The 144,179-nt window shown below is 37.6% G+C and overlaps 7 protein-coding genes across 15 annotated transcripts; 2 read left to right on the plus strand and 5 right to left on the minus strand.

Moving 5' to 3' along the window:
• Window positions 1-27,850: 27,850 nt before the first annotated feature.
• Window positions 27,851-31,946, minus strand: LOC140830083 (uncharacterized). Its single transcript, XM_073193365.1, has 7 exons — window positions 31,697-31,946; window positions 31,074-31,378; window positions 30,678-30,953; window positions 29,799-29,946; window positions 29,250-29,362; window positions 28,080-29,196; window positions 27,851-27,885 (listed from the first exon to the last, which is right to left on the minus strand). The coding sequence occupies exons 1-7, from the start codon at window positions 31,944-31,946 to the stop codon at window positions 27,851-27,853; spliced, it is 2,244 nt and encodes a 747-aa protein (XP_073049466.1).
• A 6,914-nt stretch (window positions 31,947-38,860) lies between these two features.
• On the minus strand, window positions 38,861-40,015 carry LOC140830084 (uncharacterized). Its single transcript, XM_073193366.1, has 3 exons — window positions 39,927-40,015; window positions 39,426-39,587; window positions 38,861-39,278 (listed from the first exon to the last, which is right to left on the minus strand). Exons 1-3 carry the CDS (start codon window positions 40,013-40,015, stop codon window positions 38,861-38,863), a joined length of 669 nt encoding a protein of 222 aa, XP_073049467.1.
• Window positions 40,016-53,539: 13,524 nt separating this feature from the next.
• Window positions 53,540-61,829, plus strand: LOC140830885 (nuclear transport factor 2-like). Of its 5 annotated transcripts, none has more exons than XM_073194431.1 (11): window positions 53,540-53,730; window positions 53,835-53,905; window positions 54,019-54,156; window positions 54,460-54,724; window positions 54,807-55,033; window positions 55,620-55,785; window positions 55,914-56,035; window positions 56,160-56,225; window positions 60,641-60,710; window positions 60,989-61,294; window positions 61,461-61,829. In XM_073194431.1, the coding sequence occupies exons 2-10, from the start codon at window positions 53,852-53,854 to the stop codon at window positions 61,270-61,272; spliced, it is 1,392 nt and encodes a 463-aa protein (XP_073050532.1). In that variant the 5' UTR covers window positions 53,540-53,730; window positions 53,835-53,851; the 3' UTR covers window positions 61,273-61,294; window positions 61,461-61,829. The 5 variants fall into 5 exon arrangements, with proteins under 5 accessions (XP_073050532.1, XP_073050533.1, XP_073050530.1 ...); XM_073194432.1 differs by having other exon boundaries at window positions 60,989-61,290; XM_073194429.1 differs by lacking the exon at window positions 61,461-61,829 and having other exon boundaries at window positions 53,812-53,905; window positions 60,989-61,443.
• On the minus strand, window positions 56,237-60,634 carry LOC140830886 (uncharacterized). Its single transcript, XM_073194433.1, has 3 exons — window positions 57,373-60,634; window positions 57,173-57,291; window positions 56,237-57,090 (listed from the first exon to the last, which is right to left on the minus strand). Exons 1-3 carry the CDS (start codon window positions 58,127-58,129, stop codon window positions 56,575-56,577), a joined length of 1,392 nt encoding a protein of 463 aa, XP_073050534.1. The 5' UTR covers window positions 58,130-60,634; the 3' UTR covers window positions 56,237-56,574.
• An 11,543-nt stretch (window positions 61,830-73,372) lies between the features above and the next one.
• Window positions 73,373-76,527, plus strand: LOC140830887 (uncharacterized). 2 transcript variants are annotated; one of them, XM_073194436.1, is made up of 3 exons: window positions 73,373-73,510; window positions 73,710-76,097; window positions 76,303-76,527. In XM_073194436.1, exon 2 carries the CDS (start codon window positions 73,713-73,715, stop codon window positions 75,399-75,401), a length of 1,689 nt encoding a protein of 562 aa, XP_073050537.1. In that variant the 5' UTR covers window positions 73,373-73,510; window positions 73,710-73,712; the 3' UTR covers window positions 75,402-76,097; window positions 76,303-76,527. The 2 variants fall into 2 exon arrangements, with proteins under 2 accessions (XP_073050537.1, XP_073050535.1); XM_073194434.1 differs by lacking the exon at window positions 73,373-73,510 and having other exon boundaries at window positions 73,546-76,097.
• Window positions 76,528-79,450: 2,923 nt separating this feature from the next.
• Window positions 79,451-82,489, minus strand: LOC140830888 (uncharacterized). 4 transcript variants are annotated; one of them, XM_073194440.1, is made up of 10 exons: window positions 82,303-82,489; window positions 82,137-82,173; window positions 82,076-82,099; window positions 81,787-81,978; window positions 80,909-81,090; window positions 80,627-80,783; window positions 80,331-80,536; window positions 80,134-80,259; window positions 79,901-80,004; window positions 79,451-79,765 (listed from the first exon to the last, which is right to left on the minus strand). In XM_073194440.1, the coding sequence occupies exons 1-10, from the start codon at window positions 82,340-82,342 to the stop codon at window positions 79,577-79,579; spliced, it is 1,257 nt and encodes a 418-aa protein (XP_073050541.1). In that variant the 5' UTR covers window positions 82,343-82,489; the 3' UTR covers window positions 79,451-79,576. The 4 variants fall into 4 exon arrangements, with proteins under 4 accessions (XP_073050541.1, XP_073050538.1, XP_073050539.1 ...); XM_073194437.1 differs by having other exon boundaries at window positions 80,627-80,801; window positions 80,903-81,090; XM_073194438.1 differs by having other exon boundaries at window positions 80,627-80,801; window positions 82,303-82,488.
• A 23,308-nt stretch (window positions 82,490-105,797) lies between these two features.
• On the minus strand, window positions 105,798-106,262 carry LOC140830085 (uncharacterized). Its single transcript, XM_073193367.1, has one exon. The coding sequence runs from the start codon at window positions 106,260-106,262 to the stop codon at window positions 105,798-105,800; it is 465 nt and encodes a 154-aa protein (XP_073049468.1).
• Between the last annotated feature and the right edge of the window lie 37,917 nt (window positions 106,263-144,179).

The raw sequence follows: 144,179 nt of genomic DNA on the forward strand, positions 1-144,179 counted from the left end.
TTAATGATAAAGAATGTTTCTAAGATTTATTAAATTAATTGGATTTAAATTATTAAATAAGTTCTTCTATGTCCAACAGTTTGTTAAAAGCCTAAATTAAAATGTGTAACCAATCCATCCCATGCAAGAAATTGTAACCTAATTTAATTTATTATTTACTAAAATACATAATGGATATCTAAAACGTTAAGAATTCAAAATACAAGATGTAAACAATATTTTACCTTGCATTTAGGAAGCAAATTTTGGCCATCACCTAGCACATCAAACCCATAATTTACGTGCAACAAGTAGGGAAGGTGATAATTGATTTTCCAATCAACTTATCACTTGCATCTCCCATCTAAAATACCTTTCATGACTCCTATATTTTCCATGTGACCTTCCCCTTCATTCCTTAGCATCTCCCCACCCTCTCATTTGATAATAACAGAGAAAGCAGCAGCTTTAATCGTGAGGTGACAACAGGAATAGAGAAAGAAACCCAACTCCGACTCCGCCGCGCGGTATTCGTCGTATTGTGTTGTTTTCTTCTAAACAAAATTTCAGGCATGTATATATTGATTCTTTTCTCTTCAATCAATTCCTATAGATATTTTTACACATTATATATTCATAGTTTAAGCAACAAACGAAATTTGACAGCAAGTGTTTCAGAAATATGCACAGGCCTTCTCGGCCATCCCCTTCGAGCTCACGGTTTGGTTGTTCTTTTGAGTACAGGGTGTTGATTCGGTTCCAGGAACTCTAGGCTGCTTATAGGCATGATTTAGAGTGTGTTAGAGTGTTTTTGGTTCGTTGATTTAAGCCCCTACTCTCAAGAAAAAGGTTTGACAACAAGAATCCTCTTGGGTAACAAATTAAGCCATGATTTTGGTTGTTGGTTGCCTAAGAGGAGTGTTTTGATCATGGTTGGCCCAGGGCCTGTAACCATTGTTTGAACCCTTCCTTAGCATGTCTAGGACGTGACCAAGTGAACCTTTCAAGGCTTGGTTCGCGGATCCATCAATATTTTTTTTGTTTCAACAACAAAACATATTCCCCTTGGTTTCTTGTTTCTGGTTTGGGAGTAAGTTTCGGCTTTTGGGTGCTGGGATGAATTTTGGTTGGCTTCTAGCCCATAGCCATGGTTCATACAACACCTCATTATGTCTAGATCAAGACATGGTCAATCATATAGCCACTGGAATGATATAATACAACAAAATAAAGCAACACACCCCATAGCACAGTACTTGGTGTTCTCGGGTGGGAGCTTAGTGGTGTCCTAAGTAATTGCTTGGATTTTGATTGGCTTTTAGCCCTTAGCCATGGTTCAAGCCACCCCTTAGGATGTTGGTAAGAGACTTTTGTCAGTGGTTCAAGCCCCAATGGCCATTAGTTCTTAAACCACGCAAAGGAAGCGCAGCTGCTGCCGCGGCTTTTGACAGCAACTTTGCCTCGGTTCAGGAGGTTGGTTTGAGTTCTTGGTTGGATTTTAGCCTATGGCCTTGTACAGGACAGTACCTCAATGAGTTAGGAAGGTCATGTTTTTGGCCGGTCGTGATTTGGTTAAGTTTAGAGGTCATACGAGAATTTACGGTGCAATGTGCCAAATTGACTCTCGAAAAAGCGTTTGATGATTTTGGCCTACATTCACTAATTTTCGTGGATTTCAATTCTTAGGGATATTATTTCATTATGTTAGGTGCATTTGATCATGAATAAATGATGGTTAGATGATGGTTCGGGTTGGTACGGAGTAATGGTTGGAAATTAGATTGTTGGTCTCGTTTGTCTCGTTTTTTGTTCGGATATGAAGTTTTTGTCAAGTTGAGAATATTTGCATGTGTCTCATATTAGAATTAGGTCGCAGCAAGCCTGGGAACGATCCAACTCACCCGGTAAAAACAGGGTTATAATTATATTACGTGCATAAAATATAAAATGTTTGTCTTTGAGATATATGCGATATGTCTTGTGGCCACCTCACGCTTATGGAATCTCTCTATCCGGTGACTTACGACCGGTTTACGATTATGTATGGGTACGAACACCCAGTCCAAGGGCTGTGGTGATCTCTTCTGCCCAGTATATTGTGGTTTAGGCTGATCAGACGTTCATGTTATGTTATGGGCCACTTGCGTCGAAACATTATCTTTACCAGAAAAATCTCGATATATTATTTTATGACAGGGCTCTATCGAGCAAATCTTTTATGTACGATTTTTCAGATATGCACGTAATTATATTTACCCATGACACGATTTTCACGTTACGCTTTACGATACGATATTTTTACGTTGCATGCGATCTTATGATATTTTTACTCGTTATTCACGATATATGCATGCTGAGTCTTTAGACTCACTAGATTTGATTGTTGTAGGTACTGATGAGGTCGAGACCGAGGGCGGGGACCAGTGAGCTAGCTTGGGTCAGCAGTAGTAGGAACCCGATTACCTCGCATTTCATCATTTACTTTTTATGTTCAAACTCAGTTTTTAATATGTTGAATTATTTCTAAGTTGTGGTTTTGAACACAATATTTACTTCCGCTGTTATTTTAAAGTTAAATCTATTTATCAATTTATTTTATGAATGACGCATGTTATTTATTTAAAGAGAAATTTTTTAAATAAATCCGCAAAATTATGAATACGAAATACGGGCCTCTACAGTTGGTATCAGAGCCAGGTTCTTGTAAAGGGTTGCACTACTACTGACCTCGAGAAGCTCATGAAGTCACGTCTTCGGTCTGTAAGTTTTACGTCTACGCACTTCGTTTAAGGCATGAAATATTTTAACAGCATGTTTTCATGAAATGTTTTATGTCAAGCTTTTGATTATGAGGTAACCATTTATTTAAATTTAAAAAAATAATAGAATCATGCATGTTGGTTACGTGTGGGTTATGTATGGAACAGTATGCCTCCTAGACGCATTCATGATCGCACGAGAGATGATGAGTATCATCATGAGGACGGTGAGGACCTTAGGCAGGAAAGAGATTTACCACCACCCCCTCCACCGGACATGAACGCCCAGATGTTAGCTGGGATGACTCAGTTCTTCGCACAGTTTGCGGTGAACAACACTGGAGTAGCGAGGAAGACGGGGCCTGAGGCTATTTGTGAGAGATTCATGAAGAGGAGGCCGAAGGAGTTTTCAGGGATGACATATCCTATGATTGCTGAGGGCTGGATTAAGTCCCTCGAGGTTATCTTTGAATTCATGGGGCTTGGAGATGAGGATAGGGTCCGTTGTGTGACCCATCTGTTTGGAGGAGACGCCCGCTTGTGGTGGAAAGGAGCATCGGTAGCCTTGAATTTGACCGATCTGAGCTGGACGCGCTTTAAAGAGGTATTCTACTCTAAATATTTTATTGACGAGGTGCGTTCCAGGTTGACAAGAGAATTCATGACCCTGAGGCAGGGGGACACGATTGTTACAGAGTTTATTCGTAAGTTTGAGAGGGGTTGTCATTTTGTGCCCCTGATTGCTAATGATGCTGGAGCCAAGTTGAGACATTTTTTGGATGGTCTGCGGCCAATCTTGCGCCGTGATGTTAGGGTGGCCGGCCTTAGTACCTATGATGTCGCTGTCTCCAGAGCTCTAGCTGCAGAACAAGATCAGAATGATATTGAGAGAGATCGCCAGGGCAAGCGACCAATCCAAGCGCCGCACCGCCTCCTCATCAGCAACATCAGAGTAAGAAGCCTTTCCACGGTCCATCCAGGAAGAGAGGACAGCAGCAGCAGGGACGGATAGTCCCGAGGACCTCAGAGTATCCAGTCTGTGCTAAGTACACATGCCGTCATGCCGGAGCTTGTATGTATGGCTCAGGGAAGTGCTATAAGTGTGGTAGTCTTGACCATTTACTGAAGAATTGCCCTCACGGGAGTCTGCCTACCTAAGGCAGAGTTTTTGCTCTCCATGCAGCGGAGGCAAACCCAGAGTCAATGCTCATGACAGGTATCGTAAAGATTTAAGTTTGTATATGAAATTCAATGTTTTGGGAGTCTGGGATAAGGTTTTGAACTTAGAATTTGTGATAGGATTGCATGCTCTAATCAGTGTTATTTTCGGGAATTTAGGTTAGAAGAACTTTGACCTTCGCATGTCTATAATTTTAGTTCTTGTAACTATTGGGTTCAACATGGTGTTCCAACCGTTCAGGGAGAACTTTTATAGCTGGTTCAGCTACGAATGCCTTGATAGATTCAAGGGCTACTCATTCGTACATTTCAGAGATCTTTGCGAATTTCCTCAAGGTCAAAACCATTGGGCTAGATGTAGCGTATTCAGTGATATTGGCTTCTGGAGAAGAGCTTACAGCTACTAATGTGGTCCGAGACATAGACCCCAAACTTCATGGTAATTTTGTTAATGCGGATCTTATCATATTGCCGATGCCGGAGTTTGACATCATTTTGGGTATGGACTGGCTATTAAAGAACAGGGTTTTGATTGATTTCTAGCGGAGATCTGTGCTAGTACGATCGCTGGGGAGAGAGCAGTTCTTATTCGAGCTAGACAGGTACTTTATTTTACCGCGTATAATATCTTGTGTCCAGGCTAGGAAGATCATGCATAGAGGGTGTCGAGCGTTTTTAGCGACTTTTGTATCCATTCCCGAAACACCCAGTCAGTCAGCCTCCGATGTCCCAATTGTCAGGGACTTTCTAGACATTTTTCCTGATGAAGTCGTTGGTATGCCATATGTGCGAGATGTGGAGTTCTCTATTGAGCTTATGCCAGGTACTGCACCGATCTCAAAAGCACCGTACTAATTAGCATCTATAGAGATGGCAGAACTCAAGAATCAGATTCAGGAACTTCTTGACAAGGAGTTCATTCGCCCGAGTTTTTCGCCCTGGGCCGCGCCAGTCTTGTTTGTGAAGAAGAAGGATGGTTTGATGAGTCTCTGCATTGATTATCGGGAATAGAACAGAGTTACATTAAAGAACAAATACCCACTTCCAAGGATTGAATATTTATTTGATCAGTTGCAGGGAGCTTCAGTATTCTCAAAGATTGATCCGTGTTCTGGTTATCATCAGTTGAGGGTGAAAGACGCCGACGTTCTCAAGACTGCTGTAGTAGCCCGAATTCCAAATTGGGTAATTAACGGATTAATGGTGATTAAGAAGGTTTAATGTGTAATTTTGACCGTGGTCATAATCGGACGGACCGAAGATGGTTCGGTAGCACCGAAGGGTTCGGACGATCCGAAGTGTAGGTTCGGTGGATCCGATCATGAGGTGTCAAGAGCCGATGGACACGTGGGAGTTCGGACGTTCCGAAGTGTAGGTTCGGTGGATCCGATCGTGAGGTGTCAAGAGCTGATGGACACGTAGGAGTTCGGACGTTCCGAAGTAGGTTCGGTGGATCCGAACATAGCCTATAAATAGTGCTCGGATTTCCTCATTTTGTATTGACAATCCTTGAGTTGTGTCTCATATTTGAGAGATTTGGAAGGTTTCTAGGGTTAGTTGCCGGTCGAGCGATAGCCAAGAGCTGCCAGGATTGGTAGTGTAGCGACGCCTGAGTTACGAGGCAATCGACATCAAAGGACTGTCGACGGACGAAGGTAAACCCTAAACCTTTGGTAGTACTAGGGAGTACTGGTTTTGCTAGTTGAGCATGGTAGTATTGTTCATTGGGTGCTTTTGATGCGTAGGCTTGTTCTAGACCTGATTAGCGGTGCTGCGTAAGGCTAGGCTTGCTGTAATAGAGGTACGAAAGTACTATCCGAGATATCCTGGTCGAGTATACATTCTTATATGTGTTGCATGATTATGTGGTGCATTGATATATGTCATATGATGCATGCTATTATGTCACTTTTATTACTGCACGTTGCATTTCATGTTGAGCCGTATCTTCTTCGAGATAGCCTTTACTGTTGAGCTGTATCTCTTTCGAGATAAGCTATATATCTTGTGGGGCCGCTCAGCCCTGTCTTGTCTTGTGGACGCATGGACACCGAGAGTACACAGTGGCCGACGGGTCGGGAGGGCTTCGGTGATCCGGGACATTTTAGGTCCACGTCTGTTCTTGCAGTGGATGCAGTGACCCAGAGGTAGGACCGCGCGGCACTATCCACTTGGCGCCTCTAGACTGAGCATTTTGAGATCTTTTGTGATTCCTGTTTCTTGACTACCCTGGTATCATATCATAGCATGTGCATTTCATATAGGTTTGTATACTCATGCTTTTGTACTGGGCGTTCTTATCGCTCACGTCCTCGGTTTTGTTTATCTTGGACACCCCATTCCCACGGGGCAGGCCTCAGGTTGGACAGCTCGGGAAGAGCAGGAGGAGGACAGTGAGTATCTGGTTGGTTTAGTTTTCAGTACTATTCTATTTCGATATGGTTGTACCGAATATATTTTGAGTTGTTCTGATTTCGATTGGGTTGTATAACTATCATTTGTTGGTATTTTCCGCTGTTATCTCTGATTATTATTAATTAAGTTAAGTTGCATGCTTAGTTCTTGATTAGTAGGTGATTCTGGAACGGGTCACTACAACTGCTTTTAGGACTCGTTATGGCCACTCGAGTTCCTTGTGATGTCGTTCGGTTTGACGAATGCGCCAGCGATCTTCATGGATCTCATGAATCGCGTATTTCAGCCGTATCTTGATCAGTTTGAGATAGTATTCATAGACGACATTCACGTTTACTCAAAGAACCAAGAAGAGCACAGCAGACATCTGACCGCAGTATTGCAGACCTTGCAAAGCACAAGCTATTCGCGAAATTTAGTAAGTGCGAGTTTTGGTTAGAGAAGGTGGCGTTCTTAGGCCACGTCATTTCTAGCAGCGGTATTGAAGTAGACCCAACGAAAGTTGCAGCAGTCAAAGATTGGGTTGTGCCGCAAAATGCATCAGAGATCCGTAGTTTCCTTGGGCTAGCAGGATATTATCGGAAGTTTATTCATGGATTCTCCTCTATCGCAGTTCCACTCACGTCGTTGACAAAGAAGAATGCTAAGTACTTGTGGAGCGATGAGTGTCAGAAGAGCTTCGATTCTTTGAAGCAAGCTCTTATTTCAGCGCCAGTATTGGCCATGCCGTCAGGGCCCGGAGATTTTGTTTTGTATACCGATGCTTCGAAGCTCGGTTTAGGCGCAGTGTTGATGCAAGATGGGAAGGTGATAGCTTATACTTCTCGTCAGTTGAAGATCCATGAGAAGAATTACCCTACCCACGATCTAGAGTTGGCAGCCGTAGTATTTGCCTTGAAGATTTGGAGACATTATTTGTGCGGAGAGAAGTGCTAGATCTTTACCGACCATAAGAGCCTCAAGTAATTCTTTACGCAGAAGGAGTTGAATATGCGTCAGAGGCGTTGGTTGGAGCTAGTGAAGGACTATAACTGTGACATTAGCTATCACCCTGGCAAGGCTAATGTAGTTGCAGATGCATTGAGCAGGAAAGTCGCAGTGATGGCTCATTTGATGATTCCGAGACCCCTTCAGTTTGAGATGCAGAGATTTGATCTAGAGACATATCCTCGAAGTAGAGTTCCCCGTCTATCTACTTTGACGATTCAGTCTTCCCTTTTAGACCATATTCGCAGTGGACAGCCATCAGGTGAGCAGTTGGCCAAGTGGAAGCAGAGAGATGAGACCAAGGGCAGTATCTTGTATACAGTTAGCGACGGTATTGTGAGATAACAGAATGTGGGTTCCTAACAGCGATTCTATTCGAGCGGACATTTTATCTGAGGCCCATATGTCGCCGTACTCTATTCACCCTGGGAGTATGAAGATGTACAAAGATCTACATTTATTGTATTGGTGGCCCGGGATGAAGAAGGATATCAGACGTTTGGATCCGAGTGTCTGACGTGTCAGCTAGTGAAAGCGGAACATCAGAGATCAGCAGGTATGCTCAATCCTCTTCCTATTCCCGAGTGGAAGTGGGAGAATATTACCATGGATTTCGTTGTTGGTTTGCCGAAGTCAGTCAGAGGTCAAATGCTATCTGGGTGATTGTTGATCGTCTTACCAAATCAGCGCACTTCTTGCCTATTAAGACGACTTTCACCATGATTCAGTATGCAGAGTTGTATATCCTAGAGATAGTCAGACTTCATGGTATTCCTGTTTCTATAGTGTCAGACCGAGATCTTAGATTCACTTTCTCCTTTTGGAAGAGTTTGCATTCAGATATGGGTACGAAGTTGTTGTTTAGCACAACCTTCCACCCTCAGACGGATGGTCAGTCAAAGAGAGTTATCCAAATTTTGGAGGATCTTCTCCGTGCATGTGTCATCGATTTCTCAGCGAGTTGGGAGTCGAAGTTGCCATTGGTGGAGTTCACCTATAACAACAGTTTCAGTCGTCTATATGTATGGCTCCGTATGAAGCACTGTATGATCGTAAATGCAGATCGCCTATTCATGGAGATGAAGTAGGGGAGATATCAGAATTGGGTCCGGAGATTGTTCAGCAGACCGCCGAGGTAGTAGTCAAGATCTGTGATAGGATGAGGACTGATCAGAATCGACAGGAGAGTTATGCGGATCAGAGGAGGAGAGATCTAGAGTTTGCAGTTGGAGACCATGTCTTCGTGAAGATAGCACCTATGAAAGGCGTCGTGCGATTCGGGAAGAGAGGAAAGCTCAGTCCGAGATTCATCGGACCATTTGAGATCCTCGACAGAGTTGGGACGTTAGATTATCGTGTTGCGCTTCCGCCGAATCTGACCGGAGTACACAACGTATTCCACGTCTCTATAATGAGGAAGTATATGGCGAATCCTTCACACGTCATGAACTTTGAACCGCTGCAGCTCACTCCGAACCTGTCTTATGAAGAAAAACCAGTGCAAATCTTAGACAGACAGGAGAAAAAGCTTCGGAACAAACTAGTGAAGCTAGTGAAGGTCAAATGGCTTAATCATTCGAAGGAAGAAGATGCGTGGGAATTTGAGCCAGAAATGAAGAGTCGGTATCCTGAATTATTCAGTAAGTTTTAATTTCGAGAACAAAATTTCTTTTAAGGGGGGAGAGTTGTATAACCCGAAAAATCAGATTACGTATAAGCCATGCATAATTGCTATTATTTAAATTAAAAATAATTCTATATATATATATATATATATATATATATATATATATATATATATATTTATAAATGAAGTGTTTAATTCATTTTAAAATTTGTTAAGTCATGACTATGTATTTTAATCGCAGAAGTTTAGTTTTATTTTTTCATATAAATAAGCTAGGCCAGACTGGAGTTTGGAAATTAGAGATAAGATGAATAATAAGAAAATATTCCTAAATTTAATCTAAGCCAAGGAATAATTCATTTTAATGATAAAGAATGTTTCTAAGATTTATTAAATTAATTGGATTTAAATTATTAAATAAGTTTTCTACGTCCAACAGTTAGTTAAAAGCCTAAATTAAAATGTGTTACCAATTGGGGAAAATTAATCTAGGACTATTATATTCAAGAAATTATAACCTAATATTTTAATAATTAATTTAAAGACCAATCTATGCCATGCAAGAAATTGTATCCTAATTTAATTTATTAAATTACTAAAATACATAATGGATATCTAAAACTTTAAAAATTCAAAATACAAGATTTAAGCAATATTTTACCTTGCATTTAGGAAGCAAATTTCGGCCATCACTTAGCACATCAAACCCATAATTTACGTGCAGCAAGTAGGGAAGGAGATAATTGATTTGCCAATCAACTTATCACTTGCATCTCCCATCTAAAATACCTTTCATGACTCCTTTATTTTCCATGGGACCTTCCCATTCATTCCTTAGCATCTCCCCACCCTCTTATTCGATAATAACAAAGAAAGCAGCAGCTTTAATCGTGAGGTGACAGCAGGAATAGAGAAAGAAACCCAACTCCAACTCCGCCGCGCCGTATTCGTCGTATTGTGTTGTTTTCTTCTAAAAAAAATTTCAGGATGTATATATTGATTCTTTTCTCTTCAATCAAGTCCTATAGATATTTTTACACATTATATATTCATGGTTTAAGCAACAAACGAAATTTGACAGCAAGCTTTTCAGAAATATGCACAGGCCTTCTCGGCCATCCCCTTCGAGCTCACGGTTTGGTTGTTCTTTTGAGTACAAGGTGTTGCTTCGGTTCCAGGCAATCTAGGCTGCTTATAGGCATGATTTAGAGTGTGTTAGGGTGTTGTTGGTTCATTGGTTTAAGCCCCTACACTCAAGAAAAAGGTTTGACAGCAAGAATCCTCTTGGGTAACAAATTAAGCCACGATTTTGGTTGTTGGTTGCATAAGAGGAGTGTTTGGATCATGGTTGGCCCAGGGCCTGTAACCATGGTTTGAAACCTTCCTTAGCATGTCTGGGACATGACCAAGTGAACCTTGCAAGGCTTGGTTCGCGGATCCATCAATATTTTGTTTGTTTCAACAACAAAACATATGCCCCTCGGTTTCTTGTTTCTGGTTTGGGAGTAAGTTTTGGCTTTTGGGTGCTGGGGTGAATTGTGGTTGGCTTATAGCCCATATCCATGGTTCATACAACACCTCATTATGTCTAGATCAAGCAATGGTCGATCATATGGCCACTGGAATGATATAAGACAACAAAATAAAGCAACACACCCCACAGCACAGTACTTGGTGTTCTCGGGTGGGAGCTTAGTAGTGTCATAAGTAATTGCTTGGATTGTGTTTGTCTTTTAGCCCTTAGCCATTGTTCAAGCCACCCCTTATGATGTTGGTGAGAGACCTTGGTCGGTGGTTCAAGCCCCAATGGCTATTAGTTCTTAAACCACGCAAAGGAAGCGCAGCTGCTGCCGCGGATTTTGACAGCAACTTTGCCTCGGTTCAGGAGGTTGGTTCAAATTCTTGGTTGCCTTTTAGCCTATGGCCTTGGACTAGACAGTACGTCAATGAGTTAGGAAGGTCATGTTCTTGGCCGTTCGTGATTTGGTTAAGTTTAGGGGTCATATGAGAATTTACGGTGCAATGTGCCAAATTGACTCTCGAAAGAGCGTTTCATGATTTTGGCCTCCATTCACTAATTTTCGTGGATTACAATTCTTAGGGATATTATTTCATTATGTTAGGTGCATTTTGATCATGACTAAACGATGGTTCGATGTTGGTTCGGGTTGGTACGGATTCATGGTTGGAAATTAGATTGTTGTTCTCGTTTGTCTCTTTTTGAATCGGATATGAAGTTTTTGTCAAGTTGAGAATATTTGCATGTGTCTCATATAAGAATTAGGTTGCAGCAAGCCTGTGAACGATCCAATTCACCCGGTAAAAACAGGGTTATAATTATATTACGTGCATAAATATAAAATGTTTGTCTTTGAGATATATGCGATATGTCTTGTGGATACCTCACGCTTATGGGATCTCTCTATCCGGTGAATTACGATCGGTTTACGATTATGTATGGGTACAGACATCCAGTCCAAGGGCTGTGGTGATCTCTACCGACCAGTATACTGTGGTTTAGGCTGATCAGACGTTCATGTTATGTTATGGGCCACTTGCATTGAAACAGTATCTCTACCAGAAAAATCTCGATATAGTATTTATGACAGAGCTCTATCGAGCAAATATTTTACGTACGCTTTTTTAGATATGCACGTAATTATAATTACCCATGACATGATTTTCATGTTACGCTTTACGATACGATATTTTTATGTTGCATGCGATCTTATGATATTTTTACTCGTTATTCACGATATATGCATGATGAGTATTTAAACTCACTAGAATTGATTGTTGTAGTTACTGATGAGGTTGAGACCGAGGGCGGGGACCAGTGAGCTAGCTTGAGTCAGCAGTAATAGGAACCCGAGGACCTCACATTTCATCATTTACTTTTTATGTTCAAACTCAGTTTTTAACATGTTGAATTATTTTTAAGATGTGGTTTTGAACAAAATATTTACTTCCGCTGTTATTTTAAAGTTAAATCTATTTATCAATTTATTTTATGTGTGATGCATGTTATTTATTTAAAGAAAAAAATTTTAAATAAATCCGCAAAATTATGAATACGAAATACGGGCCTCTACAACACCCTTGGACACAATATCAGCCAGTAACAGAATCTCTAGCTTCGGTTCTTTCTTTGGATCAAAAAATTTGATTTTCCATCCATCAGCAGATAGAAGCGTTTGCATCTCCTCGATAAGAGGTCTTCACTACAGAAAAATGAGCCAAGCCATCAGAAGGAAATTGGAAGAGATTGGTGAAGGAGTCTTCTTCATTGATTAGCAACTGACTGTTGACGGTTGTTGTATTTTACCATCAGCTGAGATGAAGCTATTGACATAAAGATCCTGAATCTTCTTGGGATAAATTTCTTGAGTTGATAACCCTAGAAACTTCTTCAGTCCAACTGCTTCCAGCTTGAGAAAGACATTCTTGACAGCTTCGTACTTGAAAGATAGGACTGAGATGAAGTCAATAGCCATTGTATTAAAAATGTATCCGGGAACTTGACTTGCCATTTCTGAGTTGTTTTGAGAATCTGCGTAAGAGAGAAAGTTCTGTGTATGATGTGCTCTTGAGAATATAAATGCTCGTAAAGAACTGAAATGAAGCGGGTTCATTTCTTATGTTGGTGACCGTTCGAATTTTTGGACACGTGCCAGTCCAAGATTAATTGAGTTAAAACGTGTGAACATGGTGTGTAAATGTGAGTAAAATTTTTTTTGGACCTCGTGGGGCCACGTTATCAATCATTAAATAATGAGTGATAAATACATAATTTTGACAGTCCCATCATTTAATATGGAATACTTATCGAATAATCGGTTAACTTATTGTTTAAGATCAGTTGTGTCAATAACTAACTGATTAGTTCAGAATTGAATCAGTTCAGTTGAAGACAAACTGATGATTGTCTTATCAGTTAACTAATTTAAAAACGATATTCCTCCTAAATAAATGTGTATAAGTAAAAGAGAGTAAGAGAATTTGATCCTGGATAAATTAATTGCATTCTTTTGATTGATGTCTCTTCGTCTTCTTTTGTTTCTTTTGTTGCAAGACTTCCACACATGAAGAGTTGGAAGAAAGACATCGAAGATTTTTTCTTTGAAAAAGTCATGTCCACCTGGACGAAGATATATGACTTGCAGACCATCCAACAAGATAGATCAGTTGCTATTGATGAACCGAAGACAACTGAAATCAAATATAAGAGGCGTCTCGACGTCATTCACACTTCAGACCTTGTAACTGATGAAGGTCTTTACTACTTGATGCTTATCAAGGAGCAGATAGTGTTAGAAATAATTGCTTCCTCAGAGGGCTACAGAAGAATTTCCTGTAGTGAGATGTCTAGTTGGATGTCCCTTTGGCTAGTAGCCATTGAAAGGGAACTGAATCGTGTATTAATAGAAAGATATTATCAATAAAATTGGTATTCTGATTCATTGTTATTTTCTTTCATCACACTAACTGATAAAAATTTACTAACTGACACCACAAACTGACATAACAATGCAACAAATATTAAGACAAATCAACTAAACCAAGAATATTACGAAAGTAAGAAAACTTAGTCTCGGGTAATGAATTGGTGAAGATGTCTGCTGCTTGTTGTTCAGCTGAGATGTACTCCAGCCTGATTGCCTTCTTTAGAGCATGGTCTCTGATGAAATGATGTTGACGTCAATGTGTTTGGTTCTAGAGTGAAGAACAAGGTTATAAGTAATCGCAATTGTGCTTGTATTGTCACAGAAGATTTGTGATTCTTCTGCAACGACTCCATAATCTTTCAGTTGTTGCTGAATCCAGAGCAGTTGAACGCAGTAGCTTCTAGCAGCTAGATATTCTGCTTCAGTTGTGGAAGTTGCTATGGATTTTTGCTTCTTGCTGAACCATGAAATCAGCCTGTCTCCTAGAAACTGACATGACCCACTGATGCTTTTTCGATCAAGCTTAGATCCTGCTTAATCTGCATCTGAATAACCAACTAAATTGAAAGATGAGTCCTTAGCATACCATAAACCCACATTTTGTGTGCCTTTAAGATATTTCTATTTGAGAAATGCGATTGCTTATGATCTGCCTAAAATCTAGTGATCGAGATAAACTTGCACTGTGGAATCCTCAATAAAAATATGATTTTGTATGCTCAAAAATTAATCGCAAGTTCACGATGTCAAGTAATAGTACGATGTACGAGAGTGCGAGTATCATTCCACTGAAGACTGTATTTTTACAATTATTATTTCCAGTTATCAAATCTTTAGCAACGAAATTTGAATGGTTGTTTATGACTACTAAAATTAAATAAAACTCAGAGATAAAATTCAAGAATCAAATAATGAGATATAGAATCTAGACCAATTAATTAAATTTCAATGAGAACTGAATTTGTTAGAAATATTGGTCCACCTACCCCTCGTTAATTAATTAATTCGTTCGATAGTGATTTATGCTTCCGACAAGATTTCCTATCAATTGAACACGCCCTCTCAAGCTATGCCAAACTAATTCTACTCGGTGAAGTAATTAAATGTCTTTAATTATTTATCAAGAGTGAATCGCATATCGATATATGAAATCCCCTAGTTTTCGACCCTTAGGACTATAACTATCAACATGTATCCAATTTCATATTTCTATGTAAATTGTAGATCCACGGATTATACTACGCGATCCTATCACAACCTATTCTCTCGAACTCACTCACGATATGAGACTATTATTAAAGATAGTTACACTTTGATAATTGTAATGAAAGACAGTAGTATAATCAAGAATAAATCAACATCAACATCTGAATTAATCAAATCAAAGTTTGGGGTAGGATCCCCTTAAATCCCAACAAATATTGTAAGTTAGCTACACGAATTTATAGTGAAAATAAACAACTCTATGTTTAAACGATAAATTATAAATAAAAAATACTAGACGAGACGAAATTTGCGACGAACGGTGCCCGGAAATTTTCAAATCTTTAATTCCAAGAAATTGCTCCAAGCTTTTCTCCTTCTCTGGGCTCTTTTTTTGCTGAATGATGTCTGAATAATCTTAAAAAATCATCCCATCTCTCTTCCATATCGCGGTGGTTGGGCTCCCCAGGCAAGTAGGAGTGAACGAAGAGAACGAGAGCGAATGTAGGAAACCTTTAGTAACGGATCGCAGGGATGTTCTAGCTTTTACCTGCACGACTGGGGACAAGAGGTTGTCAGACAACCTCGCAGCCAATTCTAGCCCCATCCTTTCCCATATTCAGAAATAATGAAACAAATCGGCCAAGAAATTTTTTCAAAAATTCAACCGCGCTCCGCCCGGGCGGATGGCTTGCGCAAATCATGTATTATTTTTCCATCGGCTCGCTCGGGCGGACATAAGTTTCTGCCCGGACGAATGACTTTCGCAAAAATCCTTTTTATTTCTCACACCTTGCAGGCGCTCGGGCGGACATAAATGTGCGCATGGGCGGAGATCTCTAGCAAGTTGATAAATTTCTTCAGTTTATTCACGAATTTTCTGCATTTTTACTTACGAGACACGTGAGCAACAATAAAACATAATATATGCCAAAATATCACAAAATGCATGCAATCTAAACGATATGTGCAACACAATGAGCTATCACATAATATGAAAACACGTAAAATCTACCTATATCAACCCCCCAATACTAACCTTTTGCTCGCCCTCGAGCAAAACAGGTGACACGACAAAACGGAACATGACATAAAGTAGCTCGACAGTGAATTCATAGTCATCAATTAGCCTCAGCGAACCTCAACATATTGCCTTGTCAAGCAATGTAAAAGCACAACTCTTCGCACTTTTCTTGGTATAGACATTGTTTCAAATAAAACCCGAATGTGTATGTGTGTGTCGCTAGTCCGAGCATCATATATGATAGAGGGATCCATTCTCAACCATTGTCACAGATGTAAATCAGCCTGTTATTGTAAATCTTACTCTCCTCTATTCCTCTGTACTCAGTAACCACCAGCAACCATTTTTTTTGGACTGAATTGGAATACAGTAATAAAATGATTATATTAGAGCCTTTCATTTCATATTCAAATCCATGTGCTTTACATTTTTAGCAAATAATAGGATTTCATTCCTTTATTCGGCTCCTCAACACCTTACATCTCAAACTTTAGCCAGGAATAGGATTTCATTACTTTATTCGGCTCCCCCTCACCTTACATCTCCATATTTCTCTTCTTTTTTTTTTTGTTTTGTTTTTTTTAACACTACTGATAGATACCTCGATTCCGGAGAATATAGTCAAGATCAATTCACACCTTCAAACCTCTTTGTTCCCCACTTTAGTTTTAAATTTACACCATCTTTTCATGCATGCTTCTAGTTCTAACATTTGTGCAAAGAGAAGTCAACGTTTTAGATGAAACTTCATGTCTTTACCACAGTATGTGCTAAAGAAATGCGAGTATACGACAGACAGGGCATGTCTCATCACCTCTTAATCATCCTTGGGTAACAAGTACTACTTCGAACACTGTCGGCTGACACACACAACAATGCAAAAAGACTAAAACTAAATGCCAACGAATAAAACTAACAAAGCACAAAAAATAAAACACACAAAACAACACCCATCCACCCCAAATACTAAAGTCGAGCAGTGTCTCCAATGTAATAGACGATAGAAAAGAGACAAATACTGCATACACATTGGATGCAATAGAGCTTAATCATGCAACAGAAAAAGAAATAAATAAAATAACGAAACGAAATGCAAGAAATAAAAGAAGGGATAGAAATGACTCCCCTCTCAATGATCATCCTCATCGTGCTCCTCCTAGAGAATGACACTAGCTTCCGGCTCTGGTGCATCGGCGTAGTGAAACTGAAACGGCGGCAAGAAAACTGCCATAGGTGGTGGCATAAGGGCTGGGTCAATACAACTATGGCTCAGGGACAGATGCAGCATGGCATCAGTAGTGGTCTGATAGGTCTGAATCACAGCCTGCCACTGTAATTGATGGTCAGCGAATGTAGCAAATTCGTCCATCCATTCCTAAAAAAGGCAACGTCGAGGTCGCAAGGCCGGTGGTGGGGACTGTTGTGGCAGTGGATCAAAAGCAAAGCTGTCCCAAATATGGCCAAACTGAGGGAAAGCCTTCCGCCGGACTGCGGTCTTCTGTAGCCAGCTAGCATCATCAAGGGACTTGGTCGGTGGCAACCATTCATCATCATCCTGAAAAACGACCCCAGCGCCTGCACACAACTCGGTGATAATGTGGGGAAAGAATAATCCACATTCGGATTGTGAATACTCAGCTGGATCTGTGAATAAAATTTTTTCCCCACATTGATTGGCATATGGGTTATCAGTGCGTAAAGCAACACTCCCCCTCTCCCTCTCTACGTCGCTAGTGTGCCCGACTGGCATCAATCTTGTGGCCAAAAATGCATACCACATCGTAGCTAGGACTAACAAATATTTCTCGGCGAAACAATTGTACGAACCCGGTGTCTTCCACGGAGACCTCGGATAGCAGATTCTGCACATCATCAAGTCTCAGTCGGGGTCTGTAGCCCATGACATATACACCGAATCATCCACAGTCGGTGTCTCAAGCACCCTATTAATCTCTATCGAACTAAAATCCACCAGCTTCCCTCATACAATTGCTTTATTATCGCTCCTCTCAGCTGCATTGGCGTAAAACTCTCGCACTACTGGAGCCACCGCGGCTTGCGGTTGGGTACAAAATTTTCCCCATCCTATATTTTCAATTTGATTTATAATAAAAATGTTTTGCGCAAGCTGGAAACCACGCTCCCGAATCAGAGCTCGATGTATTTTTGCATGTTCATAGCGTTCCTTAGCAACATTATTCACAAACAACTGGGAATAACGAGATGATGACGAAGAAGCATCGTGACTTACCCGAGCTTTCTTATGCGGCATCGTTAATGATTTGTGAAGAACAAGAAGCCCGGAGTGTGTTGCCGGAAGAATTACTCGCCGGAATCCAAGAGAGGAAGCATCGTAGAATCACAGTGGCGGCCGGAAAGTTTCAGCGGTGGCCGGAGAAACAAAAGGGTGGCCGGAAATTGTAGTGGTGGCCGGAAAATTGACGCCATTGGTGCTTGGTGAAGGTGGTGATACAAGATTTGACCTGAAATCGGCAAAAAACAGGTTATTTGCATGAGAATTGACAGAGGAGGCGACAAAATTTCGAAGGGGAAGGAGTATGGTTCGAATGGGGAAGAGAAAGAAGGCTGGAGATTTAAAAAGTTCCGCGACCTGCCTGAGCGGACATAAGTTTCCGCCCTTATGTCTGCTCGAGCGGATGCTTCACAACTTTTAAGAAAAAAATTTGTAAAAGGACCGCGCCGTTTCTGCCCGGGCGAATGCTTCACGGATTTTTATAAAAACAATTTGTAAAAGGGCCACGCTCGGGCAGACATAAATGCTAGCCTGGGCAGACTCGTGCGCTGACCCCCAATTTTTTTTAAAAAAAAAACAATTAAGTAGAATAAATAAATAGCTAAAATCGTAAAATTGAATTAAGTAGGCAAAAGAGGTAGTTCTCAATTTATAGTTGAGAGAGTCAGTTCAGATTGTCCTAGAACCGGGTGATTCCAAGTTGTGGCTCAATTGTGCCACCCATGTAGTGCTTCAGTCGCTGGACATTGACCGTAAATGTCCCATTCTTTCCATCTTGTAGTTCCACAGCTCCCGATGGGTAAACTTTAGAAATCACGAATGGACCAGACCATCGTGACTTCAATTTTCTGGGAAACAATCGCAACCGGGAGTTGTAGAGTAGGACATTTTCGCCTTCCTTGAATTCCTTTTCGATGATTCGCCTGTCATGAGCCATCTTTGTCTTCTCCTTGTATGATCTAGTTGAAGCAGACGTCATTCACCTGCATTAATAAAGTTAAAGTTTATTGCTTTTGTTTCCCAGTATGCCCGATGCTCCAACTCTACAGGTAAATGACATGCTTTACCAAACAGTAGCCTATATGATGTAGTGCATATAGGTGTTTTAAAAGCAGTCTTATATACCCAAAGAGCATCATCTAACCTCACAGACCAATCTTTCCGACTGACATCTACCACTTTTTCCAAAATCCGCTTGATCTCTTGGTTAGACACTTCCACTTGACCACTCGTCTGGGGGTGATAGGGGGTAGAGATCTTATGTGTGACACTGTATTTGCTCAAAAGTTTTTCAAATAATTTGTTTGGGTGCCACCATCACTAATTATTGTTCTTGGTGTTCCAAATCTATTAAAAGCATTTTTCTTTAAAAATTTCAGGACCACTTGAGCATCATTAGTGACATATGCTTCTGTCTCTATCTACTTAGACACATAATCAACCACAACCAAAATTTATTTTTTCGTGAACGAACTGGGAAACAGTCCTATGAAGTCTATCCCCCACACATCAAAACCTCACACTCAATGATATTATTTAATGGCATTTCATGATGCTTAGAGATGTTACCTGTCCGCTGGCATTTATCACAAGATAGCACATAAGAACGAGCATATTTAAAGAGGGTTGGCCAATAAAAGCCACATTCAAGTACCTTAGATGATGTTCTTGTTGGTCCAAAATGACCACTTACCTCACGGTCATGGTGATGGTTGAGAATTTGACCAAATACAATTAGGATTAGCAAGTGTTTCGTCAGTTTTCTTTGGTTACAGTTGGGAAAAAAAAGATGGATGAATAAATAAATTAATCATTTGATTCCGAGTTCTTACCACATCAGATGGATTACTATCACCAATTTTGGTGGATGTGATTTCTTCGATCTGTATTCAGGATTGGTTAGATCGATGTCAGCAACTGTTCTAGTTGGTAACTGAATGTTCTTTTCAGTTTCAGTTACTGCTGCCTCAGTTGGTATTTGATTTTCATCATTTTGTTCCATCAACTGACTATTAGGGACATTTTCTTGTTCAACTGATTCATCCAGTATTTCTGGTTCTGGTGTTTGAAGGAGATTTCGATTGATATGAACTTCTTCTTCACTATCATCCTCCAAAATTATATCTGTAAATCGATCAACCAGATCAGTTGGCTTATCAGTTAGTACAGATTCATCAATACAACATGAATTGACTCTTCTACATTCAAAGTGCATTTGTTAAATACTCTATAAGCTTCACTAACTGATGAATAACCCAAAAATATTCCTTATGCAGATTTTGCATCAAATGCTTTCAAATGATTTTTGCCATTTTCGTGAATATAACATCTGCAGTCGAATATTTTGAAATAGGACACCATACTTCTATGTCCATGCCAGATCTTATACGGTGTTTTCAAATTATTTTTATTATTCACTGATCTGTTCTGAGTGTAAGATGCAGTGTTTACTGCTTCTGCCCAAAATATTTGAGAAACACCGGAATCAGCAAGCAATATTCTAGCAGCTTCTTTAAGAGTTTGATTTCTCATCTCAGCTACATCATTTTGATGAGGAGTTCTAGCTGCTGAGAGCTCATGATTAATTCCAGTATTTCCTAAAAATTAAGAAAGGTTTTGATTGATATATCCAGTTCCTCGATCAGATCTTATTATGTCAATTATAACTGATTTTTCATTTAATAATCTTTTGAAAAGTTTAATCAGTTGTGTAGAAGATTGGTATTTTGATTTAAGAAATATAACCCATGTAAATCTTGAAAAATCATCACCGACTACCAAGGTGTATTTCATTCCCCCTAAACTCATGATCGGTCTAGGACCAAAGAGATCCATATGCAATAGTTCTAAGCATCTAGAGGAAGATCTACTGCCCTTGTTTTTGAATGAAGATCTTACTTGTTTAACAAACTGACATGCTGAATAAATTTTGACTTTAGAAAAATCTATTTTAGGCAGACCAGTTACAAGATCATGGTCACTTAGATGAGCAATAGACTTAAAGTTTAAGTGGTTCAACCTTTTATGCCACAACCAGTTTTTAGAAGATTTTGAAGCTATAAAACAAACTAGTGCATTAGGTTGATTAGTCCAACTGACTTTATATGTGTTACCAAAACGATTGCCAGTCATAATGATCTCATCAATTGAATTATTAACTGTGCACGTATGTCTGTTGAACTGGACTGAAAATTATTGTTGCATAACTGACTGATGCTACTCAAGTTATACTTTAAATTATCAACTAGTAAGATATATTTAATAATAATGTTACCGTGGATAAGCTTACCTTTACCCGCAGTTTTATTTTTAGATTTGTCTCCAAAACTGCTATTTGGACCAGTGTATTTGATCAGTTAGGATAGCAAATTTGCATCCCCTATCATATGTCACAAGCATCCACTATCCAAGTACCAAATTGATTATTTTGTTGTACTTGTCACCTACAATCATACAAATATATAATCTTGGTACCGACATTTATTTGGGTCCTAAATTGATTAGTCCTTTAGGAACCCAGACTTTATCAGTCTAACTAACTTACTAGTTGCTGTGTTTCCAAATTATTTTTCTCGGCTTGTGTGTTTTAGGCGTGTGATGCGTGGATGAAATAGTATGATTGTTAACCTTTTTCAACTTCTTGTTTACTCGATATCTCTCTTGAACTGGCTTACAGTTGTAATACTTGTAATAAATATCCTTAAAATTTGATTCTTGTAGCTGAACCATTTAGGTGACCAGCTCTTTGAATCAGATGAGCTCTTTGGTCTATAACCAGTTCCAAACCCTTTAGCTTTGTTCATATTTTCAATCGGTTGAACAATATGTTAACTTGGTTGAAATATTTCATGTGCCATAGTTGATTTCACAAAAGTAATGTACTTTCCTTTGTGCTCATTCAACTTGGGCATTGTACCACTTACAGAGGTTTCTTCAATGCTATTGAAGCCTAAACCAGTTCTATCAGTAACTGATTTTTGCAAACTCTGCATTTCAGTCAGAGTGACTAATGGCTTATTCCAAGCTTGAATCAGATCAATTTGTTTTAAAATTTTGTTTTTCAACTGATGAATAAAGGATTGGCTCTCGATCATGTCAGCTTTTTGCTTTGCAATCTCCTTTTTTAGACTCAAAAATTCAACTGGCTAATCAGTTTCAGTTTTATTGTCTATGAGACCAGTTTGCTCAGCTTTGGTTTTTTTAAAATGAACGAGCAAGTTTTTGATACTCTTTTACCATGTCATGCAAATTGTCAATGAATTATTCTCATGTAAAATCTATAGAGCTGAAGTCAAATACATGTTCACTTGTAGACTCCAGTCCTGCCTCATTTTCCATTAAGCATTTAACTTCTTATTCATCATCACTAGAGCTGACTGAGCTTTTTGAATATGACTTTCACTGGCAGTCTCTGTCCATTTAGATTTTCTATCTTCAGCTAGTAGTACTTCATGTTTCTTCTTGAATGATCTTTTATCATTCATGTCTCTTCTCTTGTATTCAACTGATTTCTCGCATTTATCAATTGAATGTCTGATGTCCTTCTTTGGTTTTGGACAGTCAACAATGAAATGGCCTTGCTTTCCACAGTTGAAACAAGAATTTGGTTCTACCTTGGAATTGCTCTTCTAATAGTTTCGTTGGTAAGAACCTTGATTTCTCCTCATGAACTTTTTCAAACTTCTTCACAAATAATAACATTGCGTCATTAGTTAACTGGTCTGTAGTTTTCTCAGCTAAAACAGTTGGTTCCAGTTTATGAGCACTAAGAGCGGTTGTAGCTGCTGGTGTAGAAGGTTCTCCTTCTCTTGTTTGCAACTCAAACTCATAGATTTTTATATCAGCAAATAAATCGTGTAGTTCGACAATATTCAGGTCCTTTGATTCTCTCATAGCCATGGTCTTAATATCCCACTCCTTGGGAAGACCTCAGACCACCTTGAGCGCGACTTCTTTGTTTGAATACACTTTTCCAAGTACATTCAATTCATTTATGATGCTACTGACTCTCACATCATATTCGTTCATAGATTCTCCAATCTTTATTTTAATTTTTTTTGAATTTCTGAATAACAACTGAGAGTTTGTTTTCTTTAGTCTGTTCATTGCCCTCGCACAACTGAATTAATTTCTCCCAGATTTTTTTTGTTGTTTTTCAAAGCTTGATCTTACTGAATGTAACCTTATCCAAGGTTTTATACAACATATCTTTAGCCACATTATCCAAATTGGCTTTCTTCTTATCTTCAGATGTCCATTATTCACGTGGTTTCTTGATGCGATGAGGAGCACCATCAGTTATGGCAACTGCTGTATTTTCTTTTAGTATTTTCATTGTTCTGTCAGTTATGATGTACCACATATCATCATCTTGTGCAGCTAGATGAGCTTACATTCTTATCTTCCAATCATCAAAATATTCTCTTGAGAACATTGAAATTATTGAAGGAAGACATGGTATTCAGATGTAAAGATAGAAATATTCAGGAGCAAGATTCAACCGCTATGATACCACTTGTTAGGATCGGTTGGGAGTGAAAAAAGTGTTTAGAAGGGGGGATTGAATAAACACTTGACAATTTTCACAATTTTTTTGAATAATGAATCAATTTAATGATAAACTGAATTCAAGAATCTTGTTGTCAATTTCAATCAGTTAACTTAATAAAAGTGCGGAAATAACTGAAGGACATATAGAATAAAACTGATAAGGAAAAATACAAGATTTGTACATGTTCGGAGATTTCAAACACTCCTACATCACACCTTTTCTATCTCGAAGATAGGATATTCACTAAAAGACTTTGATCTATACAAATATTTGTACAAACCCCTTCAGTTTGGACTTAACACTGTCAAGACCGAAACTCTTAGTATCAATACAATTTATCAATACTCAACTGATGTGTAACTTCTAAGCACAACTGATCTCTACAAGATCGAATAATACAACAATGAGTGTTTGTGCTTTAAGCTCAAGGTATAGCCTGAAAGCTATGAATGTGTATACTAAACGTGATCTTTTGAACTCGGAAGAATATGCGCAGAGTTCTTGACGTATTGCTTGAAAACTTTGACAACTTCGTAATTTGATTATTCTGCTTCAGCTGATCTTCTCGACTATTTATATGCTTTGCTTCAAACTTTAACAATGAATGCATCTTTAATCTTTATATCCGTTGTATAGCCATGTCAACATTATTCTGACAATCGTACACTGTAGCTTTTATGAAATGCGGCGTTCCCACTATACGTTGCAGTCTGCTCTTGTACAATTTTCGGTTGATAGCTATGTTCCTTAACTGATGACGTGTCAAACTGATTTATCAGTTGACATAGCCGATAGGATTAACTAATTTACGTGTAACTGATTATCCAGTTGACTACACAGTTCAGATAGCTTAGTTCAGTTGCCTTTGATTATACATGCATTAATCTTCAAGTTCGGGAAACTATCAGTTTACAAATTTTTAGTTAAGTTACTTTCAGTATTTTTGATCAGTTGTTCAATCTTTTCATGCTCAATTTGTCAAACTACGAAATTAAGTTTCCAAAAATAATCTCCCCTCCGGGATATACAGCATGACCCGCAAAACCAAAGAGAGCTGTCTAAATCGGCTCCAACTGATACCCTTGCTGTGACACCCTTCTTCTCTGTACTTGACAAGATTAATGATATTTATACTCATAGTCAAAATAGGGTTTGAATGATATAACTATATTATGAATTAATTCAAACAAGAGATATCAATTTGACGGTCTATAAATTTTTTGGCATGATGTCCTTACATTTTGTAAAAGCCAAACTCAAGCAATAACATCTATGCATATGTAGAATCATATTTTCATACCCAAACATACATCGTATCGTTATACATATAGTCATAAACTTCGTGAAACGTGTATCAAACCCCGACATAAAATCCACTATAATAAATATGCAGAACCTATACGATAAGACGTCTATGTTCTTGTTGAGGTAAGGCACTTCACGAGCATCCATGGGCGAATCGTCATCCTATGTATCTTCATTACCTGATCCTGTAATACATGAGCTACGTGAGTTTATAAAACTCAATAAGTTGGCACTTATACGTATCAATATGCGTAGAAGGAACATACATATCAAGTCGTGATCAACAATGAATCTTTAAACCATGTCATACCATAGCATATATTCATGTTCATTTTTGTACTTGAGTCTCATTAGTTGACATGTACTACTGTACTTGCTTTATTATATAGCTACTACTGTGTTGGACATTAGGGAGCACCTTTGACAACCCCATGCCCCATGAATATATATTGGCCAATAGGTTTGGTGGACTTAAAACCACACATGATGTCAACAAACTTATATATCATTATAAAATCAGTCATTTTCCTTTTCTTTCATGTTCATATTCATAATATAGCACCCATCTTCAATATTCATTAATGTCTTTCATATTAATACATAACAATGGAATATGGTGATATGTTTTCATCAATAAACATTCTAACAATGGACATATAGCAATAATCAATGGGAAGCATTTGAAATACATAATATTACTCATGTATTACTTCAAGAACATGCCAACTTACAGTCCAACCGTCCGAATACTGGGTTGAGACTTTGGGGCGCTTTTGTCTTGTCTTCCACAATGATTTGGACAAAACCCGAAACATTAAAGTTGTAACCTTATATCTTAGCTTTCTAATGGTTGTAACCTCACACAATTTGGATCCATATCCAAATCATTATGCTAAAACACGTAAGAACTTTCATATTTTCATCTGATTTCCTACAGTTCCATGCCAACTTTCATTATACTATTTTACCTACACATCTTACTATCACTATTTAGACATATATTCATTCTCAATACACCATGGACAATATATAAAACAAATTCAATCTCACTATCGATACTTCAATCAACACGTGAAACATAATGAACCAAATAACAACATAATAAATGACATAAACACATTATTAATCATAACCAAATCATTTTCCTTCTTACTCCTTCAACTTCCATGCAATCTCTCTTTCCCCGCGCCTTTCGTGCCTGATTAGAATCACAACCGGTAGAACCTTTAGAGATCATTTTTATTAACCCCAAGGCTGGGGTGAAGTTTTTTTTTCTTTCGGGCTCCAGATTTCTCCTCCCGCTTGTGGTGCCTCGAGAATCTTCTCTAGAATTGGGTCTCGATCGCTGATTTACCTAAGGTGGTATTTGAAACACCCCACTCCCATGACATTTAAATTAACTAATTAACATATGCGGAAGCCTTAGCATTTAAAAGGGAAACAACAATATATCCTTTACATCATAAGCATAATCCATACTAATATATATATACATACATATATATATATATATATATATATATATATATATATATATATATATATATATGATCGTTAACAAAATATCATCCAGCACATAACCACAAGCCAAGACGAACCTTTCCATTCATTCATTTGCTAAACTACATAACATTTTAAAACTTTACATATGTTCACTTCACCACAATTCAAAATGACAAAACCAAAAGTCTTTCCTCTGTCATCTTATATGACTTCTCCCACCTCGAACAATCCATTTCAGTCTTTTTTATCACCCGCATCACATGACATTAACTGGAATGAGAATAAAACTCAGTAAGTAAGAAACTGTACATAGCAATTACATATACATAGCTTTGGATTAAAACATGGCTATGGCAATGGCAATAAAGAATGAATCATAAATCTCAAATCAATGTAAAGGCTATCATATCATGAGTTAAAGGAAGGAAATGACAGTTCTGTGACCTGTGACCTGCGGCAATTATTTCTTTGATATAAATATCAAAGCTGTGAGAGATACTTCATAATCATGTGATTGGCCAATGACATGCATGAATTACTATCATTCCTCGACTTTAATCATAGGAAACTTCATTGGGACATTTTAACAATCACTTGGTAAGCAACAATAGAGTACTAGCTCCTTATCAATGAATTCAATGATATTCTTCGCTCAATGAACAAATAACAATACATACATTAATAATTTAACAATGGAAGGAGCTAGACATCAATAAACATGGCTTATATACATATATATCATGTGAGCATTAGAAGGAAAAGCCTCTACTTACACTCCACAATCACTATGATGGCTATGATGAGCTTGAATGAATCCTACAACAATAATCACAATCACAATCATAAATCATCTCCAATAATCCAATGAATCATGGACCCAACTTAACCCTCAATACTCCAAACCCTTATAAACTCCAAGAATAGTATGTTCTTACCTTGAAGTTTGAAGATTTAGGTAGGAACAATTAAGAAATATGCTATGATCCTTAAATTTGGAGTGAAGAATTGAAGGGAAGAAACTTGAGTGAGGAAGGGTTTGATCGATCAAGGAGAAGTGGAAATAAGAATAAGCCCTATCCAAGGCAATATATAAACCTTTTATTGCCTAAAAACGTGTTTTTATTTTTTATACAGACTGCTGGGCGCATATGCGCGACTTTCTGGGAGCACATGCGCGGCCTGTACTGCCCACCGGGCGCATATGCGCGAGTTCTGGCGCATATGCGCGTTATATTCTGCCAAAAACTCATTTTTAAATTCCGAATTAGCAAAAGTGGTCAACAAGAAAGTTTTATCCCTATGTGTTTTCTTTAATCTCCCCAAATTTCAGGTCATTTGGAGGTCTGAGTAAAAAGTTATGCCCATTCTCCCAACATGTGTCAGTGCAGGAACAACGAAACACATAACATACTTCGGGCCGCTTTTGGCTCGTCTTCCCTAAGGATTTGAACAAAACTCAAAATAAGAAAGTTATAGCCTTAAATCTTATCTTTCTAATGGAAGTGGCCTCACATGAATTGGGTTAATATACAAGACATTATGCTAAAAACCACAACTACTGCCACATTTTTCATACCATTTATGCACTTCCATTTCCTATTTGGCTCAAGATCAACTTTTTATTCTACCCATTCATTTCCATAATCATCACCCACTATGAACATAATTCCAAAACAATAACCATTTCAATAAAGATATCCATAACCAGTAACCATTCAGCATAATCTCAACCAGTAAAGCATAAAAAATGATCATAACAATAATAAACCATAAGGATTAACATGATAAAAGGTTGGGCTATTACAATCTCCCCTCCTTATAAAAATTTTGTCCACGAAATTTGCTTACCGTGGAATAAATTGGGATAACGATGTTTCATTTCTTCCTCCGGTTCCCAAGTCGCCTCTTCAATCATATGATTCCGCCATAAAAATTTTACTATACCAATCTCTTTGTTTCTTAATACTTTTATCTTGCGATCAAGAATTAGAACCGGTACTTCTTTGTAGCTTAGGTTAGGTAAAAGATCTAATGATTCATGTCGAAGAACATGAGATGGATTGGGAAGATATTTGCGTAGCATAGACACATGAAAGAAATTGTGCATTCGATCCAAGTCTGGTGGCAATGCAAGACGATAGGCTCGGTCTCCAATCTTGTCAAGAATTTCAAACGGCCCAATGTATCGAGGACTTAGTTTACCTTTCTTGCCAAATCGCATAACTCCCTTGAGAGGAGCTATTTTAATAAACACATGATCACCAACCTCGAATGCCAATGGCCGTCGTCGTACATCAGCGTAACTTTTTTGTCTAGACTGAGCGATCTTCATTCTTTCTTGGATCAATGCCACAACATCTGATGTTTGTTGAACCAATTCTGGGCCCAACATCTTCCTTTCACCTACCTCTTCCCAGTACAATGGAGATCGGCACTTTCTTCCATATAAAGTCTCGTAGGGTGCCATGCCGATTGAAGACTGGTAGCTGTTATTATACGTGAATTCCACCAAAGGCAACTTAGAATCACAACTTCTCGTGAAATCAATCGTGCAGGCTCGTAACATATCTTCAAGAATTTGAATCACCCTATCTGACTGCCCATCACTCTGAGGATGATATGTTGTGCTAAAAGCCAACTTGGTGCCCAAGGCTCTATGCAAACTTTTCCAGAATTCAAAAGTAAACCTCGGGTCACGATCAGATACAATTGATACAGAGATTCCATGAAGTCTTACAATCTCAGCTACATAAACTTCAGCATGCTGGTTCATTGTAAACGTCGTTTTGACCGGAAGAAAATGAGCCGACTTAGTTAACCTATCAACAATCACCCAGATGGAGTTGTAACCCTTTGGTGTTCCTGGAAGTCCTGTTACAAAGTCCATGGTGATATGCTCCCATTTCCACTGAGGTATTGGGAGAGATTGCAAAGTTCCAGCAGGCCTTTGATGTTCAATCTTAACCTGCTGACATGTTAGACATTCAGAAATAAATAACATGATATCTTTCTTCATACCTGGCCACCAATAAAGACGTCGAAGATCATGATACATTTTGGTACTGCCAGGATGAACTGAATATGGCGATGTATGAGCTTCAATAAGTATATCTTTCCGAATGTCATCACCCCTAGGAATACAAATTCTACTTCGAAAGGTCAATAAACCATCACGATTCAAACCAAATTCAGAAACTCCTGTTAAATCATTTTTATTCTTCAACTCTAATAACTGAATATCCAATTGTTGCTCCTTTAGAATACGATCGATCAAAGTAGAGCAAAGAACTAGTGCAGATAACTGATCTACTGTACCTGGAGATACCAGAGTTATTTTGATCCTTTGCAAATCGAGTAATAAATGTTTCTGAATCATGGAACCCAATAAATAACTGGATTTACGTCTTAAAGCATCTACAACGACATTAGCTTTTCGAGGATGATAGCTAATGGTGCAATCATAGTCTTTTACCAGTTCCAACCACTTCCGCTGCCTCATATTCAATTCTTTCTGCGAAAACAGATAACTCAAACTTTTATGATATGTAAAAATTTGACACTTCTCACCATATAAATAATGCCGCCATATCTTCAAGGCGAATACTACAGCTGCCAACTCCAAATCATGCGTGGGATAATTCTTCTCGTATTCTTTTAGCTGACGAGAAGCATAAGCAATCACTTTCCCACGTTGCATCAACACAACACCTAACCCCTGCTTTGAAGCATCTGTATACACAACAAAATCCTCAGTACCACAAGGAAGTAATAATACAGGGGCAGAGGTTAACTTATCTTTCAGAGTTTGGAATGCTTGTTGGCATTCTATGGTCCATTCAAATTTGATAGCGTTTCATGTCAAGATTGTCAATGGCAATGCAATTTTCGAGAAGTCTACTATGAATCGTCTGTAATACCCTGCCAAACCAAGAAAACTCCGTACCTCTGAAACTGTCTTTGGAATGGACCATTGCTTAATAGATTCAATCTTGGATGGATCGACTGCTATTCCTTCTTTTGACACAATATGGCCCAAAAACGCCACTTGCTCTAACTAGAACTCACATTTCTTTAACTTGGCATGCAATTGCTTATCCCTCAATATCTGTAATACGATCCTCAAATGCTCCCTATGAAGTTCTCGTGTCTTTGAGTATATCAGAATGTCATCAATAAAACAATGACAAAAGTATCCAAATACGGCTTAAAGACACAATTCATCAAATCCATGAAAACTGAAGGAGCATTAGTTAATCCAAACGACATGACCAAAAATTCATAATGACCATACCTCGTTCTAAAAGCAGTCTTGGGTATGTCATCCGTTCTTATCTTCAATTGATGATATCCGGATCGAAGATCGATTTTTGAAAACACAGTGGCTCCTTTCAATTGATCAAACAGATCATCTATTCGAGGTAAAGGATATTTATTTTTAATAGTTACCTTATTGAGTTCACGATAATCAATGCATAACCTTAACGATCCATCTTTTTTTTTCACGAACAAAACTGTAGCTCCCCATGGCGAGGAACTAGGACGGATAAAACCTTTATCTAATAACTCCTGCAATTGATTCTTCAATTCCTTCATCTCAGTTGGAGCCATTCTGTATGGAGCTTTAGAGTTTGGGGCTGTACCTGGACTCAATTCAATAACAAATTCTACCTCTCGATCAGGAGGTAACCCAGGCACATCATCAGCAAATACATCAGAATATTCCTGGACCACTTTAATATTCTATAATTGCACATTACTGTCCCTATTTACATTCGATACTAAGGCCAAAAAATTAGTACATCCCTTATTCAACAATTTAGTAGATTGCAAGCACGAAATAACGGGAGTACTAATCGATGAGCCTAGACCAACAATTTCATTTTTCTCATGGTCATCAATTAAAAACTTCACGGTCTTTCCCAGACAATCAATTACTGCACGATAAGCAGATAACCAGTCCATACCCAATATAACATCAAAAGCAACCATCGAAATCACAATGAAATCAGCATACAACAATCTTGTACCCATCTGTACCGGACATGCCTTAAGGATATTTGTGGGACAAATTTCGTCACCAGAGGGCAACATAATATTAAAATGTAACGACATGACAGTAGGTTCTCGAGATAAAGAGTGCATAAATACTTCAGAGATAAAGGAATGAGTCGCAACAGTATCAATCAACGTAAGTGCTTCCTTGCCAGATATTAGAATGTTACCTGATATGACTGAAGAATCAGGATGGGCTCCTTCTTTTGTCATCGTAAAGATTCTTCCTTGAACTTTTCTTTTATCAGAGGAGAGAGGACACTTCTGTGTTGTATGCCCCATTTCTTTACATCTATAACATCAGCCACTTCCCACTAGACACTCACCTTTATGTGGCTTGCCACATTTAGGACATAATGGTCGCTCCATCTCTGAAGAAGGCGCAGAAGGTTTATTGCGATGTTACATTTTACCTTTTCCTTTGTGACCACCTCGAGTACTAGTACTTGCCCCTTGCCCTCTCGCTTGGAAAGCTTGCCTTCTTAATTGCCGCTCCTTTTCAATTTCTTGTTCATCATGCTCGGAAAGTAAGGCTCTTTCAATGATGTCTTGATAAGTGATCACCTTGGCCATATGAATATCCCTTCGAATTTTCGGTTTCCACCCACGAAGGAAGTGTTCTCCTTTGTCTTTATCATTTTCAGCAATAAACGGAACAAACATGCATCCTTCTTCAAATTTCAATGTATATTCAGCAACAGACAAGGAATCTTGCCTCAACTCAAGAAATTATTTGACCTTCTTTGCTTTAACTTCTCTTGAAAAGTACTTGGCATAAAATAACTCTTTGAACTCTTCCCATTTTAACTCGCGAACATTGACAGTCACTTTGGTAGCTTCCCACCAGATGCGGGCAGCTTTCACTATCATAAACACAGTACAGCTCACTCTATCTCGATCAGTGAACTTCAAATAGTCAAATATAGCCTCCAAATATTTAACCCATTCAAGAGCTACGAGTGGATCGGCACCACCGACAAATTCGGGAGGGTTCATTCGCCTGAATAATTCATAAGAACTACCTTCGGTGCCTTCCACTCTACTTTGTCCTCTTTCTTGACCATGACCCTGGGTTGAGGTAAGCAGGCTCAACAACTGTTGAATTTGTTCACCATGAACTTTTGCTTGTTCTTGTATTAATTTACTAAATTCATCTACAATGTTGGTAGTCCTATCAGTGGTAGGGGTCTTATCAACCCCTTCAGTAACCTTTCGTTTAGGAGGTATTTCCTACACGTAAGCTCACTTTACATAGATTAGAAGAAAGAATACATCAATAACAATGGAATATGATCAACTCTCAATGTTAAAATCAATAGATGCAGGATCGAAAACATACCGGATTGTCCTAGGTAGAAGAAGTCATATAAGGTCCAAGAACTTTTGCTCTGATACCAATTGAAACACCCCAATCCCATGACATTTAAATTAACTAATTAACATATGCGGAAGCCTTAGCATTTTAAAGGGAAAGAACAATATATCCTTTACATCATAAGCATAATCCATACTAATATATATAAGATCGTTCACAAAATATCATCCAACACATAACCACAAGCCAACTCGAACCTTTCCATTAATTCATTTGCTAAAATACATAACATTTTAAAACTTTACATATGTTCACTACACCACAATTCAAAATGAAAAAACCAAAAGTCTTTCACCTGTCATCTTATATGACTTCTCCCACCTCGAACAATCCATTTCAGTCTTTTTTATCACCTGCATCACATGACATTAACTGGAATGAGAATAAAACTCAGTAAGTAAGAAACTGTACATAGCAATTACATATACATAGCTTTGGATTAAAACATGGCTATGACAATGGCAATAAAGAATGAATCATAAATCTCAAATCAATGTAAAGGCTATCATATCATGAGTTAAAGGAAGGAAATGACAGTTCTGTGACCTGTGGCAAGTATCTCTTTGATATAAATATCAAAGCTGTGAGAGATACTTCATAATCATGTGATTGGCCAATGACATGCATGAATTACTATCATTCCTCGACTTTAATCATAGGAAACTTCATTTGGACATTTTAACAAACACTTGGTAAGCAACAATAGAGTACTAGCTCCTTATCAATGAATTCAATGATATTCTTCGCTCAATGAACAAATAACAATACATACATCAATAATTTAACAATGGAATGAGCTAGACATCAATAAACATGGCTTATATACATATATATCATGTGAGCATTAGAAGGAAAAGCCTCTACTTACACTCCACAATCACTATGATGGCTATGATGAGCATGAATGAATCCTACAACAATAATCACAATCACAATCATAAATCATCTCCAATAATCCAATGAATCATGGACCCAACTTAACCCTCAATACTCCAAACCCTTATAAACTCCAAGAATAGTATGTACTTACCTTGAAGTTTGAAGATTTAGGTAGGAACAATTAAGAAATATGCTATGATCCTTAAATTTGGAGTGAAGAATTGAAGGGAAGAAACTTGAGAGAGGAAGGGTTTGATCGATCAAGGAGAAGTGGAAATAAGAATAAGCCATATCCAAGGCAATATATAAACCTTTTATTGCCTAAAAACGTGTTTTTATTTTTTATACAGACTGCTGGGCGCATATGTGCGACTTTCTGGGCGCACATGCGCGGCCTATACTGCCCACCGTGCGCATCTGCGCGAGTTCTGGCGCATATGCGCACTATATTCTTCCGAAAACGCATTTTTAAATTCCGAATTAGCAAAAGTGTCAACATGAAAGTTGTAGCCCTATGTGTTTTCTTTAATATCCCCAAATTTCAGGTCATTTGGAGGTCTGAGTAAAACGTTATGCCCATTCTCCCAACATGTGTCAGTGCAGGAACAACGAAACACACGACACATTTCGGGCCGCTTTTGGCTCGTCTTCTCTAAGGATTTGAACAAAACTCAAAATAATAAAGTTATAGCCTTAAATCTTATCTTCCTAATGGAAGTAGCCTCACATCAATTGGGTCAATATACAAGACATTATGCTAAAAACCACAACTACTACCACATTTTTCATATCATTTCTGCACTTCCATTTCCTATTTGGCTCAAGATCAACTTTTTATTCTACCCATTCATTTCCATAATCATCACCCACTATGAACATAATACCAAAACAATAACCATTTCAATAAAGATATTCATAGTAACCATTCAACATAATCTCAACCAGTAAAGCATAAAACATGATCATAACAATAATAAACCATAAGGATTAACATGATAAAAGGTTGGGCTATTACAGTATTCCTGTCTTTCTACCCAATAAGTTGTGCTCTGGTGCTGCAGGTTGAACATATTCCCTTTTTAATATCCGACACTCACTTGTGTCATGAGTACCTACTTTGTGAAGGGTCAAAATATTTTTTTCTCAAATCTAGCAGATGGTGGATTGTGCTTTTGTTCCCTCGATATCTCTATGGAAAGTTAAGGAGAAAATGACTATGTATATGTATGAATATACCCGAGTGGCAAGAGTTTAGAAACAATAATATTCGAATGTGTGAATCAGATAGATCAGATCCTTCAAATGAAATATATACCTGCTATTTATAGGAAAGAAGGTAATGAGCGCATTGTTTTTCGGATGTCCTCTAATTTTCAATTTCTTATTAATCAAAATTTATTAATAATTAATAATGTCCCTTATAAATCAATGAATATTGAAAAAGCGTTTTCCCCCTTTATCAAAAATCCATGAATTTCTTAAGTTATAGGAACTCCCACCTAATGTCAAGAAAATGATTGATTATATATATCAGACTTATTATGATTATGTAGTGCCCACTTACCAATTGTAGCATTTGATGTTGACTTCATGTCACGCCGCCCTACTTTCCACCATGTCACATCAGTAGGATTTTTTCAGGAACTATTATCGATACAAGCTCTTACCTACTCAAGCACCCGAGTGCGGTAGTGTTATCGAGGTAGCTCGGGTAGAAATCATTCGGGAGCTTGTATGAGAGCCCGGGAGAAGATGTCCGTGGCATCCACCTGCCCGGCTTTTGACGAACCTTTCCTGTAGATTTACCCTGATTTGGGCTATCCATATAATATCCCGAGTCATCCATGACCCGGGCTCTTCTAGGGGTATCACCACCCATCCCTTAAATAGTCGGGCTTGAGTTTTACTCGCTATCCCGATCAGTCATGCTTGGACTTCAATAGAAAGATAATCAATTCTTGTAAAAGCATCGGAGTTTCATGCCTATTGGACATGAGATAAGTTGTCCGTGCCTCATATCTCCCGAACTTAAAATAAAGTGCTGGGGCCTCATGTCTCCTGGATTTAAAATATTTTGTCGTTTCGTATTCTCGGATAAGAGCGATGATGTCATGATGATGTAGGCCTTGGAATTTGAATGGTCCGAAACGTTTCGTATTCTGAGAATGCGAACAGTCTGACACACCTCGATTTTCGCGCACATCCTTTCATCTTCTCGCCCAATTTCCAAGATGCATCATGTCCGTCCGATTCACCTTTAGATCAACGATGGATATTACTCCCCTTCGCCTATATATAACAACAAACCCTCTTCTTTTGTCACTTTCTGAAATTTCAAAGTTCTCTCAACTCTCTCAACTTCTCGAATCGTGCGGCGCTCCTCCATTTTGGTGAATTCCGACCACCAATCCTTTGCTCAATCAATCTTCGTAAGTTTTCTTTAGTTTTTCTCTAAATATGTCAAATTCCACCTCATCTACCTCCGGAGCGAATGTGCGAGCTCGCCTAGCTACGAGTCCACCGCGATGCGCTCCGATTCGACCCCTTCTCCTTCCACAAAATGATTTTTTACTCAATCTTATTGAAAACCTTAAACCAAAAAATCAAAACCCTCTTCTTCTGGTCCTTCACGAGCTCTGAAAAAGGCAAGGGCAAGGGAAAAGCTCAGGCTTCTTCCCCTACTCAATCTGAGACCACGGGAGCTCCCTGATTCGCTTCAATGAGTTGCACTTTACGCTCGGGAGCGGATGAGGAGCTTAGGACTCTCGGTTGTATTCCTTCTTCTTTTCCAATTCTAATTCCTTGTCCCTCTGACAGGGCCGATAACCCTCCAAATGGTTTTACTACATTTTTCCAGGACCAAGTTAGAAATGATCTCCGATTCTCCGTCTCTTCTTTTTATATTGAGGTTGCCAAATTTTTTGGTGTACCTGTTAACCAACTCCACCCTAATTATTTTCGGATTATGGCCTCGGTCTATATCTTTTTTAAAATGCACAAACTTCTCATCAATCCGCTCATTCTTCACTTTTTTTTTTCTTTCGGCTGGGAGATAATGCCTTCTCCCTGTCTGCTCGGCTCAAATCTTGATTCCTTGATGATGTCTCTTCTTTCCAGAAGGGATGGAAATGACGTTTTTTCTATATAAAACTCCTGACTCCCCTTTCCTGCCTGACCGAGTTTCTCCCTTCTCTTCCTACACAACCTTCCCTTCCCAAATCATACAAATTTGAGGAACCATTCACCTGAAGCCAAAACTTGGTAGAGGGTCAAATTTTTTTTTCTTCCACCTTCATCTCTGAGGAAAATTTAAGAACATATGGGTTGAGTGTCTAGGCTGAAGACCCAATAGACCGGGTAGTTGAAGAAGTTGCTGTCTCGGGCGCTCAACCCAGTAACTCTTAATTCTTTGCATTTTTTCTTTATTTCTCTTGTTTTTATTATTTTGTAATCATATTGACCACATTTCTTCTCCTTGTGTAGATAACACTGAGATGCAAGAGGCCTTCGCCAAGAAGTGGGAGGCCGAGAAGGTGGCGAAAGAGAGAAAATTAGCAGCCCGAAAAGCGGCTGCCGAGAAGAAGAAAAAGGCCGAGGAGGAGGCGGCCCGGCTGAATGAGTCTATCCGGGTAGCAACTCAACAAGAACGGGAGGCGACTCAGGTGAGCTCCCAAGAAGAATCTTAAGATCATGTTCCTCTCGTTCAGAGGAAAAAAAAGGCTTTAACAAGCCCTGAACGGACTTTGATCGAGAGCGACAGAGGAGGAAGCCAGGGTACCTCCTAGACAACTCAATTCACCCTTCCTCCACAAACTAAGTCAACAACGAGCCCCTTCAATCCGAACTGCCTACCCTGACCAATCTCTTCTTGGAGGGAGCTACTCCGACTGGACTCAAGATCCTTAAACATATGCTTCTTCCTATTGAGGAGACACATCTAAAAAGCTCCCTCCCGACCCCTAAGTTTTTTGAGGTATCAAACCGGTTCCTATCTGTGAGTTCTCCGATCTTCTTCCCCCTCTTTTTTTTACTAACTCCTTATGGAACATGGTGTTCAAATGCTGATATCGGCCTTTGAAGAGGTAGCTAAAACGGCCACAATTGCAAATAATCAAGCCCGGGCATCCCAAGATCTTTAATGAATTGCAAGGGGAATTTTCTCGGGCGCGATCAGAACATGATGAAGTCGGCCCTGTGCTACTGTGAATAAGGCTCATCAGCAACTCTCAGAGGCTCAAGAAGATCTGGCGAAGGCCAGAGATGATGTTGATGAGGGCCTCGTTCGGGAGGAAGCTCTGCGAGGGAATATATCCGTCTTGGAGTCGAGGAATCATTCTCTATACGAGCAGGTAGATTCACAACAATCCCGGGCGTAAGCAGCTGAAATTTCCCTGGCTGCGGCTAAATATAACAGAGACAAGTGGAAGGCCTCTTTCTTCTAGTCTCTAGCATTCAAGAAGGTATTTGAAGATCGGGCCTATCCTCTTTTCAAGATCGGTTTTGACAAATGTCGAGCGCAATTTGAAGAGGCCAAGCTAATTCCAGAGGAGAAGGGAGAGTTTTCAGAGTTGGAACGAGCCATAACATCCCTTCCCAAGGATGCCGAAGAGGAGGAGGATGCTCAAGAAGAAGAGCAGTCCGGATCAATTCCCATAGATTTAGAATAGACTTGTAAATTTTTTATCTTCTTTATATTCCCTTGCTTGTAATAATATTTGCCCTCGGGCTTTTATCAATGGAATACTTTTTTCCTTTAACTGTTTGTTTCCATATATAAATTAATAGTGCATAAAATATAACCGGCCATAGAAATAATTAGATTCTTCATACTCATAAACTACTTGTGAATTTTGAATCTCAGAATTTTTCTAATTTTTGTAAAATAGCCAGTACTTTCAATAATTAATCGGGATGTTGAGCCCTGAGCTGGGTATAAATCCCTGTACTTAACAAGAAACCATGGTACGTGGCCCTGGGCCGGGGAGTGGATCCCAGGACTTGGAGTGGTCGGGTGCGGAGCCCCGAGCCTGGGTACGGAGCCCTGGGCTTAACAAATAACCAGGGTACGGAGTCCTTTGCCGGGGAACGGATTCTGGGACTTGGAGTGGTCGAGGTACGGAGCCCTGGGCCTGGCAGTGGATCCCGGGAATTATAGATTAACCGGGGCCTTGTACCTCCCGGGTTTAGATATAATATTTATGCATTTTGTGAGAAGAAAAGAAATTCATTACATCTTCCAACAATAATTACATCTTTTAGGCAAAATAATTTTTCAAATGAAATATATTCCACGGCCTTTTGAGAGAATGCACATGAGCATCTTCTAAGTAGTAAGCTCCAGAACTAACTTTCGAATGATTTTGAAGGGACCTTCCCATTGAGCTTCTAGCTTGCCCACATCTCCCGCTGGATTTACTTTCTTCATGAATAGAACTTCTACCTTAAAATTTCGAATCTGAATACTCTTATTATATGATCTTATAACTCGGGTCTGATAGGCTTCCATCTGAATCATTGCCTGCTCTCCTTTTTCTTCCAATAGGTCCAGTTCCATTGCCCGACTCTGATCATAACCATCCAGGTAAGATTCTATCCGGGAAGAAGATTGCCCAATGTCCACGGGTAAGATAGCTTCAGTACCATAAACTAGATTAAAAGGAGTTTCTTGAGTAGGTGCTCGGGGTGTAGTCCTATATGCCCATAGAATGCTAGGTAACTCTTCCACCATGTCTTTTCCTTTGCTTTACAGCCGAGTTTTCAAAGCTTACACAATAATTATGTTCACCACCTGTGTTTGTCCATTTGCCTGGGGGTAGGCAACTGAGATGAAAGACTGAGTGATATTCATTTCTTGACACCAGGATGTGATCTTCTTCCCTTGAAATTACCTTCTATTGTCTGAAATTAACTTTCGGGGAATCCTGAATTGGCATGCGATATTCTTCCATAGAAACTTTAACACTTCTTTCTGGGTAATTTTAGCTAGGGGCTCGGCTTCTACCCATTTGGAAAAATAGTCGACCACTACCAACAGAAATTTCTTTTGAGCCCTGGAAATTGGAAAGGGATCAACAATGTCCATAACCCACTGATCGAAAGGGCAAGATGCTCGGATAGGCTTTATTGGAGTGGCCGGGATGTGCTGAAAATTAGAGTGATGCTGACATCCTTCACATGCTCGGACCATCCAGGAAGAATCCTGATTTAGAGTGGGCCACCAGAATCCGACCAACATGGATTTCCTGGCTAATGCAGTTCCTCCAAGATGCTTCCCACAACATCCTTTATGTATCTCTCAGAGGGCATACTCTACTTCTTCCCCAGCTAGACACTTCAACAGAGGACTTTGGTATGATCTATTGTACGAAATTTTGTTTAAGAAAACAAACCTGGAAGCATGCTTTCTAATTTTTTGAGCCTGGGCTTGATCTTCAGGAAACTGGCCTTGGGTCATGAACTTGATGAGAGCTGCATCCATGAGTTTTTTTACATTGGTAGAAACTCTTCCTCGATAGAAAGAACTAACCGAGTGAAAAGTAATATCTCTCGAGTGCTAACTTCTGTCAGAGAGGTAGCCATTTGGCCAAGGCATCTGCTTCATTGTTCTCTTCTCGGGGGATTTGCTCAATTCTCCAATCCAAGAAGGATTCTGCCTGAGCCAAAATGAGCTTTAAATATTTGAGCATCCTTTCATCATGGGCTTCATAAGCTCCCTTTATCTGCTGAGTTACTAATTGCGAATCAGAACAAAGGATGACATGGGAGGCTCCTGCTTCCAACAACTTCATACTCTACTTCATTATTGGTAACCTGAGAATCAATCCTCAAAGACAACTTAACTTTCTCCCTCGAGGGTGCTACTACCAGTATTCTAACTCCACACCCGGTCAAACTGGATGCCCCATCTACAAAGACCCTACATACCTCTTTCTTATTTGTTTGAATCATCTCTTAAAGAAATTCTGACAAGGCTTGAGCTTTGATTGCCACTCGGGGTTTATACTCGATGTCATATTCTCCCAACTCAATGGTCCATTCATAATGATCGGATGAGATAGAAAATAAGGCCGTAATTTTTGAGCAGACATGATTAGGGATAGAGCTATCTTCTCTACTTCACTATATCTGAGCTCGGCTCCTCTGAGAGCATGGCTGACATAATATACAGGCTTCTGATCAGAACCTTCTTCCCGTATAAGCACTGAGCTGACAGCATATTCTGTTGTAGACAAGTAAACAAACAATTTTTTCCCCAGGCTCGGGCTTTACCAAGACAGGAAGCTCGGCCAAATGGCTCTTAGATCTCTGAATGCATGTTCCTATTTATCATCCCAACCAAACTTTTGCGCCTTCCTGAGGACCTGAAAGAAAGGATAGCTTCTATGTGCAGACCGAGAGATGAATCAGGATAGAGCAACAATTCTCCCAATTAATTTTTGTACCTCTCGGATGGTTCGAGGGGATGACATGTTTAAGACGACCTTGACTTTCTCGGAGTTAACCTCAATTCCTCGATCAATAACTACAAAGCCCAAAAATTTACCACTCTTTACCTCAAAGATGCATCTGGCAGGGTTGAGCTTAATCCCATAACGTCTGAAAGTGGCTAATGTTTCTTCCATATCAACAATAAAACAATAAGCCTCCCGAGACTTGTCAAGTATATCATCCACGTAAACTTTAATGTTTTTACCCAGCTGTTCTGGAAATACTTGATTTATTAATCCTTGATATGTAAATCCAGCATTCTTCAGTCCAAAGGGCATAACCACATTACAAAACATGCCCTCTGAAGTAATGAAACTGGCTTTGTCTTGATCAGTCTTGGCCATGGGAATTTGATGGTACACCTGGTAAGCATCCATAAAGCTAAGAAATTCATATCCAGAATTGAAATCCACCAATTGATCAATCCGGGGAAGAGGATAATGATCTTTGGGGCAGGCTTTATCAAGATATTTGAAGTCCACACACATCCTCCATTTTCCTGCATCATTAGAAAATAGTAATATATTCGAGAGCCAGGTAGGAATTGTATCTCTCGAATATGGCCAGCCTTCAATAGTTCCCGGACTTGCATATCAATTACTTTATCTTTTTCTGGACTGAAATGACTTTTCTTTTGCTTTACTGCCTGAGATATCGGTATGATATTTAAGCTATGCTCAGCTACCTGGGGTGAGACACCAGTTAATTCATATTGAGATCAAAAACAAAAACATCGATATTAGTTTTCAAACAATTCAATAGATTGACCCGGGTGAACAATTCAAGATCTCTGGCCACCCGGATCTCCTTCACTGGCTCAATCTCCACCATCTCTTGTTCTTTTTCTGCTACAAAATGTAATTCCCATTTCTCGATTACTCTCTCCACATCACTATGAGCCTTTCCCTTCTCCTCCCTCCTTACTCTCTTTTGATCTACCATGAATGTTTCCACATAATATTTTCGGGAAGACGATTGATCTCCCGAGACCTCCCCCACTTGATTTTCGACTGGAAATTTATCTTCTGGTGGTATGTGGATGCGACAGCCTTTAATTCATTAATGCCCGGTCGGCCCAGAATTATGTTGTACGATGAGGGGGCATCTATGACTGTGAAAGTAGTCATAACTATTTTTCTTAACTCCCAAGTACTAAAGGCAAAATAATAACCCTTTCGGGATATACAACATGACCCGCAAAACAAAAGAGGGATGTCTGAATCGGCTCCAACTGATACCATTGCAAATCCATCTGCACTAGGGCTTCCTTGAAAATGACATTCACAGAGCTTCCTGAGTCAACAAAGACCCTCATGACATCATAATTAGCAACACGGGCTTCAATCACCAGGGCATCATTATGTGGAAGACTGAATCCTTGAAGATCATCATGGCCGAAACTGATAACCAATTCATTCCTTCTTACTCCTTCAACCTCCATGCAATCTCTCCTTCCCCATGCCTTTCGTGCCCGATTAGAATCACCATCGGTAGAATCTCCAGAGATAATTTTTATTATTCCCAAGGCAGGGGGTGAAGTTCTTTTCTTTCGGGCTCCAGATTTCTCCTCCCGCTTGTGGTGCCTCGAGAATCTTCTCTAGAATTGGGTCTCGGGCGCTAATTTACCCAAGGTGGTATTCTTGTCTTTCTACCCGATGACTTGTGCTCTAGTGTCGCAGGCTTAAGATATTCCCTTTTCAATATCTGACACTTACTTGTTTCATGAATACATAAAACTGTGTTTTAAAGGTCATTCGAGAGGCGATCGAGGAACGGAGTTCGGGGACCATTTAAGGAAAAATATTTTTATTAAACAATTATTTTTAATTGTTTAAATGTGTGGTGTAATTTAAATGAAATTTTCGAAAATGAGGTGTTTTTATACGCCGAGTCGTATTTTTAAATGGTATTTTATTTTCGATGAAAATATGAACTTTGCGATAACTCTGCTATTTTTTTCACAAAATTTCCTAAACAAAATATTTTAAATATTAATTAATGGGCTTAATGGGCCTAAGCTTATGTAATGACCCGAATCTTTATTTTGAAGGAAGTATTAATTAAGAGATATTTAATGAGTTGTTAATCAAGTATTATTAAGGGATTGATAATTCGGGATCAAGCTGTTTGGATCCACAGAATTTAAAAATGAATAACCCGACACTTCAGATTACATTATCTCGAGAAATCCAACTAGACAAATGAGATTCTGACACGTGGCAGATAAGATTGATTCAGATTTTCTGAAATAGTCCGGATGCAGCCTATGAATGGAAGCTAAATCCTTTTGTTTCCTTCACCGGATTCTTCAAAGAAAGTTCTAGCCATATACCTTAAATGTTCTAACCAGTTTTTAGGGCACTTTGGTGTCGGGAAGTTACGGAGCTAGTGTCGACTCGAGGAGGGGTCGGTGAACTGAGATCGAGACATCATCCTAAAGCCTTAAATAGTGATTTAAGGATCATTAGGGAGAACTTGTAGCATGTTTGATATGGTTTGATAGTGATTTCATTATGTTGGTATTGTCTAGGTTTAGAGCTTTTTGTCAGATTGTTTTAGTGAGGTACATGATGTACTGACTGAGATATCCAAGTGTAGTATACACACTTATATGCTGCATATTTATATGTTCCATGATAAATTTTTTACTGCTTTGGCATATTATGCATGACATATCATGTTGAGCCTGATATCTTTTGAGATATACCTCGTTTTTTGGGGCCGCTCAGCCCTATTATGTATCGTGGACGATGGGGCATCGAGAGCTACAGTGTTCGACGGGACCCACAGGCTTTGATGACCTAGACATTGTAGGTCCACGTCTTGATGATGAGTGTGAGAGCCAAAACATGCCTAGGTAGATCAGACACTACACACTCAAGCGCCTCTACACTGAGCATGAGACTCTTGACTTGATCCTTGATATCCGAGCATACTGCATTTTGCATGCATTATATCAGTTTGTATACTCGTACATTTTCATATTGGTCGATTGTCGCTCATGTCCTTGTTTTCATCTTGGGCACTTCATTCCAATGAGCAGGTCTTAGGTTGGTCTGTTCGGACAACCAGGGCACTGGCTAGAGCAGTTGGTTTTCAGTGGTGATCTAGTAGAGATTTTCTGTGGTTTATCGTTTTCTCGTTCAAAATTATGTTTTCGTTATAGTATAAATGTTTAAGACTGCTGTTATTGTTTTGTTTTCGTTTGGGTTGTAAGATGATTAAGTATTTGGTTTCCGCTGTTTAATTGTTGTTATTAAGTTTAATGTTGCATGTTTATTAGTCTGTTTAGTAGTGGCTCGGGTAAGAGTGCTACATTTGGTGGTATCAGAACATGGAAAGATTTTTGGGACATTAGTAATTCTATTTTGAGGATTCAGAGGTTGATTTTAATTTTCATTCAGATGTCAGGAAATGAAAGCAGTCACGGAAGTGTGGGACATGGCCGTTATGGCGACGATGAGGCTGGCCGAGAACATCGTCGTAGAGATCATGACGGAAGACGTCACCGAGATCATGATGAAAGGAGACGTAGGAACCATGTCAACATTATGGATTTCATGAAGATTGGACCTCCACCGTTGACCGAAGATTAGAATGATGATGTTGTTGAAGCTTGGGTCGATATCATGGAGCAGTGTTTTAGAGTGCTGCACTATGATGAGGATGAGAAGATGGAGGTAGCCGATTTCATGATCCAAGGAAAAGCTCGGAAATAGTGGAAACCTGTTTCTGCCATTCTAGTTCAGCGGCATGGGCGGATTTGTTGGGAACATTTCCGTCAGGCCTTCATCAATAATCACTTTCCGCCAGCTCTTCGCCAGGCGAAGGAGATGGAACTGTTGACCATTAAGCAAGGAGATTCGAGCATTGATTATCAGAAGCGTTTTACGGATCTGTTGCCATACGTTCCTCACATCAGTGAGAATTCTGCAGAAAAATATTCTCTCTTTTTGAATGGTTTGAACCAGGAGATTTTTGATCGGGTTTCTGTCTGTGACGATCCTACTTCGTATGAGGATTAATGAATCGTTGTCATCAAGCTGAGATCAATAATGCTAGGAGGAAGGCTATGCAAGCTAGCAAAAGTTCTAGTTCGTTGGGACCAAGGGGTCAGTCTTTCAAGAAGTCTATATCTTCTTCGTCTTCTGTTTCTGGAGGGGTGCACAGCTTTGGTAGGAAAAACCTGCAATGTGGCCACTATAGAGGCAATCACCAGATGGAGAATTGAAGAACAGCAATATGTGCTTGTTTCAATTGTGGTGGTTTTGGTCACATGAAGAGGAATTGCCCTAATTTGGAGAATCAGAGTGGATGCAGAGGTTCTATGACAGGGTTTTACAGTGGAAAACAGTCTGAGGCCACTATGCAACAAAAAGGTTTTCCTACTCAAGGTTATCGTCGTGGTGGAATATCACAAAGATCTCAGCAACGCACAGAGTCCAAGGGCAAGTGTTTGCCCTAAACCAAGAACAAGCTGAGGAGTAAAACGAGTGAGTTATTGTAGGTAATTTTCTTTTATGTGGTATTCATGCATATGTTTTAATTGACACTAGGGCATCACATTCATTCATAGAATCAATGTTTGTTAAGAAGCATAAACTACCCTACGTGTCATTAGATGTTTTGATGTCGGTTCTACACCGATGGGATGAGAGGTTTTAGCTAAGAGACTTGTAATAGACTGTTTGCTAGAGTTTGAGGGAAAATATTTGTCTGTCAATTTGATTATATTGGCTATGGAAGATTTTGATTGTATTATGGGAATCGACCTATTGACTAAGTATAGAGAGACTGTAGATTTTTATCAACGTCTCGTTCAGTTTTGTCCAGAAGGAGACAAGAATTGGTTCTTCTTTGGTGAGAGAGCTTGACCACCAATGCCAGTAGTGACTGCTGTAAAGGCACAACGGAATTTAGCGAAAGGAGGAGAAGGATACCTCATTTATTTTGTTGACGTATCTAAGGATGTAGTCGACGTAAAGAACATTCCAGTTGTCGATGAATTTCCTGATGTTTTCCTCGATGAAATTCCTGGATTTCCTCCGGAGAGGGAAGTGGAAGCGGAGATAGAGTTGCTACCAGGAACCACACCTATCTCCATAGCGCCTTATAGATTGGCACCAATGGAGCTGAAAGAGTTGAAACAAAAGTTACAAGATCTTCTTGACAAGGGGTACATTATACCCAGTGTTTCTCTTTGGAGAGCACCAGTGTTGTTCGTTAAAAAGAAGGATGGTTATATGTGGCTTTGCATAGATTATCGACAGTTGAACCGAGTAACAACCACGGATTGATGATTTGTTTGATCAACTGCAAGGAAATTCAGTGTACTCTAAGATCGATATACGGTTTGGGTATCATCAACTTCGAGTTCATTAACGTGATATCCCTAAGACTGCATTTCGAACAAGGTATGGGCATGACGAGTTTCTAGTTATGTCATTTGGTTTGATGAATGCTCCAGTAGTATTTATGGATTTGATGAACCGAGTATTCCAAGAGTATCTTGACAAGTTTGTCATTGTCTTTATTGATGACATACTGGTATACTCTCGTAGCCTTAAAGAGCATGCACAACTTTTAAGGATTGTGTTGTTAACATTAAGGAATCACCAACTGTATGCTAAGTTGAACAAGTGTGAGTTTTGGCTCGACAGAGTTTTCTTCTTGGGACATGTTATATCCAAAGATGGGATATCAGTGGATCCTAGCAAGATCGAAGCAGTGTTGAGTTGGGCACGACCAGAATCAGCTCAAGGGATAAGTAGTTTTCTAGGTTTGGCAGGTTATTACCGGAGATTCATCTCAGGATTTTCTCAGATTGCCAAACCATTGACACATCTGACGCAGTTCAAATGGACACATGATTGTGAAAATAGTTTCAATGAACTGCGTCAATGTTTGACAATTGCACCAATTTTAGCTCTGCCATATGGATCAGGAGGGTACATTGTTTACACTGATGCATCACTTCAAGGACTTGGGTGCGTTTTAACCCATAATGGTCATGTGATTGCATATGCATCCAGACAGTTGAAGAAGCATGAAGAGAACTATCCGGTTCATGATCTGGAATTGGCAGCGATTGTGTTTGCTGTGAAGATCTGACGACATTATCTATACAGAGAGAGATTTGAGATCTTTACAGATCACAAGAATTTGAAGTATATCTTCACTCAAACAGAGTTGAATATGCGCCAAAGAAGATGGATGAGTTTGTTAAAGGATTATGATTGCGAAATCAACTATCATCTAGGATCAGCGAATCTTACAGCTAATGCTCTTAGTCGCAAGGTGAGATTATCTGTATTTCATACAAGCTTCATATCAAGTGTAATCCAAGATTGTTGTTCTCTGAGATTTCACTTCCGTCATAAGAAATGAATGGAACACATTCGAGTAACGAGCATTTTATCTGAACCGATGTTGTATGCCAAAAATCAGAGAATCTCAGTTTTCTGGTCCGAAAGTGAAAAAGTTAGCAAGGTTAGCTAACGGAGACAATACATCTAGATTTGCGTTCCAAACGGATGGAACCTTGTGTCTGTCAGGAAGAATCATAGTTCTAGAAGATTCTAAATTGAGAGACAAGATTTTATCTCAAGCTCATAGGAGTAAGTTGAGTATCCACCCTGGAAGTATGAAAATGTATAAGGATTTGAAAACCAATTTTTGGTGGAAAGGTATGAAGAAAAGGCGTTGATCAGTTTGTAGCCAAGTGTTTGGTTTGTCAGCAAGTGAAAGCTGAACATCGACGACCAGGAGGATTACTTCAGAATCTTCCTATCCCTGAGTGGAAGTGGGAGCATGTAACGATGGATTTTTTCACCCTGTCTTCTAAGAATTGTGATGCCATTTGGGTTGTTGTGGACCGACTGACTAAGTCAGCACATTTCATTCTGTATAATCGGGAATATAATTTCGATCGCATGGCAAGACTATACATCCAAGAGATTCTTAAATATCATGGTGTGCCAACAAGTATAGTCAGTGACAGAAATCCACGGTTTACCTCAAGGTTCTGGGGAAGTTTTCAAAAAACGTTGGGAACGACATTGAGTCTGAGTACTGCCTATCATACAGAGACCAATGGTCAGTCTGAAAAGACTATTCAGCCACTCGAGGACATGTTATGTGCTTGTGCTTTGGATTTTGGACCAGCATGGCATGACCATCTGCCGCTTGTGGAGTTTGCATATAACAATAGCTACCACAGCAGCATTGGTATGGCTCCTTTCGTAGCATTATATGGTAGACGTTGTCGTACTCCATTGTTTTGGGACGAAGTAGGAGAACGACAAGTACAAGGACCTGAATTAGTGCAACAAGGGATTGACATAGTGGAATTGAACAAGAAGAGAATTAAAACTGCACAAGATCGTCAATCGAGTTACGCGAATACCAAGCGTAGACTTCTATAGTTTCAGTCAGGGGAAAAAAATTTCCTTAAAGTTTCACCATTTCGCAGGGTGATGAGATTTGGACATAAGGGAAAATTAGCCCCAAGATTCATCGGACCTTTTGTGATCTTGGAATGTGTTGGAAATTTGGCGTATCGATTGGTTTTACTGCATATCTGTCCAGCATTCATAATGTCTTTCATGTATCGTTGCTACGACGATATGTAGCAGATGAATCGTACGTTCTTGGTCCGGCATAAGTTCAACTTGAAGAAGACTTGACTTATGTCGAGCATCCGCTTTTAATCCTGGGTAGGAAAGAGAAAAAGCTCAGAAACAAGACCATTCCACTTGTTCTAGTGCAATGGCAACGCCGAGGTACTACAGAAGGGACTTGGGAGTTAGAGAGTCATATGCGCTCAAAGTATCCACATTTGTTTTGAGTTGTATTTTATTCAGTTGTATTGTACTTCAGTTCTAATTTTGAGGACGAAATCTATGTAAAGAGGGGAGGATGTAATGACCCGAATCTTTATTTTGAATGAAGTATTAATTAAGAGATAATTAATGAGTTGTTAATTAAGTATTATTAAGGAATTGATAATTCGGGATCAAGCTATTGGGATCCACCGAATTTAAAAATGGATAACCCGATCTACTTCAGATTACATAATCTCAAGAAATCCAACTAGACAAATGAGATTCTGACACGTGGCAGATAAGACTGATTCGGATTTTCTGAAATAGTCTAGATGCAGCCTATGAATGGAAGCTGAATTCTTTTGTTTACTTCACCGCATTCTTCAGAGAGAATTCTAGCCATATACCTTAGGTTTTCCAGCCAGTATTTAGGGCATTTTGGTGTCGGGATGTTTCGGAGCTAGTGTCGACTCGAGGAGGGGTCGATGAACAGAGACCGAGAGGTCATCAGCAGGCTGATGACGGATGCATATATAATCCTAAAGCCTTAAATAGTGATTTAAGGATCATTAGGGAGAACTTGTAGCATGTTTGATATGGTTTGATAGTGATTTTATTATGTTGATATTGTCTAGGTTTAGAGCTTTCTGTCAGATTTTTTAGTGAGGTACGTGATGTACTGGCTGAGATATCCAAGCGTAGTATACACACTTATATGCTGCATATTTATCTGTTGCATGATAAATGTTTTACTGCTTTGGCATATTATGCATGAAATATCATGTTGAGCCTGATATCTACCTCGTTTGTTGGGGCCGCTCAACCCTATTTTGTATTGTGGGCGATGGGGCATCGAGGGCTACAGTGTCCGACAGGACCCTAGGGCTTTGATGACCTGGACATTGTAGGTCCACATCTTGATGATGAGTATCGGAGCCAAAACATACCTAGGGCAGATGAGAGACTACACACTCAGGCGCCTCTAGAATGAGCATGAGATTCTTAACTTGATCCTTGATATTCAAGCATAATGCATCATATCAGTTTTTATACTCGTACATTTTCGTATTGGGTGATTGTTTCTCACGTCTTTGTTTTCATCTTTGGCACACCATTCCACGGGATAGGTCTTAGGTTGGACGGTTCAGACGACCAGGGCAGTGGCTAGAGCAGTTGGGTTTTCGGTGGTGATCCGGTGGAGGTTTTCTGTGGTTTATCGTTTTCTCGTTCAGAATTATGTTTTCGTTATGGTTGTATTAATGTTTAAGATTGATGTTATTGTTTTGTTTTCGTTTGGTTTGTAAGATGATTAAGTATTTGGTTTCCGCTGTTTAATTGTTGTTATTAAGTTTAATGTTACATGTTTATTAGTCTGTTCAGTAGTGGCTGGGGCAAGGGCACTACATCTTACATCTTGTGCTCTAATTGATATTTAAAAGCCAAAAATCCTCCCTTAACCTACATAACCACACGCCCCTTCCCCTAAACTTTACAAGGACTCTTCCATCAGCCTCTACACACACACACCAGCCGTCACGTTAATTTTGAAGGAGAATTCAGCAAGGGTCGTCTCTCCGCCAACGTTCCTCGCATTGCCAAATTGTTTTCGGGAGTAATATATGCAAAGGCACGCCTTAACTTTCTTTCAAATATATTTCACACCATATTATGTGTATTTAATTTTCCTTGCATGAAAAACATGATACACATATTTTATTTTCGTTCCATGGCCAAAAACTCATGTTTTAATTATCCAAAACTCTTGTTAATGGTGTATAAATGGGCGGCCATGCTAGGGCAATAAAAAATGATGAATTTGAGGGTGTTTAGGAGGCTAGACACAGTTGCACAGGGGCTGGACATGGAGAGTACCTAGCTTGTACGAAAATAAGAGTCCTAGTGCCTAAGGGGTCTTCGTCTAGGAGTCCTTGTTGGTTTCAGTTTCTAGCTACTTCTAGAACATGACTAGGAGACCTAAGAGGGCTACATGAGGGACCTAAGATGGCTGCACGAGGGTTGGCTCGAAGGGCAAGGAGGATCGTACAAGTTGAGGGAGACACGCACATGCATAGTTGACGGATGGAAGGGCTGGGGCTTCTAGTTCTTCTAGGCTCGGTCCAGTAGGGTCCTTAAGGTCTGGTCAGGGTCCTAGGAGGGTCAGCTAGGATCTTGTTGGGTTGGTTAAGGGCTAGGGCTGAAGGGTGTAAAGTTAGTCAAGCTACGGTTTTGAAATATAAGTGCAGAAAAATTAAGTAGATTCCTAGGCTTGTGAAAGGGTCTTGATTGGCTTGATTTGGGTTGAATATGGTTTATTTAGGTGTTATTAAGCGTTGGTGCGGTAAAGTTTGGGAAAGTTACGAGTCAATAAGAGTCAAAACCGAGATGTACGTCTAAGTTTAAAAACGAGTCGAGGAATCAATCGAAAAGATAAGTTCTAAGCCTAAGTAATATGTATGAGAATGTTTTAAGGTTATATGTTAAGTTTGGAATGATTTGGGACGTCTTTCGAGGTCTAAGGATAAATACGAAAAATCATGCATTTGGGGGTAAAACGGTCATTTTACACTGAAAATGTTAGACGTATATGCTAAAATGTTTATTTTAAATGTTTATGGAATTTTATGATGAAACGTTAATCCTTAAAGACATGTTGCATGCTTGGTTTAAAAGAAAAATAATTTATATGTGCATGAATTTTTATAAGTGATGAAAATATGAAACTTTGCAGGAGGTGAAGAGATTGTGACTAATACGATGATATGATTGGAGATCTCGTGAGGGAAAATACCCTAGAGAGAGCCTTTTTACGGAAGAAGACCCCAAAGGGAGTCCGACGATCATATTTCCATTGACACGATATGATGATATGATAGGCCAAAGCTCAGTTGATGGGTGAGAGTGTCGTTGATGTCTCCGCCGCTCAGTAATTTGGTTACACGTAGATGGATCCATCGATCTTCAGCTGATACGAAAGTCACAATTAACGATCCAAATTCAATAAAAGAAAAACGTATACGTATATGATGAAAGAAAATATGATATGATATGATGAAAGAAAATATGATATAATATGATGAAAGGGAAAATGTTTAAGTTTATGTATGTTCATGAAAAGCTATTTTAAGTAACAGTATTTTCACTGTTGCATGTGATTGTATACGTATTACTTGTTATCATGGTTAAGATCTGCTGAGTCAATACATTCACTAAGTATGATCGATGTATGTGAGCTTGATAATAATGGAGGCCTTGATGGTTAAACTAGCTGGACTGAAGGTGCACACAACCCGAGGACCGCCACTAGTTTTTCCGCACTTATGTTTATGACTTATGCTAATGATTTAAGTTACTTTTAAAGATTTTATGAGTTATGATGCCTTTGAGAGGTTTTTGAGAGCATGTTAGAATTAGTTTATTTTGAAATTTTGTTAAGTTTAGGTTTGGTAAACGATTGATGATTTTATGTTTTGAATTATTTTCCTTTGTATTTTCAAATATAGTTGGTGGTTTTATTTTTTAAAATTGTGCAAAGTATTTTAAATTATATATATATATGTTTGACCGAGTAGATGGATAACAAAAAAATTTCTACTATGTTTTAAAGAAAAACGAGTAGTTGAAGTTTCATGACTCATCAGTGGAACTGACTATATGACTGATCTGTTAAACTGACTTAGGACGTCCTGTTCAGTTCTAACAGATAGTTCAGTTGACTTTGCAGATTCAGTTTTACTTGTTCAGCTCTATTGCATCTGATTGTTTAACTCATTAATATTCAGTTCGGATGATTTCAGTTTAGATAGCTTCAGTTCGAGTTACTTCAGTTGAGCTGATCATTTCTACACACTTCGATGCTCTATTTGTCAAACTCTGAAACCTTTAATTCTAACATAATTGATAGTTCAGTTGGCTTTACAGATTCAATTAACTTTGCTTAGTTCGATTGCATCCAATTATTTAACTCATTAATCTTCAGTTCGGATGACTTCAGTTCGGACAACTTCAGTTTAGATAGCTTTAGTTCGAATTATTTCAGTTGAGTGGTTTCAGTTTAGTTGATCAGTTTTGCAAACTTTGATACTTTATTTGTCAAACTCTGAAACCTCATTCTAACATATTGATATATCCATGTATTTTTTCGAATAAAAATCGGTTCAAAACATTAAAAATATTGTACTAATATATGATATTCAGTATCAACTCTTTCAGATATGATACTAATATATGATATTTGAGTATATAACAAGTATGACAAATGTTGATATAATATAGTTGTTCTAATTTTATACTCAAAATTTTATCTTTTGTACTATATCTAAAACATTTAGCATTCAAATATCATTTATTAGTTCTAAATTTTCAATGTTTTGTATCGAATTTTCATTTGAAAAAAAAACATATGTTGGTCTAGGGAGTACAATCTTTTTTGTGTGAATTAGTGAATACAGAAAATTTTTAGATTTGGCAAAAACCGAACATAAATACAACTATGAAAAAAATTTAAATTTAACAAAAACCGAACATAAATACAACTATACCGATAGAAATTTAAAAACAAGTCTCCCATAAAATAATGCCATAAAATAATTAATCATTAATCAATTCCAAATGTATATTCTCTCTTCAATTAATAACAATCCTAGTTGAACTGACATTGCCACGAGTCCAATATAAATAAGCAAACCATTTTTTTTTTTAAAAATAAACCATTAAACCAGTCCAAATTCGCTGCCTAGCTTCCCCGCTTCCACCCTTAAACCCTAGATCCTTCGGCCGAAGCTTACTGAAAATTTTGAAATCGTGAAGAATTTAGAGAATTTTACGCACGAGTTTCGGTCTTTCCTGCCATCTTACGATTCAATCGTTGCCTATTCAAATCCAGGTATTAAAAGATTATGTTCATTTATATCATCATATGATGTGATCCGAAATGATCTTTGATAATATGGCTCGTGTGAATCAGCTAGTTTTTTTTTTTTTCCGAAGTGAATCATTTGTTAACGATGGCGGCGGAAGCCACGACAATGCCTGCGGCGGCCCCTGTCTCTGCTCAAGTTGTAAGAGCTCTTATTATATGCTTTTGTTCTTATTTACTTTATCTCTTGTTTGTTTTTTTTGTCATTTTGAATGTTTGGTTCTCTAATTTGGCTGATCTCTGTTGGGATGGTAGGTCGCTAACGCATTCGTGCAGCAGTATTATCACATACTGCATCAGTCTCCACAGCTGGTTCATCGCTTTTATCAGGATATCAGTAAGCTTGGTCGTCCTGAGACTGATGGATCCTTGAGTATAACTACCACTATGCAAGTAATCTTTTGATCTTTCTTTTTTTTTTTGTAAAGCCTTATAAATCATTATTGTATTTTCCCATATTTACAGTGAATTGAGTTCAGAAATATTGTTGTGTTGATGGATCGGCTAATTATGACTAGATATATGAAAAAAAATCAATATTTTGTTTGAATGTTGTAAAAGCCCCTGTGTTGATGTATTGATATTTTGAAGATTGGGTACTATAAGCTATCTAGAAAGACGCTTAATGCTGGTTGAGTTTTTCAACTTAAAATTGTTTCTCTTAATCACCCGTTTTGTGTTTGGTTTGGTATGCAGGCCATCAATGAGAAGATTGTGTCACTTAACTATGAGAACTCCAGAGCTCAGATTCAGTCTGTGGATGCACAAGAGTCCTATAATGGTGGATTTCACGTTCTCGTGACAGGATGTCTAGCAGGGAAAGACCATTCAGTTCGTAATTTTGCTCAATCTTTCTTCCTTGCTCCACAAGATGTGGGATACTTTGTTTTAAACGACATGTTCCGCTATATGAACGATGTCCCTCTGGTCAAAGATGTTATGCTCGTTACTCCTGATCCAAGTAACATACTTTAGTGTTTGGTTTCCTGTATGTTATTGACATGGTTTGCAACCTGATGTTTTCGTTTCTCTTTGGCTGGAAGTGTTTGTCCCTGTCCTCGAGCATCATGTTTCTGAGCAGAGCAATTCACCTGTGGAGGAAGTTATTTCTGAAGAAGTTCACAACCCCACGGATAATGGACATGTGAAAACTGTTGAAAAAGAAGCCCCTGTTGCTGTGGTGGTTGATGAAGTACCGGATGATTCACGGATGGTGGTTGAACCTAGCGCCAAAATCGAAGAAGCGCCGAAAAAGTCTTATGCTTCTATCGTAAGTGGCACAAAAGCTAACCATAGTTGTCAAAGGCGAGCGCCTCTCGCCCCACCAGGCGTGGGCGAACGATTCACAAAGGCTCGCCCAGGCGCGCGCCTGGGCTCGCCTTGGAAAGGCTCTCGGGCGCGCCTGAGTTGCTTTTTTTGAAAAACAAATTCAGTAATAGAGAAGTTGCATTTTCAAAATGCAACTTCTCAATTTTTTTTAATAGTAACTTAAAATGTAAAAGCCCAAACGTAACTTCTCAATATGATTGAAGAATTTTAATTGTGTTATTTATTGTTATGAACTTATTAGTTATTTGTTGTTTTGTGTGACATTGTGACTTAATTATTTCATATTTTAATATATTATTATAAGCTAAATATATTTAAAAAAAATTAAAAATGTGCGCCTCGCTTCGGTAAGGCACACGCCTCGCCTTGCGCCTTGCGCCTCGGGCTCCAGAGCCCTTGTGCGCCTCGGTGCGCCTTGCGCCCTTGACAACTATGAAGCTAACACACTTTGGACTAGTATGGTTAATGGGAGCTTTCTTTCCGTCCATTTAACTGTCTAAACCAAAACCTTTCATGTACTATTTCAGGTGATGCATCTTAAAAAAAGTGCTGCAGCTTTCTCACCCCCTCAATCTGCTACAAAAGCTCCACCTAAAAATATGGATCAATTGAAACCCTCTTCTACCATTGCCACTGATGGATCAGTTTCTAGTTCAGAGGCTGTTGATAATGGGAAAAACCCGGAGAGTGAAGGCATGATATTGCAAACAGCTATTGTCTATCTTATATTGTTATTTCAGTCAGAAGACACTTGTTTTTTGTTGAAATCGAGTTACTTTTATTGGTATGTCTCATCATTTGTGATTTTTCTAATTGTGCAGCTGATGGATACTCAATTTATGTAAAGGGGCTTCCTATGAGTGCCAATGTTGGCATGCTCGAGGAAGTATTCAAGAAGTTTGGGACCATAAGGAGCGATGGCATTCAAGTTAGAAGTCTCAGGGTAAGCTTAAATCTCACAGAGGTTGTTATCTTACTTAATAGATATATAGAAACATTGATTCTTTCTGTCCTTGGACTTCTGTTACTGATGAACAATGAAATCTATTCTTATATTCTTGCTGCAGCAACAGGGGTTTTGTTTTGGCTTTGTGGAATTTGAGGAAGCAAGTTCAGTACAGCAAGCTCTTGAGGTGTGTGGCATTCTATTTTTGGATGGAGATTATTTTGTAACATTAGAAATCATAGTTGTCAAGGCGCTAGGCGACGTCAAGGCGACGAGCCACTGCCTAGCGCTCGAACGCCTAGGCGACAAAAGGCGATCGCCTAGCCACGGGACGATAATATAGAGAGAATGTATTATATATTTATGTTCTACTAAAAATCAACTATTAATAATAATGAACTATATGAAAACCTAAATATATAAAGTTTCAAGTAACAAAAAACAAAAATATCTCAATATTGTTGATAAATCAACACATTCAAATCTTAATTCTTATGCTAGACAATTTAATTTTTCCAAAACAACGTAGACTCAGATCAATCACTTTCTAATTCAATCATTTCATCCACATCACCATCCTCCACATTTTCATCAATGTCTGAATAATCATCTTTCAACACGTCATCATCAAACTCTCCCTCGCCAGTAGATTCTTCATTTACATCCATTGGTGATTGTAGAGCATGAGTAGTTTGGCTTGTCATCCGACCTCTTCGTCCTCCCCTACCTTTGCCTCTAGAAGTTGAAGCTCCCCTATAAATAGGGTCCGAGGTCCGTTGTTGTCTAGTATGTCTGGTTTCTTCTTCTACTCCAGCAGCCTCTGCTACAACGTTCCATGTCAAAGTATCATCATCATCATCAAAAACAGGTTCCTCTCCAGCTTCCATCATTCCAATCAACCACTCATTATTACAATCATCAATATTCCTCAAAACTATAGGATCTCTTTTATCCTTCTTAGCCGCACGAGCCTTGAGTGCTTGATTGTACTTCACATATACCAAATCTCTTAGTTTCTTGTGATCGAGTCTATTCCTTTTCTTTGAATGTATCTGTGACACGAAACCATCATAAACTATAAATTGAAAAGAAAAGTGAAAGAAGTCATGTAATACCGTAATAGTATTTACTCACATGCTCAAATATGCTCCAATTCCTTTCACAACCCGAAGCACTACATGTGAGGCTAAGAACTTTGATAGCAAATTCTTTCAAATTTGGAGTACCATTGCCAAACGTTTTCCACCAATCTGCTGAAAAAAAATGTATCTCATCATTTTCATTTGATATTTAAGTATTTAACTATTTAACTTCTTGAAAAAAAAAACACATACCAGGCGCCATTGGTTGGTCTTTATTATTCCTTGCTCTAATGGCAAATTCGTTGCCGAACAATGACTCCGAGTTCTTATATACCGGCAACTCCTCCATAATAATCTTATCCCTCACGTCATGGCTTGGAATCAATCTTTGTATGCATGCAAACAACCCATTTGTGACTTCTGCATCCGTCTCAACATTCGGATTGTGATAGTAAAAATATGGGTTTAAGTAGTATCCTGCCGCGTGCAAAGGATGATGAAGCTGATTATCCCATCTAGCATCAATAAATTCTAACACTTTTTTACATTTCTCTCTGTTGTTATCAAAGGACTTGAGAATTGTTTCTTTTGCTCTGTCCATAGCTTCATAGATATAACCCATCGCTGGCCTTGTTTCATTGTCGGCAATGCGAAGAACCATCACTAGAGGACACATCACTTTAAGGGTGTATGTCACATTATTCCAAAATGAAGGCTTGAAAACAGTATCATTTGCGTTCTTACCCATTATATCATTTGACCATTTACTTTCTATCCACTGTGTTGATATGAACATTCTCTTCAAAGCCTTTTGTCGTTTGTGGAGGCTTTGCAAAGTGAGAAATGTAGTAGCAAAACGGGTGACTCCATGTCTTGCCAGCTCTTTGTTTCCAGTAAATTCTATCATCATGTGCAAAACACCTCCATGATTGTAAATGTAACCAACAAGAGCAATTGCTCTAGAAATAGTCTTCCGAACCACCTCAATTTTGCCAATATCCTCTAGCATCAAATCAATGCAATGAGCAGCACATGGAGTCCAAAACAAATTCTGTCTTTTTGCTTGTAGAAGTTTACTACAAAAAAAAGAGTACAAAACAAAAAAGAATCAAATTATGTTATATGTAATATAATATCCAAGGAAATAGAATTTCAATACTTCACTTAACAGCTAAAACATAATTGCTGCCATTGTCTGTAATCACTTGCACGACATTTTTCTCTCCCACACGCTCTACAAATCTATCAAGCAACTCATATAACAGGGTTCCAGTCTTGACATGGGCGGATGCATCCACAGATTCCAAGAACATTGTTCCTTTGGGTGAATTAACCAAAAAGTTGATCAATGTTCTATGCTTCCTATCAGTCCACCCATCAGACATAATTGAGCAACCATATTTCTCAAATTCATCTCTGTTTCCTTTCAACAACTCATTTGTGTAGGCAATTTCTTTCTGTAAAAGTGGTACCCTCAATTCATGATAACTTGGTGGTTTCAAATTCGGCCCGTACTGACATATGGTTTCAATCATTTCCTTGAAGCTATCTAAATGAGCAGCATTGAAAGAAATCGCAACTTGATACATGAAACGAGCTATCTTTTGAACTGTTCGATCTCTAAGCTCTTTATCACAAGCATTGTTTATGTTTGTTTGCCTCAATTTCCCCCCTTTGGTTTTCTTCTTCGTGATAAAGAGATCCATCGTCCCAGACGGCCCTTTAACACTGCCACTTCCACTTCCACTTCCACTTCCATTTCCAGTCTTGTGTATGGAAGTCAAACTTCTCTTTTTGCTTGGTTATACATCTTCTTCATCGTCTTCATCTTCATCGATATCAAGAAAGCAAAAATCTTGCTTCATTCCACCGCAAGCTCTCAATGTTTGCTTCTTCTTTTCATTCATATAATTCAACAACTCATCAAGGACACTTTGAGGACACTCTTTGCATTTTCTGACATTTTTTGAATTCCCAGCAATATGTTGTTTGGCTCGAAAAATTCCTCCATTGGACGTGAAGCCACAAAACCTACACGTCACACTATTAGTATCATTTGGATTTTTCAAATAACAAAGCTTCCAACCGGGGTCTCTCTGATAATCCCCATCTGGTTGTGTGTTTTCTGATTGAGGATGAGAAGCCATAATTAGATATCTGCGGCAGACAAGAACAACTCCAAGTTACTTGAAACAGAAGCCTGCGCAGAGAATAACTGGTCCAGGAGCCTTCAATCGGCAGAGAATAACAGGTCCAAGAAGCTTCAATCGGCAGACAGAGCATGGTGCGCAGAAGCTTCAATCGGCAGGGGTTGATAATAGAATACGTATCGACATGCAAAACTAGGCTATTTTTTAAAATAAATTACTTATGGGCTGAAATTAGTTATGGGCTTATTTAGTTGGGCTTTGGGTCATTAAAAAATAAAGGAGAAGCCTGCTTATGCGATGCGCATAGGCTGCTGCAAAGAGGCGATTCGCCTGGAACGCCCATCGCCTGGAGAAAGGCGGTTTCAAGGCGCTAAAGGCGCTCGCCCAGCCATGCACGTCGCCTGGTTGTCAGCTAAGGCGCTGAAGCTCCGCCTAGCGCCTTTGACAACTATGTTAGAAATTGATTGTTTTACTTTTTAGTTTATCTGATTGATTTAGGGAATGAAATGGTGAATGTCAGTAATGTTTCTGTTATTGAGGCGTAACTGACCACCTTGTCTCTCTTAAATAAACAAATATTGTTGGTGTGTTGAGAATGGGCTTCTGTAACCTATTTCAATTAATCATAAGTCTCACTTTTGCATATTTTTGTTCTGATAACACTTTTGTATTTTGTGACATTGCGTTGATTCGTGGAATTGAAAGCATAGGTAATTACAATAGTTGGAACCAAAGATTTAGGAATCTACTGTGTTAACTGCTTTCTGTTGTCATTGGCTGAATGGTTTCAAATGACTGCACAATGGGCATTTAAAGAGTGTTGTAACCTTGATAGAAGTGCATTGTAGCCATGAGCGGCATTATATGCCTTGGGCGTTGCGAGTGCACATTTTATATAGATGCTTGACTGGCACGTGGTATTAAATCATTCCCTCCACATACTAAAATGCTTAGAATTTAGATGTCTGATTTATGCTAAGCTGTTTGAGACTTTTTGTACTTTCTTTATGTTTTGCTCTCATTGTTAGATTTGTTATTGCATCTTTCATTCAGGGTGATGATAACTGTATGATGTAACAACTACCAAATTATCATCATCATGGTTATCCAGAAATTCGTAGTAGATAAAGGCTAGAACCCTAGAAGCTCCAAGTAACATGATGTCTTGCTGATTTGCTGTTAACAAATTTCAACATGTTGATTGTTGCCTCTAGAATTATCAATGCCCATGATGAGTTTTTAGTCGTTTTGTCATAGCTGCCTAGTATTGTATCAATTTTACTGTAATATTGCCATAGAATTGGATTCTTATCATGGTATTCCCCTAATGCTCTCAGCTCTCTATTTTTCATCTCATCTTGATGATTCAGGCTTCTCCAGTATTAATTGGTGGACGCCAAGCCTTTGTTGAGGAGAAGAGGTCCACAACAAATTCACGAGGTTAGTGGACTCTTGTGTCTCTGTTAGATACCATGAAATTATGGTCTAACTTCTAAATGTGCTTTTATCTATGGAAATTGGCATAATAGAGCTACACAAGAAATTCCGTGTACTGTCTATATCTTATATACTCAAATGAGATGATCTTTCACTTCATGCCAGTATCGTTGAATTTGTTGAGCTTATTTTGTTTTGAACACGTCAAATCTTACAGTTTTGGATGTTATGCATGGATATCTTCTTTCATACGTTATATATTTTATTGTTTGGTGTAATAGGGAATAGCAGTGGAAGATTTCAATCCGAAAGGGGTTCTGGTTTTAGAAACGAGGGGGGTAGAGGGCGTGGTAATTATGGTGGTGGCAGGGGTTACAGCAGGGTTGAATTTAATGGCAGAAACGAGTATTTCAACAGGAGTAATTATCGAGGAGGATCTTCAAATCGTGATGGATATCAGAGACCTGAGAACATGAATAGCAATGAAGGCCGCACGAACCGAGTTGGTGGTATGACCAATGGCAGTGCAAAAGACTTGGTGTGTCCAGTTTCTGCTACTGCTTGAGGGATTTTCTTGAAGGTGGTAGGTAATTGACTCCATTTGAAATCTCTAGGATAGTTTCCTAGCGGAACTAAAAATTTTTATTGGCCCTGGCCACTAATTAGTTGACATTTACCTTAATTTTGGGAATAATTTTGATTAGTAGATGATTTTAAGTAGTTTATTATTATTATTTTTCTAATTTGTTTTAGGCTGGTGACAATTTTATAATTGGGAAGAACCTTGAATACATCTTAATCTCAAGTCTTAAAATGTCATACTTTGTGGCTGGAGAGAATCATATGATACACGATCTTAGTTGGCATACCCAAAATCGTGCGTGAAGAAATTTGATAACGTGAAGAATTCGATATAGCCGAGGACAGTCGATGAAAATACACTTCGATTTTCTTCTGTTTGTAGAAGATTATATTCTACTTCTAATTTGACTTTGCAGTTATATACCCTTGGTATTTATCATGGTTATCCATATCTGAGAACACAGTTTTAAGAGCATGTTTGATGTATATGAAGTTGGAGATATGAAGTTGGTTATGCTTAATGTCAGTGTTGTAATTTTAGTGTTTCTGCAGTAGTTAATGATATTGAAATATGAATTTTTTTATTCTATTCAATAAAATTATATTACAAAAAATAAAATTGCACATAGTTAAAAAACTAAAATTACACAACTAAAATTTTAATACTTAGGCATACTAAGAGAATCAAAATAAAAGAAAAGTAAATAAATTATTGGCAGAATCTTTTACATAGAATTTGTTGATGTATGTTGTCATGTGTATATACTTTCCACCTATTTGACATTGGTAAACTAATGATTATATTCTTTCCAAACCAATCCCAAGAAACTAAAATTTCTTTGATCATTATTAATTGTTGAATTGGTGGAAGCATTGCATCATATTTTTGTTAGACATTTATCTTTCGGTATTCGTCCAATGTTTCTTTGGGATGTTCACTCCAGCGTTAGCTTGAGCAACGAACTTCCTTTTTCTTCTTGTTTTAGAAAATCTCTTTTCAAAAGTTGGAGGATGAACTTAAATGGTTTTTGAGAAAATTGAGTTTGACGGAACATAAAGTTTCATAGTTTCTTGTAGTTGAATTGAGATTTGGAATGACCAATTGATGATTGAGAAGAGCAGAGTCTTGTTAAGGAGTATTGAGATCTCATTGTTCCATAGATCCATTTTCGTGTTTGAATTGATTTTTTTTTTTTTGGAAGTGAAAATGGAAGAAACTGTGATTTTTTATATTATAATAAGATTAATTTGTATGAGCACGTTTGACTTTAAAAAATGTGTCTGTTGGTGATTTTCAGATTTTTTTATTTGAAAATTTTCGATTTTGTTAGGTTTGTTTAAAAGGTTTTTTTTTTAAATTTTAATTTTAATATTAAAGTTTGAAATTCATCTGGTCGTTGCAAAGCAGTGGCCAAATCATCCCAGCCGTTCCTATATATATATATTTATTTTTCCACTTAATAAATGTCAGATTAATCTCTAAGTCCATTTAATCTCACTTTATAAAAAAATAAAAGGCCGATAATGAATGTCAGATTAGTCTCTGCACGGGGCTCACTCCATTCATCGTACTCAAAAACATTTTCGTGTGCAACCTCGACCATCGAAGGCCGATAATGAAGGGGGATGATGAAGCACACTCTCATCGCCCCTTGAACATGCTCTAAGTGTTTTTTTTTTTTTTTTTTTTTTTTGGGAGCACCAAATGCAATTTCTCGAGGAAAGTGTTGATCAATGTTTTCATCAAATTGTTTTTTCCTCCGAGTAGCAAATGCAATTTCTTGAGGAAAATGTTGTCGACAAAGAGACAAGAGTTTTAATGAGATGGGGCCAAGAAATGTTTATAAAAAAAATAATAAAGCGTGGGCTGCTCAAATGCGAAGGAAAATTTGAAACGGAATTGTTTTACGCGTTTTTAACGCGTGTTCACACGGTCAGGGGCTCTATAAATAGAGCTCCCCCCTTCATTCTGAAATCATCTCTTCTTCGAGTTTTCTCTCATCTTATATGCATTTGAGTGTTTAGTTCTATAATATTTGTGAGGTGTTTGTTCTCCTGTATTAAGAGAGTGTGTGTTCTCTTTGGAAACACAGTGAGTGAGTTGTACACCACAAAATATTATAGTGGAAATTCTTTTCATCTTGTCCGTGGTTTTTACCCTAATTATTTTTAGGGGTTTTCCACGTAAATCTCGGTGTCCAGTTTATTCTTTATTTTCGGCTTTTATTATCTCAAATTCCGCACGTGGGACCAACAAGTGGTATCAGAGCCTTGGTTTAAAATTTCTTAAAATTCTTAGTATGATCTGTGGTTGCAGCCTAGACTGATCTTCCACATCAGAAAAGATTTTTCGAGATTTTTTATTTAAGGCGGGATTATTTTGTCCAGTCTACTAAAATTGTTGTAGACATAATGGCGGGAAGGTAAGAGATAGCAAAGTTCAACGGAAGCAATTTTATGTTATGGAAAATAAAGATACAAGCAGTTTTAAGAAAGGAAAATTGCTTGGCGGCTATTGGAGATAGACAGGTGGAGATTGCGGATGATGGAAAATGGAATGAGATGAATGACAATGCTGTTGCCAATTTACACTTGGCTATAGCTGACGAAGTTTTGTCAAGTATCTCTGAGATAAAAACAGCCAAAGTTATCTGGGATACTCTGACAAAGATGTACGAGGTCAAGTCGCTACACAACATGATTTTCCTAAAGAGAAGGCTTTATACTCTTCGGATGGCGGAATCCTCATCGATGACCGACCATATCAATACACTAAATACTCTATTTGCCCAACTCACTTCCATGGGGCATAAAATAGGGGAAAATGAACGTGCGGAGCTTCTACTTCAAAGTCTACCAGATTCATATGATCAACTTATCATCAATATTACCAACAATATTCTTATGGGCTTTCTAAGATTCGACGATGTCTTAACTGCGGTTCTCGGAAAAGAAAGCCGACGCAAGAATAAGGAAGACAGGTTGGTAACTTCAAAGCAGGCAGAGGCTTTGCCGATGATAAGAGGAAGATTTATGGACCGTGACTCCATTGGGAGCCAAAGGCGAGGTAGATCAGAGTCGAGAAGTAAGAAGAAAAATATTTACTGCTTTAAATGTGGCGGTAAAGGGCACTTCAAGAGAGAGTGTACGAGTATCGATAAAAGTTCTCAAGGAAATGTGGCCAGTACTTCAGGCAGTGGTGAAATATTATTCAGCGAAGCAGCAACAGTTGCGGAAGGCAGGCACAAATTTTGTGACACATGGATAATGGATTCAGGAGCGACGTGGCATATGACATCTCGGAGAGAATGGTTTGATCATTATGAACCAATCTCAGGAGGATCTGTATTCATGGGAAATGATCATGCCTTGGAAATCGCTGGGATCGGTACTATAAAAATTAAAATGTTTGATGGCACCATTCGCACCATACAGGAGGTACGACATGTGAAAGGACTGACGAAAAATCTTTTGTCCTTGGGGCAATTGGATGACATCGGGTGCAAAACTCGGATCGAGAACGGGATCATGAAAATAGTGAAAGGCGCGCTTGTGGTTATGAAGGCGGAAAAAGTTGCTGCAAATCTGTATGTTCTTTTGGGAGAAACACACAAAGAGGCAGAACTAGCTGTTGCATCAATTGGTTCAAGAGAAGAATTAACGGTGTTATGGCATAGAAAGCTCGGGCATATGTCAGAACGAGGGTTGAAAATTCTCTCAGAACGGAAGCTGCTGCCGGGACTTACAAAAGTGTCACTACCCTTTTGTGAGCATTGTGTTACCAGTAAACAACACAGATTAAAGTTTGGCACTTCTACTGCCAGGAGCAAAATTATATTGGAGCTGATTCATTCGGATGTTTGGCAAGCACCGGTTGTATCCCTAGGAGGAGCGAGATACTTTGTCTCGTTCATTGATGATTTCTCTAGGAGATGTTGGGTGTATCCAATCAAGAAGAAATCAGAGGTTTTCCAGGTCTTCAAAGATTTCAAAGCGCGGGTTGAACTTGATTCTGAAAAGAAAATCAAGTGTCTGAGGACTGACAATGGAGGAGAATATACCAGTGACGAGTTTGATGCATTTTGTCAACATGAGGGCATCAAAAGACAATTCACGACGGCTTACACACCCCAACAGAATGGAGTGGCAGAGCGGATGAACAGGACCTTGTTGGACAGAACAAGAGCTATGTTGAGGACTGCAGGTCTGGAAAAGTCATTTTGGGCTGAAGCAGTCAAAACCGCTTGTTATATTATCAATCGTTCTCCTTCAGTGGCGATTGATCTGAAGACTCCGATGGAGATGTGGATCGGGAAGCCGACAGATTATTCTCATTTGCATACATTTGGAAGTCCGGTGTACGTTTTGTACAATGATCAAGAAAGATCAAAGTTGGATTCGAAATTCAGAAAATGTATCTTCTTGGGATATGCTGATGGAGTAAAGGGGTTTCGCTTGTGGGATCCTACTGTTCACAAGCTTGCCATCAGCAGGGATGTTATCTTCGAGGAAGATAAAGTAAAGGGAGACAAAGGCACACCGAATTCAGAAACTACTATTTTTCAGGTGGAAAATAAGACGGACGAAAGTCAAGTTTCTTTTGAAGCAGTACCAGAGCACGAAGAACAAGAACATCTTGAGTCTGAGGTTTCCAATGTGAGGCAGTCAACTCGAGACAGAAGACCACCAGGTTGGCTTTCAGATTATGTCACTGAAAGCAACATTGCATATTGTCTATTATCAGAGGATGGTGATCCATCGAGTTTCCACGAGACTACTCAAAGCTCGGATGTATCCTTATGGATGATAGCAATGCAAGAAGAGTTGGAGGCTTTAGACAGGAATAAAACTTGGGATCTTGTTACACTAGCACGAGGAAGGAAAGCCATTGGAAACAGATGGGTCTATAAGATCAAACGTGATGGCAATAACCAAGTGGAGCGGTATCGTGCTAGATTGGTGGTAAAAGGGTATGCTCAGAAAGAAGGCATTGACTTCAATGAGATATTTTCTCCTGTGGTTCGGCTTACAACAGTCAGAGTGGTGCTGGCATTGTGTGCGGTGTTTGACCTACATCTAGAACAACTAGATGTAAAAACGGCATTTCTTCATGGAGATCTTGAAGAAGAAATCCATATGCTCCAGCCAGAAGGTTTTGCGGAAAAAACCAAAGAGAACTTGGTTTGCAGGTTGAAGAAATCTCTGTACGGTCTCAAACAGGCGCCGAGGTGTTGGTACAAGAGATTTGATTCCTATATCATGAGCCTTAGATACAACAGACTGAGTGCAGACCCTTGTACGTATTTCAAGAGGTCTGGTGATGATTATATCATTTTGCTGTTGTATGTGGACGACATGTTGGTAGCAGGCCCCAACAAAGATCAGGTCCAAGGATTGAAGGCACAGTTGGCTAGGGAATTTGATATGAAGGACTTGGGACCAGCAAACAAGATTCTAGGGATGCAAGTTCACCGAGATAGAAGTAACAGAAAGATTTGGCTTTCCCAGAAAAATTATTTGAAGAAAGTCTTGCAACGCTTCAACATGCTAGACAGTAAGCCAATATCGACCCCTCTTCCTGTTAACTTCAAGTTATCCTCCAAGATGTGTCCTAGCAGTGAAGCAGAGAGGATGGAGATGTCTCGAGTACCATATGCATCAGCAGTGGGAAGTTTGATGTTCGCCATGATATGTACAAGACTGGACATTGCTCAAGCAGTGGGAGCAGTTAGTCGGTATATGGCGAATCCTGGACGAGAGCATTGGAGCACTGTTAAGAGGATCCTTAGATACATTAAGGGTACCTTGAATGCTGCATTATGTTATGGAGGATCGGATTTTACACTCAGGGGCTATGTCGATTCAGATTATGCAGGTGATCCTGATAAGAGGAAATCTACTACTGGTTATGTGTTTACACTTGCAGGAGGAGCAGTAAGCTGGGTTTCAAAACTGCAGACAGTTGTGGCGTTATCTACAACAGAGGCAGAATACATGGCAGCTACTCAGGCTTGCAAGGAGGCAATATGGATTAAAAGGTTGTTGGAGGAGATCGGGCACAAACAAGAGAATGTTCCTTTGTTTTGTGACAGTCAGAGTGCCTTGCACATCGCAAGGAATCCAGCTTTTCATTCCAGGACGAAACACATTAGAGTCCAATTTCACTTTGTGCGGGAAGTAGTAGAGGAAGGAAGTGTGGATATGCAGAAGATCCATACAAAGGATAACATAGCTGATTTTCTGACCAAGCCAGTGAACACTGATAAGTTTAAGTGGTGTAGATCCTCAAGTGGTCTAGCAGAAACGTAAGTAGCATGGAATGGCAAGATTGAAAGGATGTGTGGAGATGTGTTTGATTCTCAATCAAATCTCCAAGTGGGAGAAATGTCGACAAAGAGACAAGAGTTTTAATGAGATGGGGCCAAGAAATGTTTATAAAAAAAATAATAAACGTGGGCTGCTCAAATGCGAAGGAAAATTTGAAACGGAATTGTTTTACGCGTTTTTAATGCGTGTTCACACGGTTCTCCTTCATTCTGAAATCATCCCTTCTTCGAGTTTTCTCTCATCTTATAAGCATTTGAGTGCTTAGTTCTATAATATTTGTGAGGTGTTTGTTCTCCTGTATTAAGAGAGTGTGTGTTCTCTTTGGAAACACAGTGAGTGAGTTGTACACCACAAAATATTATAGTGGAAATTCTTTTCATCTTGTCCGTGGTTTTTACCCTAATTATTTTTAGGGGTTTTCCACGTAAATCTCGGTGTCCAGTTTATTCTTTATTTTCGGCTTTTATTATCTCAAATTCCGCACGTGAGACCAACAAATGTTCATCGATGTTCGTTAGGGCATCTTCAATATGTTTAATGGTCGAGGTTGTCGCGCATGGATATTTTGGCGTGTGATGAAGTGGTGAACTTTTTGTTTGTGTGTGAAAAAACATTGGACTTTTTGTTTTTGTTTATATTTTAACTTTAAATAGGAGGCTAGATTAATCTAGCACTTATAAATTAGAAAGAAAAAAATTGTGTGAGACGGTCTCATAGGTCGTATTTTGTGAGACTAGATCTCTTATTGAGTTATTCATGAAAAAAATATTAATTTTTATGATAAAATTATTATTTTTTATTCTGAATATCGATAGGGTTGACCCGTCTCACAGATAAAGATTTGTGAGACCATCTCATAAGAAACCTACTCAATTGGAAAAAAAAAAAAAAAGATAACTCATGGGATGGTCTTATCATTGCAGATCAACTGCCATGATAAATCTCAACCTTTGGAAATTTAAAGAAAATACAAGAAATTGTGAAAAATTCCAAAAAAATTATTGAACACCAACTGCCGTACTCTTGAAATCCAACCACATCCCTATAACACAATCTTAGAAAAATCACGGTTCATCTAGCATGTTGAACTTGTACTCATACAAACCCATTATATATACTCTAATTACATTTAATTTAATATTTCATAAACTCAACCTTTGAGTTTAATATTTTAATTTTCAATTTTCCATAAATTCAACTACTTGAATATATTTTCCAAATTTTAATTATCATAAATTCAACCCCTTAGATTTACTATATCATATTTTTATATAAATTCAATGGTTAAAATTATTATCTTAACGGGAGCAAATGATTTAATGGTTAAGGGATACAGTTTGCCATGAATTCAAAACTCTTTGTGATTCAAGACATTGTTCTTTATTCAAGTTTATCCTTTTTTATCTCATTCTATGCACCAACATTTGATAATGAGAATGGCAGGAATAATTTTTCGATTAAACCCATCGAATCATGGTAAGAGCGTCTAATAGTATCGCCCTATGATTTCCTATTTACCACTAATAGTGTTTATAAGAACCAATCAGTTATTATTAACGTACATTACGGCCCCTTCATCTCATATATCCTGATCGAATATGCAACCATTGGTTCATCGAGGGTTGCATATTGTATTCGATAGCTATGGGATACATTCATGAAATATTCATAGTGTCATTGCATGTATAACTAGAGAACTCTTATTGTAACTTCCTTGACCGATTTTATAAAACAACATAGCGGAAATTAAAAATTTTACTAATGGGAAAGAAGGATTAAAAATTTCTTGACATAAAACATTTACAATCAAAAGTATATACATGATCAATCAAGTGTTGCATCAAAATACAAAATATCATTTTTGATCATGTCAAAATGCTAGCAAAATATCTTCTTCCTTCCATCTCTTGTATGCATATGACCCCGGCTCCAATCAACGTCCTGGCTCGTCGCTCTTATCTGCATCACATGAATGACTGAAATCAGTATAAAACTCAGCAAGTGGAACTCTTACATAACAATGGATACATATCATACTCTGTAAAACATGACACGGACCTTTTAACTCTCATAAAACCCTTGCCAACAGGCGTCTATTATTGAATTGATCCGATACACTGATAAGGGATGTATGGATTCTCGAGAGGTAACGGAGGCGTGCGAAGGTTTCTACCATCCAACTCTTGAAACATGAATAATATAGTAGAACATGAACGTAACGATGGTATTTCTCTTTTATCTTATGGATTGACATTTAAATAGTATCTCTGTCTTTGTACCTATATTTTATCGATATAAATCGATTACTCTGTTGGGATATAAGCTAATGGTCGTTGATCAACTAATTGCATGCAATCTCTTACTATCTCTTTATCAATCTAATAAATCAAATTGAACTATCTCTTTGGCATTAAATCAAACACTTTGAATACTCTATTCTTTTGTATTTCTTTTTACACAATTGAGACATACAATTGCCTCTAATATACAATAAAGTATATCAATACATAATATGAATCAATGGAAGGGAATAGCATGTAAAACCATTGAAATACAATATATATACTTTCATGTAAGCACAAGGGAATGAATTCCACTTACAACACTTGGAGCACTTGATTCTAATCTCTGGTACAAAACCTACAACAATAAACCATGTATTGCACCATCAACAACCCAATAATCAAACAACCATACCATAAAATCCATAAAACCAACACAATAATGAATCCCATAATTTCTCCAACACCATAATCCAAGAATAATCAAACCCACAAGCTTACCTTAGCTCCTTGAATCCACAATGATCTTGTTTTCACTACAAATACCCAACAAGATGCTTGAATCAAAGGAAGGAAAGAAAGAAATAAGAACCCTAACCTCCCCTTAGAAGTGAAGAACCTAGAAGAATGAAGAAGAATGAGGGAAATAAGAAAAAAATGAAGTCTCCACCGAATTTATACATTAAAACACCAAAAACACGATTTTAAAAATCGCTGGCCACCCGGGCGAACATATTTTTCAGCCCGAGCGCGGAACTCTCGGCCAAAATACACTATTTTCGAACATGGCCCGCCCGGGCGGACATTTATTCCCGCTCGGGCGCGCTCTGCGCGCAGCCACTTCAAAGATCGCTTTCGAAACGCCTCTTCCCTTCAGAATTAGGAAAAGTGGTAAACAGGAAAGTTGTAGCTCTATGTCTTGGCTTGCATCTCCAATTGACCTCATGTCATTTGAAGGTCTGAGTAAAACTTTATGCTAAATCTCCCAACATGTGTCACTGGAGGAACGACGAAACAAACGGCACACTTCGGGGTACTTTTGGCTTATCTTCCACAATGATTTGAACAAAACCCAAAACAAGAAAGTTATAGCCTTATGTCTTATCTTTCTAATGGAAGTGGCCTCACCTCATTTGGATCAATATATAAATTATCATGAATTTAATCGTAACGCCGCTACAATAAAACTACACATCAAGTATAGCCAACAATACTATAAACCATAAATCACAACTCTTAACATCAAAACTATACTTAAACTTAACCAAATAGTCAACAAACATATGAAATCTTAAACCGTACCGTTCACCAAGCTTGGATATTACACTATCCCTAATGTACATCTTACTCTCTGGTCATAGATTTCATGCATTACTATTTCGTTAGATCACAGAGAATATCCACACCCGTAGGTAAGCAGTGAACTCTCGACTACAATGCACTGGCTCTTACACATATCTCAATTGCACCTAACCTCGCCACCTTGTGACCCTCGCGGAGTCGGAAAACGAGTCAGAGCACAATCCAATATGTAGAGCCTCAGTGTTGTCTCGGGTCGTAAGGACTAATGATGTTATAACCACAGACGATTAAGGACAACCACTTGGAAAATCCGATGGAGGGTTGTTCAATACAATCATCATATGATTATCATTTGCATGATCAGATATCTCTTTGTCTTTATCATGAAACACAGTACACAACATCACAAATGCTAGTCTCAAACTCAGATGACCTTTATCCTTGTTTTTAGGCGGCTGAATCAACTATGAACGAATTTAGAATTTCAAGATCGAGGTGCGATTCATTTGTATTAAAGTATAATCAAAATCTTTATCTATGTCGATTGCATGAGTATACAGATAAAGTAAAACGAAACCATGAAATATAAATTATATTAAAATAAAGATTGTTTATTATGACTGAGTTAACAATTTTTTTAGCCAACCGTTGGCTTACAGACCATCTACTCTAACAGATATATAGTAAAAGATTTAAATAAACTATTTTTAATATAATAACATGTTATAAATTTATTTTGTTAGACTCCTGTGTAAACTTTATTCAAGCATAAATTTTGTCCTCGGTACGTCTGGAAAAACCCATGAATGGGGGATACCTATTTGCATCAGTTTGCAAACTTGAAAAACAGATTAAATTTAGTAATTAAGAAATCTACTGACTAACACGGTAAGACAAACTCGCTAAAAATGTGATTATTAATATAGATTAGATATTAAATATTACAAATCTTCGTCTTCTAAGTTTGATTGAACGTAAAATAGTATTATTAATATATTTGTGATAATACCAAACCAAATAATGCGTAGATATAATAAACAAACTTAAGACAAATGTATAAATTTAAGTTCTCAAAAGCAAAATATCAAAATAATAGTTATTGATAGTTTCGTGCTATTACTACACACAAAAAAAAAGTCGGTTTATCTTTCATCATTATTAGTAATTCTTCACATATCTCAACATTATAAGATTACGTGGGTTTTTAACATTTTAATGGAAATTGATATCATAAGTTGATAATCAAACGATTAAAATTTCACCAGGTATATCATATAATTATGTTACTCTAATTCAATCTCCTCATTTCAACCAACTCTTCTTTTTAGTCATTCGAAGCAAACTCATTTGGCTGGGTTTATTTTGAAGTACTGAACGAAGTCAAAGTCTTTTGGAAAGAATTTCAGATTGTTCGAATTCAATTTAGAAGTTTTGGAAAGAATTTCAGATTGTTCGAATTCAATTTAGAAGTTTTAATAATTTACTTTATTAAATAACATATAAAATATTTTATAAAATATGTTGGAACTAAAAAGTAACGAGCAATTAAACGTGCTTGATAGGGTCAATTATGGATTAAATTTTTTTATATTAAAGTTTGTACTTTAATAAAAAGTAACGCTTTAATGGATAAGTGATGTCTTGCGATATGAGGACTATAGATAATATCTATCGTTATCTTATAATATTTTTGTTTTGACACATCATAAAAAAAGAAATTACACTTGTATCTTTACACATTAAATACGTTAAATCTCAATAGCCAAAATTTTAATTTTCTGCTTAACTTAATAGATAACTTTCAACACATAATTATTTACATATAAACTCATATAAATAAAATTGATACAAAAACTTTCTATGAGAAGCATCAACACTAACTTTCACCGCCGAATCCATCGTAAGTGGCGTTGCTTGGTGCACATAGTTGGAGAATAAATAATCACATTTCTTTTAAATATTATCTTATACTATATATTAAGTTCAACACCGTTGGTATAAAACAAACGAGTAAAAATTAATTTGGTATATGAACTATAAATCAAATGTCAAATTGGTACACCAACTTTTGCTAATAGTTAAATTGGTACGTGATCATCGGAAATCTAGTCAATTTATGATGACTAAAAGGGTGTAGTAGTCTTTTGATAGATAAAGATTAATTAAGCTAATAAATTTTATCCTATTTTATTCTTATTTCTAAACCCTTTCTTCCACTGTACTTTTTCACCATAAAAAAGTCCTTCTGCTTCCACGATACGCATTTCATTTTCCCCTCAATATGTTGAAAATCGATTGTCTCCACACAAGGTAGTCTCTCTCCTTCTTATGTTTTTGTCATTCCTTCTCATTGTAGTGATTTTTTTTTGTAATGATATGCTTTGCTTGAAAGGTGTTCGATAGAAAGTTTAAACTAGTTTGGGTTATTAAAAACGCTTAATAGAAATTGTATTTGACTGGTTTGTGTTTTATTCTAATGTATATTTATATGTTTCTTTTAAATAAACAGCTCATGATGAAGATGATTTTGCACCACTGTGATGAACAAATTGCTTTAAAGGATGTGCCAAGCCTTCAAAATTATGATTTGTCAATGTTGGTACATGATTCTATAATAGCAATATTTGGTGCAGATATAGGTCAAATTGGTGATTTGACTGGATTAATTGGATTGGATGGCATTGCACCACGTGCTAAAGAAAGCTTCCATTTGAACTGTGATAAAGATTTTAAAAATCTTTTTATGGCATATGAAGTATTTGGTGATGCGTCATTACATCTACGAGTGCGCTTATTGCACAATACTTTTGAAGACCATGATCAACCAAACTATGTTGAAGTTTGTGTGCAACATGAACTCATGAATGCTGATTTTAAAAATGATGAACTCACAGTTGATGTTGTAGAAATAGAGGAAGAGTTATGTTGTTGGAGTGACAATAGTGTTAGTAATGAAACAAATGAGAAAAGATTAATTGATACAGAGAAGAAATTTGAAAGTGAAGGTGATGAAGATGATTCAGATTACAATTCTGATTGTGACCGATTTTTGAGTAGTGATGATGAAGTTGAAACCTTGATGGCAAAACTAAGTGATAAAATGCATGGAGATGTCTTTGAAACTGAGAAAAATGGAATTATAGAATTTGAGGTTGGTCAGATTTTTAAGGATGTGGAACATTTTAAGAGTGTTTTAGAGGATTACAAAGTCCAGGAGGGTTTTAGAATGAAGAGGATTCATAATACAAGAAATATGCAAACAGCAAAGTGCAAAACCGATGGTTGCCCTTGGAGGATCCATGCATCAAAGTGGATTGATGGAGTAACTTTTAAAATTAAAACTTATGGTGGCCCACACACTTGTGTTATGCAATGCAGAGATAAAAGTGCAACATCCAAGTGGATAGCTAAAAAATATGAGAAACAATTGAAATCTGCTCAAGGAATGACAGTTGGGGATTTGGGATCTGCTCTTATTGATGATTATGGTGTTCATGTTGATGTCTGTAAACTTCATAGAGCGCGAAAAAAGGTGACCAAAAAGTATATGGGTGATCATGAGGTTAGTTATAACAAACTTCCCAAATATGCTAAATTTTTGAGAAAATATAATTCGGGCGTAACCTGTAAAATATTGTGTGAAGGATTAGATTTGTGCAATCCAAATTGTAATCCCATATTCAAGAGATTTTTTGTTAGTTTTGTTGCTCAAAGAGAGGGGTTTGTGAATGGATGTAGGCCCTTCATTGGGGTAGACGGTTGTGTCTTAAAAAATCCTTTTGGAGGACAACTTTTGTGTGCAGTAACACTTGATGCAAATTCTAGTATTTTTCCAATTGCAGTGATGATTTCTGAGGGAGAAAATCAGGATAGTTGGGAATACTTTCTTGACTGCTTACATTGGCATTTAGGAGATGAGAGATACTTAACCTTCATGAGTGATAGACAAAAAGGTCTCATAAATGCCATTAAGAAAATTTATCCTAATGCTAAGCATAGATATTGTGCTTGGCATAGGTATAATAATTTCAAAAGCTTATTTCCTGGACCAAAGTTTAGGAATAAATTTTGGGCAGCAGTGAAGGCTACTAATGTGTTTGACTTCAAGGATATTATGGATGAGATTAAGCAAGAAAATACAGCAGCATGGAATTGGTTGATGCAAGAAGAACCTTTTTCATTGGTCAAGACATGCTTTTGACATACATGTTAAGAATGACCATGTGACAAATAATATGTCTGAGTCATTTAACAGTGAGTTAAGGGTGATGAGACAAAAACCGGTCCTTACATTATTGGAGCATATAAGAAGAAAACTAATGAAAAGATTTTGTGAAAGACAACAAAATGCTATGACTTGGAACTCGATTGTGCCCAAAAGTTGAAAGCAAATTAAGCAGAAACTTTCGAGAAAGTAGACAATTGCATGGATTTGAATCATCTGAGCACTTATTTGAAATTAGTGATGGCAAATGGTTTGTTGTGAATTTGAATTCAAAGACTTGTGAATGTGGAGAGTGGCAGATTAGTGGAGTTCCATGCAAGCATGCAATTTTTTGTATCAATCATATAAGAGATGATCCTATGAAATATGTTGATAATTTTTTAACAAAAGCTGCCTATTTGAGGACATATGAGAGCAATATCAATGCTATTCCTGATGAATCTATGTGGGAGGATGAGAATTATCCTAAGATGATCGTGAGAAAGAAAGAAAGCAAACGTGGTAGGCCAAAGTTAAAAAGAATAAAAGGAGCAGATGAATCACTTACTGGGAAAAAAAGTCAGAGATTTGTTCATTCGAGTTGTAGCATATGCAAAGAACTTGGACACAACAAAGCCACATGTCCTCGCAATCCTGGGAATTTTGGTAAAAAATTGAAGAAAAAGAAGAAAGGTAATATAATTTGTATTAGTTTATATTATTTTGGACACTGAAATATTTATTATTGATCTTATAGAGAATGTAAAATTAATTAGTGTTTGTTGTAATATAGTTGTTTAAATTTAAAATTTCTTATTCATGATGTTTTTTTAAATGTCAAATTTTTGTTGTTAAATAATCTTCATTTCCTCACCTTTTTTTTGTAATTATTTGACAGGAGATGTGCAAGAATCTCATCAAAATTGAGCATGATGGTAGAGTTTCAATCTTTTGGAAATGCAAGGATAGCTTTTGTATTAAAAATTAAACTATGATTCACGATGATATTTAATATGTTTTGGAAATGACTTTTTTTGGTAGATTGTTTTGGAAATGATAATATGATATTTTTTTTGTATTTTTGTTCAAAGTTTCAATGATATATAAGGTGATTAACTTTCAAAATTTTATTTATTACTCATGTACTTTGTTGTGCTTAAATAATCTACGTTGTTAGTTAAATAGCACGGGACACAATCTATCGTGGTTTGATTGATATTGTTTAGATGGGTTCGTTATATTAAATAAAATTTGAAATTAATTTTTAGTCAAGAATTTGTTAAAATATCATATTCAATAAATGGTTATGTAACTAAAATATTACCTTTTTTTTTTTTTTTATCACAACCACTATTTATTTGAAAATGTTTTCAAAATTATTAATGAGAAAATTACGTATACATAAATCAAAATTTTAGCTAAATATATAATTTATTTTCTATATTATCAATTTATTTATTTAAAATTATTTACATATTGAATGCAGTAATATAATATATATAATTATTTTGTTGTAAAGGATATAACCTATCTTATATAATAAATATAATATACAAATATTGTGGGGACCCGGACGCTAATCAAGTTCTTAATCATCATTGGGACTAATTAATCATTTATCAAACAGGGTCTAAAATTTTTTTCTTTTTAAACTGCGGAACGTAGTGAAATCAAACTAATATACAACTCAGTATAAAATAAAGTACATGTCCTGTACCGTCTACAAACCAGTAAAACTAAGGTTCAACATCTATATATCAAGTGTCACAACCTATATACATCAAAGCCCGAAGTCTCCACTCTATCACGATCTCTCCTCATCTCCTGGACCCTGATCTTGTCTCACCTGTTGTCATGTACACATACAAACAAGACAACAGCCGGATAACTCCGGTGAGAATTAATCCCATTATAAATCAACGAAACATGCAATCATATAAACAAATATAAAGCATGTAATCAGGTAACAGATATATGTATCAAAATCTGAAACATAACCAATCATAGACTGTCGACAATGCTCATAACTCTATCATTCAGACTAGACTCAATCCTAGTCTAGGGATCCCGGTTTCCAAATGTGGTGTTCCTATATCGAATTCCGTAATAGAAGGAACTATGATCCTATTACTCGATATAACCAAATATGATGTTCCTATATCGAATTCCGTAATAGAAGAATTCCAATCCTATTTACTCGATATAACCAACATCCGGTGTCCTGACCTAACCGTCATGGACTGTAGCTCTATCGCTAATATCCCATCTTGAGACATCGTGCAATGTGCCCGTGACGATCCCGCCACTGTCAGGCACTTCCGTCCCAAGATGCCTACACTATCCTGTGACATCGTGCAATGTGCCCGTGGCGATCCCACCACTATCAGGCACTTCTGTCACAAGATTACTCGTCTGATACTCGCTATCTATAAATCAAGAAGACAAGTATATCAGTCCAATCAATGCAAATATCAATGCAATAAAGTAAAGTATGTGATTTAGGGAAACTCAAGTCGATCTCCCAGTACCACATTGACTTATACCTTTCTTTTGTCGGTTTCTGGCTCAGTCGAAGTCCTGAATTCACAGTCTGTCTGGCAATGACAATATCAATAAACTCATGTCAATATACCTTTCAAATCAATAACAATCTGATCAATCTTGATTTAACTCAAAATCAACAGCACAACGGTACAATTTCAATATCCCCGTTAATACAACATCCTCAAATCACAGTTACAATCTATAACCCATATCCAATACAATCCGTAATCCAATCACAATTCAAATCTGTCTGGTATAAATCAATATACCCTAAAAATTCATAACAATTCCATAATCAGTCCGTTTCTTAATCTGACTTCGATTATACGATGTCTAACATGTCAAGAACAACATATATGAGTTCCATTCAATTCTGACAATATCATAATTCTAAAACATGTCAAAACGTAGTTAACTTACGTCCAGTTGTAGCCTACGTCGATAGGAACTCAATACCGAAGTCGGATTCAAAATCAGACGGACGGATTTCTCGTAAAAGGCGTAAGGATTTTCAGCAAATTCCCTCATACCTTTTCTCGATTTCTTGTGTTAAATTCTGAAGGAACAAATGGCTATCATACATATGTATACCATGCATGAATTCGACGAGGTGGCACAATTTCCGCAAAACACGTATCACCGCGGGTGCGGTAGCTTCAAGACCGCGGGTGCGCTCATGCTTCGGCAGCACTTTCATTTTCTGAAATTCGACGACCGCGGGTGCGGTCTTGTTTGCACCGCGGGTGCGGTCTTGTTTCTTACCGCGGGTGCGGTCTTGCTTCAAATAAAATTTCCTACTCTACTGGACATCGACCGCGGGTGCGGTCTAACCATGAGCGCGGGTGCGGTGTTGCTTCGGCAACACATTCTAAAATTCAAATAAATGACCGCAGATTATCTTAAATCGTGTCTCAGTTGGCCATTTCGTAATCACGTCAAATTATAAGTCAATAATCCTTGATTAACAGTGATTAATTTTCGGGCATTACAAATATTCCTAATTAAAAAAGAAAGAAATAAATTTGTATTTTTTTTGTAATAAATGGCAAATTGGACATTTTAGTTAAATGTCATCGGAAATTGGCCGGAATCCCGCGGATATATACCAATAAAATCATTAATAAAAGTTCATGTACCAATTTGACATTTATTCAATAGTTCATATACCTAATTACTTTTTACTCTAAAACAAATGTCTCCTACTCTCATTAATAAACGTGCCCAATTGGTATTAAATTTGTATAATACTGACTATATGTACACAAAGTGTACACATGTCCACTATAAGTACATAACATCACATCTATACATAAAGAACATAATAAATTTGATTTTGCCAAAATATACTTGCTAGCTCATGCTCCCAACTCTTAATTCTTCCTTCTTTTGTCTACGTTCTAAATATGATCACACTGCTAATTATTAGGCATCTATCTGAAAAAAAAGGTCGGGTCGCCAAATAAGTGTTTTTTTCTTTGACTAGAAATATTTAGGACGAGAAATTCATTAATTGCAAATATTTTATTGTAGCCAAAGAAACATGAAATCGTCACCGACAAGGTCCCCATTATATTGCACAGATTTACAACTTATTCACAGAGTTATCTTTATAGAAGTTGTTAACAGCACTAGTAGTCATCTCCCAACCATAAATATCGAATTTTATGCCAGTCCACATCAAGCTTCGACGAAGTGGGAGTGGTCGTTTTGGTTTTAGTAGCACCACCTATAATGGAAACAAGAACCTGAAGTAGAATGGCCATCACCAGAACCACCAACAGAACCCGGCGCGCAAATAACAAAGACTTGTTATACATCTGCAACTCACTCGGCATAAAACATAAGCTCAGTACTTTGCACAGCAAATGTGATACTAACTAGAGAAGACACATGAGAGCATCATCAAATGCAGCTATAGGTATGTACTGTATTTAGGGAAAAATCAACCAAACCTTGCTCATGTACAGATCATTGCCAGGAAGATTTCTATCGGCACGGGCAAGGCAATAATGTAGCATATCGATTATTGTCAAGGCGGTGGCTGGATCCTTGTCATCTGAAAAATAAAGAACGTGAAGCTTTTTGCTGTGAATAATGTTATTTGTCATCTGAAAAATAAAGAACGTGAAGCTTTTTGCTGTGAATAATGTTATTTCCGGAGAGATGAGGATGCAAAGTAATGAACCTGGGATGTCGAAAATTTGTTTTGTTGGAGAGATGCCCAACAACTCTCCTAAATGAACTCTTATTTTCGCACGATCAGAAAGTGAGAGTAAATCTCCGTGTGTGATTACTACAACAGGCTTATCATCTGAGGCATAAAAAGAACAAATGCATTAACATCCCAAATTGAAGAAAGCGAGCGAGTCTTGAAATGGATACCTTTGAATGATAAGAATGGGTTGTTGAAAGTTGTATCTATCATTTGAGTGTATCCATTATTAGTTCCATCGTCACTCCCCATTGCTTCTAAAATGGAAATCCCATCAACAACAAATATGACGAAGTTAATTGCTCTGACTTGACCACGACAACTCTGTCGAGCCTTAAACTTCAATTGAGCTTTTACATACAAACTATCAGATTTCCTATCAAGAAAAAAAATTGACAATATAACTCAAATATTGCAAATTGAAAGTCAAATAATTTTTAAAAAATTATACAAATTTAGACATAACCTTGTCACAAGTTCTCCATGATGGACACCCTTGGTCATCCAACCCTCTAACACATTCGCGTTTTCAGATGAATCATCAGACAAACTACGAGAATCATACAAGCAAAACGAACCAAAACCAGCCGGGATAATGTATTCATGGAGGAAATAGGTTCCATCTGCCCTAGAAGAATTATCTGTTTGAAGTCAATGATGGCCAAATATCGCTGTTCATTGATGTTGAAGAGCCTTAATATTAGTGGATACACTTTACATAGCAAAGAAAAAGAAATGGTACTCGTACAAGATGCTTGTGCGCGTTCTGATGCAAAAACACTATCCTCAAGAACACCGGAAATTTTGTTGACCAGACTGCTCTTTCCAGAACCCTTTGGTCCTATTAACAAGAGTGACGTGATTTTTGGGATGCTATAATCCTTCAAGCACATGCCACCTGCATTTTCAACCCACGAACCTGGGGTGTAGCTGTAAGGTATATGCCACCAGGTAAGTTCACTTGAGCTAAAATTACAAATAAATGCTATCATGAGCACAGGGGGACAGTTGTATACGACTTTGCGCGTATGCAGGGAGGTAGTTAATCTTGTAGGACAAGTATCTGGATTCTGAGTTAACTAGTGTCAGGAAGCGAAAAATATTGTCTGAGAACAATTCATAGCAGCCTTAGTCATATATATGTCCAACTTAACAAAGTAGTTTTTCCGAATGTTTTTTGGACAAGTCCTTAATGGAAACGGATCACTAAAATGTTGGGGTTATGTAGTATGTACCAAAGTTGTAAGACACTGTCAATATCACAACAAAATTTACTTAAAGCAACATAGTTAAATTTTAGCAGGATCTAACCATCTCAAATTGAGGCAGCACCGAGCTAAAAGAAATAATGAAGTTATGAACCTATATGGTCTATCAGAGACCAATCTACCAATTTTTGGGACATGGAAGAGGTAATTTCTAAAATCCAAACATCGTCTCACGTACATACTCTTACCTCGAACATTTTGCCAAACACTTGAAACATATATTAATACACTTTCAAAAATCTATCGAGTACAAACTCTATTCATCCTACTTAGCCAAGGTCCAAAAATTTCCAATCCTATGACACAAAACAGATACTCTTTTCTAGCCACCGGAAAAAAATACAAAATCTAAGCATACCTCAAAATTTTGAGTTTAGCCTCTGCAAATCTCTCGACACGGCTACGTAAATCCTCATAACTCCTCAAAACATCTGCATAGGCCTTGCATCTCTGCCTCTCCGAAAAATTCCGATAACCCACTTCAGAAAATTCCTCAAAATGCAACCCGCTCTCCCCATTCAATCGATCAGCATTCAAACCCTCCTCTCCACTGGACACCAAAATCAAATAACAAGAATTGATTTTTAGTTCCCACAATATTTCTGGCGCTTTTCAACGCTTAACCGGAGCATGAAAAGGATGCGTACCTTGAACAATAGGATTTAAGGGATACATGGGAGAAATGCGTACCTCGAACAATCGGATTTAACACGGGAGAAATCGTGGCCAACCGATGACTCGTCCTCTGCAAAATAAAAAAATATCAACCAGATGATTACTCAACTAACAAACGGATAACTTTAAATATCAGAACAATTGTCACGCTTCCGTTAAAAGATGACTAAGTGACAAGTTCAAGGCGAAAAAGAAGTACCAGTCGAAGAAAACGGAGGTAGAAAATTTTCGCCGCCCATGATTACTCACTTTTTACTTTGACAACGGCAAACCTTAACGAAGAAGGAGAAAATATTTGGGTGAGATTGAAAGTTTGATCGGAGTTGAAATTAAAGAGTGACGGGGGAAATGTCGCTCACACTCGGAATAAAGATCTCAAGCGACGTGGCAATTACGTCCCTGTGGGGATTTAGTGGGACACTAACATATTCATTTATAAGTTAAACTTGAAATTCGTTTATATAATTATTGTATTTTTGTTTAAATAGATTTTTTGTGTGACGGTTTCATGAATTTTTATCTGTGAAACGAGTCAATCCTTCCGATATTCACGATAAAAAGTAATACTCTTAAAATAAAAAGTAATATTTTTCCATGGATGACCCAAATAAGAGATCCGTCTCACAAAATACGACACCTGAGACCGTTTCACACAAGTTTTTGTCTTCTTTTATAAATGATTTTAACAAAATAAATTTGAATATTTACTTATATAAATAGTTTTAAACATACGCAAAATAATATTATTAGGATCGGTTGGATCACTATAATTATGTGTTTCATATATATAGTTAGGTTAACAATTGATGAAGTGATTTTCAATCAAAAATCGAACGGTAAAATAATTTAGACCGATTCCAAAAACGAAAGATGTTCGAACATGTTCAACGAATATTTAACCAAATTGATGAGCGATTATATCAATAATATATAATTGCTGAATAATAATAAATTAGTGTGTAACCATACATGCGAAACTAATAATATAAGAACATATGATTTTTTTATGGAAGTTCGAAAACAAATCTCTCTACGTCTATCATTTTTTCGTTACGGAAAATATTACTTTAGAAAACTTTGAATTATACAATCACGTTGTACAATCTCGATCTAACTGACGTCACATTCTTAGTTAAAACTCATAGTACACAATTCAATCATTTTGATGACAAGACAAATTAAGCTCTACAACTGATCATCCAGACGAAAAAGTCTGGTCATCAACTCCAACTTCTTCAACCAATTTTCTTAATCAATTGAATAAAACCAGTGAGAAGGTGAGACGAGGTGCAAAAACATTTTTCTACACAGTGAGCAAGCGTGATAATGGATGATTTGATACGTCATTGAAGCAGTGTTCTGATGTTGAAAGTGCTCTAGAACGAGCTGTTTTGTTGTCTAAGTGTGAGAAATAAAATTGATGTTCTCTCTACCAGAAGAAAATAAACATCCATGGTGATTCGAGAGCTTTTGACATTCAAAACGATCTTGGTGTCGTATGATTTAAAATCATTCATAGGATGTTATTGCTTTACATTTGTGTATTTAACACTGACTCCAACTATCATGATGTTTAGGCGATAATAACTCTTTTTGTAAATCCATATGAACTTTCTTCAACATTCTAATCAGATCCACGTTCAGAAACTTTGTTCATCTCCTAGATTGCACTAGAAAACTAGGAGAAATTTTCGTTGAAATGATCACTGGAATTTTCAGAAACTGGAAATGGCTTCACAGTGGCTCAGCGGAGCACATAATGATGGAGGGGAGAGAGGAGAGGAGAGGAGAGGCGAGGAGAGGAAAGGAGCTCAGCCTAAACTATTCTCAAAGGGGAGGAACGTTTTTTCTTAAAGTGGAGAAAAAAAATCTAGACATGATTTTTCTTGTTGTCTTTATTGTGTGTGTTATCAACTCTTTGATAACATTTATTTAGTAAACTCAATATTTCAATCTCATCAAGATTCTAACCTTATCATAATTCTATATTTTCATTATTTATAATTCTCATATGTTATTTTCAATTCTTGAAAATATATATATATATATATATATATATATATATATATATATGTGTGTGTGTGTGTGTGTGTATATATATGTGTGTGTGTGTCTATATATATATATATATATATATGTGTGTGTATATATATGTGTGTGTGTGTCTATATATATATATATGTGTGTGTGTGTGTGTGTCTATATATATATATATATGTGTGTGTGTGTGTGTGTCTATATATATATATATGTGTGTGTGTGTGTGTGTCTATATATATATATATATATAAAATTAAATAACTAATTCTAACTACTCTAAAATATTCATTGAGAATCTTATACCTAGTAGTCACAAATACTAATTTTTTTATTTAATTTGTAATTCTAAATTTACTAAATGAATAATGTGAACTCATCATAAGCCCAATCGACGATCAAGCATCACCGGGTTTTTTTAAAAATAATTTAATTTTAAAAAAAATTAAATTTTTTTTTGCAAAACTGCTGCAATCCACGTTTGGTAAACGCGGACTGTGCTCACGTGGAGCAGCGTCCGCACTTACCAAGAGTGGACTTTGCTCCACGTAGGAGCGTCCCCGATCCGACGGAATATTTTAGCGACGGAATATATATCAAAACTGTCGCTCAAATTTAATCAGCGACGGTTCAGAAAACCGTCGCTATAATTGAATCAGCGACGGTTAAAAATCCGTCGCTAAGTTTAGCGACGGTTTTTAACCGTCCCTGATCTGGAATTAGCGAAGGTTTAAACACCGTTGCAAATTTTAGCGACGGTTTCTAAACTGTCACTAAATCCTACAGGGTTTCTTGAATATCTAACAATAACAATCGCATCTGTCTGACTGATGGGAGAGCTGCGTGCTGCGGATAATTATATTAACGGTGTGCCGCGGATAATAGTATTAACAGCATGCACATGTACGCCGCGGATAATCTTGAACTTTCAACGGCTTGCATCTTTGCAGCGTGAAATGTGCGCTGCGGAAAGAGAATTTTTGCGCTGCGAAAAACCATTTTTGTTGTAGTGAAAAAAGAGAAAAAAAACAGACAAAAAATTCATCAAGAAAATATTATACATTTTACTAGAATATTTTTACACCGTTTTGGCATTTTATATTTCACCAGAAAAACTATGAATTTCTACACCGTTTTGACAAAGAAAATACAAAAAATTCATCAAGAAAATACAATAAATTTTACCAGAAAAAATTCAAAAAAAAATCATGAATTTCTACGCTGTTTTGACATTTTATATTTCACCAAAATACAATACATTTTACTAGAATATTTTTAGTTTACTTTTTTCAAATAGTATCACTTATATTGAATTTAAAAAATACAGTAGAAAGATACGATATTATGAAATTAAATGACCTCTACACTTATTCAATCTCAAAGCCCAATCCAATTCCTTAAAAAATAAGAGTAAGTCTCTTGTGAGACGATCTCACAAATCTTTATCTGTGAGACAGGTCAACCATACCGATATTCACAATAAAAAGTAATACTCTTAGCATAAAAAGTAATATTTTTTCATGGATGACCTAAATAAGGGATTCGTCTCACAAAATACGACCGGTGAGACCGTCTCACACAAATTTTTGTCCAAAAATAATGCAGACAATTGGTTGACAAACTATTAATCATATTTATATTTCGTATATATACAAATAAAACTAAAAATTAAAATTTACAGTAAAAGAGGCCCTTTGAAACTTGAGAAGTCCTCCATCCGGTTCACAAACCGTCGTTAAAATTGATTCAGTGACGGTTAAAAAACTGTCGCTAAAATTTGCAAAACCGTCACTGATTCAATTTTAGCGACGATTTGTGAACCGTCGCTGATTTAATATTAGCGAAAACCGTCGGTGTTTTAATAATAGCGACGGTTTTGATATATATTCTGTCGCTAAAATATTCCGTCGCGCGGACGCTCCTACGTGGAGCAAAGTCCGCGCTTGGTAAGCGCAGACGCTCCTCCACGTAAGCACCATTCGTGCTTACCAAACGCGGATTGCAGTAGTTTTGCAAATTTTTTTTAAAATTATTTTTGAATTTTTTTAAAATTAAATTATTTTTAAAAAAAACCCAGCATCACCGATGTGACGATGGTACAAGTATCGTTCATACAATGAAAAAAAGGAAGATTAGTTTTGTGAACTCTTTTACTAAAGCAAACAGTTTCACTCTCCTAACTTAATTAACAGTTAAGCTAAATTTCGCAACTTCTAATAATGGAATCTATTTATAAAATCCTTTATAAACAATCTTTTTTATTTTCATCAAACTATAATTGCCAAAATCAAATCCTTGAATTTCAATATCTCAGTGGGAACATAAAATCCAATACTTGTGTGATCCTAAATGATTCAGGGATACAAATAATCATATGTTCACAACTTCACGTGATTCAAAACAACATTTATTCTTTTTTGGGCTTACCATAATTAGCCTCATTCTTTTCATCAATCACTTGAACAAGAACGTCATAACTCAAATCTGATTGCATCCACCGGATCATGGTAAGAGATTCTAATAGCATTGAACCATGATCCCCTAGATATCATTAATAATGTCTGCAAGAACCAGTTAATTATGTTTAGCGTACGGTATGGTCCATTCAACTCATATATCTCAATCAAATCTGCAATCATTGGTACATCGATATTTGCAAATGAATTCGATAATGATGTGTTGTACATGTGAGTAATAATAGTGATATCATATGTGCAACTAGTAAAACACATTTTCCTAAAGCACTTGTCTTCCTCTGAACATAAACTCCTTACATTATTAGCTATTAGATCACATAGGATATCTTCATCCGTAAGCAAGTGGTGTATCCTCGACTACAGTGCATTGACTCTTACGTATTTCAAAACTACACTCAACCTCGCTACCTGATGACCCTCAATGGAGACGGTAAATGGATCAAAATGCATGCTAGTATGTAGAGCCTCCATGTTGTCACAGGTCAAAGGACTAATGATGTACAACAATAACCTTGAACTTATCCTCACGATAATGATAACCACTTGGAAAGTTTGAAGGAGACTTATCAGCGCCTTATAAAATGATCACCATCTGTATGAATGGACATCCAAATGTCCTTACCAATGAAACACGGTGTTTATATCACAAAAGTTAGTCTCAAATTCGAGTAACATATCCATGCTTTAGGCGACATAATCGACTATGAACAAGTTTAGAATATACAATACAGTTCGTTATGAATTTCATCATCCACTAGACTCGTGGACCTCATGGTATTTATAGTATATTCAAGAAATTTATTTATATAATTTGTATGTGTATACAGATAAAATAAATTCTATAATCAGATAAAATCTTAAAATGTTATTAAAATAAATATCGTTTTAGTTAAGAATCAATAAAGCTCAAGCTAAAAGTTGACCTTCTGGACATCTACTCTAACACATATTTGATTTTCTTGATACTTCGTATTATTGTTTGAAAAGCTTTTTGAACTTTTTTATCCTTTTTCTCTAGTCGCATTGAATGCTTTTGTCCTGTTGTGTCAACGACTAGGTGATTACATAGGCAAAACCAAGATTTCGTATTTGGGTGGGATGAACTAAATACACAAAATAAATTTTATATACTAATTTGAAATTTGTCCCTATTAGGCATAAATATATATAATAAAGGAGAAATATATAATAGGAGTTGATTGACATTTTTTTATATTAATTTTAACAAGGTTCATATTTTATATATTGTATGGATAACTGGACTGGTAAAGTATTTTAGTTTTTAAATATTTGGGAGCAGTAATGATGTTCCTTGCGGAGTTTCAAAATACCATAAACGTGCTCACCATTAATTCTATGATTACATTTGTTCTCTTAAAAAGAGCTTGTTTCAAGCAAGTTGGAGCCATTGTGATTTTTTTAAATGTAATTCAGCTGTCAAACTCTAACAATCTTGTACTACACGGAAGAAAGAATTTTTGGTGTATCGTTTTCTCACATGAAAGACGTAGTAGAAGTTTAAAATTTTTGTTCTGACGTTCAAAACTTTTCTTGGGTGTCATATGTTTTAAACCATTCGTAGGATGTTTAGATTTGATTTATCTTTACTATAAAGAACACTGACTCTAACTATCCCGTGTTTTGAAGTAATAGCTATTCTTGTAAATCCTTACGAACTTTCTCTGGTATCCTAATCAGGTACACGATCAGAAACTTTGTTCTTTGTATAGATCGTATTAGATATCTAAAAAATTTTGGGTCGAGATTGGATCGCAAGAATTTCAGAAAATTGGCGGCATCGTGGCGGCGGCGCGGTGGAAAGATGGTCTCCAAATATAGGTGGTGGCCGAAATCTTGACAAAATTTGTCTAATTCAACTATTTGACAAAATTTGTATGTAAAAGTTATATATGTATTCAACTATTTGACTCAATTTTCAAGATACTATTTTTCATAATTCAAAGACTCTCATGTATACATTTTCTACTCTTGATAATATCACTCATAATTAAATTATTATCAACTTTTGATAATACAATATATTTGTAACGCCCCGAAAATTTAAGGGTCCACGCGAACCACATGCATGCAATTATTAAATTCTTTGTATTTTAGTTAAATTGTTTTAATGGCATTAATTAATTATGTTGTGCATAATTGCATGTTTAAAATATACTCTTCTACATGGTTGCATTAAAAATGTATTTTTTAAAAGGTTATTCGAGTTGCGATCGAAGAACGGAGACCGATGGCTGAAAAATAGGAAATGATTTTTATTAAATAATTGTTTTTAATTATTTAAATTATGGGTGATGCTTTTTATTATATTTGAAAATAAGGGGTTTTGAGGTGATTTCATACTCCAGGACGTAAATTTTATCGGTGTTGGTTTTTCAACTAAAATACGAACGTTTTGGCAACCCGGCTATTTAATTCACAAATCTTATTAAACAAAATAATTTTTATTATTTAATTAAAGATTTATGGGCCTAATTTGTATGCTTATTGGGCCTAAGCTTTGTTTAGTGAATTAATTATTATATAATACTCAAAACCCTCCCCATTATCACACAATTCCCACTTTTAAAATTTATAAACTCTCCCCAAAATCCCCCCCAACACACACGACACACTCAAGGGTTTGGAAAGGAAAAGCTTCGAAAATTCATCAAGGTTTCAAGCCAAGGTTATCCGTGTCGTCGTTCTTCGATTCGTCAACGTATATTCGTGCGTTTAATATGCAAAGGCACGCCATATTCTCCTTTTACTCATCATCACACCATAGTATATTTTTATGCATGCAAAGAATGGAAATCAAGTGGCACTTCCTGTTATTTTCGGATTTATGGCCTATGTCAAGTTTTAGCTTGTATTTTCTTTCAAAAAATCATGTTCTATATGTTTAAGAGGGCTGCAATGATATAGGTATTGATCAAGCATTGTTTTACATGAATTTAAAGTCTTAATCATCACCTAAAACCCTGCACAACGAAAAGGAAAAGAAAAAACGTAAGCTGGAAGCATGGGGCTGTCATGGGAGACAAGGGTTCGGTTGTTGGGGTCCTACGGCTGGGCTTGGTAATGGCTCATGTCCAGGACTAGCCAAGGTCGTAGGGGGGTCAAGGGAAGAGTCCTAGCCATGCTAGGACTCGAGCTAGATAGGCTGGGAAGAGTCCTTGTGGACAAGGACTCTCACCCGAGAATGGGAAAACAGCGCGCGCAGGTGCAGCGCTCGTCCAGGGCTTAGGGGCTTGGTCTGTGGACTGCAGGCTGGGCCAGGGGGTGACCTTAGGGTCCTAGGTAAGTGCTTGATACGTTGGTTCAGGGTTGGAGTCAGGGACGGATCCAGGAATAAGAGTTGGGGTGGGCTTGAACTCAATATGATAAATTATATATTATTAAAAAAAAAAGTACATTATATCGTTCAACGAAGTTGTGCCTTACGGGATTTTAAAACATAAAATTCATCAATAATAGAATTTACATCAATATGTTTAGCTAAATCTCGTTCAACATAGAGTGTCAAACAATCGGCAAGAAAGTCATCCTCCATTTTATTGCGAAGTGCCGTCTTCACATGCTTCATTGCTGAAAAAGCCCGTTCAATAGTGGCAGTAGACACAGATAATGTCAAAACAAGATGAATCAATCTAGTCAACATAACATAAACACTTGACCGTCCACTCTCGGTCAATTGCTGACACAACTCAACAAGTGTAGAAACCTTTAAATTCTGCATCACATCGAGTTTATAAATGTATCAATGCATACTTCAAAACAACAATTTCTTGATATGTGAAATCTCCAGGATAAAACTTCTTCGCAAGCTTGCAAATATCATCACTGTTAAATGAGTCAAATGAATTTTTAGGATCTAAAACTATACTAAGAGAAAGAAGTTTCACCGATAACTCATTGAACCGAGTATTTAACTCCATCAAAATGAAATTTATTGCTGCATTAAAAACATCAAAGTGGTAATGATGTTCTATTGAATAAACCGTCGCTAATTAAAACCGCCGATCCATCTTTTTTTTATTTTTTAATACTTTAGCGACGGTTTTAGAAATAACCGTCGCTAATATTTGCGACGGTGTTTGATAAAACTGTCGCCTATCCACATCGGCGACGGGTTTACTAAAACCGTCGCAAAAGTAGCGACGGTTTTCAAAAAATCGTCGCTAAATAAAAAAAATGGGCTGGGCTACAGCCCAGTATAGCCCTAGCGTAGATCCGTCTCTGGTTGGAGTCGTGGGTAGGGGCCCTAGAAGCATAAATCGTGAGAGGAACATGAGTTGCGCAGCTGCTGGGTTCCTGAACCAGGTGGCTCGCGCGCAGGTTTTAGGGTCTGGGCTTGGTCTGGTCATGGTCCAGGGATGGTTAGGTACAGGTGGGTTCGGTGGTGGCTCGTTTGGGAGAGTCCTAGACTAGATAGGAGTCTCTTTTGTTCAAGGACACTACACACACACATGTGCAGAAATATGGGTCGAGTTCCAGGATCTTTTTGAGCGGGTTAGGGTCATGTTTTGGGGCTGGGCTTGCACAGTAGGGTCCCTAGATGGGTTGGCTAGGTTTTGGTTCAAGGCGGCTCGGGTGTGGCTCGAGAAAATTGGGAGATGGCTCGGGTGGTTCGGTAAGGGGTCAATATTTCGAATTTAAGAACTAAAATTGAATCCAAGGGTCCACGGGGGTGGCTCACGACTTGGAAGGGTAGAATAAGTAATAAAAAGGCTATGTTAAAAATTTGGGATCAAAATAACGAGTTTTGGATTTATTCGGAATTTAATCGCCGCGCGAAACGCTAATTAACGAGTTAATTGAAATACCTAGTTTTAAGCTTTATAAAATTATGAAAAATTATATTTAAGCTTAAATAATTATTATAAGTCTAAGTTTTCAATTTGGGAATTTTATATTAAGGTTTGGTTTAATTCGGGATTAAAACGCATTAATACGTCATATTTAAAGATAAATTTAAAAGTCATCGAATTAAGCTAAATAAAAATATGAGAAAATTTTGTAGGCTTAAATAATTATTTGGGACATGCTAGAGTCATGAAATCAAGAAAAAAGTCGAAAACGTAAAATGTCACGTCCAGGGGTAAAACGTCTTTTTACACCTAAAAATTAGTAAACGTCATGGCAGTGTCCTAAATGCTATTTTATATGCTAATATGATTATTTTCAATGATTATGTATGTTTATATGTTAATATGTCAATTTTATATTTTATGGATTTTTAAGACGTTAATATGTTTAATGTTTTATTATTTAATATGTTAAAACGTTTATTTTAAATGTTTATTTTAAAAGTTTACGATGTTAAAATGTTTATTTAAAAAATGTTCATAGATGTTTATGATTTTTAATATGTTAAGTTATGATTTCTAAATGTCTATGATTTTTATGATTTAAATATGGGCATTTAAAAGACATGTTGCATGCTTGGTTTCAAAATAAAATGATAATATATGCATATTTTATTAAGTGATGGAAATACGACATGTTGAAGGATGTGAAGGATTGTGACTAAAATATGTTGGAAATATCGTGAGGGTTATGGTCCCAGTGGGAGCCCGACGATCGTGTTTCCGTTGATACGAATACGAATATGAATACCATGAATATGATTGGAGATGTCGTGAGTGGAGAAGGCCCCAGAGGGAGCCCATTTATGGGAAAAGGCCCCAGAGGGAGCCCCGACGATCGTATTTCCAATGCCATGATATGTTAATACGTAGGCCAGGGCCCAGTTGACCGGTGAGAGTGTTGCTGGTGTCCCCCGCCGCCCAGTACTGTGGTTACATGTAGATGGATCCATCGCCCAATACGTTTAAGAATACGAGTCACAATCACGATCTGAATTCAACGAACACGAACATGAACATGAATATGAATACGAATATGGACATTAATATGAATATGTTTAAGTGATATGTTTATGTCTTTTGAAAATGTTTTTACGCATCATGAAAATGTTTACGAAAACGTGTATTTTTAAAGTTATGCATCTTCATGAAAATGATATTTTAAGTATAGGTATTTTTCACTGTTATATGTTAACTGTATTACGTATTACTCGTTATCAAGGATATGACGTGTTGAGTCTTTAGACTCACTAGGTGTGATTGATGCAGGTGATATTGATTATGAATATGATAATGGAGGTCTTGATGGTTGATCTGACTGGACTGGAGGTGCACATAACCCGAGGACCGACGCTAGTTTTCCGCACTAGTCATGATTTATGATTTTAAATGATGTTAAAGATATTTTTTTACGACAATTTATTTATGAGTGGTTTTTGAGAGGTTATAGTATGAGCTATACTTTTCAAATGTTAGTTGGTTGATTTATTTTAAAATGATGTCAAAAATATTTTATACTTGTGTATGCAATTCGGCCGATGCTATGTGAGGTTTAAAAAAAAAAAAAATTCTAGCACGTTTTTAGAAAACGAATAGCAGACGTTTCAATATTTACATATGGCTGTACCTTTTTTTTAGCGACGGATTTTCAGAAACCGTCGCTAATATTTGCGACGGTTTTAGTAAAACCGTCGCCGATGGGGATCGGCGACGGTTTTAATTCAAACAGTCGCTATTAGCGACTGTTTTTCGAAAAACAGTTGCTAATAGCGACGGTTTTTCGAAAATCGTTGTACATCAATGTCTTAGTCCAATCAAGTCCCGTCCATTTACGAGGATGAGACCAAATTCATCCCATATCCTCTGATCCGCCCCACCTCAATTCTACAAAATTTCTCTCCCAAGTCCCAAGCCCTTTAGCGACAGAATAGAATTGAGGACTCCCGAAGAAATCGAATTGCTCATCGGCAAGACAACAATCCATGTAAGAATCGGCTATACATTTTTTATTTTTTTTTATAGCTTCTCTGTGCGTGATTTTTGGTTTCTTGATTGTTTGTTGTTGAGTTGTTGATTGACTATTACTTGTTTATTTGTTTAATAATTATTTTATTCTTGTTTAGGATTATAACTTGAACTATTTCAAAATGGAACATCAATAGAACATCATTACCACTTTGATGTTTTTAATGCAGCAATAGATTTCATTTTGATGGAGTTAAATACTCGGTTCAATGAGTCATCGGTAGAACTTCTTTCTCTTAGTACAGCTTTAGATCCTAAAAATTCATTTGACTCATTTAACAGTGATGATATTTGCAAGCTTGCGAAGAAGTTTTATCCTGGAGATTTTTCACAGCTCAAGAAATTGTTTCTTTGGAGTATGAATTGATACATTATAAACTTGATGTGATGCAGAATTTAAAGGTTTCTACACTTGTTGAGTTGTGTCAGCAATTGACCGAGAGTGGACGGTCAAGTGTTTATGTTATGTTGACTAGATTGATTCATCTTGTTTTGACATTACCTGTGTCTACTGCCACTACTGAGCGTGCTTTTTCAGCAATGAAGCATGTGAAGACGGAACTTCGCAATAAAATGGAGGATGACTTTCTTGCTGATTGTTTGACACTCTATATTGAACGAGATTTAGCTAAACATATTGTTGTAAAATCTATTATTGATGAATTTTATGTTTTAAAATCTCGTAGGGCACAACTTCGTTGAACGATATAATGTAATTTTTTTTTAATAATATATAACTTATCATATTGAGTTCAAGCCCCCCCTCCCCCCCAACTTTTATTCCTGGATCCGTCCCTGCACATACATGCATACATATATTAGCGACCGAACATACACATTATGTGTATAATAAATATACAATAATGACCGGAAGCACACACATAATTAACAAAATTTTAAATTGAAATTTTCGATTTAACTATGATATTTTACAAAAATAAATATAACATGAGATTTAGTAAGATGATTTTTTTTTATAATTATAAAATATGAAAATGTAAATATGTATTAGAGTTAAATATGAGAAAGGACAATTTTGGTATTAAGAAAAAGGCTTGACCAAAGTTAATTACTATCAACCATCTTGCATTATTAATAGTGTGTGTGTATATATATGCATTAAATTAAATAAATAATATATATGCTCTAAATTAAATAACTTTTATTTAATCGCTCAATAAATTTATCGATCTATTTTAGATTCTTCGAGAACGTTTCACGAGAATTTCGCACTCGGTGGTCAATATTACTAATTCATTATTTAATTAGTATATTCTAAATTTAATAAATAAATAATTGTAAACTCACTATAACCACGATTGAAAATCAGACATCAGCGATGTGTCAAGATTACGAATCTCGTTCATATTATGGAAAATGAAAATTTCGAAGCGAAAAAATTTCTACTGATCCATTTTTAACACCTGTCAGTTTTGTGAATTCCTTCACTAAAATAAGCAGTTCCAGTCTCCTAACTTAATTAGCAATTAAGCTAAATTTCACAAGTTTTATTACATGAAATCAACTAATAAACTCTTTTATAAGCAATCTATTTGATCTCTATCAAACTACAATCACAAATTTTAAATCCTTGAACTTGAATATCTCAACAAGATCACGGAATCCAATACTTATGTGACCCTAATAGTTCATGCATACAACTGGATGTGGGTTCACAGATTCATGTGATTCAGAACAATATTTGTTCACATTTTGACTTACCCTAGTTCGTCACATTCATTTTATCAACCCCTTGATCAAGAACAGTTAGAATTCAAGACTGATTGCACTCATCAGATCATGGTAGGTGTGAAACGTCTACTACTCGTTTTTTTTAAAATATATTATATTTTTTTCTTTTTAAAATACATTCGGCAGAATATCTTTATATGCATATATAAACACTTTGCATCATTTAAACAACTATTTTACTCAAAATCCAAAACGCAGTGCAAAACATAAAATCATAAATCATCAAACCAAAATTAAAACTAGCTTTTTCAAAATAGAAAAAACTCTTAAATCCTCTCAAAACCACTCAAAAATATAAAAGTCATAAAATCTTTATAGTAATATTAAAACTGCGGAAAACCTGCATCGGTTCTCGGGTTATGTGCATCACCAGTTCAGCTATTTCAATCCTCAAGTCCTCCAACATCATCAAAATATTGATACTTTTACGTAAAATAACATTTTCATAATCATGCATAAACTTAAACATTTTCCATATCCACATAAACATATTCATATTTATATTATCATAAACATATACATATTCATCATATACATATACGTATTCCATTTTCATTGAATTCAGATCGTTAATTGTGACTTTCATATTCGTATTGGGGCGATGGATCCATCTACATGTAACCATAGTACTGGACGGCGGGGACATCAGCGACACTCTCACCCGTCAACTGTGTAACGTACCGTATTTTGAACTACTTAAAATTTGCAGAAAAATAAAAGTTTTCTTAAATAAATAATAATCTTTCAAATTGCGATAAAAATAAATTGCTCGTCTAAAATATTTGAAATACAAATGATTACAAACAAATTTTGCCAAAAAAGGTACTCATTTAAGCATCGTGAAATAGTTTCATAAAAATCATAGAAACTAAATTAACATGCTTGAAAATTCTTGAAAACATAGGTGGTCCTCGGGTTTAGCCTCCACGCAGTCTGAGCCGATTCACCGGTCTCTCGCCCCCTCAAAATCGTCCTCACCTGCATCGTTCAAGTCTAGTGAGTCTAAAGACTCAACATGTATAAACTGAGAATAACAAATAATACGTAATAAAACCACATGCAATTTAAAGTAGAGCGTACATACTTAAACTTGAACATACATACATAAACATAGATGTGCCATAATTTCATAAATATTTTCCTGAACGTACTTGCATCATACATACATAAACATGCATAGTCATCATCATTTTGCGTAGAGATATGTTTCAAAGCAAGTGACCCATACATATGAAAGGGGATCGGTTACGGTGACCGGAAGCGCAACGGAAGTTTAAAAATCAAAATTTTCATCAAGAAATTTCGGCCACCTCATATCTTGTGTAGCAAATACAAAAACACAAAAATGACATTCATAGTGTGTTTAGAAATGTACCTATCAATCTTAAAAGATTGATGATGGCTCCAACTTAGTTGATATACAACTAAGCTCTTCAATGGCAAGACAATCTTCAAGCTTCCTTTGAGCCCACCTTGCTCAAATATTAAGCCCAACACCAACTAGCTAGAACCACTCTAATTTTGCACTAGAAAAATTAGAGCATTTTTCTTTGAGAAGTGTATTGTTTCTCCAACAATTTGAAGAACAAAAATTGAGAGAAAAATTGGGAGAGAAGGAGCTCAATATTTCGGCCATCATGGAGTGAATGGGGAGGAAGGAAGACTTGTCTTGGTCTTGCAAAAAGTAGAGACAAAAGTAGCATGCCAAGCCTTGATATTTGAAAAAGTTGTCTCCAACCCTTCACCTCCCATGCATGCATATATTATATGGTTTTTAACAAATTAAAAACCATGGACTAAATTTAATTATCGCAAACCTATTTGAGACTAATTAAACATTACTTGAATTTACCCAAGTCCCACTAGTTAAATAATTAATTTAAATTGAGCTCTACAAGACTCAATATGATTTAATTAATTCAACACTTGAATTAATTTAATTATTTGGACTTTACTAGGTCCACTAGTGTTTAATTAATTCAACACTTGAATTAATTTAATTTAGTCCATAATAATGTTTATGAAAATCACAATTTTCAAATACATTATTCACTTGACCAACTTTTAATTTAGGAACACTTCCATAAATTAAAATTTACATTTCTCTCATAGAAGTCATACTTCTATTTTTCCTTACACTTATAAACTCATTTATAAGTCGTTCAACACATTGAACTAGTTTCTCCTTTATAGAAGTCATACTTCTAATTTTCTTACGCTTATAAACTCCTTTATAAGCCGTTCAACACATTGAACTATTTTTACTTCTCAACGGGATCTAAAAAGCCAGCACTTGTGTGGCCCTCAATGGTTCATTGATACAACTAGCCGTGGGTTCACATCTCCATGTGATTCGGACTAAACATGTCCTTATATGAGCATACCCCAATTGCTCCATTCTTACTTATCAACCCCTTGATAGCAAGAACGTCAGAGCTCAAGTCTGATAGTACCCAACCAACCATGTTAAACGCCTAGCAACATCGCTTACATGATTCCCTAGGTATCAAATGATAGTGCCTGCAAGAACCATTCAATTATGGTTAGCGTACAGTACGGTCACTTCAACTCATATATCCCGACCGATTCGACAACCATTGGTTTATCGAGAGTTGTCAATGAATCGATACTATGTGTCATGTCGTAGTTGCATCGATGGTGTAATCTATGAAACCCCTTTCATAATTACCACCATACTCTGGCCAGAGATTTCAACCTACATACACATGATAACACATAGGATATCCATACCCGAAGGTAAGCGGTGAATCCCCGACTACAATGCATCGACTCCTATATGTTTCGACATGACACCCAACCTTGCCACCTGATGACCCCAAAAGAGTCGGTAAACAAGTTAAAATGAAATGCTAGCACATAGAGTCTCAATGTTGTCCCGGGTCATAAGGACTAATGGTGTACAACCATAAACTAGGACGTTTCCACTCGATAAGTGAGAACCACTTGGAAAGTCCTTTAATGGAGGGTTGTTCAGTGCACTCTACCAGGAGCACCTATCTGCATGCTCGGACATCACAATGTCCCCTACCAATGAAATATGGTACTCACATCGCAGATACTAGTTTCTAACTTGAGCGGCCTATATCCTTCTTAGTGGCGGCTGAATCGACTAGGAACCGTTTAGAATATACAGTATACAAATATGAGTTTCATGATACTCATCATATGAGCATCTCATATTCTTTCTACTATTTGTATATTCAAGGGCTTTATCTATGTAACTAGCATGGGTATACAGATAAAGATGTGCCAAAATAATAATTTCAAATATCACTAAAATAAAGACTGCTTATACATAGAGTTTCATTGTGAACACTCGGCCAACAATTGGCTCGACGGGCACCTACTCTAACAATCTCCCACTTGCACTAGAGCCAACTACCCATATGCTTCAAACCCATTGATTCGCGATGTATCTCGAATAATGGTCCAGGTAAAGGCTTAGCTAGTGGATCAACAACATTATCTGCGGAGCCGACTATGTCAAAAGACACTTCTTCCTCTTTCCACAATCTCTCCGAGGATGTGGTACTTTCTCAATACATGTTTGGACTTCTGATGAGACCTTGGCTCCTTTGCTTGAGCTAAAGCTCCCGTGTTGTCACACAACACCGGGAGAGGAGCAACTCCATTAGGAATGACACCCAACTCTTGGACGAAATTCCTTATCAAAACAGCGTCCCTTGCTGCATACGATGCAGCAATGTATTCGGCCTCTGTGCTGGAATCCGCAGTATTGCCTTGCTTGGAACTCTTCCAAGAGACATCAGCACCATTGAGCATGAATACAAACCCAGAGGTTGACTTCGAGTGATCGATATCTTTTTGGAAGCTAGAGTCGGTATAGCCTTCCAATTTCAGTTCTTCACCCCATAGACCAAAAAAATTTATTGGTCCTTCTCAACTACTTGAGGATGTCTTTCACAGCTTTCCAGTGTAGAAGACCAGGGTTCGATTGATATCTATTCACTACACTTAGTGCGAAAGCCACGTCAGGACGTGTAGATATCATCCCATACATGATGCTACCAATCGCAGATGCATAAGGAATGCTTTGTCATCGCCGCTATCTCTGCATCAGTCTTGGGAGACATAGACTTGGATAGGGACACGCCATGACACATTGGTAGATGTCCTCTCTTGGACTCATCCATCGAGAACCTCTTCACGATGGTATCAATGTATGTGGACTGGGTGAGACCAAACAATCTTTTTGATCTATCTCTATAGATCTGTATTCCCAATACAAAAGATGCTTCACCCAAGTCCTGCATCGAGAACTTACTCGCTAACCATATCTTAGTTGATTGCAACATTCCTGCATTATTCCCAATGAGTAGAATGTCATCAACATACAGCACCAGGAATGTCACAGCACTCCCACTGACCTTCTTATACACACAGGGTTCCTCAGGATTCTTAGTAAGACCAAACTCTTTGATTTTACTGTCGAATATGAGGTTCCAACTCCCAGATGCCTGCTTTAGACCATAAATAGATCTATGAAGTTTGCATACCATATGCTCACTTCCGATAGATGTAAACTTTTCAGGTTGAGACATGTAAATCTCTTCCTTAATATCTCTATTAAGAAAGGTTGTCTTGACATCCATCTGCCATATCTCATAGTCATACCATGCAGCTATGGCTAGCAATATCCTTATAGACTTGAACATTGCAACTGGAGAAAAGGTTTCCTCAAAGTCAACTCCTTGTCTTTGAGTATATCCTTTTGCCACCAATCGCGCCTTGAAGGTCAATACCTTCCCATCCGCCCCAAGTCCCTATGGGAACCGTTCCCTCAGGTGGATCTATAAGATCCCACACTTGGTTCGAATGTATGGAATTCATCTCAGATTCCATTGCTTCAAGCCATTTGGATGAATCGGCATCAGATAACGCTTCCTTGAAGGTCACTGGATCACATCCAAGGTTAGGCTCATCATGGTCCTCTTCAAGAAGCAGACCATACCTCATAGGTGGTCTCGAGACTCTCTCAGATCTTCTAGGAGCTTGTATCTTCTCTCTTGGCTCTTCGGGTGTGGGTTATATAATTGTGGGTGTCTCTCGAACCTCTTCGAGTTCTATCATCTCGCCTTTTCTATCCAATAGAAATTCCTTTTCCAAAAAGGTTGCATTCCTAGAAACAAACACCTTTGTTTCTTGGGGATGTTATAAATGATATCCAACTGAATTCCTTGGATATCCCACAAAGTAACATAAAATGGATCGACTATCCAATTTATCTCCCTGTTGCGTGTTTTCTTGATTGCTCGCAAGCGCACGATGTCAAGTTATAGTAAAATGTAATTTTGAGTACAAGTGTCGATCCCACGAGGAATGTCTTTCTAAATTTATATTAATGCTTGTAATTAAAATAGTTTCGATTTTATTTAGAATAATCAATTGATAGATTTGTTTATACCAATAACTAGATTGAAAATAAATTTAATTGTAGTACCAAACAAAGTTTGAACAATGGAATAAAAGATCTAGAGGTCTGATTTCACGCAACTATCCACCATGTGCTATTTTGTGTAGCTATATTATAAATGTCCTTCTTATTCATTAACCAAAAAATCTATAATTATCTACTCCCTCTCCCGAGTGCTAAGTAGATAATAATTATCTAACAAAAGATTGTAACATCCCTGTCAACAATCTAAAATTAAATAACACAATAAGCACTAACTTCTTTTAATGGCTTTAATAGCAATAGATGTCCTCCCGAACTATATAAATACTATCAATGTATTTTTCCCTTTCTTGTTTATAAATTTCCTTTTCCAAGTGATAATTTATAAAAATACAAATCATTCAAGATATGGCCAGTAAAATGAAATCATTAAGATTGGAAAAATACAAATGAACAAGAAAGGAAAATTATATAGCATAAATCATAAATCTCAACACATGATTTCTAGTTTTGTTCCATCATTCCTCTAGAATTAAGATTTAGTTCATAATAATACAAATAACACAACAACACATAAATCTTAAACAAGACATATCAAATAAAGAAAGAAGAACTTAGAACAAAATTTTTGGAGTGTATGAAGTTTTTGTCCAAAAGTGAGCAAGAACTTGTTGAAGAAGATGAGCTTGATCTTCAATCCTTTCCTTGTAGCCTCCACTCTTTTCCTTGCTCCTCAATATATGACCTAGATGATGAAAAAAAGATCCTTTTATAGTCTAGACAAGATTCCCCCCGTAGCACACCATTTTCCTCTACTTTTATTCAAAGTCCACAAAGTTTCACAATTTCCGGAATGATGTTGGTGCACGACCGCGGGTGCGGAAATGGAAGGACCGCGGGTGCGGTGTCTGTTCGGCAGAATTCCTTCTGTTCAGCGTGTGAAACCGCGGGTGCGGTCATGCTTCGACTTTGCATCACAGGTGCGGTGTGCTAGGGGCTGCGGGTGCGGTCCTGCTTCGTCAAATTTTGTCCTTTGAACCTTCTAATTCATCACTATACTACTCCAAACTCTCATGTCTAAGCTTCCAAACTACAATAACAAAAACCACAACAAATCAAATAAAACCTGCTCAAGAATCACAAAATTCCAAGTTAAAAACAAGTAATAAAAGTACAATAAATTGCACTTATCAAACTCCCCCAAACTTAAGATTTTGCTAGTCCCGAGCAAAACAAAACATCAAGAACAAACAAGTCATGAAATATTTTAAAGAACTTGGCCTCAATATAAATTTAAAACCCTTCATGCATTTACAATTCAAATCAATTCAACCACTTGTTCATCCGGATAAAATCATGTGATCGGTTAATTCTCTAACTTCAAATTTCTTCAACCATGTTTCAAATCATTCTTAATTGATTTCAAATTTTTACAGACACATATCACAAGGTCTTTTTCGGTAAAGATTGGGTTCAAAGCAATATTCATTCAAGAAAGTGATACCCAATAAATATTTGATGCAATGAGGTGTGTGTAAAATTGATCAAGATTCTTACTCAATGAAAGTGTTTATCGATTGTCCATAAGCTAGATCCTCCCAATCACTCTCCACTAGTATATTGGATAACTATGACTAGGTTAATAGGATTTTAAATGGTTGTAATGTTAGGCCTCGGTTCATGGCTACAAATAAAGATTAGGAGTTCAAATAAGGGAGTAAATTGAATTTCATCTCTTTTGCAAACTCCACTATTTCTTTTGATCTCCAATTCTTTTACATTTCTTTTCATCTCTTTTTCTCCCATTTTTCTCCAACTTCATCAATGTAACATCATTCATTTTCTTTTGTAGGAAAATATCACTTTCTTTAATCTTTTGAATTCGTACTCCCTTGAGAAGGTAGGAAATAATTGTATAAGATATTCAAAAGGTAGGTAATTGTGGGATACTTGAAAAAAATATTGAATGGGGTTCTTTTACACATATTTACGTGTGCCATTCAAATTCATATAAGTTCAAAGAGGTGACAAATGATAAATTAATTTTATTTGGTAGCTTGAAAGGCTCAATCGATCCAAAAATCACCTAAATCATTTCTAATCATAATTTGTCCGTATTTCGCCTCGAGTGATGTTTGGATAGTTCTAGACAAAATCTCAATTCACCATCAAAGAGTAGAATCTAATCATCGTGAAAATGGTGTCTCAATGCATCAACCAAATACATATATATTCAAAAAGAAAAGTGCTTGGCTTCCAAGGAATTTCAAAAACACAATTCTTTGTTCATATAGGCTCAAAAGGGCTTCAAATGAATGTTTATGAACAATATAAATGGCCCAAATAAAATCAAAGATTGCCTCAATCATCTATGTGTTTGCAAAAATTTTATTTTAATATCAAATAAAAATCATAAGGTTTTATAGAAATTGTAAGTCTCAAACTTACCAATTCTCATGATTATTCTCTAAATTTTTCAAATTGATCGATTAACATGAATATAATGCATGACCTTTCTTTTCAATTAAAAAAAATATTTTCATCATTGGTCAATTCGAAATAAAAAAAAATTCATGACTAAAATACTACAAACACACAAAATAACCCAAAAATTATCACACAAAAAGAAAAATAAACACACCAAATAAAATAACACAAAAATAAAATAAAATAAAAAGAAAAATAAACACACCAAATAAAATAACACAAAAATAAAATTAAATAAACTAAACCAAATCTCCCCCAAACTTAAACATGTGCATCGTCCTCGATGTAAATAAGCATGATAAATAGGAAAATGCACATACACTGGGCAACGACCGTCAGTGGTCATTGCCATCATCCTCATCGTCGTCGTCGTGGGGTGGTTGGAACTCTGGCGGGTGGTAAACGGGTGGCCACTGTGGAGGAGGTGGAAATGGATGACCAGAAGTGGAAGCAGATGGAAATTGCTGAGCCAAGACCGATGTGAAATCCATCATATACCCCATGAATGTATCGGTCCTATACCGAAAAGCATCCATCTCTTGGCGTTGAACTCGCATATCCTCTTCCAACTGAGTCAATCTATCTCTCCTCTGCCTGTGTTGCGGTGGTGGTTCTTGAGCCTGGGCTTGGGCACGTCTCTCTGCAGCTCTCCTATTGAATTCCCTTTCAGCTCTACGTGCTGCAGCTTGATCACCTCTGACTCCCACAAATGGTTGAATAACCAAAATTTCATTCTTTGGCTTCAACAATTCTTCGTTCGCTGCCCAAGTCACTCCCGTATGTTGGCATAAAACAGCGATGAGAGAGGGGTGGAGAAGTCCACTCGGAGAGTTACCTCTTGCATAATCAAGTATCGAATGCTGAAGCAATTGACCTAAATCAATTGCCTTCCCTGTCATAATGCAAAATGTGAGAATGGCTCTCTCCTTGATCACGGTAGTGGTGTGTTCGGTAGGCTTGATCCTAGCAGAAATGAATGAATACCAATTTTTCGCAACAGTCTTCAGATCAGACTTTGTTAGGCTCAAGTGCACATCGTCCCTCATTCTCCATTCGGTTCCCTGTATGCAAATTGTTTGAAGAATATCGTTATAATCAACATGCTCATACCTGTATTCTTCATATTCATCGTGCATAACTTGAGGGATACCATATAACGTATTGATCGTATGTGCATCAAAGGCTACCGATTTTCCTCGCACAAAAACCGTCAACCGATTATACCTAACCTTGAGGTTAGCATAGAACTCTCTCACCAATGAAATGACAGCGTCCTGTGGCTGCCTGCCAAACTCCTCCCACTGCCGAGCCCTAAGCATTTGTCCAATTTCAGTATGAGGGGCACTAAGATCAAATCCCCTTTCTTTTATAATGCTTCTATTAAAAATTTTGCCATATTACTCCTCCGCCTTCTCATCATAAAACCGACTTGCATCGTAATTCACAGTTGATGAGGATGATGCACCCTTAGATTGTTTTCTTCTTGGAGGCATTGTGTCGAACACCTTTCAAACACCAACTTTACTTCAACCCAATTCTCAAACTTCAATGATTCTAGCACTCCCCCAAACTCAATACAAACAATATCCACACCTCAACAATGTACACAACAATCAAGCAACAATATATCCAAAATCAAGAATGTGCTTCACCAAATGAATTTTCCTTTCATAGCAACTAAATCCAACAATTTTCGAATTTATCAACAAATTTGAAATGAATTTGCTCACCTTGGGTGTGTTGAATTGTGTCTTGAAGAACAAAAACAAAGCTTTGTTCAAATTCTTGAAGAAATTTTCGAGCCCCTTTTCAACCCTAGGTTTTATGTTGAATTTGGTGGAAAGGAATGTGATATTTGATGGAATGAGTGAAGCTATGTAGTTTGTAGTGGTGAATTTGTTGAAGGAATAACAAAAATTTAGTGGGAAAATTGTCTTCTTGAGTAGGGATTTCGAAATGGAAGAGGGTGTTCTTGAGTGGTGTTCTTCGATAATGGTTAAGAATGCCCGATTCTTTATTTAAAAGGTGCGACCGCGGGTGCGGTGATATAAGCACCGCAGGTGCAGTATACGTTCGGGGCTGCAGCACATTTTTCATTTTAATTGACCACGGGTGCGGTGATTCTTCGGGCTGTGCAGCGCGGGTGCAGCGTGTGTAAGACCGCGGGTGCGGTGCATGTTCGGCATTTCATGCATTTGTTCGACACTGCAAGACCGCGGGTGCGGTTGTGTTAGCACCGCGGGTGCGGTGGTGCTTCGGCACACCTAGCGCAGGGGCGGTGTCTTTGTACTGCGGGTGCACTCCTGCTTCGAATTTTCTTGTATTTTGAATGCACCTCAAGCACAGGTGCAGTGCACATGAGACCGTAGGGGCACCCCTGTTTCGTCAAAATATTTTCTTCTCAAATTTTCAGTCATGAAAAGAAAACAATTGGGATTCATTAAATTTGGGAAGATTTAAGCACACACAATATTAAAAATACACAACCAAAAATAACATGATAAAATAAAATCAAAACCGAAATCAACATGCAAAAGAGAAACAAAAATTTGGGTTGCCTCCCAATAAGCGCTTAGTTTAACATCATCAGCCTGACTACCATCAGTTTATATCAAGTTGATCCGCCCAAAGGAATGTTGTCAAGGTGCCTTACTTCATTTCCATAGTATGGCTTAACTCTTTGCCCGTTCACCTTGAAAGTCCTTCCATCACTGCATTTTAGCTCGATCGCTCCATGAGGATACACTGTCTCCACCAAAAATGGACCTGACCAACGCGATTTCAACTTACCAAGAAACAACTTTAGACGGGAATTGAACAAGAGTACTTGTTGTCCTGGTTTTAGTTCCTTTCGTACAATGAGCTTATCGTGCCACTTTTTGGTCTGTTCTTTATAAATCTTGGCATTTTCGTAGGCTTCATTGCGGAATTCCTCCATTTCAGTTAATTGAAGTTTTCTTTCATCGCCAGCTGCTTTCAAGTCAAAGTTCAACTTTTTAACTGCCCAGAATGCTCGATGCTCCAATTCCATTGGCAAGTGACAGGCTTTACCAAAAACCAACCTATAGGGAGACATCCCTATTGGCGTCTTGAACGCTGTCCTATAAGCCCACAGTGCATCATCCAATTTTATAGCCCAATCCTTCCGGTTTGTATTGACAGTCTTTTCTAATATTTGTTTGATTTCCCGGTTGGATATTTCAGCTTGTCCGTTCGACTGAGGATGATATGCCAATGCCACTTTGTGCTTCACATTGTACTTATCCATCAGTGAGTTAAAAATTCTATTGCAAAAATGCGTACCTTCGTCACTTATGATGGCTCTCGGTGTTCCAAACCTGGTGAAAATGTTCTTGTGCACAAATTTAACTACAACACGAGCATCGTTAGCACTGGTGGCGATTGCTTCCACCCATTTCGAAACATAATCTATAGCTAATAATATGTAAGATTGACCAAAAGAAGGGGGAAAAGGTCCCATGAAATCTATGCCCCAAACATCAAAAGGTTCCACTTCCAAAATATTTGTCAGTGGAAATTCGTGACGCCTAGAAATGTTTCCTAACCTTTGGCACCTATCACATGATTTCACTAAGGTATAGCTATCCTTGAACAAAGTAGGCCAGTAAAAACCTGATTGCAATACCTTAGCTGCTGTTCGTGTTGCTCCAAAATGTCCACCATAAGGTGATGAATGGCATTGTTCCAGAATTTTGTGTGCATCTTCTCCATCAACACATCTCCTAATCACTTGGTCAGCACATCTCTTATACACACAAGGATCATCCCAGAAGAAAAATTTGATATCATGGAAGAACTTATTTTTCTGGTGATGATTCAGATCTGGAGGAAAAGTACCACAAGACAAAAAATTCGCAATGTCAGCAAACCAAGGAAGTACTGAACTGACCTCAAACAGTTGTTCGTCAGGGAACGATTCATTGATAACTCCACCTTCCGTTCTTTCTTCTAACTCTAGTCGTGATAAGTGATCTGCCACCTGATTTTCACAACCTTTCTTGTCTTTTACTTCAAAGTCGAATTCTTGAAGTAGGAGTATCCATCGTATCAACCTGGGCTTGGCATCCTTTTTGGCAAACAAGTAGCGAAGAGCTGCATGGTCAGTGAAAACAGTTACCTTGGTGCCAATAAGATATGTTCTGAACTTGTCAAATGCGAACACCACTGCTAGCATCTCTTTCTCAGTAGTTGTATAGTTCTGTTGGGCTGCATTAAGTGTACGACTTGCATAGTAGATAGCCTTGAACATCTTGTCTCGCCTCTGTCCCAATGCTGCTCCCACAGCATAGTCGCTAGCATCGCACATGAGCTCAAATGGCTCCTTCCAATCAGGCACTATCATAATGGGAGCCGAAATCAGTGCTTTCTTGATCTTGTTAAATGCCTGCAAACAGGCATCATCAAAAATAAATGTCGAATATTTCTCTAACAAATTACATAAAGGTCTAGTAATTTTAGAGAAATCTTTAATATAACGACGATAAAACCCGGCATGTCCCAAGAAACTTCTGATCCCTTTCACATTCTTCGGCGGTGGAAGATTTTCAATTGTCCACAACTTTGGCCCTGTCAACTTCTATTCCTTTAGCCGAAATTTTATGGCCAAGCACAATACCTTCTGGAACCATGAAGTGACATTTTTCTCAATTCAAAACTAGATTCTTCGCCTGACATCTCTGCAAAACAAGCATTAAATTTTGCAAACAGTGATCAAAAGATGAACCGAACACAGAGATATCATCCATAAAAACCTCCATTATTTCCTCAACCATGTCAGAAAATATGGCCATCATACACCTCTGAAAAGTAGCAGGTGCATTGCACAGTCCAAATGACATTCTCCCAAAAGCAAATGTACCGTAAGGGCAAGTGAAGGTAGTCTTCTCCTGATCCTCCGGTGCTATGACAATCTGATTGTAACCTGAATAACCATCTAGAAAGCAATAATAATGATAACCACCAACTCTATCAAGCATTTGGTCAATAAAGGGAAGAGGAAAATGATCTTTCCTAGTCGCATCATTCAGTTTCCTGTAGTCTATGCATACTCGCCAACCAGTCACTGGACGAGTTGAAATCAATTCATTGTTATCATTTCTCACTACAGTTATTCCTCCCTTCTTAGGCACTACTTGTACTGGTGAAACCCACGAGCTATCAGATATAGCATAAATAACACCAGCATTTAGCAATTTTAATACCTCAGCCCTCACAACTTCTTTCATTGCTGGATTAAGCCTTCTCTGATGATCAACATAGGGTGAATATGATTCCTGCATCAAGATTTTATGCATACAAACTGTAGGGCTAATCCCCTTTATATCAGCAATTGTCCATCCTAAAGCAGATTTAAATTCCCTCAACACCCTCAACAATTTCTCTTTTTCAGTACAAGTAAGTAAAGAAGAGATGATTACCGGATATGTTGAATTTTCACCTAAAAATGCATAACAAAGGTGACTTGGAAGTTCCTTCAATTCAGGGGATACTTTTGGTACCTCTATACTTGCATCTTCAAGTAGCTCTACATGATGCACATCAATCTTTTCTTTAGGCACTGTATCGAGAGCAAGTAACTCCTCTTGCACGTCCCAATCATCTTCATCCAGTATAGACGCGGATTTCAACAAGCATCTCTCCAAGGAATCTTTTGTCAATCTACCTCCACCAACATGAGATACACATGAATTAATTACCTCAATACTATTACAAGTACTTACCTCATTTGGTTCTTTGATTGTGTTGTAGATGTTGAACATGACTTCTTCTCCACCTACTCTCAATGTAAGCTCACCCTTGTGCACATCAATCAAAGCTTTTCCAGTGGCCAAGAATAGCCTTCCAAAGATAAGTGGAGTGTCCTGATCTTCTTCCATATCTAGAATGACAAAATCAGCAGGAAATATAAATTTGTCTACCTTTACCAGAACATCCTCCACTATACCTCGTGGATATGTAAGTGATCTGTCCGCCAGCGGCAGGGTAATAGTGCTAGGCTTCACCTCGCCAAGCTCTAAAGTCCTATAAATAGAAAAAGGCATTAAATTAATACTGGCACCTAAATCACATAAAGCTTTATTTATTCTAGAACCACCAATAACACAAGGAATAGTAAAACTCCCTGGATGTTTGAGTTTCTGTGGTAGTTTCCTTTGGAGTATGGCGCTACACTCTTCTGTCAACTTCACTGTCTCAAACTCATGCAACTTCCTCTTCTTTGACATCACATCTTTGATGAACTTTGCATAGTTTGGCATTTGCTCTAAAGCATCAGCAAATGGAATGTTGATGTGAATCTTCTTGAAGATCTCCAAAAATTTGGCAAATTGCTCATCCAATTTCTTCTTTTTAAACCTCTGCGGATATGGAAGAATTGGCTTAAATACCGGAGGTTTTTCAACTTCAACTTCAGCTTTGGATCCCTCAGTTTCAACTTCTTCAACAGTCATCTCTTTCTCATCCTTGTCATTGGAATTTTTACCCTCAAGTTCTCTTCCACTTCTCAAAGTTACAGCTTTGCATTGCTCCTTTGGATTCACTTCAGTGTTACTTGGGAATTGACCTTTATTTTGATCTTTCAATGCATTAGCCAACTGATCAATCTGTGTTTCCAATGATTTCATTGTGGCTCCCATATTTCCCATGTGAGTTTCCATGCCATCAAGACGAGATTCAGTCCTAGCCATCCTTTTACTCGATTCAACAACAAATGTTCCAACAAGATCCTCAAGTGAAGGTTTTCCTTCCCCTTTTGATGCATTGAACCCCGGTGGAGGATTCAACACATTCTTATTATTAGCATATGAAAAATTTTCGTGATTTCTCAAACCAGGATGATAAGTGTTAGGGGGAGGGTTACCTCGATATCCTCCATAACCACCAAAATTCCTATTGTTGATATAATGAGCCTCATCAGGAATATGTGGTTCTTCAGTAACAACAGATGCATTTTCAACCTCTGATGTACTAGCTTTATTCATTGCTGCAATTTGAGTTGTTAAAGCTGAAACTTGAGCGGTGAGTGGTGTAATAGGATCTATGGCATAAATTCCAGCTTGCTTCTTTACTCCTGACCTCTCAGACGAACATTGATAGCTGTTAATGGTCATCTGTTCAAGCAAATCATATGCTTGATCAGGTGATTTGGCAAATATTGTGCCACCAGCTGCTACATCAACAGTGCCTCTTGTTTCTCCATTCAAAATATTGTAAAATAATTCAATCTGTACCCAATCTTCAAAACCATGGTTTGGACATCTCCTCAACAACTCCTTATATCTTTCCCATGCTTCATATAATTGCTCAAAATCAGTCTGCCTAAAAGTACTTATCTCAATTTTCAACTGTGCAGACTTCGCAGGTGGGAAATATTTTACAAGAAACTTGGTTGCTAAATCCTACCATGTAGTAATACTCCCCAAAGGAAGCGATTGGAGCCATCCTCTTGCTTGATCCCTAAGAGAAAAAGGAAACAAACGCAATCGAATTATATCATCAGAAACACCATTTATTTTTACTGTGTCAGTAATTTCAAGGAATGTTCTGAGATGTAAATGAGGATCTGCAGTGGCGGCTCCTCCAAACTGATTCTGTTGAACCATGTTTATCAATGCAGGCTTGAGCTCAAAGTTGTTTGCATTAATAGTTCCTCGTGCTATGCCCGAATAATGAGCATTCAGTACCGGCCTAAAATGATCTCTGATGGGTATTGCAGGGGGTGGATTTTCATTATCTCTGTTTTCAGCCATTGCTCTAATCTCTTCTCTTCTTGCCTTTCTTAATATTCTTGCGGTTCTTTCGATTTCAGGATCAAAGATAAGCAAGTCAGGATTTTGCGATCTTCGCATGCACTGTCAAACAAAGACAATAAACAAATCAATGTTCAATGTAGTACAATAAAACCAGCTCTAAATTAAAATCTAGACTAATTGGTAACAATACTAATATAAATTCAAATTTGACAATTCCCCGGCAACGGCGCCAAAAACTTGTTGCGTGTTTTCTTGATTGCTCGCAAGCGCACGATGTCAAGTTATAGTAAAATATAATTTTGAGTACAAGTGTCGATCCCACGAGGAATGTCTTTCTAAATTTATATTAATGCTTGTAATTAAAATAGTTTCGATTTTATTTAGAATAATCAATTGATAGATTTGTTTATACCAATAACTAGATTGAAAATAAATTTAATTGTAGTACCAAACAAAGTTTGAACAATGGAATAAAAGATCTAGAGGTCTGATTTCGCGCAACTATCCACCATGTGCTATTTTGTGTAGCTATATTATAAATGTCCTTCTTATTCATTAACCAAAAATTCTATAATTATCTACTCCCTCTCCCGAGTGCTAAGTAGATACTAATTATCTAACAAAAGATTGTAACATCCCTGTCAACAATCTAAAATTAAATAACACAATAAGCACTAACTTCTTTTAATGGCTTTAATAGCAATAGATGTCCTCCCGAACTATATAAATACTATCAATGTATTTTTCCCTTTCTTGTTTATAAATTTCCTTTTCCAAGTGATAATTTATAAACATACAAATCATTCAAGATATGGCCAGTAAAATGAAAGCATTAAGATTGGAAAAATACAAATGAACAAGAAAGGAAACTTATATAGCATAAATCATAAATCTCAACACATGGTTTCTAGTTTTGTTCCATCATTCCTCTAGAATTAAGATTTAGTTCATAATAATACAAATAACACAACAACACATAAATCTTAAACAAGACATATCAAATAAAGAAAGAAGAACTTAGAACAAAATTTTTGGAGTGTATGAAGTTTTTGTCCAAAAGTGAGCAAGAACTTGTTGAAGAAGATGAGCTTGATCTTCAATCCTTTCCTTGTAGCCTCCACTCTTTTCCTTGCTCCTCAATAAATGACCTAGATGATGAAAAAAAGATCCTTTTATAGTCTAGACAAGATTCCCCCCGTAGCACACCATTTTCCTCTACTTTTATTCAAAGTCCACAAAGTTTCTCAATTTCCGGAATGATGTTGGTGCACGACCGCGGGTGCGGCAATGGAAGGACCGCGGGTGCGGTGTCTGTTCGGCAGAATTCCTTCTGTTCAGCGTGTGAGACCGCGGGTGCGGTCCTAGCATGACCGCGGGTGCGGTCATGCTTCGACTTTGCATCACATGTGCGGTGTGCTAGGGGCTACGGGTGCGGTCCTGCTTCGTCAAATTTTGTCCTTTGCACCTTCTAATTCATCACTATACTACTCCAAACTCTCATGTCTAAGCTTCCAAACTACAATAACAAAAACAACAACAAATCAAATAAAACCTGCTCAAGAATCACAAAATTCCAAGTAAAAAACAAGTAATAAAAGTACAATAAATTGCACTTATCACTCCCACTACCTGCTTCAAAAGCAGGGCACCCCCATATTCTAAGATAAGAATATTTGGGAGACTTACACATCCATTTCTCATATGGTGTCTGCCTTTGAATGGACATTTAATGGAATATCTTTCAATTTTAAGTTATAGAGATCGTTTTCAAGTTCACGGGTACCAATCAAACATTCATTCATGTAAATGTTGCAAACACCTTTGCAAAATAAACAAGAATATCCATTTTTATCAGCATAGAAATGGAAACAATGTTTTCACAAAATTAGGTACAAACAAAACATCTCATAAAATTAACTTAAAACTATTGTTCAACAATAAGTAAACATTTCTTAAGGTCTTGGCAGCAACTCTTGCTCCATAGCCCATCCCCAAGAAGGTCTCACCTTCTCAAATCCTCTTACTTCTTCCCATCACCTACAACACATTACAGAGATGTTCTCAACATTTGGTATCCAATACCCAAGAAGTAGAGTTAATTGAAATGTTTACTTAAATGTAGAACATACCATTTCCAGAACTTTTCTGGGCAAGATATTCTCTGCAGTTACGCCTCCAATGTCCAGGCTTCAGTGATGACATTCATCACTAGTCTTGTCAGCCTTAACTGGTATAGCTGCCACAACGGGATTCGGAGATTGCCTCAACAAGGGCACGTTCTTCTTGGGACGTTGGAAAGAACGCTTCTTTACCTTCCCATGTGGATCAATCTTCGTACCAGATGAAGAACCCTCATAAAGAACCAACTTCTTTTTCTTGATGGTTGATTCAAACGTAACAAGCATATTCACCAACTCCTCAAGGGTCGGCTCCATCTTGTTCATGTTGAAGTTAACCACAAAAGGATCAAATGAGCTAGGCAATGATAACAGCAACACGTCGGTGGTCAACTCCGAAGGCAAGATCAGATCCATGCCAACGAGCTTGTCCACGAGCCCGATCATCTTTAGGCCATGCTCATGGACCGAGGCCCCATCTCGTATGCGCAAAGTGATCAGCTCCTTGACGGTAGCATGCCTTAGAGGCCGTGTTTGCTCACCAAAGAGCTCTTTGAGATGCAAATGAATGTCAGCAGCACTCTTTGCACCCTCAAAACGCCTCTGCAGCTCATCATTCATAGAAGTCAGCATATAACACCTGGCTATCAAGTCATGGTCACACCATTCCTTGTAAGTCTGCAATTCCTCAGGAGTGCAGTCAGTCGGAGCCTCAACAGGGGACGACTCAGTCAGTGTATATGCTACCCTTTCCGAATTCAAGACGATTTTCAGGTTTCTTAGCCAAGTGAGGTAAATAGGTCCAGTTAATATGTGTTTGTCGAGTATTGCAGATATCGGATTGCGCATCGAAGACATTGTCAATTTGTACTGAAAAGTAAAAACAGATAAATGTTGATGACTATTTTAAAATATTTAGTAAGATATGAAGTTTGGACTTTTACTTCATAAATATTTGCTCCCACTGTTTTGACATCTTTCACTACCCTCTAGTGAAAACGGGAAACTCCTTTCCTCAGTAGGTACGTAAGGTCCAATTAGCGAATTATGATCCCGAATAATATCAGCCAATCACAATTCCTAAAAGGTAGTTTCCAATTGCATCACAATGCAACCCTCTACGTAAACTTTTGTCTCACATTTGATTAGGACCCAATAATATGACATCGTTCATCTTCACGTGTCAAGCCTTACCAATCGATGTTGAAACTTAATGGACGGTCGCCATGAGTTCCCCCAATAATATGAGCCGAAATCATGGGAGTTCCATGTAGTTCACATCACCACGTCAATGGATGTCACAGCTTTCCGGCACCCAAAGCTCCCCCAACAATATGAGCCGAGCCCCGAGTACGGGTAGCGTTCATCATGCACCCATTATCGATGGAAGGCATGGAAATTATAAACAAATTTATAATTTCCCTTTTCGGGCTTGATATTAATTTTGAATCTTATTCAAAATGAGGGATTTAATTTTGAAAGGTCTCATCATTAATTTTATTTTAAAATCTCGCCATGTTTGATCGTATGTTTGTCGGATTCATGCAACTTTGTTATTATCATAATAATAACGCACATACTCATTATTTATAACATATAATGCATATATTATAAACAGTAAACAAACAAGGATGATCAATCGCCCCAATACTAATGGACCGTGTGAGCTAAACACGGGCCTAGGTCCAATCCTAGGGTAAATGCACGGGATGCAATGCAACTATTACATTAGCTTCCGATATTTACATGTCTTCGATCTTCATAATCATCATGACCACCATCTTCCAATCTAGATCATCCACTATACTAATATTTACAAATAAATATCCATGACAAATAGGGATACATTTCATGGGATGGGAACGGGCCATAAACCAAGTTCACTTTATAAATTGATAATTATTACAATCATTCAACACAAAATATCCTAGCATACACCTAGCAAATTGGGCTTGGGCTTTTGATCATCCTTCATGCATAAAATCACATATCATACACCATCAATTAATTATCACAATAATTAATTGATCCAATATTATATATCTTGATCCAATCACTAACCGCCACGATTATAAACTAAATTAACAAAGTATACAAACACCTTTGTCTACTTTCAAATTAATTTATTTATAACCGAATTTCTTGTAAATCACCATTTACTATAAATATTTAAAGTCCAACTTAAAATATTTATTTCATGAGAAAATATTTGCAACTTTTGTAATTTTAAACTTAAGGGCCCAAAAATTCATTTTTCACCAAAAACGTTTTGGCCCATTTAAAATTCACAAATATGTTAGCCATCCAATGGCCCAACAACTCAAGGCCCATGACACTTTGATATTTCAAAACACCTTTTGAAAACCCTAGTCGTCATCGCCGTCGCCGGAGCTCCGTCGCCGGATTCCGGCAACAATTTTTTTTTTATTTATTTAAAAAACAAGGGGCTGTTCGGGCAGCCCCTCGGGCTGCCCTTGCAGCCCGAAACGGGCAGCCCCACGGGCAGCCCGAGCTGCCCGAAATGGGCAGCAACATGCTGCCCAAAAACACCCCAAAAATCGGCCCTCGATTTGTTGTTTTGGTTGTCTCATGCGGTTAGAAAATGAACCTCAACATAATATCATGTCTTTGCTACACCAAAATTGTAACCATAGCTCATGATACTACTTGAAAGGGGATCGGTTACGGTGACCGGAAGCGCAACGGAAGTTTAAAAATCAAAATTTTCATCAAGAAATTTCGGCCACCTCATATCTTGTGTAGCAAATACAAAAACACAAAAATGACATTCATAGTGTGTTTAGAAATGTACCTATCAATCTTAAAATATTGATGATGGCTCCAACTTAGTTGATATACAACTAAGCTCTTCAATGGCAAGACAATTTTCAAGCTTCCTTTGAGCCCACCTTGCTCAAATATTAAGCCCACCACCAACTAGCTAGAACCACTCTAATTTTGCACTAGAAAAATTAAAGCATTTTTCTTTGAGAAGTGTATTGTTTCTCCAACAATTTGAAGAACAAAAATTGAGAGAAAAATTGGGAGAGAAGGAGCTCAATATTTCGGCCATCATGGAGTGAATGGGGAGGAAGGAAGACTTGTCTTGGTCTTGCAAAAAGTAGAGACAAAAGTAGCATGCCAAGCCTTGATATTTGAAAAATTTGTCTCCAATCCTTCACCTCCCATGCATGCATATATTATATGGTTTTTAACAAATTAAAAACCATGGACTAAATTTAATTATCTCAATCATATTTGAGACTAATTAAACATTACTTGAATTTACCCAAGTCCCACTAGTTAAATAATTAATTTAAATTGAGCTCTACAAGACTCAATATGATTTAATTAATTCAACACTTGAATTAATTTAATTATTTGGACTCTACTAGGTCCACTAGTGTTTAATTAATTCAACACTTGAATTAATTTAATTTAGTCCATAATAATGTTTATGAAAATCACAATTTTCAAATACATTATTCACTTGACCAACTTTTAATTTAGAAACACTTCCATAAATTAAAATTTACATTTCTCTCATAGAAGTCATACTTCTATTTTTCCTTACACTTATAAACTCATTTATAAGTCGTTCAACACATTGAACTAGTTTCTCCTTTATAGAAGTCATACTTCTAATTTTCCTTACGCTTATAAACTCCTTTATAAGCCGTTCAACACATTGAACTATTTTTACTTCTTAACGGGATCTAGAAAGCCAGCACTTGTGTGGCCCTCAATGGTTCATTGATACAACTAGCCGTGGGTTCACATCTCCATGTGATTCGGACTAAACATGTCCTTATATAAGCATACCCCAATTGCTCCATTCTTACTTATCAACCCCTTGATAACAAGAACGTCAGAACTCAAGTCTGATAGTACCCAACCAACCATGTTAAACGCCTAGTAACATCGCTTACATGATTCCCTAGGTATCAAATGATAGTGCCTGCAAGAACCATTCAATTATGGTTAGCGTACAGTATGGTCCCTTCAACTCATATATCCCGACCGATTCGACAACCATTGGTTTATCGAGAGTTGTCAATGAATCGATACTATGTGTCATGTCGTAGTTGCATCGATGGTGTAATCTATGAAACCCCTTTCATAATTACCACCATACTCTTGCCAGAGATTTCAACCTACATACACATGATAACACATAGGATATCCATACCCGAAGGTAAGCGGTGAATCCCTGATTACAATGCATCGACTCCTATATGTTTTGACATGACACCGAACCTTGCCACCTGATGACCCCATAAGAGTCGGTAAACAAGTTAAAGTGAAATGCTAGCACATAGAGTCTCAATGTTGTCCCGGGTCATAAGGACTAATGGTGTACAACCATAAACTAGGACGTTTCCACTCGATAAGTGAGAACCACTTGGAAAGTCCTTTAATGGAGGGTTGTTCAGTGCACTCTACCAGGAGCACCTATCTGCATGCTCGGACATCACAATGTCCCCTACCAATGAAACATGGTACTCACATCGCAGATACTAGTCTCTAACTCGAGCAGCCTATATCCTTCTTAGTGGCGGCTGAATCGACTAGGAACCGTTTAGAATATACAGTATTACAAATATGAGTTTCATGATACTCATCATATGAGCATCTCATATTCTTTCTACTATTTGTATATTCAAGGGCTTTATCTATGCAACTAGCATGGGTATACAGATAAAGATGTGCCTAAAATAATAATTTCAAATATTACTAAAATAAAGACTGCTTATACATAGAGTTTCATTGTGAACACTCGGCCAACACTTGGCTCGACGGGCACCTACTCTAACAACATAAATGCGCCTGATCAGACTAAACCACAGTACTGAGATGGCAAATGTAATGCCCGAAAATTTGATTATTGTAATCTGAGATGATTTATTGATTATAATTGGATGTGATTATAGCTGGGCCATTTCGAGATAAGATTGGGACTAAGTACATGAAACCATTAATGTAGGGCCGAAGGTGTAGCGCCCGGGCGGAAGTGTTTGTCCGCTCGAGCGCCCTGGCTTAAGAGGAGAAAGCCGAGAGTTCCGTGCCCGGGGGGAAGTTTATGTCCGCTCGAGCGCGATTGTTTTATGGGCGAGGGCCGAGAGTTCCGCGCCCGGGCGGAACTTTATGTCCCCCCGAGCGCGAGACGTGCTGAGTGGAGATTAAGCCACTTGCCTTCAAACTTGCAATATATATATATATATATATATATATATATATATATATATATAAGCACGCAAACTCTTCAGAATCGAGAAAGGAAACGATAGAATTGAGAAAAGTTTCAGAAAAGTTGTAGAGAATCCTTACGCCTTTTCTGAGAAATCCGTCCGTCTGATTTTAAATCCGACTTCAGTATTGAGTTCCTATCAACGTAGGCTACAACTGGACGTAAGTTTTGCTACGTTTAGACATGTTTTGAATTTATGATATTGTCTAAATTGAATAGGATTCATATATGATGTTCTTGTCATATTAAACATCATAGAATCGAAGTAAGATTAAAGAACGGACTGGTTATGTAATTGTTATGATTTTTGGAATCGATTTGACTGAGATTTCATATCAGATTTGTATTGTTTTTGAGATTATGACTGGTATTGATATTGATTACGAAGTCTGGTATTATATCTGTGATGTTTGGACTGACGGGGTTATTGAGACAGTATCGTTATGCCGTCAAAACATCAGTTAATTGATACCGATCAGATTTGGTATTGATTTGGATTGTATTATGGTACCGTATGTCGATTGACATTGATCAGATTGTATTGTGATTGAGTATTGATCGGAACAGGTATTGAATTGAGTTGATTATTGATATTATACCTATTCGATTGTTATTACCAGATTTAGGAATGGACCGAGATAGAGTCGGGACTTCTTCTTCGTCTTCTGAGTGAGAAGATAAAGGTATAAATTAATGTTGAGTTGGGATTGCACAACTCGAGTGAGGTTTGGACTCGAGTTTCCTTAAATCACATACTTTACTTTATTGCATTGATATTTGCATGTATTTGATTGATATACTTGTTCTCTTGATATATAGATAGCAGGTATTAGATTACTTGTTCTCTTGAGTTATAGACAGCAGGTATTCGTTGAGTAATCTTGTGACTGAAGTGCCTGATCGTGGTGGGATCGCCACGGGCACATTGCACGATGTCATAAGATAGTGTATTGGCGGTGGTGCCAAAGTCTGTCACTGGATGTTTGGTTATCGATGTGGATAGATTGATAGCTTCTTCTATTACTGTTGATTGATATTATATCGATGTGGATAGATGTATAGCCTCTCCTATTACTGGTGATTGATATCATATCGATGTGGATAGATTCATAGTTCCTACTATTACTGTTGATCGATGTTATATCGATGTGGATAGAATCGGAGCTTGTTCTATTACTGGTGATCGATATCATATCAATGTGGATAGGATCAGGGCTTCTTCTATTACTGGTGATCGATATCATATCAATGTGGATAGAATCAGGGCTTCTTCTATTACTGTTGATCGATACCATGTCAATGTGGATAGGAGTTCTCCTATGACTGTTGATCGATATAGAATGCCAACTTCTGGAAACCGGGATCCCTAGGCTAGGATTGAGTCTAGTCTAAAACGTAGAATCACGAGTCTGAGTAACAGTGATATTGATTTAGATTTATTGATGTTGATTTATGTTCCTGATGATGGTACATGTTTAGAATAGAATTATTCGTGATATTGATTATGTTCCTGATAGTGGTACATGTTTAGAATAGGAATGGTTCTTGATATTGAATCATGTTCTGATCTTGATACATGTTATGATTATTTGTTATATGCTTTTATAGGATTTATATGATTGCATGTATACATGATTTATACTGGGATATTTATATCTCACCAAAGTTATCCGGCTGTTGTCTTGTTTGTATGTGTGCATGACAACATGTGAGATAGGATCAGGGTCAAGAAGAGAACGAAGCTGGACTAGATAGCGTGGAGATCCGGGCTTCAGAAGCAACTTAGGTTTCAGTACTGATATGTAGTTGAACCTAGTTGAAAATATTGTAGATAACGCAATAATTGTATATTTATGTTTAATATGTAATTTGAATTTAATTATATTATGTTTCCGCTGTGTAGTTTAAAAAAAAAATTTAGACCCTGTTTATTTCAAATGTTTAAATATTCCTAAAGACGATTAAGGGATGAATTAGCGTCCGGGTCCCCACAACAGGTGGTATCAGAGCTGTAGGTCCTTGAACTGTAGGTTCCTTAGCACTGAGATAGAGGATAGTGAGCGGGGTAGAATGTGTTTTCTTTCCTGCTTTTGATTGTTAGCATGTGATTTAGTATACTGTTGACTTACGTTGTGTATGCTAGCATGCTAAGTATTATTTACTGTTTTTAAAGGTATGTTACCTGAATATTTGGATTGATTTGGTAATATATCCGATTTGAAAATGAATCAGAACCAATTCTTGATCAGAGGTAAGCTGATCAGAAAGGGACTGAGATTGATTTATCTCATGTGATACTAACCCTTGTATAAGCAGATATACCTCCTAGACGAATTCCGGAAAGGGGTAGTACTTCGACTGAGCAGATAGATGTATCAGAAACTCAGATGGAAGTAAAGTTGGCAGAATTTCAGTTATTGCAACCGCCGATTCTGAGTGGTACTGAGACGCCTGAGGATTGTGAAAACTGGTTTGAGGACATAGAAATACTGTTCAATTTACTTGGTTGTACAGATGAACAGAAAGTTAAATTGGTGCCTAACCAGTTACGAGAAGCCGCCAGGAGTTGGTGGATTATAAGTAAAAGAATATTAGAACATCAAGGTACAGTAATTTCGTGGGAAATACTCAGAACTGAATTTTATCGAAAATTTTTCTCAGCTTCTTACCGAGAGGACAAGAAAGCAGAATTTGAGAATTTGAGACAAGGCCAATTGAATATTGAAGAATATGTTGCTAAATTCTCTACTCTACTGCGTTTTGCTCCTCAGATAGCTGGGAATGATGAAGCTGTAGCGAATCAGTTCATCCGAGGATTGAACTCAGAGATAGTTGCATTGATGAGTATGCAGCAACCGTACCATTTTGCTGATGCCTTGAGTAAAGCGAAGAGAGCGGAGGCAAGTTTGATTAGACAACTAAAAAGGGTGTGTGCGATGCAACCCCAGACACAGCAATCCCCTCTTCGATTTGATCGCGGCAGCACGAGTGGGAAGAAAGAACAACTGAAAGCTCGAAAGAAGCAGTTCAAGAAGTTAGGAATTGGACCGAGTGGTTCATCTAGCTCTAGTGGTTCTAGTTCGAGTTATACTGGAGTTCACTGTAGAACGTGCGGAGGGAGACATCCCACAGAGCAATGCCAGGGAGTGACTGGTAGCTGCCGTATTTGCCGACAGGTTGGGCACTTTGCTAGAGTCTGCCCACAGAGAGGTTCCCGGAGATTTCAGGGGACTGAATCATCTGGAGGGGGTGATCGAGGAACAGACCCAGGACACTCTTGATGAAATAGTGACATGTACTGATCTTTTATGATTATGTTGCATATGTATTGATATATACATTAATGCATTCTCTACGATTATCTTTGACTGAGTTGCATTGATATGCGTTGTACCTGTTGGGTCTGTATATACTGTAGTATTAATGTCTTTACCTTTTTGGGGAAAAGATTTGATATTGGAGATTTCTGTAAAATATTGTATACTACAGTAAGTGAGAATGAGATTGAATTAAATTAGATTGTACTTGTATTGTCTGATGATGACTGCATGATTGATATTGATATATCGAACAAGTACAGAGCTATGATAAATTCTTACTAGGAGATAGTAAGATTCGGACCTGAAATGGCCGAAGAATAATTGTATATTTATGTTTAATATGTAATTTTAATTTAATTACATTATGTTTCCGCTGTGTAGTTTAAAAAAAATAAAAAAAATTTAGACCCTGTTTATTTCAAATGTTTAAATATTCCTAAAGACGATTAAGGAATGAATTAGCGTCCGGGTCCCCACAGCAATGATGTCCACTACCACATACATGAGATCCCCGGTCATGCTTTACCGGGTGGATTGGTCCTTGGTCATGATTTACCGCCTTCCAATCTTGATCTAAACCTGGTCATGATTTATCGGGGTGGAGAGGTCACCGGCCACGTTCACCGGCTTCCAAACCCGTTCATATTTGGTCACAAGACATTTCGCATACCTAAAAAACATAAACATTTTCTTTTGCACGTCGAAAATACTTACATGGCGTGGAGGGATTCGTTGGATCTCGCTTGGGCTACTGCTGCGTATACTAACACGTTTTCATGCACTTAATAGTCGTGCTCACCACCAAAATAAACAATTGACTTATGACGTTCTAAATCACTCGGGACTTGACCTCGTAATTATCGTACTAAACCATGGCATCGAACCCCAAAACAATCTCTATATGAAGTGTGAACATTTCCCCAAACGTCGAAGACATAAGCCTAAAATAGTGGTTTAAAAATCATGGACAAGCTCCTAGGCGCTGGACATTGCCGGAGCCAAGTGCCGTGGTGCTAGCAGGGCCGCATCTCTAGTACTGTAGCGCCACAAGGGCAGCGCCGCGGCGCTAGGCTTTCGAAAGCCAGGTGATGGGAGCGCCGCAGCGCTAACTCTGCGCAAACTCGGCCCAAAAGTACAAAATTTGATGCAAACACTATACCACGCCCAATCGACTCGAACCAACATTTCGAGACCCATCTTAGGACGCTATGACAATGATTCAAACTCACACAAAAGCTCCAAAACAACGACGTGCAACATACAATGCAACACAACCCATAAACACGAATTTTGATGCAAAATGATTCTTACGACTTCTAATACAACCAAGTGCTTGACAACACGAAACGAAACGAAACACCAAAATATATCTGAACAGCATACACAATATACCTAAACGTAGCAGTGATCACCTGACAGTTCCCAACGAAGCCTGAAACAAAGAATTCTCAAGAACACGTGAAGAACATATTTTAAAAACGTTACGGTTTGAGCAGTCTCACAAAAATGATCATAACTCACTCGTTTCTTGTCCGGGAATTACGAATTTACTGTCAAATCAAATGTATCAAAAAGTACTACGTTTTATATGTTGCAAGTTTTTTCCAAAAAGTCAACCGAAAATTCACAGTATTCTAAATGACAGCAGACTCGGTTTTGAGATCTAAAATTTTGTCCAAAATCGTTTCAAATGTTTTTGCTCAAATTTTTGCATAAAAAACATAAATTTTTACACACAATAAACATCAAAATATATATTATGACAAGATCGATATAAAAACAAAAGAATATACATGTCTTTGATCATTAAAACTCACGTTACGACAGGTAACGACGCGAGGGAATGCGAGACTCGATCCGGGCAACTTGCGGCACGATTTTTGCTCGAAAAACCAACGTAAATCTTCAGTAATTATGCAAGGGAGATATGACTGCTGAAATAACCTAAGAACACTAGGTTTTCTCCTCCAAAAAGAGTGAATGCAAGGTGTGTGAATTGTGTGTGCTGATGGTGTGTGCAAAAAGCATGTAAGTGTGTGTGTAACGTGTGTGTGTGATTAATTAGGGAAAATATTTTGCTTAATTAATTAATTAACATGCTAATTAACATGATGACCCAATACTAATTTTAATAAAATCTCCTAATTAAAAAAATAAAAAACAGATGTGCAAAACTTTAAAAGTTTAAAATCTTAAAATCACATAATAAATTTAATTAGGCTTTAAAATTGCTTAAAATTTCATAATTATTTTAAAATACCCAATTTCATGACTTGAAATAAAATAACACATTTCCCAAAATCACCAAAATCGTCGCCAGTTTCTTTTCCCGATCCCGCATCTAATATTCGCCTGAAACATAAAACTCAAGAAAATATTTTAACATGCATCAATTAAATATATAATAATTTAAATTCATGCACAACAATCAATCATGCCTTGCTAAAATCATTTTAAAATTAAATAAATAATTTAGCAATTTAAATAAATGCAAGGTTTACGTGTACTGATTTTTTGGGCTCTACAAATTGAGCCTTGGACTTACGTATTAACATATCATCGTATTCTTATTAGTCACAATTACTTCACATCCTTCAACATTTCATATTCTCATCACGTTATAAATTCCATGCATATAAATTTCATTTTTCTTTGAAACCAAACATGCAATATATCTTTTAACGTCAATTAATGTTTCATCATAAAATTCCATAAACATTTAAATAATCATATAAACATATAAAACAACATTCAATGCACTGCCATGATGTTTACTATTTTTCAGGTGTAAAATGATCTTTTGCCCCTAGACGTAAAATTCACGATTTAGACTTTTTCTTATTTCCATTGACTTTAGATCATCCCAATTAATTATTTAAGCTTAAATTAAATTTCTTATATTTTTATTTAGCTTAAATTCAAGGCTTTCTGATTATTTTGTAATTATTAATTCTTAGAGAGTTTAATTCTCTAATTAATTCAAACGTTATTATAAAATTCCCAAATTTAAAACATAGACTTTTTATATTTAATAAGACCTCGTGAACCATGATTCGGCCCCCGTTGAACCACGACTCTAATTATAACCGTTTAAACCCTACTTCTCAAACCATATACAAAACCTATGGACCATCTCTCGGTTTCATCGAACCCAGCCCGAGCCACCTTGAGCCAACCCTCGAACAGACCCTCTAGGAACACTCCTGGACCCTTAGAACCCAGCCCTGGCCCACGGCGAAGCAACTCGCATGAGAAGCATGTTGCGGCCGAGACACCTTCACACATTAGGACTCTTGGATAAACCAGCTAGGACCTTAACCACCGAGCCAGCCCCTGACCCAGACCCTCGTGAACCCTCTTAGGACCCTACAGACCTAGCCTAGACCCTGGCTCTAGCCACGAAGCTCCCTGCGCTGCTGCTGCATCGTATGCATCGCCTCGGGTGCTAGGACTCCTTCCCAGGCACTGCTGCTCAAGTCCTAGCGTGGCTAGGACTCCTCTCTTGACACAAACATGTTCCAGCCCAGCACTGGTCGCGCCCAAACCGAGCCATTCATGGTTTAACCCCTTAACCGAGCCCTTGACACATAAACGTGCATCTATGGTTCCAGCTTGTTCCAAATTCGTGTGCAGCCTAACAACGTGCTTTCTAGAGCCCTAAACTCATGTAAAAACAACCCATAAACATTCCATGATCATGGCAGCCCCTTCACCCAAGTAAACATCATGTTTTGCACAAAAACCATACTTTAAAACCCATGTTTTGCATAAAAACGAAAATAATAAAAAGAGTGACTTGTTTTTCATGCAAATCATATCAAATACATATTTAGAGTGTGATAGATGAGAAAAAAAAGAATTATGGCGTGCCTTTGCGTAATTAAGGCACGAAAATCCGTTGACGATGCGAAGAACGGCGACGAGAAAATCCTAGGCTAAAAATTCCTCAAGAACTGAAGCTTTTCTTGTTGAATTTGTGTGTGCCGTGAGTTGTTTAGAGGGGGAAGAGAGTCCTTGTGCAAATTGAGGGTGAGGGAGGAGGCGTGTGATGTTTGAATTATGGGGTGGGGTTTAGTATTTTAAATTTAATCAAAACACTAATAATAGCTTAGGACCATTAACATGGTTAGCTAGGCTCATTAATTCCATTAGTGCAATAATAAAATACTTCGTTTAGTAAAGTTCGTGAAATTATTAGCCGAGTTGTAAAAAAGTTCGTATTTTTTTTGAAAATAGAATACCGATAAAATTTACATCCCGACGTATAAAATCACTTCAAAACTCCTTATTTTCAAAAATAATAAAAATCATCAACCTTATTTTAAATAATTAAAAACAATTATTTAATAAAAACATTTTCCATTTTTCAGCCCTCGGTCTCCGTTTCTCGATTGCAACTCGAATAACCTTTAAAAATATATTTTAATTCACTCAAGTGGAAAATTACTTTAAAATCATATACAAATATCAATATAATCAATTTAGCAATTAAAATCAATTAATTATAGATTTGCATGCAGTTAGATTACGTCGTCTTATTTTTGGACCTTACAATTCCTTCCCTCCCTCCCTTATATAAATTTTTTTCTCGAAATTAGAACTTACCGAATAGCTCTGGATAGTGACTCCTCAAGTCCCTCTCGGTTTTCCAAGTAGCTTCTTCCTCCGAGTGATTCAACCACTGGACCTTGATCATTGGAATGACTTATTTTCGGAGTCTTCTTTCTTGTCTACCCAAGATTTGGACAGGTCTTTCCTCATAAGTCATATTTAGAGTTAATTGCAGAGGTTCATGATTTAGTACATGTGAAGGGTTCGACATGTACTTTCGCAGCATCGAGATATGAAACATATTGTGTGCTCCAGGTAGCATCGATGGCAATGCCACTCTATAGGCTTGTATTTCAATCCTCTCCAAAATCTCAAACGGGCTTATGAATCTTGGACTAAGTTTGTCTTTCTTGCCAAATCGCATAACACCTTTCATAGATACTATTTTCACAAATACGTGGTCTCCCACTGCAAACTCTAGGTCTCTTCGTTTCTTGTCGGCATAAATTTTCTGTCGGCTTTGTGCAGTATACATTCTCTCTCTAATTTTGACACCTAGCTCGGTTGTCTGTTCGATCACGTCAGGGCCAATTTCCCTTCTTTTACCAACCTCGTCCCAATGAATAGGTGATCAACATTTCTTTCCGTAAAGTGCCTTAAAGGAGCCATCTCTATAGATGATTGATAGCTATTATTGTAGGTGAACTCCATTAGAGGTAATTTCGGTTTCCAACTTCTTTGAAAATCAATAACACAAGCTCAAAGTAGAACATCAAAAATTTGAATAAATGACCATTATTTTGAGGATGGAATGCTGTGCTAAATCATAATTTGGTCCCCAACGCTGCATACAGACTCTTCCATAATGACGATGTAATTCTCGGATCCCTATCAGAAACAATAGATACAGGAATCCCATGCAAGCGAGCTATCTCTCGAATATACAAATCAGTATACTGTGTCATGGTGAATGTTGTCTTGATAGGTATAAGTGCGCTGATTTCATAAGACGAGCCACTATCACCCATATTGCATTAAACCCCTTGATAGTCTTCGGTAATCCCACAACAAAATCCATAATGATATTTTCCCATTTCCACTCGGGAATAGGAAGTGGCTTAAGCTTTCCCGCTGGTCTCTAATGCTCTGCTTTTACTTGTTGACATATCAAATACTCGGATACAAAGCGCAGAATTTCACGTTTCATGCCCGGCCACTAATATAACGACTGAAGATCTTTGTACATCTTCGTGCTTCCAGGATGAATGGAATATGGTGAGTCATGAGCTTCTTTCACAATGAGCTCCCTCAAAGATTCGTCAATAGGAACCCATAAACGGTCTCGATATCGAACTATACCATCCATCTTAGAATACAACTTCCGGCCCTTGGCTTCATCCCTCACTCTCCACTTTTGCAATTGCTCATCAGTAGACCGGCCCTCACGGATTCTCTCTCTCAAGGTCAATTGCGCTGTCAATGTGGCAATATTAGGGGCCTTGCCCCTAGCATATATTGTAAGCTCAAACCGCTACATCTCGGACTGCAGTGGTCCTTGAAGAGATAAATGAGTAATGACTGCCGCCTTTCGACTCAATGTGTTCGCCACTAAATTAGCTTTTCTAGGATAGTAGCTAATCTTGCAGTCGTAGTCTTCCACCAATTAAAGACATCTTCGCTGTTTCATATTCAACTCTTTTTGGGTGAAGAAGTACTTCAAACTTTTATGGTCGGTGAAAATCTTGCACTTATCCTCATATAAGTAATGTCTCCAAATCTTCAATGCAAAACTACCGGTGCAAGCTCAAGATCATGAGTGGGGTAGTTTTTCTCGTGAACTTTCAGCTGTCTCGATGCATAGGATACAACTCGGTCATTTTGCATCAGAACTGCGCCCAAACCAAGTTTAGAAGCGTCAGTATAAAGAACATACTCCCCTTGTCTCGATGGCATAGATAACACTGGCGCTGAAATCAAGGCTTGCTTCAACTTGTCAAAACTGTCTTGGCACTCAGATCCCCATACAAACTTTGCATTTTTCTTTTCCAAGCCGGTCATGGGTACCGCGATAGATGAAAATCCCTGAATAAACTTTCGGTAATAGCCAGCTAGTCCCAAGAAACTTTGGATCTCGGTTACACTCTTCGGTATCGGTCATTATTTCATTGCCTCAACTTTACTTGGATCAACCTCCACTCCATCTCTAGAAATGATGTGGCCTAAGAACGCCACTCTATCAAGCCAAAACTCACACTTGCTGAATTTTGCATATAATTTCCTATCTTGTAGTACTTGAAGTATTGTCATCAAATGTTGACTATGCTCCTCTTTATTCTTCGAATAGATCAGAATATCATCAATGAAGACTATGATGAATTGATTCAGATATGGCTGAAATACGCGATTCATGAGATCGCTGGCGCATTGGTCAACCCAAATGGCATGACCATAAATTCATAGTTCCCATATCTAGTTCAAAACGTTGTCTTATGAACATCAGACTCTTTCACTTTCAACTGATGGTACCCAGAACGAAAATCAATCTTCAAGAATATCGATGCTCCTTGCATTTCAATTCTTAGTAGATGATACTTATTCTTCATTGTGACTCTATTCAGCTCTCGATAATCAATACAAAGTCGCATACTACCATCTTTCTTCTTCACAAATAATACTGGTGCTCCTCACGGAGAGTAACTAGGGCGAATAAAACCATTTTCTAGCAATTCTTGGATTTGATCTTTTAATTCTTTCATTTCAGCATGTGCTAGATGATAAGGTGCTTTAGAAATAGGTACAATACCGGAATCAACTCAATAGAAAATTCCACCTCACGGTCAGGTGGAATGCCATAAACGTCCTCAGGAAAGACACTAGGAAAGTCTCTGACCATCTCAACATCCTCCAGCCTCTGAATAACAGGAGCATGTGAGGTAGTGACATGCTGGAAAAGCTTGACATCATCGTCTCATAAGCTTCCTCGCACACAGACAAGAGATAAAGGGCGGCATCTGCTTGTTCCTCGCCGTCTCAAAGACAAAAGATTTTCCACTAGGCGGTCGAATAAACACTGATCTTTGACGAAAATCTATTGAAGCTCCATTCACTGATAACCAATCCATACCGAGTATGATGTCAAATTCCCCCCTTAATTTCTGATTAATTGTGTTTTGATACTTCAATTCTTGGAAATTTGCTTTTGAGTCCCCTGAAATTTTTGAATATTGAAAATTGACCTTTCAAATTTTCGGAAGTTACGATTTTGGTCCATTAAATTTCGAAAATTACACTTTTTGTCCTTATATTATCGGAAATTTCATTTCGGTCGCTGAAATTTTTCGGATATTTCATTTAGGTCCTTTAAATTTTTGAAAATTTTCATTCTTGCCCCAAAATTTTCATAATTTCACAATAGTCCCTCAAAAATTTCGAAAGACCCTAATCAAGCCCTTGGTTATGATTTCTCTCAATTTTTGGCCATAGAACTTTTATTTTGAATTATTACATCCTTGACGTAAATTAAGGCTCAAAAATCAATACTATTTCTATAGTTTTTTCCATTATCATTCCTTAATTCCAACTAAGGTAGAGCATGCCCTAATTTTTATTAGGTTATCTTGATCCCAAATTCAAATATCATAACCAATTTAATATTTCATGCAATAAAATCAATATATAAATATTAAATAACTAGGTTACCGGTGATAAGGGTCGTGTCTGCCTCCTCTTCAGCCTCCTCGGCATGCATAGCATAAGCTCTTCCCACAGTAGGTGCATTCTTCTTCGGGTAATCAGCAGCCTTATGCTCTTCCTCCTTGCATATGAAGCATCTAAAAGATCCCCACATGTACATGTCATAATGTAAGTGATTGCACTCCTTGCATGGTTGCCTCTCTGCATGTTTCGGTGCTCCAGGTTGTGGTGGCTTTGGTGGTCTTGGCTTCTTTGGGGCTTTTGCTGCCCTTGAGGTCTAGAAGGTCCCATATAAGGCTTCTTATTCGGCTGAGAGTTCTGCCGGTGTTGCTGTCTTGTACGCTACATATCAAGATCAATCTCTTTCAAAGCTTGCTCGGCTTGAAATGCATAGGCAGTGGGAGCAGCAGCATAATCTAAGGGACTCATCATCATCACGTCACGACGTATAGCAGGTCGTAGATCATGTAGAAAGTGCATCATCTTCTTAGCAGTGTCCCTATCAATAAGGGGTACAAAGTGACAACCCCTGTCAAACTTCCTCACAAACTCAGCCACTGAAGTATCTCCATGACGGAGAGTCATAAATTCCCTCGTCAATCATCCTCGGACGTCAGTAGTGAAGTACTTCTCATAATATATTTCCCTGAATCTATCCCAGGTAAGAGTAGCGAGATTAATACCATGCTCAGCTCCTTCCCACCATAAAGAAGCATCATCCCTAAACGTACAAGTGGGACACCTGACGCGATCAGCATTGCCCATATCCAAATAGAGAAAGTGCACGAATCCAAGCCTCAACAGCAAATAGATCGGTGGTCCCAGAAAATTCCTTCGGACCTAGCCTCTGGAACTGATCATAAATACCGTGATGTGGCCTAGAAGCCTGTTGAAACTGTCGCTCAAAGCAACGAGCCATGCCTTCTAAGTCACGCGTAACAGCATCCTTATTAGGAGGTGGGGGTGCATTAACATGACGGTCCTCAACATTCTCGGTTTTCCCATAGGAAATATGTGCGCGTATAGTGTGAGACCCCAAGAATAATAGTAGTTTTGATGACATTTATGTAAATAAGTGAAATATATTCAATTTATTTTGATGACATTCTTGTAAATAAGTTGAAAAATAATGAATTACGTTTCATTCTTCAGAAAGTCAGAAAGAAGAAAGGAGAGAGAAAAGAAGAATAAAAGGTTTTGAGATTTATTTTTCGGTCTTGCAACTTATCGGTTTTTTAATCGACGAACCGACTTCAATTTTGGGATCGTTGACACGAGGTCTTCGATTTGATGTATAAATTTTATATTTTTTGTGATGTTTGAAAATCGTCGAATTTTGGAATAAATCCGATAAATTGTTAAATCATACAGAAATTGAAGATTTGTGAATAGTGTATGATTTCAACGAAGAAAAGATGATTATAGTGATGTTATTTTGAATTATTATCAATTTATTATAATCAAGAAATTTTAATCGTTGGATTGAGATTGAAGATTTATTTGTCAGTTGTTATTAATTCTGATTATATATGCGGTAGAATAACCGAAAAGAAACTAATTTTTGAAGTTGGAATTGAATTATGTTCTGATTTTGATTTGATATGAATTTTCAAAAGATATTTGAAACTTATATTGTTGATTTTGAATGATGTTATTGATTGAAATGAATATGTTATTGATGTAGATAGATTATTATATTGAAATCTTCAAGCTACATCGACTGGAACGAAGAATTAAGGTATGTTGCGATGGAGTAACATACGACATAAATCTGTATCATATGATATATGTTGGATTGACTTGATTGATTGGAATGACAATATATGTCTATATGCCTTATTTATTGATTTGATGTGGCATACATGACATACACGTTGAGCTATGATCCTTGGATACCTTGATATGATTTGATTTGATTCAAGGTTTGTGAACACGATGCTATGTTTGGTATTACATGACCCTTAAAGGATATTCATTTGTGGCCCCGATTATTGATTGAGATTTGAGATTTGATGATGATTTGTCGACGTTATCATATGAGTATCCCTGATTGAGGCCGGTGTGCCAGCTCGAGCATTGATTTCATAGCGATTCGATTGATTCTGACACGTGCTCAGTGGATGGGAATATGACCTGATACCTCAACCACATACATGGATTGCATATTATATATCATTGTTTAGATATCTTGTGTATATATTTGAAAGGGGATCGATTAAGGTGCCCGAATGCAATAAACGGAAGTTTCAAAATTGTTTTTCAAGAAGAAAAATCGAGCACCTCAATATACTAGTGTGTAGCAAATACAAAAAACACAAAATATGACATTCATAGTGTGTTTAGAAAATATACCTATCAATCTTAAAAGATTGATGATGGCTCCAACTTAGTTGTCAAACAACTAAGCTCTTCAATGACAAGACAATCTTCAAGCTTCCCTTTGAGCCCACCTTGCTCAAATATTAAGCCCACCAACAACAAGCTAGAACCACTCTAATTTTGCACTAGAAAAATTAGAGCATTTTTCTTTGAGAAGTGTATTGTTTCCTCTACCAAAAGTGAAGAGAAAATTGGAGAGAATTGTATCTTGAATTTTCGGCCAAGGAGGTATAGAATGGGGGGAAGTAGACTAGCCTTGGAAGTGTAAAAAATTGTGTTGGCATGTGTGACACATGTCTTGATTATTGAAAAAGTTGTCTCACAACTCTTCACCTCCCCAAGCACATTCTATTTGAGCTTGTAACAATTACAAGGCCCATGGACTTTTATTTAAATGTCTCAAACACATTTGAGACCATTTAACATTTACTTGATTTTACTCAAGCCTACTAGTTTAGTAATTATTTCTAATTGGGCTCTACAAGACACAATATTGTTTAATTAGTCCAACACTTGAATTAATTTAATTATTTGGACTCTTCTAGGCCCACTAGTGTTTAATTAATTCAACACTTGAATTACTTAATTTAGTCCATAATAATATATATGAAAATCACAATTTTCAAATACATTACTCGTTTGACCAACTTTTAATTTAGGAACACGTCCTCAAATTAAAAGTTACATTCTCCTTATAGAGGTCATACTTCTATTTTTGCGTACAATTATAAACTCCTTTATAAGCCGTTCAACACATTGAACTATTTTACTTCTCAACGGGATCTAGAAAGTTAGCATTTGTGTGACCCTCAATAGTTCATTGATACAACTAGTCGTGGGTTCACATCTCCACGTGATTCGGACTAAACATGTCCTTATTTGAGCATACCCCAATTGCTCCATTCTTACTTATCAAGTCTTGATAATAAGAACGTCAGAACTCAAGTCTGATAGTACCCAACCAACCATGTTAAACGCCTAGCAGCATCGCTTACATGATTCCCTAGGTATCAAATGATAGTGCCTGAAAGAACCATTCAATTCTGGTTAGCGTACAGTACGGTCCCTTCAACTCATATATCTCTATCGATTCGACAACCATTGGTATATCGAGAGTTGTCAATGAATCGATACTATGTGTCATGTCGTAGTTGCATCGATGGTGTAATCTATGAAACCCCTTTCATAATTACCACCATACTCTGATCAGAGATTTCAACCTACATACACATGAGAACACATAGGATATCCATACCCGAAGGTAAGCGGTGAATCCCCGGCTACAATGCATCGACTCCTATATGTTTCGACAGAACACCCAACCTTGCCACCTGATGACCCCATGAGAGTTGTTAAACAAGTCAAAGTAGTAATTCTAGCACATAGAGTCTCAATGTTGTCCCGGGTCATAAGGACTAATGGTGTACAACCATAAACTAGAACTTTTCCACTCGATAAGTGAGAACCACTTGGAAAGTCCTTTATGGAGGGTTGTTCAGTGCACTCTACAAAGAGCACCTATCTGCATGCTCGGACATCACAATGCCCCCTACCAATGAAACATGGTACTCACATCGCAGATACTAGTCTCGAACTCGAGCGGCCTATATCCTTCTTAGCGGCGGCTGAATCAACTAGGAACTTTTTAGAATATACAGTATTTCAAATCTGAGTTTTATGATACTCATCATATGAGCATCTCATATTCTTTCTACTATTTGTATATTCAAGGGCTTTATCTATGCAACTAGCATGGGTATACAGATAAAGATGTGCCAAAATAATAATTTCAAATATTACTAAAATAAAGATTTCTTATACATAGAGTTTAATTGTGAATACTCGGCCAACACTTGGCTCGACGTGCACCTACTCTAACAATCTCCCACTTGCACTAGAGCCAACTACCCATATGCTTAAAACCCATTGATTCGCGATGCATCTCGAATAATGGTCCAGGTAAAGGCTTAGTTAGTGGATCAGCAACATTTTCTGTGGAGCCGAATTTGTCAATAGACACTCTCCTTTTTCCACAATCTCTCGGAGGATGTGGTACTTTCTCAATACGTGTTTAGATTTTCTATGAGACCTTGGCTCCTTTACTTGAGCTACAGCTCCCGTGTTTTCAAAAAACACTGGGACATGAGCAACTCCATTAGGAATGACGCCCAACTCTTGGATGAAATTCCTTATCCAAACAGCCCCTTTTGCTGCATCTGATGCAGCAATGTATTCGGTCTCTGTGCTGGAATCCGCAGTATTGTCTTGCTTGGAACTCTTCCAAGAGACATCAGCACCATTGAGTATGAATACAAACCCAGAGGTTGACTTTGAGTCATCGATATCGCTTTGGAAGCTAGAGTCAGTATAGCCTTCCAGTTTCAGTTCTCCACCCCATAAACCAATAACAACTTATTGGTCCTTCTCAAATACTTGAGGATGTCTTTCACAGCTTTCCAGTGTGGAAGACCAGGGTTCGATTGATATCTACTCACAACACTTAGGGCGAAAGCCACGTCAGGTCAGGACGTGTAGATATCATGCCATACATGATGATACCAATCGCAGATGCATACGGAATGCGTGTCATCGCCTCTATCTCTGCATCAGTCTTGGGAGACATAGACTTGGATAGAGACACGCCATGACACATTGGTAGATGTCCTCTCTTGGACTCATCCATCGAGAACCTCTTCACGATGGTATCAATGTATGTGGACTGGGTGAGACCAAACAATCTTTTTGATCTATCTCTATAGATCTGTATTCTCAATACAAAAGATGCTTCACCCAAGTCCTGCATCGAGAACTTACTCGCTAACCATATCTTAGTTGATTGCAACATTCCTGCATTATTCCCAATGAGTAGAATGTCATCAACATACAGCACCAGGAATGTCACAGCACTCCCACTGATCTTCTTATACACACAGGGTTCCTCAGGATTCTTAGTAAGACCAAACTCTTTGATTGTACTGTCGAATCTGAGGTTCCAACTCCTAGATGCCTGCTTTAGACCATAAATAGATCTCTGAAGTTTGCATACCATATGCTCACTTCCGACAGATGTAAACCCCTCGGGTTTAGACATGTAAATCTCTTCCTTAATATCCCCATTAAGAAAGACTGTCTTGACATCCATCTGCCATATCTCACAGTCATACCATGCAGCTATGGCTAGCAATATCCTTATAGACTTGAACATTGAAACTGGTTAAAAGGTTTCCTCAAAGTCAACTCCTTGTCTTTGAGTATATCCTTTTGCCACCAATCGCGCCTTGAAGGTCAATACCTTCCCATCTGCCCCAAGTTTCCTCTTGTAAATCCATTTACACCCTATGGGAACAATTCCCTCAGGTGGATTCACGAGATTCCACAGTTGGTTCGAATGCATGGAATTCATCTCAGATTCCATCGCTTCAGGCCACTTGGATGAATCGGAATCAAATAACGCTTCCTTGAAGGTCCTTGGATAACATCAATGGATAGGCTCATCATGGCCCTCTTTAAGAAGCAGACCATACCTCATAGGTGGTCTCGAGACTCTCTCGGATCTTCTAGGAGCTTGTATCTCCTCTCTTGGCTCTTCGGGTGTGCGTTCTATAATTGTGGGTGTCTCTCGAGCCTCTTCGAGTTCTATCATCTCGTCTTTTCTATCCAATAGAAATTCTTTTTCCAAAAAGGTTGCATTCCTAGAAACAAACACCTTTATTTCTTTGGGATGATAGAAGTAATATCGAACAGAATTCCTTGGATATTCCACAAAGTAACATAAAATAGATCGACTATCCAATTTATCTCCCACTACTTGCTTCACATAAGCAGGGCACCCCCATATTCTAAGATAAGAATATTTGGGTGGCTTACCCATCCATATCTCATATGGTGTCTTGTCAACTGCCTTTGAATGGACATTGTTCAACAACAGTGCCGCTGTCTCAAGCGCATATCCCCAAAAAGATGGTGGCAACTCCGTGAACCCCATCATAGACCGAACCATGTCCATCAAAGTCCGGTTACGACGCTCCGAAACACAATTCAACTGTGGTGTAGCGGGTGGAGTCCACTGCGAGAGAATCCCATTCTCCCTAAGATACTCTTGGAACTCGGCACTCAAGTACTCACCACCTCGATCCGATCGAAGTGTCTTGATGCTTCGTCCCAACTGCTTCTCTACTTCACTTCTGAATTCTTTGAAACTTTCAAAGGCTTCAGAATTGTATTTCATCAAATACACATACCCATACCTCGAAAAGTCATCGGTAAATGTGATGAAGTAGGCATGTCCATGCTTAGTGGTGATGCTAAGCGGACCGCACACATCGGTATGGATCAAATCCAATAACCCTTTGGCTCGCTCCACATGGCCCTTAGAGGGAATTTTGGTCATATTTCCTTTTAGACAAGATTCACAAGTCGTGAGAGCATTAATATCAGACATATCAAACATGCCTACTCCCACTAGCTTGTTCATCCTTCTTAGGGAAATATGTCCTAATCGAGCATGCCACAATTGTGCCGAATTTAGAGTATCTTGTTTTTGCTTGTTTGTTGTTGTTATAGCTTGGACATTTTTTAGTGGAATATCTTTCAATTTTAAGTTATAGAGATCGTTTTCAAGTTCTCAAGTACCAATTAAACATTCATTCTTGTAAATGTTGCAAACACCTTTGCTAAATAAACAAGAATATCCATTTTTATCAAGCATAGAAATGGAAATAATGTTTTTCACCAAATCAAGTACAAACAAAACATCTCTTAAAATCAACTTAAAATCATTGTTCAACAATAATTAAACATTTCCTTTGGTCTTGGCAGCAACTCTTGTTCCATTGCCCATCCTCAAGAAGGTCTCACCTTCCCTAAGCCTTCTACTTCTTCCCATCACCTGTAACTCATTACAGAAATGTGAGTCACAACCGGTATCCAATACCCAAGAAGTAGAGTTAATTGAAATGTTTACTTCAATTTAGAACATTCCGTTTCCAGAACTCTTCTGGGCAAGATATTCTCTGCATTTACGCCTCCAATGTACATGCTTCTTGCAGTGACGACAAACATCAGTAGTCTTGTCAGCCTTCACTGGTATGGCTGCCACAACGGGACTCGGATATTGCCTCTTCAAGGGCACGTTCTTCTTGGGACGCTGGAAAGAACGCTTCTTTCCCTTCCCATGTGGACCAGTCTTCGTACCAGATGAAGAGCCCACATAAAGAACCGACTTCTCATCTTTCATAGAAGCCTGCATATAACACTTGACTTTCAAGTCATGGTCACACCATTCCTTGTAAGTCTGCAATTCCTCAGGAGTTCAGTAAGTCGGAGCCTCAACAGGGGGCGACTCAGTAAGTGTATATGTTATCCTTTCCGAATTCAAGACAATTTTTAGGTTTCTTAGCCAATTGAGGTAGTTAGGTCCAGTTAATATGTGTTTGTCGAGTATTGCAGATAGCGGATTGCGAATCGAAGACATTGTCAATTTGTACTGAAAAGTAAAAACAGATAAATGTTGATGACTATTTTAAAATATTTAGTAAGATATAAAGTATGGACTTTTACTTTATAAATGTTTACTCCCACTGTTTTGACATCTTTCACTACCCTCTAGTGAAAACGGGAAACTCCTTTCCTCATTAGGTACGTAAGGTTTAATTAGCGAATTATGATCCCGAATAATATCAGCCAATCACAATTCCTAAAAGGTTGTTTCCAATTGCATCACAATGCAACCCTTAACGTAAACTTTTGTCTCACGTTTGATTAGGACCCAATAATATGACGTCGTTCATCTTCACGTGTCAAGCCTTACCCATCGATGTTGAACCTTAATGGACGGTCGCCATGAGTTCCCCCAATAATATGAGCCGAAATCATGAGAGTTCCACGTAGTTCACATCACCATGTCAATGGATGTCACAGCTTTCCGGCACCCAGGGCCCCCCCAATAATATGAGCCGAGCCCCGAGTACGGGTAGCGTTCATCATGCACCCATTGTCGATGGAAGATATGGAAATTATAAACAAATTTATAATTCTCCTTTTCGGGCTTGATATTAATTTTGAATCTTATTCAAAATGAGGGTTTTTTAATTTTGAAAGGTCTCATCATTAATTTTATTTAAAAGCTCGCCATGTTTGATCGTATGTTTGTCGGATTCATGCAACTTTGTTATTATCATAATAATAACGCACATAATCATTATTTATAACATATCATGCATATATTATAAACAGTAAACAAACAAGGATGATCAATCGCCCCAATACTAATGGCCCGTGTGAGCTAAACACGGGCCTAGGTCCAATCCTAGGGTAATGCAAGGGATGCAAATGCAACTATTACATTAGCTTCCAATATTTACATGTCTTCGATCTTCATAATCATCATGGCCACCATCTTCCAATCTTGATCATCAACTATACTAATATTTACAAATAAATATCCATGGCAAATAGGGATACATCTCATGGGGTGGGAACGGGCTATAAACCAAGCCCACTTTATCAATTGATAATTATTACAATCATTCAACACAAAATATCCTAGCATACACCTAACAAATTGTGCTTGAGCTTTTGATCATCCTTCATGTATCATATCACATATCATACACCATCAATTAATTATCTCAATAATTAATTGATCTACTATTATATATCTTGATCCAATCACTAACCGCCACGATTATAAACTAAATTAACAAAGTATACAAACACCTTTGTCTACTTTCTAATTAATTTATTTATAACCCAATTTCTTGTAAATCACAATTTACTGTAAATAATTAAAGTCCAACTTCAATTATTTATTTCATGAGAAAATATTTGCAACTTTTGTAAATTTAAACTAAAGGGCTCAAAAAAAATATTTTTCACCAAAAACATTTTGGCCCATCTAAATTTCACAAATATGTTAGCCATCCAATGGCCCAACAACTCATGGCCCATGACACTTTGATATTTCAAAACATCTTTTGAAAACCATAGTCGTCATCGCCGTCGCCGGAGCTCCGTCGCCGGATTCCGGCCAACATGCAAATTTTTTTTTATTTATTTAAAAGTTGGGGCTGTTCGGGCAGCCCAAGCTGCCCAAAATGGGCAGCAACTTGCTGTCCAAAGGCCGCCCCAAATCCGGCCTTGAATCATTGCAACAAATCATCTTATGCGGTTATAAATCGATCTCAATATAATATCATGTAAATGCTACGCAAAATAGTATCCATAGCTCTGATACCACTTGAAAGGGGATCGATTAAGGTGCCCGAATGCACAACGGAAGTTTCAAAATTGTTTTTCAAGAAGAAAAATCGAGCACCTCAATATACTAGTGTGTAGAAAATACAAAAAACACAAAATATGACATTCATAGTGTGTTTAGAAAATATACCTATCAATCTTAAAAGATTGATGATGGCTCCAACTTAGTTGTCAAACAACTAAGCTCTTCAATGGCAAGACAATCTTCAAGCTTCCCTTTGAGCCCACCTTGCTCAAATATTAATCCCACCACCAACAAGCTAGAACCACTCTAATTTTGCACTAGAAAAATTACAGAATTTTTCTTTGAGAAGTGTATTGTTTCCTCTACCAAAAGTGAAGAGAAAATTGGAGAGAATTGTATCTTGAATTTTCGGCCAAGGAGGAATAGAATGGGGGGAAGGGAGACTAGCCTTGGAAGTGTAAAAAATTGTGTTGGCATGTGTGACACATGTCTTGATTATTGAGAAAGTTGTCTCCCAACTCTTTACCTCCCCAAGACATTCTATTTGGTCTTGTAAAAATTACAAGGCCCATGGACTTTTATTTAAATGTCTCAAACACATTTGAGACCATTTAACATTTACTTGATTTTACTCAAGCCTACTAGTTTAATAATTATTTCTAATTGGGCTCTACAAGACACAATATTGTTTAATTAGTCCAACACTTGAATTAATTTAATTATTTGGACTCTACTAGGCCCACTAGTGTTTAATTAATTCAACACTTGAATTACTTAATTTAGTCCATAATAATATATATGAAAATCACAATTTTCAAATACATTACTCGTTTGGCCAACTTTTAATTTAGGAACACGTCCTCAAATTAAAAGTTACATTCTCCTTATAGAGGTCATACTTCTATTTTTCCGTACACTTATAAACTCCTTTATAAGCCGTTCAACACATTGAACTATTTTACTTCTCAACGGGATCTAGAAAGTTAGCATTTGTGTGACCCTCAATAGTTCATTGATACAACTAGTCGTGGGTTCACATCTCCACGTGATTCGGACTAAACATGTCCTTATTTGAGCATACCCCAATTGCTCCATTCTTACTTATCAACTCCTTGATAATAAGAACGTCAGAACTCAAGTCTGATAGTACCCAACCAACCATGTTAAACGCCTAACAGCATCGCTTACATGATTCCCTAGGTATCAAATGATAGTGCCTGCAAGAACCATTCAATTATGATTAGCGTACAGTACGGTCCCTTCAACTCATATATCCCGATCGATTCGACAACCATTGGTATATCGAGAGTTGTCAATGAATCGATACTATGTGTCATGTCGTAGTTGCATCGATGGTGTAATCTATGAAACCCCTTTCATAATTACCACCATACTCTGATCAGAGATTTCAACCTACATACACATGAGAACACATAGGATATCCATACCCGAAGATAAGCGGTGAATCCCCGACTACAATGCATCGACTCCTATATGTTTCGACAGAACACCCAACCTTGCCACCTGATGACCCCATGAGAGTCGGTAAACAAGTCAAAGTGTAATTCTAGCACATAGAGTCTCAATGTTGTCCCGGGTCATAAGGACTAATGGTGTACAACCATAAATTAGGACTTTTCCACTCGATAAGTGAGAACCACTTGGAAAGTCCTTTATGGAGGGTTGTTCAGTGCACTCTACAAGGAGCACCTATCTGCATGCTCGGACATCACAATGTCCCCTACCAATGAAACATGGTACTCACATCGCATATACTAGTCTCGAACTCGAGCGGCCTATATCCTTCTTAGCGGCGGCTGAATCAACTAGGAACTTTTTAGAATATACAGTATTCCAAATATGAGTTTCATGATACTCATCATATGAGCATCTCATATTCTTTCTACTATTTGTATATTCAAGGGCTTTATCTATTCAACTAGCATGGGTATACAGATAAAGATGTGCCAAAATAATAATTTCAAATATTACTAAAATAAAGATTGCTTATACATAGAGTTTCATTGTGAACACTCGGCCAACACTTGGCTCGACGTGCACCTACTCTAACAATATTGTGGTTGCTTCAGACTGAGCTTTGCTCACCCAGAGGGGGCTGTTGTTGTCTTTGTATGTTGACAATGACAGATACTTCAGGTTATCAAGAGACCGGAGATGGTACTTCTGGAGGGAGTCATGGTTGATTTGAGGTTTAGTGTTTATCCTAGTATATATGTATATGTCTTTATATATACCGGGGCATGTCCCGAGGATATGAGTTTGTTTGTTTGTAGTTGTTTTGGATTACGTGTGTGCTTGTTTTATATTGTGATTGAGATCGACGAGACTATATTATATACTATTTTTGGTATTATAATTACAGTTGACACGTTTTTGTGCTCATTGTAAAAAAAATTTAAACTCGTTTTCCGTTGTAATTAATTAACCCTAATCAGATTGTGTTGTAATAACGATTGGGAGTTAAGGACCCCACACAGAGTGGTATCATAGCATAGCTGGGAATGCTCGATTGAGTCTGATGTACACTTTAATAGGTACAAATAAATTGTGCGTATGTGTTTGATTTATTTGTATTATTTGCTCCTACTTGATTTAGTTTTTGTAAGTTATTGATGAGATTGATGATATGAGATGATGATGATGTGAAATTGATATTGATTTGTGATATTCATCCTCTGATTTGTAGATGAATCCCAAGAATGAAACTGAGGGTAGTAGTACTAAGAGGATAGTTGGACAATTCGAAGTAATTTTCATTGATTTAGTGATGGCTCGATTCCAAGATTTGAAACCACCGAGGTTCTTTTGCACAGAGAGTGCAGAAAGAGCATAGGCCTGGTTGAAGGATATCGATCACTTATTTAATATCGTTGAATATTCCAAGTCTAGGCGAATGAAACTTGCTCTTTATCAATTGAAAGACCGAGCGAAATCTTGGTGGAAAGCAGCTGAGATTGGACTTAAAGAAGCCGAGATTGAAGTCACCTGGGATGTCTTCAAGGCCCAGTTTTTGGAGCAGTATTCCCCTACTTCTTATTACACTGCTCAGGAGAATAAATTTAATAGTCTGCAGCAAGGAACGATGACTGTTGCAGAATATGCTTCGAAGTTTTCTACTCTATTGAAGTTTGCACCTCACGTAGCTTCGAATGCAAAAGCGAAATATAACAGGTTTGGAAACGGGTTACATCTTGCAATATATACTTTTGTCATTTCAGGATTGCCTACGAGCTACGCAGAGGCAGTAGAAATAGCTAAGGCTGCCGAAGCTGGACTAAGGAGAGGAGGTCCACAGCATACTCCTTCACCTCCAGTGACATCTCAACAGCCTACCTTGTGTCCGAGAGGTATGAAGTTTAAGAAGACTGGTTCTACTGTTTCTTCATCTTCTTCGAGTTCCAGTGGATCCCAGAGAGGGAGTCCCGTGATTGCTCCTTATTATAGTAATTTTGGAGGTAAACATACTATCGAGCAGTGTCGAGGTATGTTTGGTTTGTTATCAGTGTGGACAGGAAGGCCATTTTTCTCGAGTATGTCCGAACTGAGGTACGACTTCTTCCCAACCCCAGCCAGGGATTTTGAGGTGGCCCAATTATTATAAGACCTGCTGTTCCTGTTCATTCTTTCCAGCAGTCGAATGTTCCACGATATCAAGGACCTAGTGGTCAGACTGTCCAAGGCCCTCATCAAGTTCGAGTGTATGCTATGACTGAGGATCAGGCGAAAGAAGCTTCTGGTGGTGTGATTGCAGGTATTTACATTCTTTGCGATTATCCTGCACGTGTTTTATTTGATACAAGAGCATCTCACTCATTCATATATTATGCATTTGTTGCATCGCATGATATCATGTGTACTCCATTGTATGATATGTTGTCAATAGCCACGCAAGCAGGAAAGATCATTCTGTCTAAGCAGGTTGTGCATAATTGTGTATTGATCTATGAAGATAATGTGATATTCTTTAATTTGATTGTCCTCCCAATGCACGACTTTGATTGTATTGTTGGCATGGATATTTTTACGACAAATCGAGCTACTGTCGATTTTTTTCATGGAGTGGTTCGATTTCAACCTAATGATGGACCCAAATGGAATTTTTATGGCAAGGGATCTCAAGCCAAGATTCCTTTTGTATCATCTCTGGAAATGTCTCGACTTTTGACTAGAAGAGATGAGGGTTATCTTATCTACGCTGTTGATTTCTCGAAAAAGAAGTCATCTTTATCTGATATTCCTGTTGCGAAAGATTTCCCGGATGTATTTCCCGATGAGATTCCTGATTTTCCTCCTCATCGAGAATTTTAATTTATTAATGATCTTATGCCGGGGACTGCGCCTATTTTTAAAGCTCCTTATCGCATGGCACCATTGGAATTGAAAGAACTGAAAGAACAATTACAGAATCTTCTCGATAAGGGATATATTCGACCAGTGTATCACCTTGGGGAGCTCCTGTTTTATTTGTTCGAAAGAAAGATGGTACAATGCGAACGTGTATCGATTATAGGCAATTGAATCGGGCTACTGTGAAAAACAAGTACCCACTTCCTTGTATTGATGATTTATTTGATCAGCTTCAGGGTACTTCTGTATACTCGAAGATTGATCTTCGATCTGGTTATCATCAAGTAGGAGTTTGAGACGAATATGTGCCTAAGACTGCTTTC

This window comes from Primulina eburnea, chromosome 4 (genome assembly GCF_022965805.1).
Source record: "Primulina eburnea isolate SZY01 chromosome 4, ASM2296580v1, whole genome shotgun sequence".
In the NCBI taxonomy this organism is placed as follows: Eukaryota; Viridiplantae; Streptophyta; class Magnoliopsida; order Lamiales; family Gesneriaceae; genus Primulina; species Primulina eburnea.

Coding starts and splice junctions, on each gene's coding strand:
- LOC140830083 (XM_073193365.1), bottom strand. CDS start 31,946: ATGTTTGTTCCGTTTATTGCTGAAAATGATAAAGACAAAGGAGAACAC. Junction 31,379..31,696: donor AGGTGGTCACAAAGGAAAAG/GTAAAATGTAAC, acceptor TTATCTCTGAAG/TATTTATGCACTCTTTATCT. Junction 29,197..29,249: donor ACGTCTTTATTGGTGGCCAG/GTATGAAGAAAG, acceptor ACATGTCAGCAG/GTTAAGATTGAACATCAAAG.
- LOC140830084 (XM_073193366.1), bottom strand. CDS start 40,015: ATGGATGCAGCTCTCATCAAGTTCATGACCCAAGGCCAGTTTCCTGAA. Junction 39,588..39,926: donor ATTAGAAAGCATGCTTCCAG/GTTTGTTTTCTT, acceptor TCCAATTTCCAG/GGCTCAAAAGAAATTTCTGT. Junction 39,279..39,425: donor TTAATTTCAGACAATAGAAG/GTAATTTCAAGG, acceptor TCGGCTGTAAAG/CAAAGGAAAAGACATGGTGG.
- LOC140830885 (XM_073194431.1), top strand. CDS start 53,852: ATGGCGGCGGAAGCCACGACAATGCCTGCGGCGGCCCCTGTCTCTGCT. Junction 55,034..55,619: donor AAAAGTCTTATGCTTCTATC/GTAAGTGGCACA, acceptor GTACTATTTCAG/GTGATGCATCTTAAAAAAAG. Junction 60,711..60,988: donor GTCCACAACAAATTCACGAG/GTTAGTGGACTC, acceptor TTGGTGTAATAG/GGAATAGCAGTGGAAGATTT.
- LOC140830886 (XM_073194433.1), bottom strand. CDS start 58,129: ATGCTAGAGGATATTGGCAAAATTGAGGTGGTTCGGAAGACTATTTCT. Junction 57,292..57,372: donor AGACCAACCAATGGCGCCTG/GTATGTGTTTTT, acceptor ATTTTTTTTCAG/CAGATTGGTGGAAAACGTTT. Junction 57,091..57,172: donor ATTGGAGCATATTTGAGCAT/GTGAGTAAATAC, acceptor TTCGTGTCACAG/ATACATTCAAAGAAAAGGAA.
- LOC140830887 (XM_073194434.1), top strand. CDS start 73,677: ATGTATATTTATATGTTTCTTTTAAATAAACAGCTCATGATGAAGATG.
- LOC140830888 (XM_073194437.1), bottom strand. CDS start 82,342: ATGGGCGGCGAAAATTTTCTACCTCCGTTTTCTTCGACTG. Junction 81,091..81,786: donor GCTAAACTCAAAATTTTGAG/GTATGCTTAGAT, acceptor TATACCTTACAG/CTACACCCCAGGTTCGTGGG. Junction 80,260..80,330: donor CCCATTCTTATCATTCAAAG/GTATCCATTTCA, acceptor TTTATGCCTCAG/ATGATAAGCCTGTTGTAGTA.
- LOC140830085 (XM_073193367.1), bottom strand. CDS start 106,262: ATGTCTCCCTATAGGTTGGTTTTTGGTAAAGCCTGTCACTTGCCAATG.